This window comes from Prionailurus viverrinus, chromosome C1 (genome assembly GCF_022837055.1).
Source record: "Prionailurus viverrinus isolate Anna chromosome C1, UM_Priviv_1.0, whole genome shotgun sequence".
In the NCBI taxonomy this organism is placed as follows: Eukaryota; Metazoa; Chordata; class Mammalia; order Carnivora; family Felidae; genus Prionailurus; species Prionailurus viverrinus.
The window spans coordinates 87,615,362-87,759,540 of NC_062568.1; the positions used below are offsets into that span (position 1 = coordinate 87,615,362).

General features: G+C 37.7%; 1 protein-coding gene across 1 annotated transcript; it reads right to left on the reverse strand.

Annotated features, from left to right (window-relative positions):
* Positions 1–66,160: 66,160 nt before the first annotated feature.
* HNMT (histamine N-methyltransferase) lies at positions 66,161–112,018 on the reverse strand. Its single transcript, XM_047873334.1, has 6 exons — positions 111,815–112,018; positions 99,149–99,201; positions 77,935–78,042; positions 76,766–76,896; positions 74,231–74,324; positions 66,161–66,879 (listed from the first exon to the last, which is right to left on the reverse strand). The coding sequence occupies exons 1-6, from the start codon at positions 111,949–111,951 to the stop codon at positions 66,524–66,526; spliced, it is 879 nt and encodes a 292-aa protein (XP_047729290.1). The 5' UTR covers positions 111,952–112,018; the 3' UTR covers positions 66,161–66,523.
* Positions 112,019–144,179: the final 32,161 nt, after the last annotated feature.

Genomic DNA, 144,179 nt, shown 5'->3' on the forward strand with positions numbered 1-144,179 from the left:
TCTATTTCTTTTTGGTTTGGTGACTTTCTTTAGTGGTATGCCTGTATATCTTTCTTTTTATCAAACAGAATTAACAATTGTTAGCTGGACTCACCAAGAAAAAAAGAGAAGGCTCAAATAAATAAAGCTAGAAATGAAAGAGAAGTTACAACTAATACCACAGAAATATAAAGGATCATAAGAGACTACTATGAACAATTATATGCCAACAAACTGGATAATTTTGAAGAAATGGATCAATTTCTAGTGTTCATCAGTGGATGAATTGATGAAGTGCAGTATATAAACAATGGAACACTACTCAGCCATAAAAAAGAAATCTTGTCATTTGAACAATGTGAATTTGAGGGTATTGTGCTAAGCAAAAAAAAAAAAAAAGAGAGAGAGAGAGAGAGAGAGAGAGAGAGAGATCATGATTTCACTTATATATGGAATTAAAATAACAAACGAACAAACAAAAAACTCAGAATCAGAGAACAGATTGGTGGTTATCAAAGGGGAAGCAGGATGGGGGTGTGAAAAAAGGGTTAAGAAGGTCAATTTTATGGTGATAGATGGTAACTAGACATACTGTGATTGTCACTTTTAGTGTATACAAATATCAAATGATTATGTCACATGCCTGAAATTAATACAATGTTATATAACAATTTTACCTCAATTAAAAAACAAGCAAAAAAAAACAACCTCCTCTCTTGGAAATGAAATAATTTTTTCTGTATCAAATAAAATTATATTTTTGAGATAAAGTTCACATTATTTTTACCATAGGATACTTCTTTTTCCTCTATTTAAGAATCCCTGAGTATTTGGACCTTGGTATTTAGTGGGAAACAGTAAACCAAGAATCTCTACTTCAATTATCCTGCCAGCTTACACACTGCCTTCTTAGTTGCTAATGATCTGAAACAAATGTCACTAAGTAGAAAGGAAGATTAATTCCAATAAGACTGTGTGGGTATGCCAAATCTATTTTCTTTCCTCATGCAGGAATCTGTGAGGAGGCCAAAAGCACGATCTGCTTTGTGAAATACAATAGGGCAATTTTCTCCATATTTTTCCTTGCCTTTAGAAGTCTTTTTACATTGGCTTTACCTTCCAGATATCCTCTCTAGCTTCCTTAATAACCCAGGCTACAGACACCCTTATGATGTTTGATAGTAGATATTACTTGGTATCTAATTCATTGGGATTCCTCATCCTGTAGCTGTTAGATTTCTGACTTAAACAATTTCCCTGATAGCCTCTCCCAGTTCTCACTAAAATATGCTTGCAAATATATGAGAACAAGAAATATAGAAATGGCAAAAGAAGAAAACTCAGAAAAAAGGAACTAAAATTAGAAACTAATATAATGCCAAAATCAAAGTAAAATTCTCCATTGTAGACGGAGCCAGATGGGAAAATCCTTCACATTCCATTCTTCTATTCTCCAGACATATTCTTCTGTTCCTAAGACATGGACAGCCAAGGAAACAAGCAATTCTTCTGTGGTGTCAAGTCTATGATGCCTACCTCATTTGAGTGATGGAATTGTGAGTAAATTTTATGTTTTTTTGCTGATACTTATTCTTTATCTTCTAACTTTTTAATCTAAATAGCTTTAAAAAGAGTATCTGTGTATCTATCTGTCTACCTATTAGCAGAAGATTAAAGTAGTTATTTTTGGGATTAGGAGTTTGGGTGATAATTTTGCCTTTCTATGTTATTATATTTTGAAATATTTCTATATTCATATTTTACCGTATAATTAGGGAATAGAATGTAGTTTTCAAAAGATAGTATTTTAGAGGACTTTGAGGAAATTCATTACCTCTTATTTTAAGCCAGATTTGCAACAAAATATTTTCTACTTGGTGTTTTTTTTTTCTTTCTCTTTTTTCTTTCTTTTTACTACTAACGTGAGAAAGAGTACCTTTTTTATGAAGAAGATTAATATATATGTAATTCAAGATAGTGGTCTGGGTTCTTACCCAAAATAGATGGTATGTTTAGGTGGTCTGCCTTAAAATATAGTCTAGGTAGTATGCGGAACTCACAATAGTGGTTCCAGGGGGCCGTTAAAGAGCTAGATTATCTAGAAGATAAAACTGGGGATGGCTTTTCAATAATAATGACTTTAACAATGTTGAAACAATTATTGAGATAATGTGCTATTAATAAAATTTCTTTGGATGCACGAGGGACTATGGCATATCTTAAGATAGGAGCCATCCTCTAAACAACCAAAACTGAGGTATAAGAGACTCTTGTAGCTGATTTGGAAGTATCTGCTTTATACTTTGTTACTTTATCATTATTGTAATTGTTATTATTAAGGCATAATTTATATACTTTGAAATGTACAGATCTTAGGTGTGAGTTCTAACAGTCCTGACAAATGCATGTACTGTGTAATCTGTATCTATATCAAGGTATAGGACATTTCCTTTCACCAGAACATTTCCCAGAAAATTTGGTTTATTTTCAGTGTAGGGTTTTTATGAGTAAAAATGCTGTGGACACTCCTGTCTGGCATGATGGACATAAACACACATTCCTGTGGGCAGATGTCTGGAGTGAGATTGGTAGATCATGGGATATGTGTTTCTTAATATTTAGTAGGTACTGTAAAACTTTTTTTCTATGTGATGGGATCAATTTACACTCTCCTGGCTACGTAAGAAGTTTACAGTTGTTCCATATACTTGCCAACACTTAGTATTGCTCATCTTTTTAATTTTACTCATTCTGGTGAGTATGTCATAGGAACTTATTGTGGTTCTAAGTTACATTTCTCTGGTAACTAATGATGTGTGTACTTTTTTATTTGTTTACTGGATATTTTGATAGCCTCTGTTGTGAAAAGCCTACCTATCACAATGTATTTTAAATGGTATATTTTCTTATCTATTATTATGCCCCAACAACTGGTCTGTAAATTCCCTAAAGGTAAGGAATATTTTTAAGAGATTTTCTTAGTCTTGATACTTAGCACTTTGTACTAGCACAATGCAGATTCTAAGGCAAAAAAAAAATGATTTGAATGAAATATAGATAATTATTAAATAGCTTTTCAAATGTGCCAGATGCTTTTCATGTATTACCTCAATTAATCTCTGTATTAACTTCACTTATGGATGAGGAACTTAAAGCTTAGAGAGCTTTAAATATTTGCCATGACTACAGAGTTAGTAAATGGCTTGAATTGCTATAGTCTGAAACCAGGACTTTCTTGTTCAAAAACGATTTTCTTTGTCCCTTTGAATCCATCACAATGGCTTCAGGTTAGAAACAGTTCTTTCATTGTACTTATTCTGCACCTATTTACTGCACATGTTGACAGAGAATGCTGTGCTCTCTAACATCCACGTTTCTTTTCTTTTTTTCTGGGCGCACAGATAAACTACATTTCTCAGGCCCTTTGAAATTAGTTTGGGTCAGTGAACAAGTTACAGCAATGGAATGTGATTTAATGTTTTGTATGATACTTCTAGGTCTCATCCATAAAAATCTCCCACATGCGCTCTTCTACTTAATGTTTCTGTGGCACACTTGAACTTCACACGTTGAAGATGGTGGTATCATAAGATATAAAGAGCCTTGATCCCTGAGTAACTATGTGGAACAAAAACTCCTCTCCTCTCCCTGTCATATTGGTCTGTCATGAGTGAACATTAAACTCTCATTATGATAGACCACAGATATTTCAGAATTTGTTATATCAGCACAGCCTACTAAAATCTCTTTCTAGGTGTTGGTGATGCAGAGATGAATAACTGTTAGCTTTAGGGAATATAATTTTTACAGGCAAAGAATTCTAAACAATATGAGAAATGCTATAAAAAGGTACAGACCAACTTTTATGGCAAATGATGGAGAGAGATTAACTCTGCTTTGTAAGTTTAGGGAATATATCACTGAGGGGTGTGTGTGTGTGTGTGTGTGTGTGTGTGTGTGTGTGTGTGTGTGTAGTTGTTTTTTTTTTTTTCACTTGGGTCTTGGGAGGATCAGATGAAAATGATAGGAATTTTTGTTTGTAGAAACAGCATTAGAAAATGTGTAAAAAGCTAAAAAAAAACATGCTATACTCCTTCCTGGAGATTTGTGAAGTTTTATGTGGCTAGAATATAGCTTTGCATAAGGAGGATGATAAGAGAAAAGTCTAATAAAATAGATTGATAGCCAAAATTGAAGCATCTCATATGCCATGATAAAGAACTAGAACTTGGTCTTATGATCAATGGGAGCCATCTCTTAAGAATTGAAGGGAGAAAAAACTGGAAGCAGGAGAATCATTTGAAGGTAGTGCAATTATCTTGATAAAAAAAAACGAGGATCAGAACTAAGACATTGTCAGTGAGAATTAAGAGGAGGTAGACTCTTAAAATTAATACTGCTCTGGAGGTAAAGAGAATGACATTTAGACTGTTTCTTTGGTTGAATATCACCCACCATTAGAAAAGTGTTACGTAAATCAAATCCAAATGAATCTTTTGTATTTACAGGTCTGATTCTGTAGTCCATGTTTTTTGTTAAAATGTCAATTGTTGATTTCTTTCTCTAACTTCTCAGAACTTCTAGAAACCTTGTTCTATTTAACATGTGCTCATCAATAACATTGTATCAATGAAAAAAAAGTTCTGATTCTATAATTGTTCATTCCTACACACCCTTCCTCAACTTCTCTGTTTCTTTGTTTTCTGTTTTAGATGGAAGAAAAGCAGTTGAATTCCATAAATACTTCTGAGCTCCTATTATGCGCTCAGCATAGCAGTAGGCACTAATGATAAAGAGGGTATGAACCTCAGTTTCAGACTTTAAAGAATTCCTGGTCTAGTGTGGGTAGGGAGACAGTGGATTGAGAAGGATGAGATAACAACTCCAGATGGCTACAATGCAGTCTAACATAACTACCAAAATGAGGTATTATAAGGGTTCGTTCTAAGTGATAAGAGGGTTCAAAAGAGCGATGTTACTGATTAAGAACAATAGTTTGGTTCTGTGCAGACTGCACAATGTGGTACAGGTTTCAATGACAAGATGCTGCTGCTGCTGATAATGATAATGGAGGACAAGTTCCTTTTAGCATCTACAATTATGTTAGTTACTGTTGACATGTCTATGGGAATGTAGCCAGGCAAGCTATTCATCCACATGCATGCCTGGTTTCCTACATTAATGATTCAAATCACTGATTATGTAATAATAATAATGAGAACTGTTAGCCAAAAAGTCAATTTCCATTGTTTGTTTTGCTTCTTCATGGAAATAAAGGCAGTTTTAGAAAACCTCCTTTGAATTTACAGAATAAAGCAAACACACAGGAGGAAAAGTATCACCAAGGATTAAGGAAGCTTATGCATCAGGATCAGAATAGGAAACACCTAGCAGCTTAGCAAAAAGAATAAAAGAGCAGTTTCTTCTCTTCTGCCCCTGAAAAAATATACTTACAAACTGAATCACAGTAGAAGAGGAAAAGATAGGCCGTCGCGTGACAAGAGGAGGTAGGAAAAAAAAAAAGCAGCAAGCAGGATTTTAGTTTTGTTTTTCAAGGATTAAGTAAGGATTCTGCCAGGAACATGATGAAGTAAATTTCTCAAATTTTGGCAGAAAATCAGAATTATGTATTTAGAAATGAGCACTATTCTTTAACTGTAACAATAAAAATTCTAAATTATTCAGCCTGGAAATGAATTTTGGAAAGAATACAACAGATGTATTCATTCATTCATTTATTCTCCAAACACATTGAACGTCTATTATAGACCCAACACTGCAGAAAAAAATGGCAGAAAAAATGCTGAGACAGTGTAGTTATACCCCCAAGAAGTTCATGTGGGGTGATTCACAGGAAAAGAAAAACAGCCAACAAACATAGTGATGTGTATTATGTAGCTATGTGTGGGCTGCTAAGGAAGTGAGGCGAAGGGAATTCTTCATCTGCCTGGGGGGGTCTGGAAAGGTTTCACAGAAGAGAAACAATGAAACAATCTGGAACTGAGATGTGCAGGATGAGTAGAAATTGACCATGAGGAAAAAGTGGTGATAGATATTTAAGGCAAAGGGGAAAAAAATGAGAATGAGATCACGCATCAGTAATAATTGATGTAGACAAGATTCACTGTTGGATGCTAAAATTAGTGGGTAAAAGCTTTAGAACAAACAAGATTTACATAGTCTCAAAGTATGTCCGCCAAGATATATATTAACTACAAAGGCAATGATAGAAATTTTACAGGAAAAAAACAGTCCTGCAGAAACCATCTTCTGATAGATAGAGGTCAGTATCACCAATAGTAGGACATATCAACATTGTGAACCCCATGATATGATGCACTGATAAGAACACAACATTTCTGTGTTGTTCTTACCAAAACCACATAACTTCAGTCCAAACATGAGAAAACATCAGGCAAACCAAAACTGAAGGACATTCAGCAAAACAACAGGTCCATACTCTTTAAAATGGACAAGGTCATGAAAGATAAGGAAAGACTGAGGAACTGTTACAGACTGCAGGAGACTAAGAAGCAATTACTCAATGCAAGGTGGGATCCTAAATATGATTTGGAATAGCAAAAAATGTTAGTGAAAAACTCACAAAATTTGAATAAGTTCATCTAATTTAGTTAATAATGTTATCTCAATGTGAATTACTTGATAAATGGACTGTTTTTATGTAACACGTTAGAGGGAGTAAGGAATATACGGAAAGAATTTACTATTTTTTCAACTTTTCTATAAGTCTTTGGTTTAAAATTTAAAAGTTAAAGAAAAGACCTACAGGTTTAAGATAACAGAATATGCATATGGAAGGATGAGTATATTGATAGAACCTTGATATTGGATACATGTAGGCCAAGTCCTTCCTAAGGAGTTTGAGTTTAATCCTGTATGTGATAACCAGCCATTGGCGAGATTAAACAGCAGAGTGTCACAACTGGATTTGTGTTTTACAAACATCCTGGTGACAACATGGACAGGAAGGTAGGCTCATGGGAGTTGGGGACACTGTTAAAGTAGCTAGGCCCATGGAAATATGGTAGAGGCTTGTACCAGGACAGTTGCCCAAATGATGGAATAGAATAACAGAGTTCCACAATAGTCTTTTAAGACATTCTTCATCATTCCTTTGTTAAAATTTACATGAATGTTTCCTAGGCCTATTTTCAACACCCAGCAGCCATATAGCTATGTATGTAGCTTACACTATTGTCCATTTTATCTTGATAGGTATTTACTCATTATCTCATTTGTGCTTCTCCTTCCTAACTTCTGGCCTGAAGTTTGGTGTTGTTACTTGGAGATCAGTTTCTGCTTGCATGGAGCACATCAGATTTATTTCAGTGAGTCATCCAACCTGACAGTGGTCTTTCCATCTCTAGAACACAGTCTATGCAGGCAGCAAGAAACAGAGACAAAGAACTTTCACTCTTGCAGTGCTAAAGTTGCCAATACATCTAGCTGATCAAGACCACTAGGACTCAGGATCCAACAAATTCTGAGCCCAGCGCTGCATTACTCTTTTGCTAAGAGAAAGAGAGCGGGAGGGAGAATGGGGAATAGAAGGGAGGGAGGGGTAAAGAAAGGAAGGAAGGAAGGAAGGAAGGAAGGAAGGAAGGAAGGAGGAGGAGGAAGCAAGGGAAAGAAAAGAAAAGGAAGGGGGAAAAAAGAGAGATTGTCAAAGAGAAATTTTCTTGAATCTCTAAATAAAACACAACAATACAGTACACCTTCCAAACCATTTCTCATCTTTGGATTTTGTCACTACTTTATACTGTTTTACCACTCTTTCCAAGTTTCAGCTGCCTGTGCTTCTGCTTGAGGCTGTTTAATTCTGTGTTGTAATTTACTCTGGAGTTTCTATTTTAAAAGGCTGGGAAATGGGAAAGGCTTCAAGTAAAATAAGAAGGCTGGCAAATGTATTCTTCAAAACTTCTACTTATTCTATACCCTCTACTAGTTTTTGAATGCTTTCTTGCAAATGGAGCCCAAGTGACCATTAGGTAGATCAATAATCAAGCAGATTTAATTTGGTAAGTAGAGGAAATAAGAAGTTGCCTTCCTCAGTGACCTTCCATCTACTTTGTTCTAAAGACTAGGGATGTATGCCTTTTTAATTAAGCATAACTCTCAGTTCTTCCTAAATCTTTTTCTATTGAAGCTAAGATTCCTGATAGAAAGGCTACATTAGGCCACCACCATGTCAGTGTGCTCAATGTTATTAGGTCTCTGTCATTGAGTAGAGAAAGCAGAAAGCCTGAATGAGTATGCTGGACACCTCAGGAGGAACAGTGGCATAGGGTCCAGGGTTAAAAAGACACAGTGGAAGTCCTAGCCTTCCAAACATAACAGACTTTAGCACTTCTGCCTCATTGCTTTGCATGGGATTGCGTAAATTAAATGAGGTTAATTTAAATACATAGCTGCCCATTGCCTTGAACACTGGAGTAGGTGAGGAGTAATCTTATCCTAAGGTGGAAGGAAGTAGAAAACGATGCCTGAAAAATATTTTGAAAGGAGGAGGAAAGAGAGTGTACGCTTATAAGAACTGGAATTACTTCAAAAAAAAAAAGTTAAGACACACTAAAAATTAGCTTAGTGTCCAAATTGAGATGTGGAACAAAAAGTAGAGGAACTACAATCTAACCAGATGTGCAGTATAGAGTACTTAGTGGCAGGGAAAGATGAATTGTAGAGACGTTACAGACATTTGCCTGAATCCTTGGGTCTGGCTACTGCGATGTAGCTTTGCTTCCATAATCTGATGTAAAAGAACATGATAAATGTAATTAAGTCTAACAAGCTTCGTATTAAGGTTACTGAAATCTTTGGCCTATTTTGTGGTAAAAAATAGGGCCTGTTACAGGGAAGAGGAACCACTGTAGGTGGAAATTTCAATAATAAAACCATCCCAGGGAGAAATAGTCTGTATCTGTTTTTGGAGCATTGTTGTCCAGGTATTATGGGAGAGTCCCAACTCCTTCTCAGACTCCAAATTAATTGGTTCTTTTTATAAGACAATGAGGAAAATAAAGAAAATTCAAGAGAAAGTTTAGACAGAAAGGCTTTTAGCAGAATTCTTTTATTTTCTACTCAAAATGACATTAATAATCAAATATTACCCACATTAATTTCTTAGCTTGGTATGAGTGAGTTATTTTGCCTTTAATTTTTAAAATGTCAGAGTACGTATTTACGTATTTAAGATCTACTCTGATTTAGGAGGAGGAGACATAAAAGAGATTCGTCTGCAGTTAAGCTTGTGGACTATGCTTCTCCCTCTTGAGGGAGCCCATATTCTTCTGTCATACCCAAATGTCTTCTGTCATACCACTAATGGACATAATAACCTGTTATATCATTTCCTTTTTCATTTGAATGTAAGAGGTAGGCCGTCTGCTTTCTGCTACCCAGATTTTACAGAGTAACAGGCAGCAAAATTATCCAGACGTACAAAATATAAAGCCCAAAGAACTTTATCCACTTACCTTTCCATCCCTTGTTGTAAATCACATACTGGAATGTGCCATGATATACTAGTGATAGTACTATCTTACGCTTATTGATCTTGAAGGAAGCACTGCCACCAGGGAAGTGGCCAAGAAGAATTGTTCATGGGACATGAGAAGAGTTCCAAAGAAAAAAACTTGACCTGTTTCATAATTTTGCCCTGAGTCAGCCTTGGCCTCATGGGAAAACTCCTAATAGCACTATGAGAGTGGTACTCTCTCCATCACATTTCCACTACTCAGGACAGTAGGATAGTAGAGCCATCACCACTTGATGCACTGGCTCTCCTCCAGTAGTATGAATGGCTGCTGTTGGGACACAAAGTTGTCTATGGGGATTGGTGGGATTTTGTAACAATTACCAAGAACTAATTTTTGTTCAACATTTGTTAAGTGTGATATGTTATGTATTGCAAATATTACTAGTGATGATTTATCTAGGATCTTTTGGAATATGAGGAATTATCTTGTTATGTATTATTATAGTAAATCCTCTGTCTCCTTTACCTAATAGCAAATACTTTTAGTAGGATTTTAAATAGATTTCTGATGATCTATTTTAAATATTCAACCTAATACAGAATGCTGTAAACATATATTTTTTATCAAAAGTAAGAAGTTCCTCTTTTTTCCTTGGAGATCCTGGGCTTTAGACACACAAACTGCTGGGAAATGTGAATATGGAAAGCTATGCTTGTGAATCAACTCCCTTACTCTGTAGTAGAAAATTAAAGCTAAGAGGTTAGTTGGTTGTCCTGAATTCATGGGCAAACCAGAGTCAAAGCCTAGACTCACACTGAGTCTTCTTCATTCCCTGTCCAGCACATTGTCTTGCACATTGACTGAGAACAGGGATTAGAAGAAGCTGCTGTCTAGGAAGCCAAGAATGGAAAATCCACACAATGATGAGAGAAAGGAATTCATAACATATGCAAGGAATCATGTTGTCATCTAATGCTATGCTGCTGGTGGAGATAAAATGGATTGGTGGAGAATAAAGAGGTGTTCCTGGGATTCTGTTGTAAGCCAAGTTACATGTTTCTGAGTCATGGGACATCCCTTCTTTAAACAATATTTATTAAATATCTACAGCATGCCAAACATTATGGTAGCAGTCTAGGGATCTTAGGAGCTAGGGGGAGATTTTTCCTTCCCTAGTTTCAGGTTTCTGTAAGAAGAGAAATCACAGGGCGCCTGGGTGGCTCTTTCAGTTGGGCGTCAACTTTGGCTCAGGTCATGATCTTACGGTTCGTGGGTTCAAGCCTCGCGTCAGGCTCTGTGATGACAGCTCAGAGCCTGGAGCCTACTTCAGATTTTGTCTCCCTCTCTCTCTTGGCCCCTCTCATTCTCTCTCTCTCTCCCCTCTCTCTGTCTCTCAAAAATAAATAAACATTTAAGAAATCACTTGGTATCTTTCCACCCCTATACACTTATATCTTCCCAGGGGGACAGTGACCTACCTCACTAAAGAGCTTCAAAGAACTCAGTCCCTTAATCTTTTCCTTCTCTTTGGAATCTATCTGGTCAGCTCTTGGTCATGTGTTAAGCTTAACAACAAAGGTTCTATTTTAATGGGGGCCAGTCTGTAGTTTCCCCTTGATATTTGTGACTAGAACTGTCAGTCTTATGAAGACTCAGTATTGTGAAACCCAATTTGCCTCACACCTATGTGAAGTTTTCTATTGAGTTCATTAATAATAAAGTTGGCTGGAGTCAGGCAAAGGGGTGCTAGGTCTACAAACCGCATATGGGCCACCATAGTATAGGGCTGGGATCATGAGTATACAACCAGTGCAGTCACACAGAGCTCTGCTACTTGATGGGCCCATACTAGGTTTCATGCATTGATATCATCTTGTTGAAATTCTTACTAAGTTTGGAACAAAGCCCTGCATTTCCATTTTACACTTGACCTCACAAATTATGTAACCGGTTCTGTCAAGGTCCTTTGCCCAAAAGTTTGGACTTAGATGTGGGCTGCATGGCTTAAATTACTCAAGTTCAGCTTGGCTGGTATTGAAAGGTCATTTTAGGCATTAGTGGAAAGAACATTTGCCACTTCTAAATCTGAACATGTCTGAGATCTGCATACAGAGCACTGGTAAGATTCTAATAGTAAAATGTTAGGTTGCACTGTATTTGTTCCCCCAAATTCCATTCCATGTTCAGGAATATGGAGGGAACTCTGTATTCCTGAGGACAATGGAAAGCTTCTCTACAGAAGATTCCCTTTTTTCTTTTCTCCTGCTAAAACAGATCTTGAATCTATGCTCTGACTTTGTTTTGGAAGAAATATGGACTTTAATGAAGATTATACCTTTTGGTAAAAGTGAGACCCGTGAAAACATCCAAACAACAGAAAATGGGGAAGTCAAGAATTAAGACAGTCAATTCCCCCTTATCCACAAGACCTAAAGAAAGAACAGCACCTGCTTCTCTGTCTTTGTGGTTGTGTCAGGCCTAGTGCAGGCCAGACCTATGGAAGGGACTCTATAACTTGCCCGACCTATGGAAGGGTCTTTAGTTTGCTCCTTGTGAAACTGTAATACTCATTCAGTCAGACTTCTGCCTCCCAGCCTCATGGTAAGAGGCCCAGTTTTTTCTAGTCCTAGCTCATGACTGACTTTCCTCTGACCCAGGTATCTCTAGTAGAAAAGATAGTGCTGCCAGTCCCAATTGCCTCACATATTCTGTATCACTACCTCCAGCCCCCTGAAAACCACACAAATTGGATTCATATTGGCTCCCCATTAGTTAATTACTAAGATATTTCTGTATTGTATTGTATTTGAACAGCACATGCTAGAGATTTGGGTCCACACAGGGCCCCCATGCACAAGTTTTGGAAGCAGTCGAGACAGCTTCAGTTCTCAGTGTTGGTCACACTAACATCCAGGTAAAGAGAGGGAGAAACTTTCTCTAGGAGGCAGCTTTCATAGGCCTAAGCACTGCCACAACAAGGGGCTTTGTTAGCAGACATGGAGGCATAGGGAAGAATGCTTGACACCATGAGAGTGTTGAAAGTTGCTTCTAGAAAGAGCTGTACCCAATAGAGGACCAGGATACCACAGACACAGGGATCAAGGAGAAATTGAAATTAGGAAGGTTTAAATACACTGAATGGGAAAGAGTGATACCTTGCAAAAGACCTGAATACACTAAATGGGAAAGAATGATACCTTGAAAAAGACACGATGTTTGTACTGCTACATTGCGAATGTCTAAACTCCAGAAGACAGTATATTAAATGGCACTTTCTGTAGATCGAGTTCCCTAAATCAGATATGGTGCATAAATTAACCCTTGTTTAAAAAAAAGACCTTTCAAATGAACAAGGTGATGGACTTCCTTAACAGGCTGATCCTAACTGATATCCTTTGGAGCTGAAACCACATTTTCCCCCATATAATCACTTCTTTCAAATATCATTGAATCTTTTCTGTATTCTTTGGCAGTCCTTAGTTCTGGATTTCTTTGCCTTGGATGAGGACTTGAAGACTGAGAATTGCCTTCATTTATGCATTGCTATGTTTGTAGCAGTACCAGAATAATCTCTTATGTACTAATCTTTGGACTCTTTAAATGAGGTACATGACAGACTTGATGTGGAACTAAGTCAGTTCTTGTGGTCTAAAGGAACTGTATTCTAGTGATGGGCAGCACAGGCTATAGCATCTAAAAGAACCAAACTCTATTCAGGCATTGAAAAAAACATCTTCAGCTAGAACAGAATACAACAAAGACTTCACTTTCATTGGGATTTTCATACCCATGTTCAAGAATATCTGATTTTGGACTTTTTTTCCTGTTTAAAGAGTATTTATTTTATTTTTAAAAGTTTTTATTTAATTACAGTTAGTTAACATACAGTGTAATACTGTTTCAGGTGTACAAATTTAGTGATTTAACACATCCACACAGCACCTGGCACCAATCACAACAAGCACACTCCTTTATCACCATCACTTATGTAATTACTTTGAATTTTGATGTATTTGAACTTGAATATTCAAGGAAATCAAATCCATGGACTTTATTTTCTCACAAGGAATTTGATTCTGGAAGGGGGTTCATATTCAGGTATTGGAATTTTTATTATTAGGTTAATTTAAAGTTTTCTGGTTACTTATATACATTTTTTAATTTTTTTCTAATGTTTATTTATTTTTGACAGAGAGAGACAGAGCCATGAGCAGGGGAGGGCAGAGAGAGAGGGAGACACAGATTCCGAAGCAGGCTCCAGGCCCAGGGCTGTAAGCACAGAGCCTGATGCGGGGCTCAAACTCACAGACTGCGAGATTATGACCTGAGCCGAAGTAGGACTCTCAACCGACTGAGCCACCCAGGCGCCCCTTCCTGGTTACTTATATTAGGCAATGTGCTTGAACAGAATGCAGGATTGGGGGAAATAGGCAGACAGATTTCAGTTATCTACAGTGGCCTTGGAATTAGTTTAATGACCTATTTCAGTGAAGAAACATCTGTAGTGTCATCAGCAACCTCAAGAGGGTCTTCCAGTGATTGGTATGGGGGAGAGCTTTATGAAGACCACCTTAATGGGCTACCAATCTCCTCCCCCAAGGAGATATCCATACCAATTTTGACCATATATTTAAGGGTAAGCCAAATGGGTTAAGAGAACCAAGGTCTTGGGAATGTTAATTGGAAAGCATCCTTTATTCTGGTTCATGTTTACAAAAGAAGCAACATTAGTATAACCTCTTGGCTTCTCCTCTCCCATCTTACTTATTCCTCTCAAAGGCAGATGGAGTAAGTGACCAGATTAATGAGATAGGGAGAGGAACTGGGATGCTCAGTCCCTTATTTCCCCTGTTTTTGGGCTCTCTGTGCCTTCAGAAATGTATATTCCCTGCTTTTGGCCATGAGATAAGCTTAGTGTCTGAGATTTTGCTTGGGGAGGCCTACAGTTTTCTCAGACTATTCAAGATTAAGGAGCAGTATTATGAAACCTACTGTTGCTTTTCACTTAAATCACAATCTCTATCACCTCTGTAATTGAAAAAGTTGATATTTTTTACTTCTCTCTGCCTTGTTGTAGACACGAGAAAGACTTCTATTTATAAGCTAGATGATCTTTGTCAAACTACTTAACCTTTCTATTTCTGTTTCCCTAGGTGTAAAATGGGAGAATGCCTGTACTTTTTTATAAGATTGTTACAGATTGAAAGAGTTCATGGAAAGTGCTTAGGCAAATGCTTTGTTAGTGTTTGCTGTTGCTCCCTTATCTCACATATCAATGTGTACATAATTTGAGGAGTGGGAATGAGGAGATGCTTTTTACTGGGTCTCCCATGAAGTCCAACAGTCGGTACTAGTGTGCACACAGAGTGACATCATGGTTCTGGCTTAATTCCAGTGATAGAGACGACAAGTGAACTGATAATTGTAGTACAGCATGTGATGTGTTATAATAAAAACGAGTACTATGTGCTATGGGAACTCGAAGTTGAGAGCAGCTGACAATTTAAATATTCCTACAGCTGTACTCAAGGCTAGCCCAAGACAAACTGTGAGTTAGAGGGTAATATTTTTCAACTTCAGAGTTAAACCTTCATGTTAGTGGTCTTCTCCATTTTTCTGCCACACAGTGATCTATGTTCTCTCACCACTCCCTGGATGCCCTCCTGGAGTTTCTCCTTCTAATATGCAGTTCCCAGATCCAATAGCAGGTTGGCACAACAGCTGCCTGAGGCATCCATCCATGTGAGCTGCCAAACCATCAGCTGAGGATTGAAAACATCACTGGATATGCAGCAAAGTAGAGAAAATTGAGTTTATCTGAAAGGAAAGGATATAGTATACCAGATGAGAATTGTAGTTCCAAGCAGCAGAAGCTAGCTCAGGATGATTAAGCAGAAAAGGAATTTATTAAAAAAAAATATTTAGCAGATCACAGAATCATTGAAAGCAAGCTGGATACTAAGCTCTCAGGGCAGTGCTCCAAAACCACACCGAAATTCTGGTCTGTGAGAAAACTATAGTTAAGTCCACTGCAGAGTAGATAAAATGATTTGCACCATCACCATTTTGCATCAGGACCTCATTGCTTCTGCATTCATTGTTGCTGCCTGTACTGATGCCTCTTCTGCACCAGCAGGCAGCTCTGCATTTTCTACAACCACCATAGACCCCTAATGCTTGACGTCAATCTTTGCAACACAACAGCAAAAACAGCAGAAAAGTGGATTCTGTGCAGTCCTTGCTTTTACCACTATTAACGTTCTATCACAGTTTTGCAAAGGTGCATCCAGTTGGTGGAGCCCAGGTAGCATAGCCAAATTCCAGCTGTGAGAAGCTGACAAAGCTAGTTCTCTAGCTTCTCCCTTAGGGTAGTATTAGAAAAGTCTTAGGGAGCCAGGAAATATGACAAATGCTCAGGATGCTATTCAGAGCCTTGGAAGAAGAATGAAAGCCTTTAAAGACTTGATTGAATAATGATCGATGCCCATAAATATAAGGCTTTTTCTTTCTTTTTCAAATTGATGAAAATGTTTTCTTTTTCTTTTTTTATTTTACATGCAAGCTTGGAGCCAGAACTCAAAAAGGTACATGCAAGGCCAAGCAATTCCACTATGGGTTCCCTTTATTCAATGTTCCTCACATAGTGATCTGCCTCTCCTTTAAGTGTTGAGTATATATTAAAAGAAAATGTTGAGTATATATTAAAAGAAAATTATTTTGAAAGTACATCAAGTTATCAGCTTACCTGGGGCACCCATATGTCTTCATATTTCAAAATGGTGTGCCATGGTAAAGTTCTCTCCTCCAAAGTACAGTGTTGTGGTTCTCTTCTTCAAATAGGATAATGTCAGATATTGTCTGATCATCAAATCCTTCTGAAATACGAACTAAATTATCTCTTTATCTCTTATCACATTCTTTCCCTCACCGGATGCCGTAACCATACTAGACACTGTGGGCCTTGCTCAAATATATCATTCTATTTGTGCCTCCAGGTATAAATTCGGGTCTTGACATGAAAAATGCCTTGAAACCTTGGTTCTGAAATGTCATAGATAAGACACTTTGGTTAAGTTTTCTTCCCAAGAATGAGAAAAAACAACACTATCAAGTAAATACTCAGAAAATATTACCCATTTATTATTATTTTTGTTAATTAGGCATAGAGGATAAAGGATTTTAATAATTTGTCCTCATGTAACTTATTTATTTTGATAAGGGGTTTCTGAAACTATATTGCAAATCTCTTAGGTGTATGGGTTCCCTAAGGCAATACACATAACTACCCTTGAGAAGGGCTGTCAAGTAAGGCCTCATGGTCTAGAAGAGAGGTGGAATAATCCTCTGTTTCACAGAGAAAAAAAGAAAACGTTCCTGATCCTTCAGAGAAGGATGACAGTGGGCTAAGAGAGCTGATGTCAGGAACCAAGTAGGGTACATTTGAGTTGAATTCAGCACCAAAAAGTGGAGTTACTTTTAATCTCTTCTTCCCTTGAAAGATCATTGATGGAAGCTGGCCCAATGAAAGCATGCAGTGCTGGACATCATCAGCAAAATTCTTCAGTGACACCTTTTGGTAGTAAAAAACTGTGGGTACAGAAGGTACAACAGACTGATTAGAAAGCCAGCCTCTCTTTCTTTGCACATGGAAATCCAACCGGATTAGGATGGCCAGCTGTCTTCTCAACTTCCTCTGGGGGTTGGTCTGGTTTTATTTTAATTTGAAGAAATAAAGGGTGTCATCAAACTTATATTATGATTACAATATTTAAAACTGTAATTATGTTTTTATTATGTTTTTATTGTTATGGAAATTGGCCACACATGCCAATATATATGGAAAGGACATGGGGAAGACTAAAGCGACAATGGGGAAATACATAGCAATATAAAATATAAGCATAGGTAATTTCACATGTTTACAGATAACAGTCTCACTTTGGAATAAGTTCTAGTGGTTATTTATTCTTCCACTGTCTCACAGGGTCCTTTTGAGGGAAAAATCACTAAATGTTTGACCTGGAAGAAACTTGGAAATTGTCTAGTCATTCAATTTGACAGAGAAATATCCTGAAGGCCAGTGAGGAAGTGAAACCTAACAAAGGTCACACAGAGTAAACAGCAGAAGTGAGACTGGAATTCTGTCTCTTCTGGTACCACCTTGCCTTGATCAAAAACCATCTAAGGATCTACTCAAAGACAGCATCCTTTGCTTTTCCTTTAAGCGTTAGGCAGACTTTCTTTCAAACTCTACTTTTCAAAATGATTACTTTGCGAATCTTAACACCCTCGTTAGAAAACAACAAATTCTAATGTTAATTATTATATGAAAAGAGAAAGAGGACTTTGCAAATATTTTATCACATCTCTAAGTAAATTGAGTTATGGGGCTAAACTTTTTTTTATTACTTCTTCCCCAATCCTAGTTTAAAAATACATGCTGATGGGGCGCCTGGGTGGTTCAGTTGGTTATGCATCTGACTTCGGCTCAGGTCATGATCTCACGGGTTCATGAGTTTGAGCTCCATGTCGGACTCTGTGCTGAAAGCTTGGAGCCTGGAGCCTGCTTCGGATTCTGTGTCTCCCTCTCTCTGCCCCTCCCCTGCTTATGATTTGTCTCTCTCTCTCTCTCTTTCAAAAAAGAAACATTAAAAAATTTAAAAAGTGAGAAATAAAAATACATGCTGATAACTAACCTGTTCCAATCAGTCCATTTTTCAGAATCCAACACTTGTCTTTGCCTCTCTTTAACATTGGCCATCTGTGGGGCCTGCATTGGCTTTGTTCCTAATTACTATAGTATTAGGTTGCTGTTCATCTGTTCTTGGCCATTTAGTCTATGTAGACCTCTTTTCTTTGCCCTACTGATTATGAGTTGGGCAGTGGCATACTGTGGCAATCCCACTGAGACCCAATAGATAACTCTGTGCAATATTAATTGTCTCATTTGACGAAGCTTTCACTAGCCATTCCCTGAAGCATTCCCTTTGAATTCTTTCTTTCTTTCTTTCTTTCTTTCTTTCTTTCTTTCTTTCTTTCTTTCTTTATAAAAATTTTTAATGTTTATTTCTTTTTGAGAGAAAGAGTGTGAATGGGGGAGAGACAGAAAGCGAGGGAGACACAGAATCGGAAGCAAGCTCCAAGCTGTCAGCACAGAGCCTGATGCGGGGCTCAAACCCACGAACTGTGAAATCATGAACTGAGTGGAAGTCGGACGCTCAACTGACTGAGCCACCCAGGCGCCCCATGAATCCTAATCCATTATTTAATAAAGTTCCCAAATTAGCAATCGGGGCTCCATATGGCTTAGGCAAGCATATCCTATGAGTTCATTCTATTAATCTAATTTTGGGGGCACAGCTTAGACCTGGGGTGCTTCTTGAGAATCTAGATCTAGTTTTAAGGTTGTATTTTGGGCAAAATATACTAAATAACTTAGTATGCAGTTTTCTCTAGATACTTCTATGTGTAAGTAGGCTTTCCATAGCACAATAAGTGAGATGGGTTGATAATCCAGCTATATTCAACTAAAAACACCTTACCCCCCAAAAACATACCCCAGATGGTCTTTCCAGGAAAAAAAAATGCCTGAGACTCACTTTCCAATTATATTTGAAAAGCCCTAATTCTTTTTAATGATCCCCATTTCCAACAATTTAGTGATTACTATGGAACAGTGAGAGCAGGGCCTCAGAAGAACCCCACTCTTGGTTTAATGTTTTATGTTGCTGTCTTAAAAGTTAGTAATTTAATCTTCGTGTGTTTTATAAATGAAGTGCTATGGTACAATGGAGCATATACTTGAGCAAAAGACATACATGGAAGACAGGTTAAAAAAAATCATATTTTAGTACTTTTAATGAAACTGTTTCTGCTTTTTAAGCAAGGAATCTCACATTTTCATTGCTATTCTGAATGAGAGTGTCATATATTGTAGAGTCCTTACTTCACCTTGGCCATTTGTATTCATATATGGCCCTATAACCTTCTGTCCGGGTTTATATCCTACTCAGACATCACCTCAATGACTAAGGTTCACTTTCTTTCGCTTATACTAACTTACTTAAACTATTTGTTAAGCACTTACTCTGTGCCAGACATGTGCCAAGCACTTAATCCATATTATATATGTAATCAACATGGTGACTCTCTGAGATCACTGTTCTCATTATTCCCATTTTACATATGGTGAAATGTAGATTAAGTAACTTGTCCAAAGTCACATATGAAGCGTTGGAGTCAGAATTTGAACCCTAGAATACTAAATCCATTGCTACTGCTCCAGAATCACTAGTATAAGTGAGAAATATCTAAGAAAATGCTTAGTCCAAGAATGTGATCTGAATGTTACATTCTTATTAATCTACTCCATTATTTTATCAGTGATCTTCTACCTTTTTTTATTTATTTTGACTTAAAAATACCTTTCATATAGTACTATTTTATATTAAGTTTATGGTCTATTAAAATACATCTTAATGAGGTTTTCATGAGGTGACAAGACCAGTAATCACCTACCTTCTCTCATTTCATTTCTTTATTGAGAGTAAGGAATATTTGAGTAACCTATTGGTCTTCTTAAAGTCCTTGGGTCAAAATTGCACTTTAGTTTACTTAATTGTTTCTATTTCCTTATCACTCCTTCTTTCTCTGAGACTCAATTTTAGACAACTATGTGCACTACAGATAGTAAGTTCAAAATCTGTAGAACTCAGTTTCTAGAACCAGATTCCAAGAAAGCATACATGGTCCCCATACCAATCATGCAGATATATCCAAAAACTATTCTCCTCTTTCCAGTTTACCCTTTAACTCCAAGAACAATCCAAAGATCCTACTATGAGGTGTTTATTCTCTCCCCTGATTGCCACATCAGTCATTCCAAATTCAGAACTGAGATGATCTTTCAGTCTGTGAATGCAAGGAAAAAAGTTCACTCTTTACTTCTTTTTTCATCTTTCCCTACTGCTAAGTCTAAGTCAAAATGTTATACATTCAATAGGGTTCCAGTATGAGCCCATGAGTAGCTGGCAACTGAAGTAGAGAATGTGTAGCTCTTATGATGAGTGTTTCCCATCCTATTTAGTGGGTGTTGTCTTGTTGGCACTCCACTGTCCAGGGTGGAAAGAGTGAGGGGTAGTGCTTGCCCTCTTGCAATTACTGGAATGGGCAACTCTGGGTAGAACATCTTTCTTGCCTTATGATCTTTGATCTGAGATGTACAAAATGCAACTGTTTTTGGGAGAACAGATTTTCCTACGATTTATGTTCTGTTCCACGTGAGTTTTCCTAAAGAAGATGCTCTTGACTAACAAGGAGACGGAATTTGGCAGTGGCGGCAGACTGCAGAGAAGGATAAATGACTTTGTACACACACAAGTCACCAGAACATGTATAACCATTGAGTGAGCCTTAGCTGTGTCCTCTCTGGCTGAAAGTATTTCCAAAGAGAAGAAGCTCATTTTTGCCACTTTACAACTTGCACTGGCCTCTGTGCTATTAGTCTGACAGTTTCTTGAAGTTAGAGTGATTTAGTGATAGTTTTTAGTGAGTGAATGAGTGAATTTGTCCAGGACCACATATCTAGACATTGTAGAGCTTCTCTACAGTACAGGGTTGTTGGGATCATACACATGCCATTTTTTTGAAAAGCATAAAGTATGAAACTTTAAATGAAAAAAATCATAGTACACTTTAGAAGTTTGTGTTACCCTGCATTACAAAGACATGTCTGCTGGGTGGTAAATAAATAACTAAAAGACTGAGCCACCCCCGGCCCATTAAGGATTTTATCTTCTCACTAGGCAGGCAAGGCTTATGCGTGCTAGAACTCATTGAGAACAATATTATATGGCACTTATAAATGCTGGGGAGAATAATTGGGGGAGGTCCTCCCTCTTTTGCATTCCTTTGCATTGTTGAGGAAGACTACAAATAAAGAAAGGGGTGCCCACCCAATCAACCTGATTAAGTCAATCAATGGAGCATATTATAACTTTTAGCCGGATTTCCAATGTCCTATGTGAAAGCCTCAGCACTGGACTTAGCTCACAAGAGTGTGTCAAATCTGATCCTACAAAATAGTGTCTAATAAAAGAGGTCTTCTCTGACACAGTGTTCACACTGCCTTGCTACTCCCCACCCCTTTAATCTCACTGCTCTTTAACATGCTTTATTTTCTGTCTTCTCACCACCTGACACCATATATTTATTTGTTCCTGTTTCCTTGTTTTGGTTTATTTTCTTCGTCCCTCAACTAGAATGTTAAGTTTGAAAACAATAAAGACTTTGTTTTGTTTGTTGTTGTGTCCCTGGTCAGTAACAGGGGCTAGCAATTGGCAATCACTGAATGTGTTAAATGCATGAATAATGAAGCACTAAGTTGAACTGATTCCATTCTTTTTTTTTTCAATATATGAAATTTATTGTCAAATTGGTTTCCATACAACACCCAGTGCTCATCCCAAAAGGTGCCCTCCTCAATACCCATCACCCACCCTCCCCTCCCTCCCACCCCCCATCCAACCTCAGTTTGTTCTGTTTTTAAGAGTCTCTTATGCTTTGGCTGTCTCCCACTCTAACCTCTTTTTTTTTTTTTTCCTTCCCCTCCCCCATGGGTTTCTGTTAAGTTTCTCAGGATCCACATAAGAGTGAAAACATATGGTATCTGTCTTTCTCTGTATGGCTTATTTCACTTAGCATCACACTCTCCAGTTCCGTCCATGTTACTACAAAGGGCCATATTTCATTCTTTCTCATTGTCACGTAGTACTCCATTGTGTATATAAACCACAATTTCTTTATCCATTCATCAGTTGATGGACATTTAGGCTCTTTCCATATTTTGGCTATTGTTGACAGTGCTGCTATAAACATTGGGGTACGAGTGCCCCTATGCATCAGAACTCCTGTATCCCTTGGGTAAATTCCTAGCAGTGCTATTGCTGGGTCATAGGGTAGGTCTATTTTTAATTTTCTGAGGAACCTCCACACTGCTTTCCAGAGCGGCTGCACCAATTTGCATTCCCACCAACAGTGCAAGAGGGTTCCCGTTTCTCCACATCCTCTCCAGCATCTATAGTCTCCTGATTTGTTCATTTTGGCCACTCTGACTGGCATGAGGTGATATCTGAGTGTGGTTTTGATTTGTATTTCCCTGATGAGAAGCGACGTTGAGCATCTTTTCATGTGCCTGTTGGCCATCTGGATGTCTTCTTTAGAGAAGTGTCTATTCATGTTTTCTGCCCATTTCTTCACTGGGTTATTTGTTTTTCGGGTGTGGAGTTTGGTGAGCTCTTTATAGATTTTGGATACTAGCCCTTTGTCCGATATGTCATTTGTAAATATCTTTTCCCATTCCGTTGGTTGCCTTTTAGTTTTGTTGGTTGTTTCCTTTGCTGTGCAGAAGCTTTTAATCTTCATAAGGTCCCAGTAATTCATTTTTGCTTTTAATTCCCTTGCCTTTGGGGATGTGTTGAGTAAGAGATTGCTACGGCTGAGGTCAGAGAGGTCTTTTCCTGCTTTCTCCTCTAGGGTTTTGATGGTTTCCTGTCTCACATTCAGGTCCTTTATCCATTTTGAGTTTATTTTTGTGAATGGTGTGAGAAAGTAGTCTAGTTTCAACCTTCTGCATGTTGCTGTCCAGTTCTCCCAGCACCATTTGTTAAAGAGACTGTCTTTTTTGTTTGTTTGTTTTGTTTTTTTTTATGAAATTTATTGACAAATCGGTTTCCATACAACACCCAGTGCTCATCCCAAAAGGTGCCCTCCTCAATACCCATCACCCACCCTCTCCTCCCTCCCACCCCCCATCAACCCTCAGTTTGTTCTCAGTTTTTAACAGTCTCTTATGCTTTGGCTCTCTCCCATTCTAACCTCTTTTTTTTTTCCTTCCCCTCCCCCATGGGTTCCTGTTAAGTTTCTCAGGATCCACGTAAGAGTGAAACCATATGGTATCTGTCTTTCTCTGTATGGCTTATTTCACTTAGCATCACACTCTCCAGTTCCATCCACGTTGCTACAAAAGGCCATATTTCATTTTTTCTCATTGCCACGTAATATTCCATTGTGTATATAAACCACAATTTCTTTATCCATTCATCAGTTGATGGACATTGAGGCTCTTTCCATAATTTGGCTATTGTTGACAGTGCTGCTATGAACATTGGGGTACAAGTGGCCCTATGCATCAGTACTCCTGTATCCCTTGGATAAATTCCTAGCAGTGCTATTGCTGGGTCATAGGGTAGGTCTATTTTTAATTTTCCGAGGAACCTCCACACTGCTTTCCAGAGCGGCTGCACCCATTTGCATTCCCACCAACAGTGCAAGAGGGTTCCCGTTTCTCCACATCCTCTCCAGCATCTATAGTCTCCTGATTTGTTCATTTTGGCCACTCTGACTGGCGTGAGGTGATACCTGAGTGTGGTTTTGATTTGTATTTCCCTGATAAGGAGCGACGCTGAACATCTTTTCATGTGCCTGTTGGCCATCTGGATGTCTTCTTTAGAGAAGTGTCTATTCATGTTTTCTGCCCATTTCTTCACTGGGTTATTTGTTTTTCGGGTGTGGAGTTTGGTGAGCTCTTTATAGATTTTGGATACTAGCCCTTTGTCCGATATGTCATTTGTAAATATCTTTTCCCATTCCGTTGGTTGCCTTTTAGTTTTGTTGGTTGTTTCCTTTGCTGTGCAGAAGCTTTTTATCTTCATAAGGTCCCAGTAATTCACTTTTGCTTTTAATTCCCTTGCCTTTGGGGATGTGTTGAGTAAGAGATTGCTACGGCTGAGGTCAGAGAGGTCTTTTCCTGCTTTCTCCTCTAAGGTTTTGATGGTTTCCTGTCTCACATTTTGGTCCTTTATCCATTTTGAGTTTATTTTTGTGAATGGTGTGAGAAAGTGGTCTAGTTTCAACCTTCTGCATGTTGCTGTCCAGTTCTCCCAGCACCATTTGTTAAAGAGGCTGTCTTTTTTCCATTGGATGTTCTTTCCTGCTTTGTCAAAGATGAGTTGGCCATACGTTTGTGGTCTAGTTCTGGGGTCTCTATTCTATTCCATTGGTCTATGTGTCTGTTTCTGTGCCAATACCATGCTGTCTTGATGATTACAGCTTTGTAGTAGAGGCTAACGTCGGGGATTGTGATGCCTCCTGCTTTGGTCTTCTTCTTCAACATTACTTTGGCTATTCGGGGCCTTTTGTGGTTCCATATGAATGTTAGAATTGCTTGTTCTAGTTTCGAGAAGAATGCTGGTGCAATTTTGATTGGGATTGCATTGAATGTGTAGATAGCTTTGGGTAGTATTGACATTTTGACAATATTTATTTTTCCAATCCATGAGCAGGGAATGTCTTTCCATTTCTTTATATCTTCTTCAATTTCCTTCATAAGCTTTTTATAGTTTTCAGCATACAGATCTTTTACATCTTTGGTTAGATTTATTCCTAGGTATTTTTTCTTCTTGGTGCAATTATGAATGGGATCAGTTTATTTATTTGTCTTTCTGTTGCTTCATTGTTAGTGTATAAGAATGCAACTGATTTCTGTACATTGATTTTGTATCCTGCAACTTTGCTGAATTCCTGTATCAGTTCTAGCAGACTTTTGGTGGAGTCTATCGGATTTTCCATGTATAATATCATGTCATCTGCAAAAAGCGAAAGCTTGACTTCATCTTTGCCAATTTGGATGCCTTTGATTTCCTTTTGTTGTCTGATTGCTGATGCTAGAACTTCCAGCACTATGTTAAACAACAGCGGTGAGAGTGGGCATCCCTGTCGTGTTCCTGATCTCAGGGAAAAAGCTCTCAGTTTTTCCCCATTGAGGATGATGTTAGCTGTAGGCTTTTCATAAATGGCTTTTATGATGTGTAAGTATGTTCCTTCTATCCGCACTTTCTCAAGGGTTTTTATTAAGAAAGGGTGCTGGATTTTGTCAAAGGCCTTTTCTGCATCGATTGACAGGATCATATGGTTCTTATCTTTTCTTTTATAAATGTGATGTATCACGTTGATTGATTTGCGAATGTTGAACCAGCCCTGCATCCCAGGAATGAATCCCACTTGATCATGGTGAATAATTCTTTTTATATGCCGTTGAATTCGGTTTGCTAGTATCTTACTGAGAATTTTTGCATCCATATTCATCAGGGATATTGGCCTGTAGTTCTCTTTTTTTACTGGGTCTCTGTCTGGTTTAGGAATCAAAGCAATACTGGCTTCATAGAATGAGTCTGGAAGTTTTCCTTCCCTTTTTATTTCTTGGAATAGCTTCAGAAGGATAGGTATTATCTCTGCTTTAAACGTCTGGTAGAACTCCCCTGGGAAGCCATCTGGTCCTGGACTCTTATTTGTTGGGAGATTTTTGATAACCGATTCAATTTCTTCGCTGGTTATGGGTCTGTTCAAGCTTTCTATTTCCTCCTGATTGAGTTTTGGAAGAGTGTGGGTGTTTAGGAATTTGTCCATTTCTTCCAGGTTGTCCAATTTGTTGGCATATAATTTTTCATAGTATTCCCTGATAATTGTTTGTATCTCTGAGGGATTGGTTGTAATAATTCCATTTTCATTCATGATTTTATCTATTTGGGTCATCTCCCTTTTCTTTTTGAGAAGCCTGGCTAGAGGTTTGTCAATTTTGTTCATTTTTTCAAAAAACCAACTCTTGGTTTCGTTGATCTGCTCTACAGTTTTTTAGATTCTATATTGTTTATTTCTGCTCTGATCTTTATTATTTCTCTTCTGCTGCTGGGTTTAGGCTGCCTTTGCTGTTCTGCTTCAATTTCCTTTAGGTGTGCTGTTAGATTTTGTATTTGGGATTTTTCTTGTTTCTTGAGATAGGCCTGGATTGCGATGTATTTTCCTATCAGGACTGCCTTCGCTGCGTCCCAAAGCGTTTGGATTGTTGTATTTTCATTTTCGTTTGTTTCCATATATTTTTTAATTTCTTCTCTAATTGCCTGGTTGACCCACTCATTCGTTAGTAGGGTGTTCTTTAACCTCCATGCTTTTGGAGGTTTTCCAGACTTTTTCCTGTGGTTGATTTCAAGCTTCATAGCATTGTGGTCTGAAAGTATGCATGGTATAATTTCAATTCTTGTAAACTTATGAAGGGTTGTTTTGTGATCTAGTATATGATCTATCTTGGAGAATGTTCCATGTGCACTCGAGAAGAAAGTATATTCTGTTGCTTTGGGATGCAGAGTTCTAAATATATCTGTCAAGTCCATCTGATCCAATGTGTCATTCAGGGCCCTTGTTTCTTTATTGACCATGTGTCTAGATGATCTATCCATTTCTGTAAGTGGAGTGTTAAAGTCCTCTGCAATTACCACATTCTTATCAATAAGGTTGCTTATGTTTGTAATTGTTTTATATATTTGGGGAACCAGTATTTGGCACATAGACATTTATAATTGTTAGCTCTTCCTGATTGATAGACCCTGTAATTATTATATAATGCCCTTCTTCATCTCTTGTTACAGCTTTTAATTTAAAGTCTAGTTTGTCTGATATAAGTATGGCTACTCCAGCTTTCTTTTGGCTTCCAGTAGCATGATAAATAGTTCTCCATCCCCTGACTCTCAATCTAAAGGTGTCCTCAGGTCTAAAATGAGTCTCTTGTAGACAGCAAATAGATGGGTCTTGTTTTTTTTTATCCATTCTGATACCCTATGTCTTTTGGTTGGCGTATTTAGTTCATTTACATTCAGTGTTTTTATAGAAAGATATGGGTTTAGAGTCATTGTGATGTCCATAGGTTTCATGCTTGTAGCGATATCTCTGGTACTTTGTCTCACAGGGTCCCCCTTAGGATCTCTTGTAGGGCTGGTTTAGTGGTGACGAATTCCTTCACTTTTTGTTTGTTTGAGAAGACCTTTATCTCTCCTTCTATTCTAAATGACAGACTTGCTGGATAAAGGATTCTCGGCTGCATATTTTTTCTGTTCATCACATTGAAGATCTCCTGCCATTCCTTTCTGGCCTGCCAAGTTTCAGTAGAGAGATCGGTCACAAGTCTTATAGGCCTCCGTTTATATGTTAGAGCACATTTATCTCTAGCTGCTTTCAGAATTTTCTCTTTATCCTTGTATTTTGCCAGTTTGACTATGATATGTCGTGCAGAAAATCAATTCAAGTTACGTCTGAAGGGAGTTCTCTGTGCCTCTTGGATTTCAGTGCCTTTTTCCTTCCCCAGTTCAGGGAAGTTCTCAGCTATAATTTCTTCAAGTACCCCTTCAGCACCTTTCCCTCTCTCTTCCTCCTCTGGGACACCAATTATGCGTATATTATTTCTTTTTAGTGTATCACTTAGATCTCTAATTTTCCCCTCATACCCTGGGTTTTTTTATCTCTCTTTTTCTCAGCCTCCTCTTTTTCCATAACTTTATCTTCTAGTTCACCTATTCTCTCCTCTGCCTCTTCAATCCGAGCCATCATCGTTTCCATTTTATTTTGCATTTCGTATAAACCTTTTTTCAGCTCCTCCTGACTGTTCCTTAGTCCCTTGATCTGTGTAGCAAGAGACTCTGCTGTCCTCTATACTGTTTTCCAGCCCAGCGATTAATTATATGACTATTATTCTAAATTCACTTTCTGTTATATTATTTAAATCCTTTTTGATCAGTTCATTGGCTGTTGTCATTTCCTGGAGATTCTTCTGAGGGGAATTCTTCCGTTTGGTCATTTTGGATAGTCCCTAGAGTGGTGCGGACCTGCAGGGCACTTCCCCTGTGCTGTGGTGTATAACTGGAGTTGGTGGGCGGGGCCGCAGTCAGACCTGATGTCTGCCCCCAGCCCACCGCTGGGGCCACAGGCAGACTGGTGTGTGCCTTCTCTTCCCCTCTCCTAGGGACGGGATTCACTGTGGGGTGGCATGGCCCGTCTGGGCTACTTGCACACTGCCAGGCTTGTGGTGCTGGGGATCTGGCATATTAGCTGGGATGGGTAGGCAAGGTGCACGGGGGCAGGAGGGGCAGGCTTAGCTCGCTTCTCCTTAGGTGATCCACTTCAGGAGGGGCCCTGTGGCAGCGGGAGGGAGTCAGACCTGCTGCCGGAGGGTTGACTCCGCAGAAGCACGGCGTTGGGTGTTTGCGCGGAGCAAGCAAGTTCCCTGGCAGGGACTGGTTCCCTTTGGGATTTTGGCTGGGGGATGGGCGGGGGAGATGGCGCTGGTGAGCGCCTTTGTTCCCCGCCAAACTGAGCTCTGTCATCCGGGGCTTCAGCAACTCTCCCTCCCTTTGTCCTCCAGCCTTCCCGCTTTCCGAGCAGAGCTGTTAACTCATGACCTCCCAGATGCTAAGTCCCGCTTGCTCTTGGAACACACTCCGTCCGGCCCCTCCGCTTTTGCCAGCCAGACTTGGGGGCTCTGCTTGGCCAGTGGGCCGCCCCTCCGCCCCAGGTCCCTCCCGCCAGTCCGTGTAGCACGCACTGCCTTGCCGCCCTTCCTACCCTCTTCCGTGGGCCTCTCCTCTGTGCTTGGCTCCGGAGACTTCGTTCTGCTAGTCTTCTGGTGGTTTTCTGGGTTAGTTAGGCAGGTGTAGGTGGAATCTAAGTGATCAGCAGGATGCGCGGTGAGCCCAGCATCCTCCTACGCTGCCATCTTCTGGTATCCTCTCAAACTGATTTCATTCTTTAACTGAGGGACTCTGTTTAGAATGGTCCTTTAACAATTCTCTAATATTATGTATTCTTGACTGGAAAATACCACTAACTCACCTCTCTCAATTTTGAGAACAAACTGCCCTGCCGTTTTACCAAATCTTTTAATTGGAGAAACTGCAACCTCACCCACCTATTTTCCCTGGGGAATATGGCCAAATGCAAGAGCCATGCCCTCTTCAAAAACTCTCTGAGAGTCGCCAAAGGAGGCTATCTGGTGTCTCAGTGGGCCTCACTTTGGGCATGGCTGATTCCAACATAGAGAATCACTAGCTCATTTCCAAATGTTCTGTGTCTGACGACTGATCCAAATAACCACCCCACATCCCAAGAGGCCCCACACTGGCTCCATTCAGCTGTGACAATGTGCCTAAAAGCTACTGCAAGTTTCACTAAAGTACAGAGGAAATGTCAGACTTCCTTTGCATTATCAGACACACGTCTTACATGGTTTCTTTATTGGGTTTTATATCTTGAGGGGGGTCTTAATAGGATGAAAGGGAGGCTTGCTAGGTGCAAATGAGTGCCGTTCAACTATTTAAAGGCACATTTAATTAAACTGGATTCATTGCCTGCATGGGGCAAGTTAAATGAAAACTAAATAGATGGAGTATGATTACATATTATTAAGAAGAGAGACAGCTCTGGAGACCAAATTCTTTTAACACAACATTAAGCTGAGCTCATTTCATATGCACAGTTTAGCACCGGCCTATAAGGAGAACGTGTTTTGAGAAAATCAGCAGAATGGTTATGAGCTCTAAACAGCTTTTAATAAAATGCAGTGTTTCAGGGAAGGAGCAGCTTCTAAACTTCACTTAAATATGCTAATTAAAGAAAATGAAGTTTCCCACTGATTCCAGGTTCTCTTTGTTTTCCACTTTTTATGCTCATCTCATCCAGGCTACTTTCTACCTTATTTTATAAACTCCCAGAAATGCTCCAGAAACCTTATTAAAAAGGTGTCAGGACTTGCTGAGAGTTGGGGGGAAAAAAAAGCCAAACCTGAGTCTGGCAAATTGATTACTTTAATTGGCTGTCTGTGTCTGTTTGACCGTAGACTAAAATAGCCCCAAGCTTCTAGCTGGTATCTAGACCATTTTGACGAAAAAGCCTCCATTAAGTTTAGCAGTAATAATAAAAATAGTTATCTTTTGAGTCTCTTGAGTTGGGCAGGTACTTTGCAGACATCACCTAATTTGGTGCCCACCATCACCCTAGGAGATAGGTATTGATATCCACAGAGATGGGAAGGAAAAGGTAGTCAGTGGTATTGCTGGTATTCAACTCAGGTGTGGCTAACTCCCAAACCTCCACTCCCTCACTGGCAACACCTAACCTGATCCCATCTAGGGAATTAAACCATGTAAGAGGGAGTGATACTTGAAAAGCACATAAACTAGTCAACATAATTTTATATTACAAAATAGGAAAAAAAAAACTTGCAATGACTTTCAAAGAATAAAACCCTTCAAAGAAAGTTTTACAAAGTGTTCTTGGTTGCTGGTCTATAGGTTAAAAAAAGATGTTGAGAAAGATCAATCTGATTTACTCACCCCTTAGTTATCTTGACTGTCTCACTATTCCTGGCTCTTCTGGTTGTAACATCTAGGTGTAACTTCATGAAATCACCTCTCCCTTTCTTTCCATTCCTGTGGCCTGAGCTGTGTCTATCCTATCCTTTAATTCCATGAATTTGCACATGTCCTTGGTCTGGTCAACAGAGCCCCAAATTGGCTTATTCCAAGAAATGAGCATCAGCCCTCATACTTTTGGCTCAAACTATTGAGAAAGATACTGTCTAAGGATGCTAAGTTGGTAGAATATATGTCTGGCATTGCTTCTCTTCATGAGGGTTCTCTTCATGAGGGAGAGCCTGTCTGAGAATGAAGACAGACCCAGACATGGAGAGGCACAGAATCCTGACAACATTGTTTGAGAACCTGTGTCCAGCAATGTATAAAGTCAAACACTATACGTGGGCTTTCCAGGTTCACAAACCACTAAATTCCATTATGCTAGTAAACCAATCTGAGTTTTTCTATCACTAGCATCTGAAAAAGTATACCCCCCCATCCCTACCAATTTTAGAACCTAAAGCCCAGAGAGGGAGAATTATTTCTCAAATGTTTACTACCAGTTAGTAACATATCTAAGCTTGGAACCTAGGGTCCCTTCATCCCAAGCCAGTTTTGTCTCTCTAGACCATTCATTCTTTAAGTGCGATTAGCAGATCAGCAGTGTCAGTGTCATCTGTAACTTGTTAGAAATGCATATCCTCCAGCCCCATTCCACAGCTACTGAATCAGAAATTGGGGGTAGGGCAGAGCAACCTGTGTATTAAAAAGTCCCTTCAGGTAACTTGGATACTTGCTCATTTGAGAACCACTTCTCTAGATCAAGGTTCTCAAATTTTTGAAGTGGCAGAAACAGTTTCTTTAAACAAAATTTGGCTAAAAGTTCAATATAGATACAGGCAAGTGCAAGTCATTTTGCTTGAAATGGAGATGAGGAGCCTAGAGATCTACTCGTTCCTGAAGACATATGGCAGCACCTGAAAACATTTCCAGGGACCCTTTATGACCCCAGGAGATACAATTCAGATAAGGATTGGTGACATGCTATGGTAATAAGCACCTGCCCCAATTCACATCATGTTAAGATACTTTGCCACTAATGTTTACGCTCAGGTTTTCTATAACCCCTGAAGCTGTTTTAGGGTGAGCTATTCACAAATCTGTACATAAAAAAGAGACTTTTGAATATTTACAGAATCAGAAGGGGCAGTTGGGTTTAGGGAGTGCAAAGTAACAGAGATGTGCCTTGGGAAGTCCCAGCTCCTGCCCCAGCTCTCCTGCAAATCTACATGTGGCTGTAAAAGAGAAAAGGCAGCAGCTCTTTTAAAAGAGCTCCAGACCCAAAACTTTTGAGACTGGAAATGCTGTAGGAAGCTATGAATATTCCCCTTAAACATGTATTACTCTAAATGTTGTAAATTCAGTAGGCCTATTTTAGACAAATTTATGGAAAATTGGAATGTGTTACGGAACCTAGCTTGCCTTGCTGTATGCTTATGTAGCCTTGCCTGGAGGGTCAGGGAGTTGGTCTCTTCCACAGGAAACTGTTTCTGAACTACCCATGCACACTACAGCCTCAGACACTTAGTGTTCTACCTTTCCAGGGATATTTGCAGGGGACAGGGCACTGTTCAAAAGAAAGGGAACCGTCTGTTGGGAAAAGATTTGGGGTCAAGGAGATTTTTACAGCCCTTCTAGGAACACTGATAATTGCTTTTGTGTCATGGCAATGATTAGCTATTATCCCTGAAATACTCTGTGACCTTCAAATCAGTCCATTTCCAAAAATTCCTATTATTATTATGTTATTTCAGGTATCACTAATAAGTTTAACTACCCCTCCCCCCATGAAAGTACCCCTGTTTCCCTGTCTTCCTGTCTTCTCTGACATTTTTTCTGTGTTCCCACTTATCCTTGTGCATGGCTATTAAAACATTTATCATATTTTAATACCAACAGTAACATTTTTATAATAATAGATAATACATTTTATACTTATTATTTACATTTTAAGGATATATGTCTCCACTATGTGGTAAAAGTAGAAACCCTAGTGTTTCATCTGTATCTCAACAGCCAGGCATAGCATCTGTCATACCATGGGGGCTCAAAATACCTTTTCTGTGAAAAATACAAATCCCTTGCTAGGCCTACTCTCCCAAGGTCAGCTATGGAGCTTACCATCGTGAGAACTTAATAACAGCTACCATGAATTAAATGCCTAATATAAGCCAGGTCCAGTGCTTGGTGAGTTTCAGATGAGAAAATTGAGGCTCAGACATGTTATGAACCTTTCTGGGATCAAGTAGCTTGTGGAGCAAGGACTTAATCCTAGCCTTGTTTAATTCCAAAACCTTTATTCTTATTATTATGTCTATCTTTGCCTCTTATTCATTCACTCATTCACTTAATCCACACTTAAGGAGAGCCTCCTTTGCTTCAACAGCATGGCAGGGAACGTGGACATTCTGAGGCTCTGTTCTCAGGGGTCCCTGACTTCCCTAAGCTCACAGAATGGCGAAGAGAAAGTCCCCAAAACTGCAACAAGCAAACAGACAAACAGAGTGTGATAAGGGGCCCTTGTCTTAGATTAAGTATTACTTTTCTTCTCTAGAATACAAACCTCTGAGTACATAAGCAGTGAGATCATAAAGACATCGCCCTTGTTTCACTATATTTCCCGACAGAAACAAAGCCCATTCCTTTACAACGACCTCAGGCTTGGAGGAAGATCAAATTAAGAAGGTTGTCTTGGTACTGTTCATTATCCCAGGCTGCTCGCCTATCCCCTGCTCTAATTGCTAGCTTTCCTGGGCAGAAATATTTCCAAGCTGCACACTCTGCACTTTCTCCTTTTTTTAATATCATCAGATTTGAAATAGACATACGCTGCAGCAGAGTTGCTGGAAATATTATAGAAGCCCAGTAGGAGATATTTGCATATTTATGAAAATAGTTTACCTTCTGCTCTGACAATAACAAATGTTCACAATCTCAGCAGTTTGTTCACTTTGTCCAAGGAAAGAACCAGGAGTGTATTAGCAATTTAAGAATAACTTCTAGAGGATGGTTACAATATGATTTTCTTTTTCTTAAAGTTATTCTAAGAGGTTTTTTGGGGCATAATTTCTCATGCAGATATAACCTTCTTCTGACCATGAGAGGAATGGAAACTTTTGGAATCCTCCCCAAATTTTTCAAAACGTCAGACTTTGCCAAATTTATAATTTTTGTCGAATTTTTGATAATTACTTAGGAGTGACCTGTCAGTCTCATGAGTAATTTTTAGCTTTCTAAAAATCTTGCAGAAGACATTAAGCAAAGGAGGATGTAACTCTGACTCACCAATACTTCATTTGTAGCCTTTTTCTAGGAAGAGAATGAAGATTCCCCAAAGAAATATTTTAAAACCGAAAGATGAAAATTATAGTACCTTTAATGACACTAAATCTCTGGTGGTTGGTGTTTGTGTTAGACTACCTGCAGCTATACAACCAGCTTACTGTAATTTTGAGATGGCCTAAAATCAATGATTCCCATGTGGAACAGGCTGAATGATATATTAGAGCACAGGTTTTGAAGTTAGACAGACTTGGACACAAACCCTTACTCTCTTACTTTCTTGCACTGGTCTTTGGGAAAAAATTTTAACCTCTTTGACCCCAGTTTCACCAACTGTAAAATCAGGATGGGCTTTCCCACCTTATATGGTTCTATAAGTTTGACATTACAGAGAAATTGTGGATAGTTCTGGGCACAAAATGCTTCCAAAATGTTAGCAGGTGTTCAGTAACATTACCTCTTGTTCAATAACCATACTCTCAGAGTCTGTATTCCATATTTTACATTTGTGTTATAGTTATTGTATAGTTTCAATGTTGCTACCAGTTTTATTTATTTCCTGTGGCCACTGTGACAAATTACCATGAATTTGGTGGCTTTCAACAGTAAGAATTTGTCGTCTCACAGTTCTGGAGGCAAGAAGTCTAAAATCAAGATTTTGACCACACTTGGCTTTCCTGGCTTCTCTGAAGGCTCTAGAAAATAATCTTTCCTTTCCTTTTCCAATTTCTACTGGCTCCGTGTGTTCCTTAGCTAGTGTCTGCTTAAGTCCAATCTTTGCCTTCCTATGGCCTTCTTCTCTTTGTCTCCTCCTGCTGTAAAGTGTTATCTTTGTGGGGACCACCATTCAGCCCAGTGCACTGATATATTTTGAAATTATAGTGAGTTAGCTTTAGAAGATAAACTCCTTTAGTAGCATGGGATGATAAGGCAAAAACTTTAAGGAAACCATCACTTGAATGGAAGCACAGAAGTTAGTGGATTCACTGAGATAATAATGAGAAGTTGGTCAGGAAAATAGTAGAGAATGAATTTAGGCTAGATTGTCCTAGTTTGTAATAAGCTTGGGTGAAGGGACTATTACTAGACATTGATTATAACCCCATGTAAAATAATCTTTTTTCTGAGTACAGATATGATTGTTTTAATATTAATTTCCATGTCTGACTAGCTCTGAACTTTCCCCCCGCGTATCTGCAGTGAGCACAGTCTTCCTAGAACCATCCTGACTCAAATATTTCTGTAAATCCCCAAGTAGGAATGGGGACATGGCAGTGAGTTGACTAACACAGTGAATCAGTCTTATACATTTTGAAGACCTGCTACTTAAACAGGAAATCAGATGCCCCTTAAGACTAATATTAATAGGAATAGTCCCAGGCAGCTAGCAACTGAACCTCATAAATATTGGCCTCCACTTTAGTTCCTTGGGAAAACCACTACTGCATCTAGCATTTGTGAGTATTCTAGTATTGGAGAATGTCATCTGTTTTTCCCTGCACCCTAGGTCTAGGGGTCCTCATCATTGCCCCTCTGTAGTGAAAAGAAGCAAGTATTCCTGTATTGGAACAAGGCAGAAGAAGAGTGCATCACCTGTGTTATCCACAGCTGGGTCCTCAGTTAGATAACCCAAGCTTCCAAGGATTGTAGCTCTTCAGTGCTTACCAGACCAGATATTGGTAATAAGGTTCTGGTATCAATGGACACTTTTTTTCCACACTTACTAATTCCAACAATTTCAGTATTGGTGGGGAAGCTCATGCAAATATCCAGCCTCCCTACTCTCAAAGAGTCCTGTTTTCCTTTTCTGCAATTTAATATTTAAACGCAATTCCCTGCTTTTCAGGCAATCTGTTATATCTCTGGGTATAAAGCTTTGGAGGTCAGAATTCCATTCCCCTTTGTCCAGATCTGTTTCAACCCTTTGCAAAAGAGGAATACAAATAGACATAAATAAAGTTATATGCCATCACTTGGTATCGTTCCCTACCCACATCCCCGGCACCTTTTGTGAATTCCTTGGAAAAATATATGTCTCAGTAAACCATGCTTAGACAAAGAAGAGTCCATCTTTACATTATAGGGACAAAAAGAAGTACAAGGACCAGTGAATCATGACTTGCTGTGAGGTGTTCCCATGGGGAGAGAGTCAAAGACTAGGCATGTAGAATTCACTTTTCCACTGAATGTTATCTCTGGATTTCGTTTCTGTTGCAACACTGAAGAAACTTGGAACATGTATTGATCATGATTGATCTTGGTATGTGAGAAGTATGAGCCTTGGAAGCAGAGGGACCTAGATTGGAGTCTTAATATATCATTTACTAGCTTTGCTTCCTTAAACAAGTTGCTTAGCTTTTTTGATTATTTGGGCCATCATTAAGTTGAAGAAAACACCACTTAGCTCAAAGTATTGCAGTAAAGATTAAATGAGAATTGAGAGCTTTGAGCTTTTTCATAAGAATTCATTTCCTTATAACTTAGTATAAAATTTAATTATTTATAGATTAACTGTCCATGAAATATTTAACTCAGAGCATCTTTGTTACTAGACCTACCTCTTTGGCTTGTTGTCTCTTCATTTTTTGATTCTCTGACCTGCCATAAACTTTGCTCCCTGATAAGTTACTTAATGGGTGCTGAAGATTCAGATGAAAATACTTTCACTTTCAAAAATCTGTCTTTAAATAAATACACAAAATCCATATTTTTATCTTTCATTTGCCTTTAAAAATATACCAATATAGATAGAACTTTCTGACACACTAAAATGCTAGTTTGAGATCACTCAACTCATTTGCATGGATGACCTCTACTTGAACTCATTTCTCTGGAAATAAAAGTTTAGTGCACTACTAATTCAACTTAGAAAGTAATTGGAAGACTTCAGCAAATGAGGAAAATTCTAATTTTATAGGGACTTGGGACTTAATTCAAATGAAAAAAGCTTCATTGATGACATGAGTTAATTGTGCAGTTAACATGAAATAACCTTACCTAGCATTATGAAGACTCTAAAAGCATCAGTTTGCAGGTACCAATGATTAAAAGATTCTGTAACAGAAAATCACATTTCTTGAATTTTCTCCATGTTGTATAGCAAAGGAGACAGTCAGTGGTCACTAGGGAGTCTGATACTTTCCATTATATTATATTGTTGAACCCTATTAGAACCCTATTATAAAGTTACGGTTTCTTCAGATTCCAAGATATCATGTTTTCTCTTTGCAGGATCTTCATTTTCTGCCTCTAAATGTTGTTGATCTCAGGGCGCAATCCTAGACTGTCTTATATAATTATACCTGTTGGGAGATTTCATCCGTTGCTCTGGCTGTTAATACCATTCATATGCTACTGATGTCCAAATACTCCATCTCTCCAAGGTTGAGTCATGTATCAACCTGCCCACTTAGCATTACTACTGGGATGCCTCAAATTCATATCAAAAGTAACATGTTCCAAATTAAATCCTCCCTCAAGTTGGTTCCCTAGAAGAAGAGCCTCAGACAGGGATTCTCGGGTGATTTATTATATTGGTATTGATTTAGTGATAGTCCAGTGACTTATTTAGTGAGTGCCCTCAGGAAAAGGGGAGGAAAACAAGAGAGGGCTGGGTAAAAGAGCTCAGTGAGAGTAGCTTCAGCACAGTCCCACAGGGAAGCTCTGGAGTGCAAATTTTACACTAACTTGTTTTCATCTTGAGGCAAGGAGGCTGGCTTTTTATAAGTACATGGCAGGTTTCTGGATCCCCACCAATGGGAGGTTAGAGGACATAATTTTCAGAGTACTACAGCTACTGTTTAACTTGTGAAAATTCTCTGGAGAAGATGGTAGCTGTGAGCAATTGGTGGCTAACACTCATGGCAGCTGGGGAATGGCTATATCTATCAATAAAGTAGGTAATCGCAGGGCACCAATAACAGCCACTAAAGATTAGTTGACCCCCTCAATGCGTGGCCTAAGTTCTTCCTACAGCTTATATCTGAAATCTCTCCACATCACTTCAACTCCACTTATACCTAGGCCAAGGTCCCATCATGTCGTAACTAAACTAGTAAAATGCTTCCAACAGGTGCCCCTATGTCAAACTTGACCCAACAGCATACATTGTCCTCACAGAAACCAGTTGTTTTCTTTCTTGTTGCTGTTCCTTGAATACCAACATGATCACCTTCAAATCCTTTAATAGCTTCTTATTGCCTTTATTATTAATTTCAAACTCAAAACCAAGATCTAAAAGGCACTTCAGAATTAGGCTTCTGCCTCCAGTGCCAACACTATCAAGCCTCTTCTCTCTGATGTTTTTGATGCTGTCCTTTGGTCCATGCCTGGATTATTAAAGCTTCTGCCTCATGGCCTTCATTCTCATTGTTTTCTCTAGTGAGAATGCTCTTCCAGATCTCTTTGTTTGGTTGGCTCCTTCTCATCACTCAGGCCTCAGATTCAAAGACACTCCCTGAGAGAGGCCTCTCCTGACCTGCTTAGCTCATTGACAGCACTGATCACAATCTGCAAAGTTATTTGTTCTCTAAAATCCTGACTATTGAATGAGCCGGATTTGGTATATATAAGCAGAAAACAACTTTCTATTAACCTTGATCCCTTGACTCATTATCCTCCACAATGGATAATCCCATAGCTTCTTCTATTCCTGTCAAATATTAAAATTCCAATCCAGTGAAGCATCTACACTTTAGTTTCTTTGACTTATACTGTTGAAAGCTTTTTAGCTCTCCCAGATTGGGCCTGCCTCAGGCTGGGAAGACTGCATTGGACAAAGAGGGGGACATCAGCTTCTTTACTATTCCCCTTACCTTGCATTTCCTTCCTCTTCCCACCCAACTGTGTAGGCTCCCTGAGTCTTCGGAACTGGAACAAGGGCAGAGCTAGGAGAGATATAAAAAGACTTAATTCACTTGAATCATTGTAACCTGGCATCAGGCCTTCTGTGTTGTAGGCCTAACTACTGATTCTTTCTCAAGTTGCAGATTCCCCATCTGCAGTTTTCTCACACAGTTAATACTTTTGATACTGGTTGATTACACTCCTGGCTTCTTTTGGCTTCCTCCCCCAAACAACCATTTTAGGGTAGCCTCAATCCTTTGAGCAGTCTCCTTTTGAGATAACATGATACACGGATCCCTTTTGCAGAGGCTATATCTGGAGCAGGGACAATAATTCAGCTTTGTATTGCCAAAGTGAGGGTATACAGGATGGTCTCAGTCCATTCAGGCTGCTATAACAAAAATATCGTAAATTGGGTGGCTTATAAGCACCAAATATTTCTTTTTCACAGATTTGGAAGCTGAGAAGTCCCAAGATGATGGTGCTGGCCGATTTGGTGTCTGGCTAGAGCCCTCTTCCTTATTGATGGCCACCTACTCAGTGTTATCTCACATGATGGAAGGGGCAAGGGAGCTCTCTGGGAGCTCTTTTATAAGGGCATTAATACCATTCATGAGGGCTCTACCCTCATGACCTAATCACCTCGCAAGATCTCTACCTCCAAATACCATCACATTGTGGATTAGGTTTTAACATATGAATTTGAAGAGGTAGACACATTTAGATCATAGAAAATACTTTCCAGTGAAACCTGCTACCAGATGTTACCCAAAGTTAGCTGGAGGCTTTCAGCCATGACTAGTAAGGTATCAGACCCTATGTCTCCCAGACTTCTGCTTTATGAGGATTAAACTTTCTGAGGATGAAATAATCTGCTCCCTTATACCCTGAGCTGCTTGCTAACAACACCCTGTCCATCACTGGTTAATTTCAGGCCTCTATTCTTTGTTGCTCTTTATAGCCAGGAGGTGAGTTTTGGCAATATATGGTGGAACCAATTCTATCCAACCAATCCTCTTACATAGGCAACCTCAAAGATCTAACACTTCAATTTAGAATTTGGAGTATATTACACCTACTGTTCTTAGTCTTAGGAACTCAGTTAAAACTCCCAGATGGTGAGAGCCCCATTTAATACCCTGTTATTTTTTCCCACTTTTTTTCTGTAACCCTCACTAGAATATACACAATGAAAGCTGGGATCTTGTCCATCTGGTTCTTTGATGAATTCCTAGCTCTTAGCCCAGTTCCTGGCCCATAATCTGTGCTTAGTAAGTATTAGCAGAGGAAATTAATCTTTGCTATGTATATACATTTTTTTTCGTTGTTTAGTTCCTTTATCTATAACATTTGTTTCCAACTTAACTTTCAGCATGAGGGACACAAGAGAAAAAATATGTAGCATACAGAGAAAAGAATAGGGGACTGATATGTAGATTATAACCTTTATTTAGAATTTGAAGCGTCCAAGAAACCAGTCACTATCAGGGATTTACAAATTCCCACTGTTACCCCATGGGTCTTTTGTTTAAAATGTAGTATTTAAACTGTCTAGTACTTTTTTTTTTTCTATTTCAGTTCTTGGTAAATTATTTCCAAGTCACTCATCACCCCACTTCCTCTCCCCAGAAGAGCTATTCAACATAAAATGGCCTGCATAGTTCTAAAAGGTAAGAGCCCTGGCTCTCACCAGACAGGTATTGGTCTTACCAACATTGTCTTGCTTCACCTACTTCGCCTCCCCCTGGGACTTCAGAGAGCCTCAAGTAATATCTCTGACTTCACATCAGGCAGAAAAAAGAGAAATACCTGGAGAATTTTCTGTTATTGGGTGATCAACACATCCTACTTATTATAAGAATTGCCACTATCATTAGGATGTATTAGCAGGCCACCCTACCAGGATGTTTTATGTAGTACAATTAGTGAACCTTCTGTCATCACCACTTTGTCAACACATTTTATTTCTCCAACTAATTAAGCAAACTAGTGTGTATTTGCATGGTTATAGTGAACAATTAAGTTTTGCAAAGGAAATGAAAGGAAGGGTGTCTGTCCAGAAGAACTGAGGATTCTACTCTGGAAGGTCAGCCACCTAATGAGAAGACATCTAGCTTCCCTGAGGGGCTCCTTATGTGTTAGTAATGATTTTGCCAGGTCAGTGCAGGTGAAAGTGATGTGATTGGATGCTTTGGAAAAGGTCAAGAGGAAAAAGTATGTGGACAGTTTAATAACTTAAACACAACACACGTAAGACAAGGACAAAGCCCAGCTCTGAACTTTTTCCCCAAGTTTCTCCAGAACTATTGAAAAGAAAAAGAGGAATGAGGGGAGAATTATTTCAAAGAGGAATGAGGGGAACGTTATTTCAAGAGACATCTGTGGAGACTGTCAAGTTTATTATCAACATAAGTGAATGTTAGGCCTTTTTTAGGGGGGGACAAGCAAGATCTGAAATAAGGGTAGGAAATCACCACTCTTCCATAACAAATGGAGTGCCCAGGCCATAAAAATTAAGTTCTGTGAGTTCTGGTAAAATATCTAGAAATAAAGGAGCACTATAGTTCTGCATTAGTACAGAGATAGTTTCTTCTTCCCTGAAAAATATGTGGCAACAACAAATGTTTATGCTTTACATATGGTACCTTATTTTGTTTTCACAATTTAACTTGAAGTCACACATCTTTCTAACATACTTCTAGCATTTCCCTGGAGTCCGACTGCCCAGATCTGTATCCTGGTTCTACTCAATGCCTTTGCTGGCTGCCCATATGGCAAATTTGTGCAGGCTTGAAAAAGGTGCACTTTTTAAAAAATGCTTTACTTCCATCTGTCAAAACTGTCATAATGTACTGATTTTGTTAGGATAAAACACTGTACTGCCATCTTCCGGAAAATTGCCCTATCAATACACAAATCTACCATGACTATAATCAGAATGGCAAACCCTGAGGTGGGACACCTTTTGTGGTATACAACATATAAAAACCACCTTATTTCTGCTCCTTTTTAGCTCTGTGAGCTTGTGCAATTATTTAACCTCTCTCTATTTCTGTAAAGTGAAGCCAATAATGGGTTTCTGGGGACTAAATTAGTTAATGCATATAAAGTACTTAGGTACTTGGCAAATAGGAAACATTCAGTAAATATAAATTATAATCATTATTACTGATGAAGAAATACACTTTGATTAGACAGCTTCCCCAAGGATATCCAAATAGTAAAAGGAAAAACTGGGATATGAATTGGGTCTGGTTTCTCTCCCCCAGCGCTCATCTTCTTGCCCCTGATTCATGACATCTCCTGGGTCGGGCATGTGTTCTGTTGTCAAACATCAAAAGCTTTGCTTCATCAACATTGACTCTTAACCAAATGGAAAGTAGCTGTGCAATTATCTGTTACTGGTAGGAATGGCATAGACATACATTCTATTGTTTGTATTTAAATTTTAAAAATGTAAATAGTTTCCTCCAGAAAATCATGTGATTCTGCTTGGTATGCACTTCCTTTCTGTTACCTAACTTCTTGTAAAGAGTATCCTTTGTTATGTGTACTAATCTGGGACTTAATGTAATTATAGCCTTTAAAATAAAATCTTTTAGAACTATGCCCTTTTGAGGGTTTGTGGATTCATGAAATTCAGAGCCCTGGTCATGGGAAAAAAGTTTGCAAACAGCTATGAACCCTGGGATGGGATGGGAAACTGGTGTCCATGTTCTAGACTAGACCTCTTTCTCATTTCATGTTCCCCTTAGAGACATAGGAGATTGCCTCTGTGGGACCTGAAACAGCCTTAGAACATGGGAGACTCTTCCCTTCTCACTCTTCCTGCGCACTATGCCCCTGCCAGCTCCCCCTATAATAAAACCCCCCCACCTCCTTCCAGCCTGTTAAACATAAGCAAGCTTGGCTGTAGTTCGTATCCTGAAGGCCCCCATATGCATCTTCAGATCTTTTGGAGAAATTAACTTCCCCAAATTCTGATAGCTTGGAATGAGCAAAATCGCATCTTGTGTGGCTGTTCATGGAGCTGGAGGTTCATGGAGCCTCAGATTTGTTTCTCTGCTTTTTCTTTGCTCTACTCTGCAGCACGAAGGGTGGGGAGGCTTTGATGGAGGAAAGTTGACTAATCCCCCATAGGCTAGGTTTTCAACTCCTATTCTGCAGGCACACACTTATGGTTGGGTTTGGACGGGAAGGCACTGATGGAAGACTGGACATTGGTGGGAAGAAGGGAGAAGCTGCCATTTCTCTGCCTGTGGTAGGATTTCCAATATCAGCTGCTTCTCCTCTGTGTCTCCAGCAAACTTTGCAATGACCCATCTTGGCTCCAGCTCACACTGGGTCACCCCCTTCCCAGGGCTCCAGTGACAACACTCTTCTCTTGTCTCTTCAAACTTGGGATTATAGGGGTCTCCTGTTCTTGATCATCTCTGGGTTGCTTCCTCTGTACCAAATAGCTTTATAGCATGTTCCCTGTCCCCTGTATAGCTTTGGAACCAATTCTCTGTGTTTGTTTTACATACTTGGAGTGGTTTCTGCCTTTCTGGTTGGGCCCTGACTGATAAAGGCTGATTTTAGAAAAGGTGGTTGTGGTGAGGTAGAATCAAGCATAAATTCATGAATATGGTATGCAGAACAAAGATTATGCTATGAGGAATGTATATGTTGTGGGAAATGATTCAGATTAAAAATAAGATGTTGCTGGCTTGTAAATGCTATGTTGCAGGAAGAAAGGAGGTTCGTACTCACCAAACTACCATACAACAAATCACACTCAGACCTTAACCCATCAAAACCATAGCTTTCTTTCATACAAGAATACAGTTCTGGGCTTTTCCTTTGAAAATTCCTTTGTACTCATCAGGGAAGTAATAGACTCCTGCCACTAAGGCAGTGCATAAGCAAACTTCTGATACTCAGGATAGCTGGTGGGGGTGCAAAATTCAAAATACTTACTTGAAAGGATGATAGGGTGACAGTGTTTGTCCAGTAAAGCATTAAGGACAGCTGTTTTGTTCAGTCATTCTATTACTATTAGTGAATGACTACCATGTTCCATGCTATTTTAGGTACTGGGGATAGAGCAGTAAGTAAACAAAAAAAATACTCTGTCTTTATGGAGTGTATAATATAGAGGTGAGGGACAGAGGAGATAGACCATAAACAAAATATATAAGTAATATGTAAAAAATGTAATATATTTTATAGAGTAAAATAATGCAGGGAAATAGATAGTAAGTTTTGGGAGTAGAGGGTTAGAATTTTAAATAGGAAGGTCAAGGAGGGCCTCACATAGAATGTTATTTAAGTAAAGACCTGAGGAGGTAAAAGAAATAGTCATGGATCTTGTGAGTAAAGAGTATATGGGCCGAGAGAGGGAAAGGACTTACAGCATCATATTTGGATGAGGTGGGAGTAATAGGAGAGACTCAAGGAGGAATTCAAGGTTTCTGATCAGAGCCTGTGGAAGGACAGCATTTTTATTAACCGAACGGAGCAAAAATGAGATGGGGGAGGTTGGGTTGAGTTTGGGGAGATTAGGAGCTTAATATTTAGATATATTAAATACGATAAGCCTATTGCACATTAAAGAAGAGATGCCACATAGGCAGTTGCATCTGTAAATCTAGAATTCAGAGAGAAATTTCAGAGTCGTCAGCATATCAAGAGTACTTAAATTAAATTTAAGGCCCCAAGGAAATGAGAATAAACATAGATGGGAAAATAAAAGGCTGAAGATCGAGTCCTCATCACTCCAAAATTACGAGGTCAGGGAGATGAGGAGGAGATCAAAAAGAAGTTGTATTAGGGTTCTCCAGAGAAAAACAACCAATAGGATTTATATACAGATACAAGATACATTTAAAGGGATTTATTATAAGGGTGGAACCCCCAATTATGGAAGCTAACACCCTGACAGACACTCTTGGAAATGATTTTTTACCATTTATCTGTGCATCTTTCAGCCTGATTAAGTTGGCACTAAAACTAACCATAAGAAGAGACTTAGAAGTAGTGGCAAATGAGGTGCAAGGCAAGTGAAGGATATGTTTGAAGATAGAATGTGCCAAATGCTACTAATGGATAGAATACAGTGAGGACTAGGGACTTACCATTGGATCTAGCCATCTGGAGGTCACTGGTGATGCTGAAAGGAGTAGTATCAGTGGATACAACACAGAGTGGGCTCAAGGGAGAATGAAATGACATGGCAGGGAAGGACAGATTAGAAAATAAGAGGAGAGGTATATAGTAGAAAATACCTGGAGAGTTTCTGTAAAGGGAAAGACAGAAATAAATGGTAGCTAGAGAAGGAAGTAGAGGTAGTTATGAAGAAATTTTTTTAGGTAGGAGAATAAACAGTTAGTTATTGTGTTGACAAGGAAGATGTAGTAGAGAAGAAAAAATCACGGTTCAGGGAAAAAAGGGATAATTGCTGCTATGTAGTCTTTGATCAGACTGGAGGAGTTGGTGCCTAGGGCACAAGTTAGTTAAGAACATGGACAGTGCATCCATAGTACCAGGAGAGAAGGCAGAGTGTATGGGCACAGATGGAGGTAGGTGAGTAGTTGTGGTAGGAGTTTGTGAAGTTCTCTTCTGGTTGCTTTTATTTTCTCAGTCAAGTATGAAGCTGAGGAGTAGGAATCAAATCATCAACTAGGAAAGGAGTCTGGGGGAAGAGGTATTGGAGATTTCAAGTATGAAATAGTCCACTAGAAGAGTAGAAGAGAAATAGATGTGGAAATTCAATTTCCAGTTAGTGTTAAGACCCCACTTGAGATTAGTGGTCATGAATTTAAATTGAGGGCCTTTATCATGGTTTTAAGGTTTTTCTTTTGTCCAGTTCAGTTACACAGTTGCAGGCATAGAGTTGACAGAGTTGGATTTAACTAGGGATGTGTTTTAGCCTATGATGAAGCCAAAGAAGGACACATAAGTCATTAATAAATGCAAAGGAAGGATTACAATTATTGGTTACAGAATTAAGGCTGGATAAGAAGGGGAGTGAATCCAAGATGGGTCAGAAAAAGTAAAATATCATGGATGAATTTTAGGTCCTGACAGGTCTAAAGGGAGGTTAGAGAGAAGATCACGGAAGGGAAAATGGCAGGTGGTGGTCAAAGAGTAGGATGCTGGAAATAGAGAATATGGGGGGGATGTAATTCAGGTAATAACAAAATCTATGGTATAATCACAGAAAGAGAAGATCATAGGAAGCAGGGAGGTCAGGGACTGAGAAGCCAGGATATCAGGATCATATTAGATTAGAAAGACATTGAAATCAGCAAGAAGCAATAGTGGTATAAAAGAAAATGGCAATGAACCAGGATCAAAAATCTTCAAAGTATGAGTTGATAACTATAACGAAGAGGACTGGTATGTAGAAGCACCTGATCATTTGAGATTCAAAACTGAGTGTTTTCATGGAGAAGGAAGGAGCAGTGAAGAGGTAAGAGGACACCTCTCCCTCCTGCAAGCCCAGTGTCTGAGAATACAGAGGGACCAACAGCTATTATTAAAGGGCTATTGGGGAAGTGGCATTCTCAAGAAAGAGTCAGGGACTAGAACATAAGATGTCTTTCATTATATGGGACCAGCAGTTCTATAAGTCATACCCGAAGAGTTTTAGGAACTGGCTACATACAGTTGGAAGATGTGATCAGAAAAGGATTCCATGGTGATAAGTATATGGAGAGTATAGACAATGAAGGATTCTATATGATATTTATAATGATGGAGATTTGGGACTTCTTAACATGGATTTCTTTTGTTGAAACTAGCTTTTTAAAACTATTGACCTATAGTTTTGCTTAATTATGGAAGGACTAATTTCTTCTCATGGGGCAAGGTGCACAGACTTGAATACATATGAACTGGACTGTGTTTAAGAGATAATCTTCCATGTGCTATGATGCACTATACTTGAGATAATGTATGGAAATTGGGTGAAAACCAGAGTTTGGGTCAGGATGGTGAGATAACTACAGATTAAGAAAAAACTGAATGGAAGTGGGAAGGAGTTGTTAGAATGTTAAATCAACCCTGACTTACTATTATGGGATGCTCCTTCCTCTGTCATGCTACAGGCAATGTGTCATGCCCTGCTATTGGTAATATAGATTTCAAGGGTGGGAAGAGGAAGAAAGTGACTGACAGATTTTGAACCTTACATGAATGATTGATACATATCTTGAAATCCACAAAAGTAAATTTTTATTGTACTTTTTCATCAATTGGACTTACTCTTTGTTGCTTTCAACCTCATTCCCACCTAATGGTGGAGAGTATAATCCATTCACTTTTAGGTAAATTCAGATAAATAATGGTTCACTTTGTCCTTTCAAGTAAAAGCTCAAATTCATACTTTTTCTCTACCCATTCTTCTCTCCAGTGTCAACACTGTAAGTCTAGGGTAGAGAGAAATTCATCTTCATTCAGGGGAAGGTCAGTGCTTACATTTAATCTGTAACATGACAGAAGGTGATCAAACATGGTGGCACAGTCTCTGTCAGCAATGCAGTGTGATCACTGACATCTGCTGTGCTCTCACTGGCTTCTAATCCCCTTGCCCAAAGCTGCCCTCTGTGATTACATCTCCTTGTCATAAACATGAGATCTGATGAGGACTAGTGGCCATCTTTTGGCTTTTACACACCCATTTGTGTGGTAGTGGGCAGGTGGATAGGGATCTTGAAAATGTTTTTTCATTCCACTCATAGGTCTATGAGAATATACCTTGAGGTGTGGTGACCTTTGTTTTTCTCTTTGCCCTTACAGGCATAGCCATGCTATACTAGAAGTGATAGTTTTACTTTGCAGTAGCTACCTGTGACTGCATAAAGATTTCTCTAAGAGGTTTGCTCTCCCTGGGCTTGACTTAGGACAGAAGACCCAGATGCCCTGTATTTTCATATCTCCAAATTTAAGTGGATTTTTTTTGTGTTACCCCACATATTTGCTATAGAGTTGGACATGTGTGTTTCTTCCCCAGTGCTCAACAATGAGAAGAATTCTCTTTTATGTCTAATATTCCTGTTATTCTAATAATTGTATTTACTATTCTGAATTCAAACCATCTTTAGTTCATGAAGACATGGGAACTCGGTCAGGACAGGGAGAGGAAATCATTACTTACTGAAGTCACAGGCTTTATCCCTGTAGTAAGACACTTGATACTCTTGTACTGTGTGGTTCCCCATGAAGAGAAGCCTTGAGGGCTATCACTGGATAAGATACATAGTAAGTTTTTATGTTCTCCTGGATTATCTATTTTTACTTTAGTGAAAAGCTTGGGTTGATAAGTGAAATAATATGTATAGCAATAGCCAAACTTTTTGGAAGAAAGGTGCTATGGAAATGGAAATAATTGTTTTAAATTTTTGAGACTGAGAAAGAAAGAATGAGCAGATGGCTCGTCATGCTTTCATTGGTTTTCAGGTTGGTTCCAAATGGTAAACTATTGCCTGGGCAAATATTTGGAATCAAAATGACCCTACTCCATTTGTTCAGAATATTTCAGTACTCTGTGTACTATGCAAGTCATGTTCACCATTATAAAAGGACATAAAACTTGCTAGGAAAAAAATTTGTGATTTATTAGAGTACTGGGATGAAGTTTGAAAAGAAAGCAAGTGAAGAACAGATATCCATCACCAAATGGCAAAGATGCTAACAGAGAAAGAAAAGATTCTGAGAACATTGTGGAATTTGAAGTTAAGGTGGTAGAGCTTTTATCTAGGTGTGTGCAAAATGTGCAAACTCTATGTGCTCCATTGTCGTAGAGACCAGGAGTATTTTGAATTATAAGTCAAAGAGAATATTGTGCAGTCTTGATGGAACCAATAATATTTGTAAGTAAATGACATTTTTTAAAACTTTAGTTAAATATGACATGACTGTATTTTGGAATAGCTCTTGAGAATAAAAGTAAAGCTAAATGATATATGACTGAAGAACATCAATCAAATTACTTGGACCAAAAATAAAGAAAGAAAAATATTGAAGCATATTTAATGAGTAATATGAACTAAATTTTAGAGAGTGGGAAGTGGCTCACTCAAAGTTCTAGTTTATTACTTGAGATTAACTCAAAGACAATAGTCGTGTGTCAAGGGTAGAGTGTGGCACAGCCTATACCATCAGACCTGAATCTGATCTCCCATTGTACCACTGCCTAAGTATCAGTTTCTCCTTCTGTAAAATCGAAATATTAAAATATACTTCATAATTTGCAGAACTGAGGTAAAATACATACATCACTTAGCATAGTGTCTGGAACGTAGATTGAGGATTTTGCATCTCGTCCCTCCCAGTAAACTTGCTGTGCAACAGATTGCACTGATATCACCTGAACTTTTCAATGTTTCTTTAAAAGATATTTGAGAATAAATTTAATAAGAGAAGCCCGTTTGCTCTGCTTTTTCCCCTCTTAATGACTGAGTAAAACTTAATGCCTAGAGTCCCATGGGAAGAAGGCTAGAAAGACCTAAGTATTAGTTTTCCTTAAATAGAAAGCATATTTATTCCTTCTGGCTATGCTTTTGCTGCTGCCTGTGTCTCTAAGCAATTGATATGTTTTGGCTGTGATTTGTATTTGTCATTATTAGAAGTTGGGCAAGTATAAATTAGTCTACCCCACTGCAAGCCAATGGTCATTCCTGAAATAGGAGTCTATTATCCCCCTCATGTTGTGATGTATTACAAAAAAGGATATTGCACTGGACAGTGCGGGTGGGGGTGGGGGAGGAGCCTTGAAAGAAAATGGAAAAAAAAAAAAAGGATGGCACTCTTGAAGATCTTGCTCAAATGTGTCCTGTCCAAGAAATCTTTAATCATCTAGTAAGAATTGTTTTATGTTTCATCAAGTGATTTCTACTCTTTGATTTTTTACTTATGTCTTTCTTTATCCTACATTATGTTTATTTTCTTACCAGTCTCTTTTAGCTGTCTGTAACTGCTATGAGAGCTAGTCTGTCTTCTCATTCACCACAACTTTTCCATTGTACCTAGCATCCAGTCCTGTGCACAGGTGTCCGAACAAAGTCAGCCCCTGTCAATGACTCCCTCTCTGCAGTAACTCCAGGCCTTGAGGGCCTTGGGTACTGTGATTATATCCATGGAAATTCTTAATTTGGGAATTGGAAAGATTTTTCAGGTAACTGTAATGATCTAAAACCCCATTTTGAGGCAAGAAAGGTTGTGCAGTCACCCTGTAATGCAGAAAGGCCTTTCTGATCCTGCTGTCTTCCAGCTCCTTGGCTGAGAAATGGCATAGACTCGTAAAGCTTGTTTCCAAGCCAAAGGCACACCCATTTACATAGTTGTGGCTATTTATTTCAATATTACTTTTCCTTCTCCAATGCTCTTCTCCCTTCTCAATGTTTTCTCAGTGCTCTATGGAAATTCTTTTATTTATCAAATTACTGATCTGAAGAGGGTAGTAGTGGGGGATATTGCATGAAAGGACCAGTCAATTGACATATATGATTATCCTGAAAACCTGACATTTCAGTTTACTTGTTACCCTCCTGAAAATTAAATAACGTCTTTTTAGGGCACAAAACTGGGACTGCTAAAAACTCTGATTTTAAATATTCATCTGTGTCTGGGCCAGACTTAAACATATTGTTCTTCGTGGGAAATGATTATGTCTTATAGTTCCCTTCAATACTATCATGCACAAGCCAGCAGATCTCTATTCTTTTTGATTGGAAAATGTAAATCATATTTAAAAATTGTTCCAAAACAGAGTCTTGAGCTGAGTCCTTGGACGCAAAGTTGCAGCTCACTGCAGATTCTGATAGTTGAGTTACAACTCACTGAAAATCAGGGGTTTAAAATGGAAGCACTGACAAGCCTTCAAGCCAGGGCAGCACAAATGGCGCCTTGATAATTTATAGTCTACAGGCAGCTCTTGGGTTTATTATCACAATGACAAATGCACTGTCATTGTTAATAGGATATTTCCCAGCAAGGACTTCTTGTTATGCAAGCCAGGTTCGGTATGTCATGCAGCATGATAGCAATAAAGTCTACAAGAATTTGTAATGAACTTCAATTACTAATAGATTATGGTTAATGGGAAATATGTGCAGTAAAGATATGGGTTTTTATATGCGCCTTCTGGTATTCTACAAGGCAATGATTTATGCTACAATTTATGTTAACATTTTCTGCTATGAAAAGGCCCAATTTGGTAGAAAGCCACTTCATCCATAACAAATATTCAAGATAATTTTGCCACATAATATAAATGAAAGTATAAAATTAGATATTAATCTATTTAATTTTAGCATTTTTATTTTTATTAAAAATGGAGACTATTTTCTCTCCTGAGTAGTACCGTTGGGTAAAAATTCTTGCTATAAAACAAAAATATGAGATATATTGATGTCTTTGAGTTAAATGTAACATTTTGTATGTTAATTTCTTTGTTTAACTTCCTGCTGTAATGAAGGACCCAGTTAAGATTTGATATGTGCTGGTGTCTTTCTTATGTAAGTATTATTTTAAATTAAGAAAACCCACAAGTATTCATGTTAAGCTAACATGAATTTATAATCCACATCATGATTCCTCTCACTAGGGAGATTGACAGTTGTGATAATAAGTGTGGAACTACATATATAAATGATTTATGTTTGCACGTGTGTGTGGGATAAACACACAGACACATACATATACAGTCTATATACATATAAACCTTGACAGAAACAGACAAAATTGAAAAATGTGAACTACAGTTTAGTCAAGTATAGACCAAAAATAATTCAATAAAATTAAACAATAAAAAATGAAACAATTCACCAAAAGATTTTGAGTTACATGATAATGAGTTTAAAATTACGAATGTAGAGGGGTGCCTAGGTGGCTCAGTCGATTAAGCATCTGACTTCAGCTCAGGTCATGATCTCACAGGTTTGTGGGTTCCAGCCCCACATTGGGCTTTGTGCTGAAAGCTTGGAGCCTGGAGCCTGCTTCAGATTCTGTGTCTCCCTCTCTCTCTCTGCCTCTCCTCCCTCTTGTGCCTTCTGTCTCTTTCTGTCTGTTAACAATAAATAAAAACAAATAGTAGGCATTAAAAATTAAAAAAATAAAATTATGAACATAGAGCAGGCACAGTCTTGGGAACCTACTGAAAACGTTTTACATCTATAAGATGTGCATGTGTGTGTAAAAGCTAAGATGTTTTTAAAAAGATGAATTTCAAAAAGCTTGGTCCTTAAATTCAGAAAACATATTTTTAATGTTCTACCTTTTCTTTTAATCCCTGAAATCATTTTTCCATAGGTCCTCTGTGATATCTTGCAAATGGCAGGTACACATGTAATGAATACATTTGCATTCGCTACTGTCCTTACTTGAATAAAGTTTGAACTGTTTTTTCTCTCTGACCCATGACTGTGCTAAGAATGATGAGTGGCCTTCATGTTCAAGAGTTAAGTTCTTGGCTTCTGGAGAAGAGACCTAGCTTTGCCACTTCTTAGCTTGGACTGTGTGCAAGTCTATCTAAACCTATCAAATATCAGAGTTTTCACCTGAAAAATGAGAATAATTAGTAAAGAATGCCTTTTGATTTTGAAAATTAAATAATGTCAAAAAATTTGCATAGTGTGTGACACATAATGAGTGCATAATTCATTTTAGATATTATTTTATTTGCAGCATTTAGAGAAATAGTGTTCTAGATATGTCAGTGAATGATTTAATATTTCTATAATTATTACTATCATCATTATTATTAATATTCCTTACAAGTTTCCAGATCTTGTAGGTTTTGAGGCTCTAGTAAGCCAGAGAATCACCTGGTTGATTCATAAAATAATAGATTTCTGGTACTCACATGTGGTTCAGATCTAGGATAGGACCAATAAATTTGCATATCCAACAAGCCTCCCAGATGATTCTTCTGCCAACTGAAATTTTAAAAGCAATGCATAGGTATAGTTTACAGATTTTGTTGATGTTCACATCTCTGTAACTTGTTGAAACAGAACTAAAATACCATGATGAATGACTAAATCATCTAGTAGGTGAGATTTGACATTGTGCTGATTAAACATCTAGAATCCAGGTGATCGATAAAATAGGTACACTTCTCACCTTAATTTTTTGGCCTATTTGGGGGAAAATGTTTTTTCCCTAAAAATATACCCTGTGTTGTATTTTTCAATTTTTTTTGTCTTATTTTCTTCTTGGTCTGCTTTACAGATTAGAAAAATGATTCTGAGAAACATGGGAAAGAGTTTGGTTAGATTAACCTATTTGTGGTAGTTAGGGTGTTAACTTACTCCAAATAAGTTAACATTGTACACGAAAGGTCAAATATTGTTCCTATCTCATGTAATAGTGTGAGGATAAACAGTACACCCTGTTATGGTAACTCCATCAAGATTCAGCTCCTTCTACCTGTTGCTCTGAATTCCCTATGGCATTGCTGCTCTTTCTGAACAGTCTAGATAGCTCATTAGCATATCCACATTCCAGTCATCCAGAAGGAGGAGAAGCAGAAGAGGAGAACATATGTCTTACTTTGTCAGCATAATCCACAAACTGTTACTTCTTCTCACATCCCATTGGCTAGAATTTAGTCATATGACTATATGTAGCTCACAGGGAGGGTAGGAGACACAGTCTTCATCTGGGGAGCCATGTACCTCATTAAAAATTAGGCATTATGTTACCAGAGAAGAAGGGGAGGACTGCTATTAGGAAATAGTCTCTGCCACATTACCTTACAATTCTCCACTCAGCTGGAGTTACATAGGCCTTATCATTTGCCATTACTAAGTCTCTTTGTGATGGATACTCAAGAACTGATAACATGTTACACAAGACCAGAATACTAGATCAATTCACTGGGATTGTCCTCCCCTGCCCCAGAGGGCAGGCCACAGTTATATAGGACTTGCCTTGTGAAGGTAATACATTGTAGCATCAAAGTTGGCTAAGTCCAACAAGTGCTGTCTTTATACCAGAGTCCCTTTATATTCACTTTATACCAAGAGTCCCTTTATACTCACTTTATACCAAGTGAGAACAGTCCACAGGAAATATAGTGAACATTTAGAAGCTAGGAGTTAATTCCTATCATGAAGTTTGGAGGGTTAAGAGAGACAGGAACAGAGAATCCACAAGGATCAACATTAAGAACACCTAGGATGTGGTGGTTAAGAACATGCTCTCTGGGGTTCATCTATGTGGCTTGGAATTCTGGTCCCACCAGCTGTGAGAATGTGGGGGAAGTGATACAAGCAATTTACACCTCAGCTTCCTTTGTGAAATTGTGATAAAAATAGTAACTAACTCATCAAGTTGTTAGAAGGATTAGATTAAATAATGTAACACCGTGTCTAATACATAGTAACCCCTCAATAAATATTAACTATTATTAATATGGAGTCCTTAAAACTCTTTAAGGTCTGCTTTATTTAGCACAAATCCTTTCTGCATGATCAACCCTTTTTCAAGTTGGAAATCTATAAATTAGACCAAAGAAAACACAGGGAAGCAGCTAAGCCTGGGAGCCAATGTTTACTCCACCATTCCTAGGACACACAGATGGGAAACCCATGGGTTGCCAACCTTGCCCAAACAAATCCATCTCCTGAGGTTTCTTCTGAAGCAGAAAGCCCTGGCTAATTTCCTTGTCTCACTTTCTGGGGATTTTTTTTTTATAAAATGAGAAAGAAGTCCAAAATCTTCTCCCAATCAGACCTAGAGAAATATAAAACCTAATAAAAATAATAATAAACAAACCACAAAGACTGTAAAGCACCTCCCATTAAAAGCTATCGTGGAGTAGATTAAGCCTCTTGGACAGCGTGCAGAATGGTAGCAATATCTTGATAAATAAGCCAAGGCTGCAATGTGCTTGTGCTGATAATAAGTAGCATGGAACAACCGTCTCTTCTACAAAACCCTGGGATTTATGTCCAGTCTGCCTGCATCGGAAACTAGAGAATTAACTCATGAAATCCATCTATCAACACTTGTAGAAAGAGGAATCACAGTATAGAAATGAAATTAGCATGAAATTAGTTCGCTGTAGGACATAAATAGAGGTACTGACATTTTCCTGCGTCTTCTGTATCAAATATCTTTGGAGAACTCTCCAAGCTTGGACTGTAGTTGATGGCCCCTATGATTTATTTCAACATTTTCTACCCTAGGCAGGTTGTTTGCAAAGTCCTTCAAGTATCATTAAGATGAATCAGAAAACAGATAATTCTTCAAGAGAAGAATATGATCATGGTAAGACACTGCTTATACAGAATATCCACAATGTGTCATTGCAGCCTCCAGAACAACGCATCACTGTATTTATTAATCCATTGCTGTAGAGATTACAGCAATCTGACATGGAGCCCTAATGAATTTTTGGCACATTTGGAAATTGTGACTGTCGTAGCCCACGGAGCCTCTTAAATCAACCCTTACCCCTTTACTGCAGTTGCCTCTTCATGGTGTATATCACATTGAGAAATGGATTACACAACCCGTAGCTTTAACTACCCTGCATTAGTTGATTGTGTACTATGGAAGTGTATTGTATGGTGTATGAATCATTAGGGAGCTAGGATATGGGTGACGGATAATTTAAACATGAAATTGGTGATGCCTGGGACCTGGTAGGAATAGAGGTAGAGAAATGAAGGCAAAAATCAAGGCAAATGGTTGGGAGAACCCAGGTGTTTGGGACTTGATTAAAACAAATTTATTAGTGAAGAATAGTGTTTAGAAAGAGTGCTGTTTTGCCATTCAAGGAGGTTATTATTTTTTATACTACCCTCTGAATTTCTGATGCTTCTTCCTTTCTGCAATAAGATCCCCTTCAGTTTTCAGATGGACATTTGGGAGCAGAGGCAATTTAGTTCCATGAAGTCTTACCTTTTATGACAAACTGCATCTAAGATAAAAGAGCATCATTAACTTAATTTGTCCACGTATAGACACATAGTGTGAAGTTAGAAGGTATAGAGTCTAGCTTACCCCCTGCTACAAACTTGCTTTGAGAAGTAGGCTAAATTAACTTATTAGTATCTCAGCCTTCTCATCTTCAAAATGGGATAATATTCACCAATCTTTCCAATTAAGTGAGAATCACATGAGATGTTATATGCTGTTCTGTCTAGGACATCTGGGCAGCAAGAAGCAAACACCCACCAAGATACTATGAGGGAAAGGGTATTTGTTTTCAGGAAAGACATGGACAGGGATTGGAAATGGCAAGGAACATTACTTGAGACAAACAAAGCTCATTTCCTGTTCAAATGCCATGTGATTTTACCTTCCTGGCATCTCTCATTTCCTGTGTGTGCCCCATTCCTGTCTTTCTAACCAACATCCTATGAGGGCCTGTGAGGCCCACATGGCCCACAGTGGCTACTCTGGATTGACTCTGTCTCAAGACCTTTCATCTCAGCTACTACAGAAAGCCACCTACCCTCCTGACAGTCCTTTGAATATGTCAAGCTCATTCCCACATCAGGGCCTTTGTACTCACATGTCCTTCTTTCTGAAATGCTCTTCTTCCAGCTCTTTGTATGGCTGGCCCTTGCACTTCATTTAAACTTCTGTTCAAATCTCACCCCCTTAAGGAGACCTTCCCTGACCACTCCAGCTAATATTGTACTTTCTGGCAGTCTTTTCTCCTTATTGACTTTTATTTTCTTAATAGTGCCTATCCCTGTCTGACATGTATCTATTTTTCTGTCTGCAGTCCCACTAGAAATCAAGCTAGTGGCATTGGGCACTTTCTTTTCTTCACTTCAGTACTCCTCTTGCTTAAAACAATGCCTTACACAAAAAATATTGGTTGAATGTATATTTCATGAGTGAGTGACATAATAAATCTCAAATTTATAATTTCAAAAATTTTTAAGAGAAGAATTATTAGAGGATCAATTTCATATTTTTTAAGAGAAACCACTCCAATCAATTTCTGGCCAACTGGTGAGTTGCCTTTTTGTGTCAGCTGTCCACCCATTGGTCTACCCAGACAGGGTTGAGATGGGACCACTTCAGATGGAAGCACAGGTACTTACACAGGTACAAAGCACAGGTACTTACAGCATCAGACGGGCAGACATCCCAAAGTGGGGCTAGAGTGGTCCAGCCCTGATGGCACTGTAGACTTCATGAAGTACCAGCTCAGCTCTAGTCAAGGTCAAGAATTAGGTTGTCTTCTCTAGGTACTAGCTCTCTAGCCTCAGTCATAATTTTCCTAATTTTTTTTTATCTTCTGTGCATTTTATATTGAATTTTTATGAGCAATTAATAATAATCACTGCTAATATTTTTGAAATTACCTAAGTCTGCCACTTTATGAGCATATTTATGTAGCTTAACTCCTGGAATCCTCATGACCATCCTCTGAGGTAGAAACTATGATTATCTTCATTTTGAAGGTGAAAAAGTATGAGAATCGAGAGAAAGTAAGTTACCTGAGATCACTTAGTGACTAACTAACAGAACCGGGATTTACACAGAAGTCTGGTTCTGCCTCTCCATCTATCAAGACTATTTATTTTATGCATTAATTCCCCTGTGGGGCTTAGCAAGAGGTCCTTGTTTTCTTAGAAATAACATTCTGATGGGCTAAACACATGTAAATATGCATGTAAAATGACAAAATATTCTGTGTAAGCTATCCTTATTAAGCACTTAAAATACATTAAATATACATTTAAGTCTGTGCAGTTTCACTGACTGAAGATGTAGTATTCCGTGTGACGTTTTTTATCTGTTTTTATGGATATACACCAGAAATTATTACTTTTTTTTTCCCCAGACTGGCAGAATTTTTTTACTAAGAAAGTTGCCAATTTCTATAATAAGCAACTACCAAGGCCCTGTAATACTGTGCCCCACTTAATGTTTTCTCTGGATTTTGGCAATACTCCCTAACAACAAAATAAAAATGTGTCAGAACTAGTTTAAATAAATTAAGGTTTATGCTAAGAGCGACAAACACTTTTAATGGGTTCTTGAGTTATGCTTACAGTAACAATATAAACACATACGTCAAAGCAAAAGAATATAAACACATAGGTACAAGATGGATGCTTGAGAAAGAAAGAACTCACTAAATACCTGTTATTTAGTATCCATATGCATGGCACCATATTAATCACTGGGAAATGTATAACTTTGTAAAAAATAATATTCCTAATTCATGTTGCAGACTTTTTTCTGAGCCACAAGAACACACTTGAGAAGTTAATATATGATTGCCCCTAAATCCTTGTAGTATCATGCAGCTTAGGCAGAAGCCAAAAATTTCACCCCTTGTACCTAAATAAATTTGCACCACTATATGGTAGGTAGTAATGAGGATTATTTTTTTAAGGCTCAAATATTTCCATGACACTAATAAATTTAAGCAAGTGAAAATTTATTTATTTATTTATTTATTTACTTATTTATTTATTTATTTTTAGCAAGGCCTGTTTATAGGGGTGAGAGATGAGATGCATTTTAATAAATATCCATCTACAGGAGTGCTATTCTTCTCTGTCTATAAGTAGGATGTTAATTCTATTCTTGTTTTGTTTTGCATGTGTGATTTTCAGAGAAGGCCATAATTTGCTCAGTAGAGTCTTGATTTCTCTTCTTTTGGGGAAATTGTTCAAGGTCGTCATGGCCCATATCCATCAATTATGCCTGCCTCACAGACTTCCTTTGTCAGTAGTACATATCAGTATGATTAATGGTTCAGGGTTCATATGAGAAACCTGATTGGATAACTGTCGTTTCATTTGTTGTCACTGATAATTCAGAAAACATTGATGAAGTTGTCCAAGAAAAAAGGACAGGGCAAGTCAGTTTTACTTATAATGAACAACAAAGGTTGGTCTTTTGTTAGCAAAAAAAGGCTATGCACTTCAGTATATTAGGGAGGGATATTAACTCTTTTAACTGACTATCATGCAGCATTAAGTGGTGGCTCTGTAATATGAAAGAGTGAATACCACACTATGTTGAAGGCTTCATTGCTGGAAGAATGAGGGTAATGAGCCCTTCGGTAAAACCTAACTTTTGTTCTATATCTAATAGACTAGTATTATTCACTTACTTTAAATATATCTTGATTTCTTATAAATTACTGAATTATTTACTTATTTAAAGAGACATGCTTTTTATATAAGAATGATGGATGTTTACCATTAAAGATAAAATTTAAAACATTAAATAACTTTCCAAAAATCCCCTGAAATCTTACTGTCAAAGGATGGCTCTTGGTCTCAGAGGAGATACTAGAGGAATGTAAGAGACTCTAGAGTATTGAAATAGATTCAAGTTTTTCTGGAAATTTAATAAATAATACAAGGTGCATTTTAAGTCGGCAGAGTTTTTTCTTTTTCCCCAAGTAAATGATGCTGCTATAGCTACCTATCTTTTTTAGGGTAAAAAGCTTGTTCTCATTTTCACTCTCATTTTATACTTATGTAAATTCCTTTTTTAAATTAATTTTTTTATTTAAATTCAAGTTAGTTAACAAACAGTGTAATATTAGTTTCAGGTGTACAATATAGTGATTCAGCAATTCTATACATTACTCAGTGCTCATCATGATAAATATACTCTTAATCCCCTTAACCTATTTCACCCACCCCATCCACCTCCCCTCTGGCAACCATCGGTGTGTTTTCTATAGTTAAGAGTTTATTTCTTGGTTTGTCTCTCTCTTACTTTTTTTTTCTTTGTTCATTTGTTTTGTTTCTTAAATTCCATATATGAGTGAAATCATATGGTATTTGTCTTTCTCTGACTGACTTATTTTACTTAGCATGATAATCTCTGGATCCATCCATGTTGTTGCAAATGGCAAGATTTCATTATTTTTGATGGCTAATATTCCATTGTGTGTCACACACACACACACACACACACACACACACACACACCACCTCTACTTTACCCATTCATCAATTAATGAAACTTGAGCTACTTCCATATCTTAGCTATTGCAAATAATGCTATAAAAATAGGGGTACATGTATCTCTTTGGATTAGTGTTTTTGTATCTGGGGGTAAATACCCTATAGTGCAATTACTAGATTTCAGGTTAGTTCTATTTTTAAGTTTTGGGGGAACCTCTATACTGTCTTACACAGTAGCTACACTAGTTTGCATCCCCACCAACAGTGCAACCGAGATTCCTTTTTCTCTAAATGTGTGTGAAGCGATATCTCATTGTAGTTTTGAGTTGCATTTCCCTGATAATGATTGATGTTGAGCATCTTTTCATGTGTCTGTTAGCCATCTGTAAGTCTTCTTTGGAGAAATATCTGTTCATGTCTTCTGGTCATTTTTTAATTGGATTTTGTTTGTTTTGTTTTTGTTTTCTTGGTGTGGAATTGTATACATTCTTTATATATTTTGGATACTACCCCTTTACCAGATATGTCATTTGCAAATATCTTCTCCCATTCAGTAGGGTATATTTTAGTCTTGTTGGTTGTTTCCAACCAGTTTTGCTGTTCAGAAGCTTTTTATTTTGATGTAATCCCAATAGTTTATTTGTGCTTTTATTTTTCTTGCCTCAGGAGACATATCTTGAAAAATGTTGCTATGGCTGATGTCAGATAAATTACTAACTACCTGTGCTCTCTTTTAGGATTTTTGTGGTTTCAGGTCTCACATTTAGGTCCTTAATCCAGTTTGAGTTTATTTTTATGTATGGTGTAATAAAGTGGTCAAGTTTCATTCTTTTGTATGTTGCTGTCCACATTTCCCAACACCATTTGTTGAAGAGGCTGTCTTTCTTCCATTGCATATTCTTGCCACCTTTGTTGAAGATTAATTGACCATATAATTATGGGTTGATTTCTGGTTTGTCAGTTCTGTACCATTTGTCTATGTGTCTGTTTTTGTGATAGTACTATACTGTTTTGATTACTACAGTTTTGTAATGTAATGTGAAGTCTGGAATTGTGATACTTCTGATTTTTTTTCTTTTTTGAGATTGCTTTGGGTATTTATGGTCCTTTCTAGCTCCATACAATTTTAGAATTGTTTGTTCTAGTTCTTTGAAAAATGCTATTGATATTTGGATAGGGATTGCATTACATCTGAAGATTTCTTTCAATGGTACAGAGATTTTAACAGTATCTGTTCTTCCAGCTCATGTGCATGGAATGTCTTTCTATTTCTTTGTGTCATCTTTAGTTTCTTTCATCAGTGTTTTATAGTTTTCAGAGTACAGGTCTTTCACATCTTTGGTTAGGTTTATTCCCAAATATTTTATTGTTTTTAGTATGTTTGTAAATGGGATTTTTTCTTAATTTCTCTTTCTGCTGCTTCATTATTAATGTATAGAAGTGCAACAGATTTCTGTACATTGATTTTGTAACCTGTGAGTTCATTGAATTCATTTATCACTTCTAGTTAATAGTTTTTTTTTATTGAGGCTTTATGGTTTTCTATACAAATTATCATGTCATCTGAAAATAGTGAAAGTTCTTCCTTACCAAGTTGAATTCTTTTCTTTTTGTTGTCTGATTGCTGTTGCTAGGACTTCCAGTACTATGTTGAATAAAAATGCTGAGAATGGACGGGCATTCTTGTCTTATTCCTGAACTTAAGGGAAAAGATCTCAGTTTTTCCCCATTGAGCACGATGTTAGCTGTGGGTTTTTCATATATGGCCTTTATTATGTTGAAGTCTGTTCCCTCTAAGCCTACTTTGTTGAGGATTTTTATCATGGATGGATGTTGCAGTTTGTTGATTCTGCATCTATTGAAATGATCATATGGTTTTTATCGTTTCTCTGATTGATGTGTTGTATCACATTGATTGTGTGAGTATTGAACCACGCTTGTATCCTGGGAATAAATCTCACTTGATTGGGTTGAATGTTTTTTTTAATGTATTGTTGGATTCTGTTTGCTAGTATGTTGTTGAGGGTTTTTTCATCTATGTTCATCAGAGATATTGACTTATACTTCTCTTTTTTGTGGTGTCTTTATCTGATTATCAGGGTGATACTGGCTACATAAAATGAATTTCAAAGTTTTCTTTCTTCTATTTTTTGGAATAGCATGAGAACAATTGATATTAATGCATCTTTAAATGTTTGGTAGAATTTGCCTGTGAAGCCATCTGATCTTGGGTGGACTTTTGTTTGTTGGAGTTTTTTGATTACTGATTCCATTTAATTGCTGGTAATCTGTCTATTCAAATTTTCTATTTCTTTTTGCCTCAGTTTTGGTAGGTTATATATTTCTAGGAACTCATCCCTTTCTTCTAGGTTGTCCAATCTGTTGGCACATAATTTTTCATAATATTCTCTTACAATTGTTTGTGTTTCTGTGGTATTAGTTGTTACTTCTCCCATTTCATTTGTGATTTTGTTTATTTGGTTCCCCCCCCCCAACTCTTTTTTTGATGAGTCTGGCCAGAAATTTATCAATTTTTTTTATCTTTTCAAAGATTCAGCTCCTGGCTTCTTTGATCTGTTCTATTAGGGTTTTGTTGTTGTTGTTGGTGGTGGTGGTGGTGGTTTTGTTTTTGTTTCATTTTGTTTTGTTTTAGTTACTATATTCTATTCTTTATTTCTGCTGTAATATTTGTTATTCCCTTCCATCTGCTGAGTTTGAGTTTTATATGTTGTTATTTTCCTAGCTCCTTTAGATGTAAGGTTAGGTTTTTTATTTGAGATTTTTCTTGTTTCTTGAGGTGGACCTGTATTGCTGTAAACTCCTCTCTTCGATCTGCTTTTGCTGCATCCCAAAGGTTTTGGACTGTTATGTTTTCATTTGCATTTGTTTCCATGAACTTTTTCTTTTTTCAATTTCCTGGTTTACCTATTCATTGTTTAGTAGCACATTATTTAACCTCCATGTATTTGTGGTCTTTCCAGATTTTTTCTTGTGGTCGAATCCCAGTTTCGTGGGGTCATGGTCAGAAAGGTTGCATAGTATGACTTTGATCTTCTTCAATGTGTTGAGGCTTGCTTTATGGCCTACTCATATGGAACATTCTGAATATATCTGTTAAATACATATATTTCACTGTATCATTCAAAGCCACTGTTTCCTTGTTGTTTTTCTGTTTAGATGATTTGTCCATCATTGATTAAGGAGGATTGTTAAAGTGTTGTTAAGGATTGATTAAGTCCTTTTCTATATTTGTATTACTATTAATTGCTTCTTTTATGTTTGTTATTAACTGTTTTATGTATTTGGGTACCTTCATCTTGGGGGCATAAATATTTACAATGGTTATATCTTTTTGTTAGATTGTTCCCTTTAATATTATTATAAAGTGTCCTTCTTTGTCTCTTGTTACAGTCTCTTTTTAAAGTCTATTTTGTCCAATATAAGTATTGCTACCCTGATTTTCTTTTGACATCCATTTGCATGATAAATGTTTCTTCATCCCTCATTTTCAATCCATAGGTGTCTTTAGGTCTGAAATTAGTCTCCTGTAGGCAACATATAAATTGATCTTGTTTTCTTTATCCACTCTTTCACCCTGAATCTTTCGACTGGAGCATTCACTACATTTACATTCAAAATAATTATTTATATATATGCATTTATTGCCAATTTGTTATTTGTTTTGTGTTTGTTTTTGTAGTTTTTTTTTATCGTCTGATCCTTCTCTTGCTCTCTTTCACAGTTTTCTGGCTTTCTTTAGTGAGACACTTGGATTTCTTTCTCTTTATTCTTTGCATATGTATTAGTGGTTTTTGATTTGTGGTTACCATTAGGTTTGTACATAACATCTGTATATAGCAGTCTGTATTAAACTTAATACAGTCACTTAAACTTAAACCTATTCTTAATTCCTTTCTCCCTAGTACTTTTGTTATATAGTATCACATTTTGCATCCTTTTATCTTGTGAATCCTTTGACTAGGTTTTACAAATATATTTTTTACTGCTTTGTGTTTCCTACTTTTCATACTCTTATGGTCTTTCCTTTGTACATAGAGTCCCTTTTAACATTTCCTGTAGGGCTGCTTTAGTGGTCATAAAGTATTTTAGTTTTTGTCTGAGAAATTCTTTATTCCTCCTTCTTTTCTGAATGCTAGCCTTGCTCGATAGAATATTCTTGGCTGTAAAATTTTCCCATTCAGCACTTTGCATATATGCCACTCCTTTCTGGCCTACAAAGTTTCTGCTGAAAAATCCACTGATAGCCTTATGTGGTTTCCCTTATAAGTAAATGTCCTCTGTTGCTGCTTTAAAAATATTTTCCTTATTACTTCTTTTTCCCATTTTAATTACTATGTGTCTTTGTGTGGACCTCCTTGGATTGATTTTGTTGGAGAATCTCCATATCTCCTGGATCTGGATTTCTATTTCTTCCCCAGATTCAGGAAGTTTTCAGCTATTTGTTCCTCAAATAAATTTTCTGCCTTCTTTTCTGTCTCTTCTTCAAGGATCCCTGTAATGCAAATGTTATTATGCTTGATGGAGTCATTGATTTCTCTAAGTCTAGTCTCATTTTGTATGTTTGTTTTCTTTCATCTGCTCAGCTTGATTCTTTTCCATTACTGTCTTCATTGTCATTAATTTGTTCCTCTGTTTCCTCTAGCCTGATATTTATTTCATCTGGTGTATTTTTAATTTCATTTATTGTGTTCTTCATCTCTGATTAGTTCTTTTTTATCTCTTTGTTAAAGGTCTCACCGATGTCCTTCACTTATAAGGACATGGGATAGTACAGTGACTATCTTTATGATCATTACTTTGACTTCTCTATCAGGCATATTACTTACATCCATTTTGCTTAGGTCTCTTACTGTGGTTTTGTTCTGTTCTTTTCACTTGGGACATGTTCTCTGTCTCTTCAGTTTGTCTCTCTGTCTTTTTCTTTGTGTTGGGAAAGTCAGATACATCTCCTGCTCTTTAAAGTAGTGGGCAGGGCATACACTTTTAATAAGTTGGTGCTGGTCATCTTCCGTAGGGTACGTACAGCAGCTGGCCAGTACAGGACTGGCCAGTGCTGCTCTGCAAAGCGCATGTGGACAAGGTTTGTGCAGAGATGACCCACTGCCAGGAACAAGCCCCCATAAAACATGCAGATTGTGAGACTCGGTGTTAGCAAGGTTTATGCCAGTCTTCTAGGGGAGGGCATGCAGTGCATGCAAGTGACTGGGAAGGGCGGATCTGCTGACATATGGAGAGGTGCTTGGTGTGAGCAAGTTAGGTAAGGAGTGTGAACTCTGCTAGTTTCTGAAGGTGGCCAAGTGTTTATGCTGAGGCATGGGGGAGGAAATAGTGCCTGCCAGCTTCTTTGTTTCTGGAGGAGTTTCCCAGGGAAATCTGTTTCTCTGGGACATGCTCTGTGATCGGTAAATAACTCTCCCTCCCATAGGCCAGGTGCATTTCAAACTGCTGCTTCAATGCTGTATTTCCATGGGCTATTTGTTATGCTATCTTTTTAGGGGTGAGGACTCAGTTTCCTATAGCTCACTGGGCTCTCCCAGAGCAGAGCTTGTTAATTTTTAAAATTCCAGGCTTTAAGTCCTTCTGCTTATAAGCACTCATGAAATTTGGCCCCTCTTACTTTCAAAGCCAAATGTTATGAGGATTCACCTTTCCCATCCAGGTTCCCCAGTGTGACAGTGTATTTCTCACCTTTCTCTGTGTTCCTGATTCCCTCCAAACTTCAGACAGCCAGGGACCTTTGAGCTCTCCACTGCATTCACCCTTCCTACTCTCCTTGATATGGGTTCATCTCTACCTTTAGTTGTGGAGTTTGTTCTACCAGTTTTTGGGTCATTTTCTGGGTTATTTATGCTAATGTGAATGTTACCTGGTTGTATCCATGGGATGACAGGAGCTTAGGGTCCTTCTATTCTGCAATCTTCCCAGCTTCCTACACAAAGATTTATTTTTAGAAAAAAAAGTGAAATTGTAATTTTTTGTAATTAAATATGTTAATATTCCAAAAGCTTGGTTTAAGAAGGCCTTTTAAAACGTGTCAGAAACCCAGAAAACAAGAAAGGAAAAAACTCTGAAAGCTGACTGAATAAAATAGAAAAACTTCAGCTTTTCAAAAAACAAAACACTATAAAATCAAAGATAAAAAGGTAAACAATAAAGATAAAAGAGAAAACAAAATGGAAGGAAACAGAACACATGAAAAAGAATTAATTTTGTAATATCCTAAGGTGCTAACTTTTAGTAATCAATAACAACAAGATAGAAACTACTAGAGGAATGTGCACAGACAATTCTTCACAAAAGAGGAAAAATCAATAAACATATACTTTTTCTTATATATCAATAAATATATACTTTCTTAGTATATAAAGAATCCACAGCACATGTTTTATTAAAATTTTGGTAAATTCCAGTACAATCAACAAATAGAAAGAATTTTCTGGTCAATAGGCCAGTGAAACTTAGTTGGCTCATTTTTCCAGCTTATCCTATATTTAGCCTGAATGTGGCCTCTTGACCTGGAGAAGGAATGGGGTAAGACCAACAGTATCATATATGATTCTTCATGGAAATCTGAGAATTTCTTGGAACTCTCTAAGTTTTATATATAAGACAAAATTGTCTATTTATATTAGAAGATGTGCTTGTAATTTTAATATAGAAATAAGTGATCAACATTATTTGAAATACAACTTTTTGAATACAGTTTCATAATTGATATTTATGCTTCAACCACTATGAAACTCAGACTGTTATTAAAAAGAACCTTTCCCTCTTTCTTTATACTGAATTCAGACTCTTGCAGATCTTTCATAATTTCTGCTTTGAGATCAGGTGGTGCTGTTGTATTAAAGTTGCAGGTTTCTGTCAAAAAATCCCAAAGCAGGTCACCATTTTCATTGCCATCAATAAAACAATCAGATATGTCCATGGTGGACAGAAGGTCATAACATTCATACTTAATCCCCAATTTGTCCAGCATCTGAGAGAGGTCAGACGATGTAACATATTGGCAGAGGTCATATTGGGGTAAGCGGGATCGGTACTTTTTCCACAGCTTGTCCCAGCCACTGGTTCCTGTGTGACAGAACAAAGTTCATGCTTTCATTTATTCTTATTTTCATTTACCTACTTTAGCAGGCAGTATAGTAGATGTTTAGAATAAATCAGTCAAATAAAGAAATATTCTTTCCTTTGGGTAGCTTAATTTAAGGAGTACACAGCAGGGAGAAAGAAAGTTAAATACACAAGTAAATAAATCACATATCAGATGCTGCTAAGTGCTAATAAAAAACAAATTAGAGCAAGGAATAAGGAAGGTCAAAGAGTTGGATGGATTGCTGTTTTATATAGGTGGTCACAGAAAGTCTCTGTAATAATGTGACATTTGGGCAGAGACATGACAACTAACCATGTATTATTATTTTTTTAAATGTTTATTTTTGAGAGAGAAAGAGACAGAGCATGAGCAAGAAGGGGCAGAGAGAGAGGGAGACACAGAATCAAAGCAGGTTCCAGGCTCTGACCTGTCAGCACAGAGCCTGATGCGGGGCTTGAACTCATGAACTGTGAGATCATGACCTAAGCCAAAGTTGGATGCTTAACCGACTGAGCCACCCAGGCACCCCATGACAACAAACCATGTAGATATCAGAGGGAATAATCTCTCTACTTTAGGTAGAGAGAAGAGCAACTACAAAGGACTTGAGACAGGAGCATGCTTGGCATGTTAAACACTAGTCAGGGAACCAGTGAGATTGGAATTGAGTGAGCAAGGGGGAGAGTAGAAGGAGACAGGTTGGATGAGTGGTCGGGGGAGTAGATAAGGTGCCAAATCATGTGGGCAAGATGTGAAGCCATTGTAGTGCTGTTTGATAGAACTTTCTGTATTGATGAACATGTTCTATATCTGTGTTGTCCAGTATGGTAGCCACCAACCATCTGTGGCTAAGAAGCATTTGAACTGCAGCTAGTGTGATCAAGGAAATGATTTTTAAGTTTTATTGCATTGCAGCTCACTTAAATACCAATTTCAATAGCCAAATGTGGCTTTCATATTGGACAACACAACATTAGAGTGACTTAACCTGATTTACATTTTAATAAGTTCACTTGGTCACACACATGAGAATAGATTATAGGGGGAATATGGGCAGAAACTGGGAGAACAGTAAGGAGGCTATGGCAATAATCTGGGTGACAGATGATAGTAAGTTGGAGGCGATGAGAAGTGGTTCGATTTTTTTTTATTATTATGCTCCTAGATCCAGTGAGATTTGCCAACAATTTGGATACTGGGTGTGAGTGAAAACAAAGAGTCAGTGATGACCCCAATGATTTTGACCCAAGCACCTGAAAAGACAGAACTGTCATTGTTGGAAATGGGAAGATTGAAGTAGGAGCAGTCTAAAATGTATCATCAGGGTCTGGTTTTGGAAATGTGAATTTGAGATATCTATTGATATCTCTATTGGATATTCCATTGGTGATTGGAGGAAGGCAGTTGTTTATGTGAGTCTTGCATTCAGAGGAGAGGATCTAAGGTTAATAACTGAAATAGAAAGAAAGAGCACAATAAATACAATCATGATTTTCTCAAAAGGAAGGTGAGGTAGCCTCTCATGTCTCCACTTCTAAGATGCTGCCTTGGACTGCGAAAAATGAGGCTGATTCTTAGAAATTTTGTTGCCAGCTTTAGAAGATGTTTTAGCAATGTCTATTATGTTTAATTGAAAACCCAGTCCAGTGTAGAAGCTAAAAGATACAGCCTCTGAAAGAGAAACACAGGTTGGAATGTACTTTTGACACTTCATGAATAAGATGAGATTCATTATTTAGTCTCTCAGAACCTTAGTTTTTTCATCTGTAAAGTGGGGATAACCATACTTACTTCACATGGAACGACAGTTATTAAATGAGATAATTGAAGTGAATTGCTGCACAACATTAAGCACGTGGCAGATGAGTAATAAGTACTTACAAAATAAATGAATATTATATGGAATTAGTTTGATAATGTATTTTCACTGGTTGTAATCTTGAAAAAAGCAAGCTTGCTCTTTGGAAATCTATACTACTAATAAATTAACACAAATGAGCATCTATTTATGGAGCCTCTAATACATGCATGTAATAATGGGATGTTATATATACAGTTGATACAGTGTATAGTAATTAAGAAGGTCTCTAAAGCCCAACTGCCTAAATATGAAGCCTGGCTCTTCCTCTGAGTAGCTTTATGAAACTTTGCCTCAGTTTTATTATCTGCAAAATAGGGATAATAATAGAATTTATTTATAGAATTGGGGCAAGAATAAGTAAAGATACTGAGAACCATGACAGGCACATAACATAACATAACATAAATAAACATCACTGAAGTGTTAGGAAATTAAGTTGGACCTGGCCAAAGCAATGTAAGGGAAAGCCTATATTTTCTGTGAGCTTCCAGGATTATTAGTGAAGATTTCAAAGGCTTAAGGTATTTTGGTTCCCAAACCTCTTTTGTGGTCTAATGAAATGGTTAACTCTCCAGAAAAGTACACAAACAATATATATGCATATTCTGCATAAAATTATTGGATGCTCAAAGACCCCTGGCCTTCATCAATGGACTAGTCTAAAGTCTCCTAACTGACTTCAACAAAAGAGACTATCCAAGGCAGGAAATGGTAAAATTTAAATAGTCTAGATAGTTGACATTCTACTAATACTTCAGAAGAAGGAGCAATAATTGCAGGGTATTCTCTACAAGGTACAACTGGAATTAAGCAGGAAAAAAAAAAGAAACCTCAGTCCAGTGGGGAAAAAATTAGGGTCACAATTATGTATTAAAAATTCTTTCATTCCAAAGAGAGTGATCATCTGCCCAAATAAGAATTTGCCTACCAATAAGACTTCACAAGAAAGTAAATATTTCAGTGGTTAAGGAGAGGCTCTATTATCATTATTTTTTATTTTTAACCTGCCAGAGGAAAAAAAAAACAAAACAATCCAAACACTGATTGCAGAAAATTTGCTGGTGTCAGTGTTGTGTGAGTTGGTGCCATTTCTGAGCTGAGCAATTATACAGTTTCTAACTGATGGGTTATCATAATGGCTCTTGGTGGGCACAACATATGGTGTTACTTTTGTCTCCAACATGATATAAATGAGATTCTTTTTTCCCCATTGTATTAAAAATAACATACCATGATTTGCCTCCTTCCTTAGTCAGGTATGGAGAGGGAAGGACAACAAACAAACAAAACCCAAAACTGTCTCCTTCTGGCTAATACTCCTTAACCAGAAAAGTTGTGTTTTAATTAGCAACTCTCTCAACTAATGCCTGGCTACTATATTTGAAGAAAACTGTGCTACTGATATCATTAAAAAATTTTTTTGAATGATTATTTATTCTTGAGAAAGAGAGAGAGAGAGTGTGCATGTGTGAGTGGGGGAGGGGCAGAGCAAGAAAGGGACACAGAATCTGAAGCAGGCTCCAGGCTCTGAGCTGTCAGCACAGAGCCCTATGGGGGCCCTGAACGCAGGAGCCTTTGAGCTGTGAGATCATGACCTGAGCTGAAGTCAGATGCTCAACTGACTGAGCCACCCAAGTGCCCCCGATATCATTTTAGTGTGAGATACTCACTTTAAAAATCCACTTTGTCCTTATTTCTCTTCCTTTTCATACCCAAATCAAATATTTTATCTTTGTATAACCAGGAACTTCTGCTTGTTATAATTAAATGAATATTTATTGAGCTGGGCTACTAAGGAACACAGAGGAAAGCCTCTCTTCCCTCAAGCAACATGTATTCTAACAGGGTGACCAGTAAACTCTGTCATTTAATTATGATATCAATTTCTCTTTCTTTTCCTAATGAGTTTCACTTGCCTACCTTTCATCACTTTTGTCTGCCTGTTTCAGCATACACTGTAGTATGTGTGCGAGTATGTGTGTATGTGTAGCTTTTTTGTTGAGTCTTTTATTCCTGTTTATTAAACATATGTTTAGATCTCCAGAACTTAATATATCCTCTGATTCCATGTCCGTCATGTAGTAGGTTTTAGCTAAAACATACTCTCTTTTGTAGAAAGACATTCAGAACTAGTAGTTTAGAATATTATAAGGCAGCTCTAATAAATTGTTATTAAATAATTTATTCAGGGGGCGCCTGGGTGGCTTAGTCGGTTAAGCGTCCAACTTCAGCTCAGGTCATGATCTCACAGTCTGTGAGTTCGAGCCCCGCATCAGGCTCTGTGCTGACAGCTCAGAGCCTGGAGCCTGCTTCGGATTCTGTGTCTCCCTTTCTCTCTGCCCCTCCCCTGCTCATGCTCTGTCTCTCTCTGTCTCAAAAAATAAAAATAAAAACATTAAAAAAATAATTTATTCAGTTCAATTCAGATATTTATTGAGTGTCTGTCTTCTAGGTGCCAAAGAGACAGAACTCCTGCTCTCAAGGAGCTCTCCTGAAACTCCCCATATGTCTCTGATAACACACTTAGCATACTGCTCCAAGTATTTCCATGTCTCAATTCTCCATTAGTTAGGAGCCATTCAAAGGCAGAAAAAAAGTAATAGTCATCTGCATCCTTCATAGCCTACCAGTGACTGACTGTAAGAACTCAATACAAGCTGCATGAACCAAATCTACACAACAGCTATACTGTGCAGCCAACAAGGAACTGAGAACACAGGCTATGTACTGTTTTGAATATGGCTGAACGCACATAATACCTTGGTACACATGGTGCATATAGCCATCCTAGGTCTCTGTATAATTAAATCTAGAAACTGACACCACATTTCATTATCTTATGATCTAATAAATTGCAAAGGTGGGTGTCTATGGTACTCAGAAAACAGTAATTCAGTCTATTCAGAGAAATACATTGTCAATTTAGTAACAGGTCAGTTGTCTGACTGAAATAGACAGGAAAAAGCCTTAGTTATGTAGCATATTTAAGGCAACCCTTTGGAGCAAGATAATAATCCAGACATACCATTATCTGCCTAGATATTATCTAGATGAGTATTCTTAGAAATTTAATTTAGTGACTAGTTCCAGGCTTGTCTGAATCTGTCTATAATGAGCAATCAATTTTCTGCATTGAAGTGTAGCTATGGATGTACTATGGGCAGCTATAGTACTGCCCTGAAACAAAGATAATACGCAAACAGGCTTTTTCACTTCCAGGTAATTATGAAGCAAAGTCTACTTAGAAAGTGACTGCAAGAAGCTAGATAAGAACAGAACTTAATGTGAACCATTTTGATGTGTGTGTGTTCCAAGTTTTAGGGCAATATTCGAATTTAATGAATGTTTTCATGAGGCAAATATGGAGAGTGGGGCTTCAAGAATCATAGTTTGGACTGAGAAGGGCAGTTTAGAGCAATGGTTTTTATACAGGGATGAGGGGGTAAGTTGCTCAGTCACCTCATATGACCCATTGAGCATTCTCAAACCTAGCTGCTAGCCACAAAAAAAGAAAAAAGAAAAAAAAGTGTATGTGATAGAGGTAGGGGTCTTTAGAGTCCCTTTAATAGTTGGACATTTGTTATTTGTTACATTCTTATGTTTAGGAACAGTATCTGTGAACAAGTTTTTCTTCTTTGGGATACCTGTCTCCCATGCTTGGTACAGTAATGAAGAGTTGTTTACTGCATAAAGTAAAAGGTAGTAAAATACAAACTTAGTAAAATCAAACTACACAGACTGAGTAACTTTTGATTCAAAATACTTTTTTAAGAAAAAGCTCAATGATAGTTGAGTCTTTACTCCCTTTCTTTGATTTTTTCCCCATTAATGTACATACACATAGTACATATGAACCACATATATACATAGATGCAATGTAATGTAGTTATGATTATCCAGAAATAGCCCTGGAATAAACGAAGGCTAACAGACCAAGTTCACACAGCTAGGAAGTGCCTCAGCATTCTTGCTGCATGTGTCGTCATACATTTCACTGTGCCTGTTTTGGTTTGCATATTTCTTGATGCCAACAAGCCATGGATTGTATTAATATATTCATGAGATAGTGAGCAGAATACTGTATTTGTAAGGGCACTTAGTCAATTCTCAGTTGCTTGTAGGCTACTCATGCCACTTTCTAAACCTTAGTCTGTTTTTTTCCTATTGGTAGAAATAGACTCATAGAAAACTGCTTTCTGACGTTAAAATACTTCACTTCTGAAAATATTTAAGAGTAAACAAAATATAAATAAGAGTGGATATGCTATTGATATGAAATATATCCTAAAATCAAACATACATGACTTCTGGATACATTGCTGTTTCTGTCTGTAACACTTTCTCTTCACTATTGACACAGATTATCAAGAATAGACTGCCCTCAATGGTGACAACTAATTTTTACATTTCCTAAATGTACTATAAAGGCTTTATCCAAGTGTCTTAATTTGGAGAGAGGTTAGCAGGAAGCATCCGGTTTACATAAGCCCTTCTAAATGGGAAGATAGAACTCTCCCACATAAATGGGTATTTTTAACCAACCAGAGATAAAAATAGTTTATCAAAATGTTCCTTTGGGGAAGAGATTGTATGGCGGAGCTCTCATTTGCAAAACTGCCACATGAGTTCAAGCCTAGGATTACAAGCAACAGGCAAGCTTGCCATCTTTAAAGTCATTCCTCATATTTAAGAATAGATGAATTTTGTGAGTTATTGTTTTGAGTATGGGGTCTGATATAAGTTTAGGAAGATAAAGACTCTTGTATATGTAGAATCAACCTGACTCCCACTGTGTGCACAATCCACAAAGAATGCTGAATGAAATAAGTGGTGAAATAATGAACTCGACAGTGTCAGTGTTTCATTTATTAACATGTTTGCTTACATTTTCTGTGTGGTACTTATTATATAGTGGGAGCAACACGACATGATCAAATGCCTTCTTTGGAAAATAATAACACAAAATAAGTGAACAATTTTTGGTTATTTGAGAAAATATATCATGAACAATATTGGCAATAGCTCTAGAAATGCAAAATAATCAAATATGAAAGCATCCCAAATATTTAAGCCTGTATTTATGTATTAATAAACACCATAGAAGGAAAAGAGATATTCAAGAAACAAAAAGGAGGTAAACAGAAATATTTACTATTTTTGGTCTCATTAAAAAAATTCCTATTAGTGCTATTTGCTCCATGTTATATAAAGAATAATTTATATAGAGACAATAAAGACAAATTTTCCCCAAGAGAAAGGTGTAAATAGACATTTAATTCCATTAAACTCCCTATATTGAGAACCATCGTGAAGGACTTTCTGAATACTGTATTAATTGACTATGATCAGAAGCCAAGTCAAGAATTTCATAATAAAGACAAAATATAGCAGCTGCCTTCAAATACATATATCCAAGCACATATGCACTTTTGCTGTTTAAAAATTCAGGATGAATGTAAAAAATTTACCTGACACAAGAATAATGAGAATCTTAGCATTGGTAGCTAAGAGACTATGGAAGAATTTCAGGGTAGCTGGGATATCTTTTACATAATACAGCATCTAGAAATGAAGGAAAAGAGAAATTAGACACTTTTCTATATCAATGTCTTTGTTACTTGGGTTAGATATTCACTAGAAAGTTTGATTTTCAAATTGAGTAGATTTTTACTCAACAAAACACTTTAAATATTAAAGAGGTTATATGGAAAGAGAGAGTAATAATGTGATAAAATATTAGGGAAAAGGGAAAACTATGCTATTTGCTCAATTACAGCCAAGTTGTTTTAAATTTACTCTTTCTGGCTTCAATAACACAGACATTTATAGCTGGAGATACTTAGTCTCCTCTCCACATGGGGGCATTGATTCTATGCATTCTCTATATTTTGTGAATTATAGTTCTTATGGGAGAAGATAGTGCTGGCACCATAAAAACAGACCCCATTTCATGGAACGTTGCTTTAAAATTAAGCCCTTTGCACTAGCTTCACCATATGCTCACAAATGCTTTTTTAAAATCACAGAAAATATGGCAGGCTCTGATGTTGACAGATTCTCTAGGAAAATGGACTGAATAAAGCATGAGGTTACATGCTTGGTCACAAGGTGCTAGGGGTCAACCCACCACTTTTAAATAACTCTGGAATATATCTGGTGAAGCACAGGGAGAGGCCTTTTTATTCAATACAGGTAGAGCTTGGAATACACTGACGGTGGAAAATTTCCCCCAGAGCTTGCATCCTGGGAATCTACTCCCACAGACACTTACTTCTTATATCTCATCTCCATCTCTCTTGGACAAGAATTCAATATATTATGTAGATGCCCATGACAGAATTTACTGCATAAAGCAAATACAACTTAAACTGTGTCCCTCTCACATGAATGAATGAGATAAAATGGACCTGCACATGGCCAATGCTGCTTCGGGGCCATATTTAGTCTCATGTCATTCCATGCTGTTCACAGGGGGAGAGATACCCAGATACATAATCTAATCCATAAGATGCCTAACAGTCTATGATGTGACCTGGCTAAAAAAGAGGAGGTGGCTCATAACAGATTCTTTGAAATTTGATCTAATAGACACTAAGATCTCTGAAGTTAACTGTGAGTATTAAGTTGAAAGAATGTCATGAGAGTGTTAAGACTATAGGGAGCAATGAAGAGACAAAAATATAACCCATAAAATGAAGAGTAGACAGAGAAGAAGACAGAGAAATAGAATAGTATAGTAATGCAGAGCAAGCAGAATTGCTCTAAGAAAGAAGACATGTGCAAATTTTGAGAGAAATGGGAGAATGATCTCTAAAGCTGTAACATTTTATAACAGGTAAAGAACTGAATCCAGAGCACAAGTGGAGAGATTGGCTTTTGATAAAAAGACACTTTTATAATAAGATGAAAGAAAAAGATGGTAGGTACAGGAGCAGCTATGTTTGTAAATTTGGAGGGTAAAAGATGACTTTCCATCTAATGATTTCACTTTTCACTATACAGTATGAAGTAAGGTCATCAGTTAGGAATGAATCATGAGGGAGGGGTTACAGGAAGTGTAAGGAGAGAGAAGGAGGTATGAAATAGATATATGAGGAAATAGGAAAGTAAGTCTGATAGAGAAACATTATATGCTTGCTGGACAATTTACGTGCTCCCTTATAGGTAAAAGATTTTGTCAGCTAGGAGAGCAGAGGTGTAGGACTGCTTGGATATGCCAATGTTAGAGTCATTTCTTCCTTGGGTTTCTTATAAGTTTATTCCCTTGGGATGACTGAATTATGGACTATAGAAAGAAAGAAGTCTCTTGCTGTTAATATTGGTATTTCTAAAGTACACACATTTTCTAATGGTAGTCAGTACCCAAAGATTATACATCCATATGCTATCCAGAAATATCAGTGATTCTCGTAATTGTGTCCCCATACCATATAATGAATAGTCATGTCCTTTCCAAGACGTACTCTAGTGTATTTCTAAGAAATACGCTATCAGTGCTGGATTATGGAAATAAATTCCTACTGAATGGCTGACTGTATTAGTAAACTTTATTGACATGACAAATCACCTAACATGCCCCTTCAGTTACATGCACATTAGCCAGGTCACCAACATAAGACAAAAGCAAGAGGATTCAGAAAAACTCTGGGACATCAGAGTCCCATCCAGACCATTAGAACTACTGAAGGACTATGCTAGGATATGTTACACTCTACTGTCCTCAAACCTACCTATGAACTTTCAATCCTACAAAGTTAATTAAACCAACATTGAAAAAAAAACTATAAAGTATTTCAAGTATAAAAAACTAGCTTTTTGAGTGTTAGAGTGAATCTCTTAGTATTATAAACATTTTTATCCTCATTTTGGACAGATAATGTTCACTTGTAAAATCAGAAATCAGATTTTCATTTTTCTTCCTAAAGGTATAATATTAGGCACTCTTCATACATATTTCTGAAAAATCTCCTTTCTGAGAATATACAACAATAAATATTTCTTACCTGAATCATATGAATAAAGTCCCACTTCTGAATTTCTTTTTTCTCTGTGATTCTGTTTTGATATTCAGATGATGTCTCCTTATGCCAAACAAACTTTATGTTCTCAAGGTTTGATGTCTTGGCTACAAGCTCTAAAATACAGGGAAGAGGTGGCACACCACCAATTTTAATTGCAAATGCAGAATCCATTTCCATTTCGAATTTTAATGCAATCAATGTTATATACATAACAGATATAAAGCACATTTTTCTTTTTTATGTAGCTCTGGAAGACCAGAGTTCATACTGATTTTTTTTTCTAGCGTTAAATGAAATTAGAGATGAAAGAAAGAGTCAGTAAGAAATAATGAGAACACTTATCAGACATAGGTTACATTATCTCTGTGTTGATGAGGAATCAACTGGTAAATTTTATCAATGGAAAACAAGTGATATGATTCTGTAACCCAGGAGTCAGCAGACGATGGTCCGTGGACTATATCTGTTCCACCACCTATTTCTAAATGGACTACAAGCTAAAATATATATACTACTGTACTTCCTGACTTTATGCCTATCTTTTATATCTCATGTCGTTACACTTTAAAATGGCTGAATAAAATCAAAGGAAGAATAATACTTCATGATATGTGAAAATGATATAAAATTCAAATTTTAATGTTTATAAATAAAGTTTTATTGGAACATATGAACACTCAGTTTATCAGTATCATCTATGGCTGCCTTTGTGCAGAGTTGATTAGTAGAGTTTATTAGTGGTGACAAAGATCATGTGGCCTTCTATGTCTAAGATGTTGACTGTGTGTTTTTTCAGAGAAGTTTGCTGACTCCTGTTATAATCCATTAAACACAAGTTCTTTAAGAGCAAGGATTCTGTTTAAATATTAATGAATTAATGACTCTGTCTCTAAGAAAAAACATCAACGATAATAGCTGATAACCAGGGAATAGATGAAAAGTCGGTAAAAAAGGAAGTCTAATTATTCACTGTTCATATTTCTGAGGTGTTAGTCATGTCTGTCAAGAAAAAAAATTAAATATATTCTTTTCCCAGTAAGCTTACAAAGAATATATCACAGCAATTATGTTGTTAATGATTGAGGGGACATATTTGGAATGAAAGCCATTTGGGATAGGATTTGACATACAACACCATGGGTTACAGGTACCTTTGTACTTGGCAATTTGCTCACCACTTGGCTCAACAACTTCATTGTTGATATGAATTCCTGGATATTGAGCCTGAACTTTGGAAAGAATTTGAAGATCAATTTCACCTAAAAGACAAGCATATGGAACAAATCATGTAATTCCAGAAAGAAATGCTTAGGAATAATTTGAGGTAGTTTATTGCCTGTCTTACTTGTACTAGGAAAGTTCAGCATAAGTAAAGAACGATGCTCAACTGTGGCCCTGCCACACTGTCTGTGGTGCTAGGTTGTAAGTAGGAATAATAATATGATTTGAGGAGGGCTATGATTGCTATTCATTCCTTCATTCGTATAACCTTTATTTATTATCTAGTACTGCATTATGTTAACTCGAAGCTGCCATTGATTATAGGACTCAATCAACTCTTCTTTTTCTACTAAGTCAGAAAAAAACACTGTCAATTATAATTTTAAGATTCCATCAACTGAAAGATATATCCCAATTTCAAAGATGTTAAAATATGAAAAAAAAGCACCTTAGAATTGATACACTTGGCTAAGCCAAAACCATATAAAATATGTCAGAAGAGGGGCACCTGGATGGCTCAGTGTCTGACTCTTGGTTTTAGCTTAGGTATTATCTCATGGTTTATGAGTTTGAGCTCCGCGTCTGGCTCTGTGCTGACACCATAGGGCCTACTTGAGATTCTCTCTCTCCCTCTCTCTACCCCTCGCCCATCTCAAAACAAATAAATAAACTTTAGAGAAGTGTCAGAAGAAAAATATGTTAGGTGCAAAAAAATGATACAGAAATATGCCAGACATCTACCTTCAAATACACCATGGTCTAGTGGAAGACACAGACATGGAAGGAACCCTGTCAAGTTGGGCCATGGTGGCAAGAGGAAAGGAGACAGTGAGGAAGAGGATAGGAGGAGAGGTCAGAGAAATGGAAATATTTATGGAAGTAGACCACTCCTGAGCTCTGTGTTACAGGCTCGGTGGAAGTTAACTGAGAGACCTCTGGGGAAAGGAAGAATTGCAGGTGGATAGGACAGCAAGTTAGAGATATGAAATCAGGAAACAGAATGGTGTACATGGACTACTGGAAGCTCAGAGTTTTGGAATATTGGACAAGGGAGAGCCTCCAAGCAAAAGGTGATTCTAGTAAGGTAAATAAAGAGGAGGCTATGATAGAATAGATACCTATTCATTAATTCATGCACCAATAATTACTGTTTATTATGTGTCAAGCACTGCACTAGGCTCTAGCAAATGATAGGAAGAGCACAGAGCTATCTGTCTTCATGAAAATTTAGCTTGTAAGTGATTGCATGAGAGAGATAGTGGTGTTTGATGGACTTGAATTCCAAACCTGTCTTCTCTACTTACTAGGTGTATATAACTCACATCAATTTGCTTTACCCTTTCAAGCTGCATTTTCCTCATCAGAAAAATAGCAATGATAATAGTACAGAATTTATTAGTTGTGAGAGTTCAGTGAGGCAATGCATATAAAAACTCAGTGCAAAATAGACACCCAATAAATGTTAGCTGTTCGTTAGTTTTATTGTTATCTTTGAGTGCTATGCCTCTCTTTGAAAATACCTCCTCTGTCCCTATTGCTGATACCTCCAACTTATGTTCTGCATTTGTTCTCTAAGGTTATGATGTTGACCTTTACTAAAGTAGACCTATGTGCTGGCAAGACTAGCATATGAAAATGATGTTAGTCTTTAACATTTTGGCATAAATGACATTAACAGAACCTTTACAAGGTTAGATATAGCAGGCAGCAGCAAAAGCATAAGTTATAAGACTAGGAAGTCTGGAAGAAGGGAAATGAAGAAGATAAATCAAGAACAAAAGATGCTAGACCAGGAAAAGAGGATAGTTTAACCGTATCATGAAAGCCCCAAGTACTGGTAGTAGGAGCTGGTGCGGGTCGGGAGGGGAAGGAACGGGAAGGAAGCTGAAATGGAGGATAAAGGAGCCTATGTGACAGTTTTCTGGCCTCACCAACATGAAGCCTTTTATACTTTCCTTAATAATTCTTCTAGCTCCCACTTACTGGCCACCTACTATTTGTCAAACACTGTGCTAGGCAATTTACTTGGATCATCTCACTTAATCCTGCACACAATGTCATCACTCCACAATATTATTCCCAACCACATAAGGTGATTTGAGTAATTTGACACACAGGGGATATTAATATGCCTTAAAGTTAAGGCACACTTTTCTGACTCTGAAGTGTTAGTTCTTCTACTTCATACTAAGAAATAGGAGGACACCAAATACTAAAAGGGCTTAAGAAATTTTTTCCCTTCTTTCCAGTAACTATTTTTGAATGATAAAAAAAAATAATAACTAGAGCAAAAAGCTGTGGACTAATGAGAAACAGATTCCACCTTGCCCCAAAGAATCAGAGGCCCAAAATTCTATTCTTGCCTGTATCAAACTAGCCATATACTTTAAACAAAAAAATTCTGAGGATTCATCAATTCTGAGGATCCCTTGAAACTCAGAAGGTTGCAGTAATTTCCTCTTGGGCCTTGATGAGCTGCTTCTCCTAAGATGGACCCCAACATTTTGGATCTGCCCAAGTGTCAGAATGTATCCAGCATATATCCACGGTATATTCCTATATTGTTACTTTCCCAACCAGCAGAATGTTCTACTACAGTCAGAGCCAGCCAGTGTCTCTTTTTAGGGCAGTGATGGAAGAGACAATGCTAGAATTACAACTGAAACATGGAAAGCATGGGTTTACATGACAGCCTCTAGAATGTGAGCCCTTGAACATTTGTGCATTCACTGCTGGATCCCTAGCAGAAATGAATGAATGAATGAACAACAAAAGGAGATAATGAAACTATTACATCAGGAATTAGCACATAAAGTCCATTTCTGACTTCATAAGTTGAGCAACCAGACTTCTCGTTTGCCAGGGACAGTTCCACTTTTTGCTTATTGTGCTGGTGTTCCATCTGGTTTTGTTTCTTATTCTAAGATTTTTTAATTATTATTATTATTTTTTTTTAATTTTATTTTTTGGGACAGAGAGAGACAGAGCATGAACGGGGGAGGGGCAGAGAGAGAGGGAGACACAGAATCGGAAACAGGCTCCAGGCTCTGAGCCATCAGCCCAGAGCCTGACGCGGGGCTCGAACTCACGGACCGCGAGATCGTGACCTGGCTGAAGTCGGACGCTTAACCGACTGCGCCACCCAGGCGCCCCTTAATTATTATTTTTAAACAAATATTGTTAGAGTTTTATTTTTGTAAATAGTTTTTTAAATAACTATTTTATAGTGATAGTATTCTTAGTATTTCATTGTACTTATAGTATTTTATACATAACTATTTTATAAAGAAGTTTTATAATAAAAATATCAATAAATATTTTTAAAAATTATAATAATTTTAATTCTTTACTCACTACAACTCTCATTAATAAAAGCATCCTGAGTTTGACAGTAAGTAATACCATCATGCTTATGGTGATATGGGGACACTTACTTTCTGTGCTATGTTTATTATTTATAATGGACTCTTTTTTCTTATTGCAAAAGATAGATAGATAGATAGATAGATAGATAGACAGATAGATGTAGAGATCACCCAAAATATAAAATATTCCTCAATCTCATACCCTACATAGTTTGCTTTCTGGTATCTCTCAGAAATAGGAGACATGCATTTTAAAAAATGATTTATATGAACATCTTCAACAAAAAGTGTACAGTATTATGTCCTATAGTCTAGCCTAAACATTTAGCAATTCTTTATGTTTTTAACAAATCACCAGTGCTGTTCACTATCCATCGAGTCTTTCAAGCTTTGCTCTTTGCTTCATCCTTCCCTAGCCATGTGTAAATTTTCCTGCCAAATGTTTCTTTCTTTCTTTTTTTTTTTTACTCCTATTAGCAATCCTTGTTCAGGCCAAAATTATCTGTCTTGGGATACTGCAAAAAATACCCTAAAAATCCACCCTATCTTTGCTGAACTTTATGTTCCTTCAAAGCCATCACTACAACAATTATCCAAAACTCTATGCTAAGCAAACCCATCATTTCCCTGCTTAAAACCTAAGGACTAATCAACTGGATAAAGTCCAAGCTCCTTAACTGAGCATGGACCACCCTGCCTGATTCCTTATTCTCATCTCTCACAGCTTCATATTTTGAAACTTTTAGCTCTAGGAACTTTGAATTTCTTGCATTTTTACCCTTCTCTCTGCCCTACATATACACCATGCTCTTCCATGCCTTTAGTCTTTTGCCCATGTTTGCTTCTCTGCCAGGAATCCTCTCCCTTCACTTCCTTATATCATGTAACTCCTATGTGTCTTGCACTCTTCTACACATGACCAATTACCTTGGTGGTCTTTCCCATAGACTCTGGGATAGCATCAAAATCCTTCAGACAGAAACCACCCATCATTTGACTAGAGTTGCCAACAAAGATAAAACCTTGTGTGTCCTGATATAAATTATTGCTTTACTTCACTTATTTTATTCACTAGCAAAGGCTTGATTCCAATGAGTTTGTTAAAAAGTATCAAGGATTCTAAAATGCTAGATTGAACAACTGAGCAGGTTTGATCATCAATCACTGAAAAGCATGTGAGGGATTATCAGACCCTATAGTATCATGAGCCAGCAGTAAAGAGATTCAAACAAACAAAAGCAAAGAGAGAGAGAGAGAGAGAGAGAGAGAGAAGGAGACCATTTGTTCTTTCTTAACTGAGTCCTCCTGAGTAGGAGCTGTAACATTATGAATGTGTTCCAGTATCAGGCATTAAGCACCCTATAAATGCTTTTAGAGAGCACACAAGCCAAACTAATGTGCCAAAAGTAAACTAGAAACGAATCAATCAAATAATTCAGAAATTGTCAGCAAATTCAGGGGTAAACAAAAGAAATGTGGAAGCCAGTAGCCTATTTGTATTGTGCATTGAAAAGCCTCCTGGCGGGGCGCCTGGGTGGCACAGTCGGTTAAGCTTCCGACTTCAGCCAGGTCACGATCTCGCGGTCCAGGAGTTCAGAGCCCCGAGTCAGGCTCTGGGCTGATGGCTCGGAGCCTGGAGCCTGTTTCCGATTCTGTGTCTCCCTCTCTCTCTGCCCCTCCCCCGTTCATGCTCTGTCTCTCTCTGTCCCAAAAATAAATAAATGTTGAAAAAAAAAATTTTTTTTTTAATTAAAAAAAAAAAAGCCCCCTAGGAACCTTAACTTTGAGTTCCAAAACACAGCATTTAAGGGGAAGAAGGCATGCATGTCTATCTCAAAGTCAGTTTCCTTTTACATATGATCTCTCATTAGGCATTGCTTGATTATAGTTCTGACAATAGTAGGCTACTTATTTTTTTAATGTTTATTTATTTTCGAGAGAGAGAGAGAGAGAGAGAGTGCAAGTAGGGGACAGGCAGAGAGAGCAGGGAACAGAGCATCTGAAGTAGGCTCTGCACTGACAACATTAGCCTGATGCAGGACTTGAACCCACAAACCGTGAGATCATGACCTGAGCCAAAGTCAGACACTCAACCGACTGAGCTACCTAGGTGCCCCAGTAGACTATTTTTAATATCCTAACCTTTAGATAAATAAATGCCAACAATTGTTTGGGTTAACTAAAGCCTTATTATGTGTTTCCCCTTAAAGTTTTGGAAGAAAATCTGCAGTTTCCTGCGACAAATGGAAAAATTATAATGATTAAACAACTCTATTTCAACATACCATCCTTCTTTGGAGTCTGTGCATGTTATTCTGATGTAACTGATTTTCTCAGTTGGTTAATATGTGAAATTTTAGCAAAATTGGTAAAATCCAAACATGTCAAAATGTTACAGAGTATTTCATTTCAATATACAGTGTTTGGAAACATACACACCAATTTACAATCATTGGTTATTTCAGGGTGATGGAATTATAGGTTATTTTTCATTATTACCCTTTTTACCTTTTATTCTTGTGACTTATTCATTCCAGAATTGGAAGCCTGTATCTCCCACTCACCTTTACCCATTTTGTCCATACCCCCAACCCTCTCCCCTCTGGCAACCACCAATTTGTTCTCTGTATATATGAGTCTGTTTCTACTTCATTTGGTTGTTTGTTTTGTTATTTTTAAAATTTTTTTGGTAATGTTTATTTATTTTTTAGATGGGGGAAAGAGAGAGAGAGAGAGAGAGAGCACTAGCGGGGAAGGGGCAGAGAGACAGGGAGACAGAATCCGAAGCAGGCCCCAGGCTCTGAGCTGTCAGCACAGAGCCCAATGCAGGGCTTGAACTCATGAACTGCAAGATCATGACCTGTGCTGAAGTTGGACGCTTAACCGACTGAGCCACCCAGGCACCCGATGGTTGTTTTGTTTTTTAGATTTCATTTATAAGTGAAATCATGTAGTATTTGTCTTTTGCTGACTGACTCGCTTCACTTGGCATAATACCCTCTAGGTCTATCCATGTTGTTGCAAAATGGCTAGATTTCATTCTTCTTAATGGCTGAGTAATATGTGTGTGTGTGTGTGTGTGTGTGTGTGTGTGTGTGCCACATCTTCTGTATCCATTCATCAATTGATGGACACTTAGGTTGCTTCCATATCTTGGCTATTGTAAATAATGCTGCAATGAACATAGGGGTGCATATATCTTTCCAAGTTAATGCTTTTGTTTTCTTTGGGTAAATCCTCAGAAGTGGAATTATTGGATTGTATGTATACTTCTATTTTTAATTTTTTGAGGAACTTCCATAATGTTCCCCACAGTGGCTGCACCAATTTGCATTTCCCACCCAGGTGCATTTTCTTCTCCACATCCTTGCCCACAGTTGTTATTTCTTGTCTTTTTTTTTTATGTTTATTTATTTTAGAGAGAGAGGCAGACAGAGTGCAAGCAGGGGAGGGACAAAGAGAGAGGGAGACACAGAATCTGAAGCAGGATCCAGGCTCTGAGCTGTCAGCACAGAGCCTGACACAGTACTCAAAACCACGAATTGTGAGACCATGACCTGAGCCAAAGTCGGACCTTAACCGACTGAGCCACCTCTGGTCTTTTTGATACACTCTATTCTGACTACTGTGAGGTGATATCTCATTGTGGTCTTGAATTTCATTAACTTGATGATTAGTGATGTTGAATATATTTGCATGTGTTTGTTAGTCATCTATGTGTCTTCTTTGGAGTAATGTCTATTCAGATCCTCTGCTCATTTTTAATTGAATTGTTTGTTTGTTTGTTTGTTTGTTTTGGTGTTGAGTTGTAAAAGTTCTTTATATATTTTGGATATTAGCCCCTCATCGGATATAGGATTTGGAAATCTCTTCTCCCATTCAGTAGGTTGCCTTTTTGGTTTTTCGTTTCCATCACCATGCAAAAGATTTTGTTTTGGTGTAGTCACAATAGTTTATTTTTACTTTTGTTTCCCTTGCCTGAGGATACAGATCCAGAAAAATATTTCTAAGACCAATGTCAAAGAGATTATTGCCAATGTTTTATTCTACGAGTTTTAGGATTTCAGGTGTCACATTTAGACCTTTAATCCATTTGAGTTTAATTTTATGTAGGTGTAATAAGGGGCTCGTCTTTTGCATGTAGTCCAGGTTTCCCAGCACCATTTACCTAAGACACTCTTTTCCCCATTGTATATTCTTGCCTCCTTTGTTGTCAACTAATTGACCATATAAGTGTAGGTTTATTTCTGGGATCTCTTTTCTGTTCTATCGATTTATGTGTCTATTTTGTGGCACTGTGTGCCAGTATTGTACTGTTTTGATCACTACACTTTGTCATATAACTTGAGGTCCAGAGTTGTGATGCCTCCAGCTTTGCTTTTCTTTCTCAAGATTGCTTTGGCTATTTGGGGTCTTTTGTGGTTCCATCTAAATTTTAGAATTTTTTTTCTAATTGTTTGAAAAATGCTTTTGGTATTTTGATAGGGATTGCATTAAATGTGTAGATTGCTTTGGGTAGTATAGACATTTTAACAATATTGTTGCCTCCAATCCATCAGCATGGAATGTCTTTCTATTTCTTTGTGTTGTCTTCAATTTCTTTCATCAGCGTTTTATATTTTTTGGAGTAAAGGTTTTTCACCTCTTTGGTTAGGTTTATTCCTAGATATCTTATTTTGGGTGCAATTGTAAGTGGTATTGTTTTCTTAATTTCTCTTTCTGCTGTTTCATTATTAGCATATAGAAATGCAATTTCTGTACATTGATTTTGTATCTATGAATTTACTGAATTCATTTATCAGTTGTAGCTATATTTTTGGTGAAATCTTTAGGGTTTGCTGTACAAAGTATCATGTCATCTGCAAACAGTGAAAGTTTGACTTCTCCCTTATTGATTTGGATGCCTTTAAGGTTTCTTTGTTGTCTGGTGGCTGTGGCTAGGACTTCCAGTACTATGTTGAATAAAAGTGGTGAAAGTGGACATCCTTGTCTTATTCCTGACCTTAGCAGGAAAAGCTCTCAGTTTTTCCCCATTGAGCATGATATTAGCTGTGGGTTTTTCATATATGCCCTTTATTATGTTGAGGTCTGTTCCCTCTAAGCCTACTTTGTTGAGGATTTTTATCATGGATGGATGTTGTAGTTTGCCAAATGCTTTTTCTGCATCTATTGAAATGATCATATGGTTTTTATTATTTCTCTTGATTGATGCATCACACTGATTGATTTGTGAATATTGAACCACCCTTGCATCCTGGGAATAAATTTCACTTGATTGTGTTGAATTTTTTTTTTTATTGTATTGTTGGATTCTGTTTGCCAGCATTTTGTTGAGGTTTTTGCATCTATGTTCATCAGTGACATTTGGCCTATAGTTCTCCTTTTTGGTGGTGTCTTTATCTGGTTTTGGTGTCAGGGTAGTGCTTGTCTCATAGAATTAATTAGAAAGTTTTCTTTGCTTTTTTTATTTTTATTGTTTTGGAATAGTTTGAGAAGACTAGGTATTAGCTCTTCTTTAAATGTTTGCTATAATTTGTCTGTGAAGCCATCTGGGCCTGGACTTTTGTTTATTGGTAGTTTTTTTATTACTGATTCAATTTCTTTGCTGGTTATTACAAATTTTCTACTTCTTTTTTGGGGGGTTTTAGTAGTTTATATGTTTCTAGGAATTTATCCATTTCTTCTAGGTTGTCCATTTTGTTGGCATATAGTTTTTCATAATATTCTTTTCTAATTGTTTGTATTTCTGGGTGTTGGTTGTTATTTCTCTTCTCTTACTTGTGATTTTGTATATATGTGTCATTCTCTTTTTTGCTTCCTAAGTCTGGCTAGGGGGTTATCAATTTTATTGAGGTTTTTCAAAGAACCAGCTCCTGGTTTCATTGGTACATTCTGTTGTGGTTTTAGTTTCTATATAATTTATTTCTGCTCTAATCTTTATTATTTCCTTCCTTCTGTTGTTCTTAGGTTTTGTCTGTTGTTCTTTTTCTTGCACCTTTAGGTGTAAGGTTAGGTTATTTATTTGAGATTTTTCTTGCTTCTTGAGGTCAGCTTGTATGGCCATAAACTTCCTTCTTAGAACTGCTTTTGCTGCATCCCAAAGGTTTTGAACTGTTATGTTTTCATTTTCATTTGTTTCCCTGTACATTTTTATTTCTTCTTTTATTTTCTGGTTGATCCATTTATTGTTTGGTAGCATGTTATTTAACCTCCATGTATTTGTGGTCTTTCCAGATTTTTTCTTTCGGTTCACTTCTAGTTTTATAGTGTGTTAATCAGAAAAGATGCAGAATGTGATTTCGATCTTCTTAAATTTTTGAGGCTTGTTTTTTGGCCTTTTATGTGATTTATTCTGGAGAATGTTTCATGTGCCCTTGAAAAGAATGTGTATTCTGCTGTTCTAGGATGGAATGTTCTGAATATCTCTGTTAAATCCATTTGTTCCAGTATGTCATTAAAAGTCATTGTTTCCTTGTCGATTTTCTGTTTAGATGATCTGTGCATTGATGTCAGTGGGGTGTTAAAGTCCCCTACTATTCTTGTATTATTATCAATTAGTCCCTTTATATTTGTTATTAACTGTTATATAAAACAGTTATATATGTGGGTTCTACTATGTTGGGTGCATAAATATTTACAATTTATTATATCTTCTTCTTAGATTTTCCCCTTTATTATTATATAATGTCCTTCATCTCTTGTTAGAGTCTTTGTTTTAAAGTCTGTTTTGGGGGTGGCTGGGTGGCTCAGTTGGTTAAGCATGTGACTTTGGCTCAGGTCATGATCTTGCAGTTTATGCATTCGAGCCCCATGTCAGGCTCTGTGCTGACAGCTCAGAACCTAGACCCTGCCTCGGATTCTGTGTCTCCCTCTCTCTCTGCCCCTCCCCTACTTGCACTCTGTGTCTCTCTCAAAAATAAATAAACATTTTTTAAAAGGCTGTTTTGTCCAATATAAGTATTGCTACTCTAGCTTTCTTTTGACATCCATTTTTCTCCCTCCCCTCACTTTCAGTCTGCATGTGTCTTTAGGTCTGAAACTAGTTTCTTATAGGCAGCATATCGATGGGTCTTGGAATTTTATACATTTTGTCACCCTAAGTATTTTTACTGGAGCATTTAGTCCATTTACATTCAAAATAATTACTGATAGATATGTATTGTCATTTTATTATTTGCTTTGTGATTGTTTCTGTGTAGTTTCTCTGAACTTTTGTCTTTCTCCCTTTCATGATTTGATGATTTTCTTTAGTGATATATTTGGATTTCTTTCTCTTTATTTTTTAGGTATTTATTAGTGGTTTTTAACATATGGTTACCATTAGGTTTGTATATAGCCTTTTCTGCATATAGCAGTCTATATTAAGTTGATAACCATTTAAGTTTGAACCCATTCTTTACTTTTCTCCTCCCCATGTTTGAGGTATATGTTGCCATATTTTACATCCTTTCATTTTGTGACTTCATTGACTGACTTTTTATAGAAATATTGATTATTACTGCTTTTGTGTTTCCTAGCTCTATATGGTTACTTTTGGTATCCTCTTTCTATTCAAAGAGTCTTTTTATATTTCTTGCAATGTGGTTTAGTGGTCATGAACTCCTTTAGTTTTTGTTTGTTTGGGAGACTCTTTATCTCTCCTGTATTCAGAATGATAGCCTTGCTGGATAGAGTATTCTTGACTGCAGATTTTTTCCATTCAGCACTGTGAATATATCATGCCACTCCCTTCTGTCTAAGAAACTTTCTGCTGCAAAATCTCCTGCTAGCTTTATAGGTTTTCCCTTGCATGTTATTGTCTTCTTTTGTCTTTCTACTTTTAAAAAACTTTTTCCTTATCACTATATTTTGCCAGTTTAATTACAATATATCTTGGTATTGGATCTGTCTTTCTTGATTTTGATGGGAGTTCTCTGTGCTTTTAGATCTGAATATCCTTCCCCAGGTTACAGAAGTTTTCAGCTATTATATCTTCACATAAATTTTCTGCCCTCTTCTCTCTCTCTTCTTCCTGTGTTATTTTTTGTCAAACAAAACATGCTGATTTTGATTTACAAAGTTAAATGAAAAGTCATTTCTTAAAATCCCCCTCCTTGCAAATTTTTTTCCTTTGTACCACCCTGTCCCTCAAATCAGCCATAAGTATAAAATAACTTCTCATGGTTCCTTTTGGGCTATGTTAAATGCTTTACTTAATTTTACAGTCAAATATCATGATTTCACATGAGCCATATTTTAAATTCATCATGCCTATATTTAGAGGGATATATATTTGAAACCTATGACAGTGGAACTTATAAAAAGCTCAAAACAAGGAAAGGAGGGAATCTCATCTTCTAGACATCTTTTCTCACCCTAAACTTCCATGATATATTGAGATAGCAGAGGAATGTTGTATTTTTGCTCTAAACCCAAGGTCAGCTGATTAACAATGGAAACAAAATGAAAAGAAAAGTTAGAGGTTATGGACAGACAAAACTGGGCTCAAATTTAGTATTTACCAGAATTACTTCATACAAATTTATTAATATCTCTGCCCTTTAAAGTACATATCTTTAAATTAGGGATAATGTGGTTTATGCTACTGGGTCATTGTAAAGGTTGAAGGCACTATATGGAGGTAATTTACTTCAGTTCATAATTATATAGTAATTGTTCAATAAATTGAAACTATTATACATTAATTCAACAAATATTTTTGAGCATCTACTAACTTCCAGGTTCTAATCAATGGGTATATAGTAATGAATAATGCAGATGAAAACATTCAACTGTTGTGGATAGTGATAAGCCCCATGGCGAAAACCAAGGCAAATAGGAAGGAGGGGAAGCCATAGTGGGGAGTTTGTGATTTTCAACTGCATGGTCAAGTAGGCTTCATGGAAAAAGTGACACTTAAGAGAAAGTTGAAGGAGGCTGGGAATGAGGGAATGAAGATTTGTCTTCTAAATGGGCAGCCCCATAATAAAATGACAACTTGGAAGAGTGCACATCACATATTCATTCATATTGTCTGCTTTTTTCTTCTATCTTAGCCTACATCAAATGAAACACAAATCCCAGCTTGAGAACCCTGGGTCTTCCCCAAATGAGAAAATCTGCAGATCAAGAAAATGGAGTATTAATAACTGTGGAGATATCTCTTGCCATTTGATTTCCGTCTATTATTGCTTCATTTCTCATATCGAAATACGTGTGAATTCTTTAGATTATCAGTAGGAAAAATTTTATTCTATTATATGTTGCATTAAGATTATTATCTTCCTTTTCTCTCTACCAGAATATCGAGCACAAATAAAATTGTTTGTAGGGAGAAAAATTGCCCAGATAACTCTGTGCTTAGTGATGAAAAATAATTTCAGCTATGGGTTTGCAACAAGAGCAAGAACAATCTGATTTTGAGCAGCAATGGGAAAGATAGAAGATTGTTGACAAGATCACCTCATCTCTCTCCCCTTCTCTCTCAATCTCTCTTTCTCTCTTTCCTGGGTAAGTATTGAGTATTCACCACTGAGACAATTCTGTCAGTATGGAAATATGAGAGTAGAATATTAAAATAGCCATAGGGTCTCAGGAAGGGGATTATAAACATAAATTCTGAGTCAAAAGGGCATTGCCATTGCTTTCATGTGTCTTCTGGCTGTTAGCCCAGGAACAAAACTGCCTGGATGCTTTGCAATTGCAGGAAGCCTAAGAAAAGCCATGCTACCAAAATGTTGCATGAAATACAAACTTAGAGAAAATTTCCCAAAGGGTGTTGAACATTGAAGTGTAGAGATATTTAATAGCTCACATAAAAGACTGAATTTTGCCTTTTAATTTTTAAATTTTAAACATATAGATATTTGACTGCTACTTTAGCACATACATAGAAAGTAGCAAGTTCTATCTATAGAATATTATAATGTTTAAAAGTTATACTGAGTTACCCTTAATGAAGTGCCAACTCTCTCCTACCTTCCTCAAGCCCAAAGACAGGATTTATAAGATGAAAGTACTTGGACTGGCAAAGACAGTCCAAGATAATCAGGTAGATGGTGTGATTTCATTGATATTGGCACGCATGCATGCTTTCTCATTCTTCTTCTCTCAAATAACTTTCATAAGCTCTCATAAGAGCCTGCAACATTAATGATTGTTAGAACACAAATGTTGAGGAAAATTATCAGTGATTTATACCCTTTATGAGTAGAGACTGAGGACCTGCTGTCCTCATGGAATAAAAAGCAAGAAATGATCAGTATTATCAAGAATCTTAAGGAAGATTGGACAGTGGACAGCCACCTTCTTTTTTGTCCATCCTTACCTCATCATCATGGCTAACATGTACTTCGAGTAGGCATGATAGAATCTGTGTACTCTGAAGAAAATCTCTGCTAACCTACAACACAGATGAGATAGTTCTTCAGATATTTATACAGGTATAATGCTATCGCCAGTGGGTAAAAAATGGCCAAAGGAAAACTGTCCTGAAAACATATGTGTGGGAGCAGTGCTTTGGACATGAGCCACATAGCTAAAGTTGCTATCAGAAGTCAGTCTACTCTTTACCATCATGTCTCATCAACTATAAGATTATAGTTTTAACTAGGTTTATTTTTTCCTGCACCTAGCTATAAACAACTACTGTAGAAAACTTGAGAAATAGACAAAGGTATAAAATAGAAAATAAAATAAATGTCTCACTACCAGAGAAAACAAAAGTTAACATTTTGGTTTATTTCCTTGTAAGTTCTTCCTTTTTTTTTGTTCACTTTTAAACAAACAATTTTCTTTATTCTACCCAGGTGAGATTATTATGCATATGAGTTATTTTGATTTTCTTACTTGAGGGTTAAACCACTAATATATCAAAAATTTGTTTAAATGAGTAATTATTTGTGGCAGCAACACTATATCCTCTAAAATGGGTATGTGGAATGATTGATTTAATTATTATCTTTGATATTATAATATAAATACAATATAAATTTATATAAATGCATACATTTATTTGTGGAAATATATAAAACATTTATATATGTAAATACATTTTTACATATAGTTACTATATAGTTAGTTTTAAATTTTTCACTATTATGAAGATCCTGAAAATAAACCATGATTTTTGTGAAAAAAATCTTAATTTTTTCAGTTTAATTCCAAGGACCAGAATTAATGGTTAGAATGAGACCCTTTATCTTTGGTGGTATTAAAAATAAAAATACAAAACAAAAAAAACCTTAAGGACAAAGGTGCCAGATGCTGAGAAAGGATGCAGACTGATGACCTGTGGCACATTCTTAGAGGCCCTCTCATTGGATAAGACTAATCTAATTGCTGGAGCACTTGGAGATGGTGGGGGTAAGGGGGCAGGGGTACAGAATGGATGCAGGGATGTCCAGGAGTCCATGAGGAGGGGCTGAAGCAGCAGCTAGGGTGTGTTAGGACAGCAGGGGAGTGGCTATTTATTAAGTATGTCAATATTTTCACCACCAGCATGACCAGGCCTGTGTGTTTTAGATGAACATCAGAGCTCTTCTTGATACATAATGTCACATTTCTTTCAGGAAAATTTCATTTCATTTCATGTTTTTACCTTTTGTACATGAAAGCTTCCATATCCCTATCATCTCATTGGTACTACATATTGGCTCTTTAAATCTTCTCAAAAACTGTTCTCAGTAAAAAATTTGAACTTTTCTCCAAATAGGTTGCTTATTTTTGTATTAAATATAATTATTAGCTAACTAATCCAACATTTTTTCATCATTTCTATCAGTCTGTTATTGCTAATAGAGACAAAGCTACAGAAGACCCTGTGCATTGACCCCAATCTCTCTATATTTTTAGGCTTACCATCTATAAAATGAAGATGATAACAGACCCCCTGCACCAGGGTTGCATGAGGGTGTATATTAAATCACAAAGTTTTATTCAATAGTAAATGTCAAGTGGAAGCCTATTCACTAATTAAGAGATTGTCCGAAAGTGTCATAAAAGGACTGGCAAGATACAAATTTTTTCTTCAGGGAAATTACAGATAAGCACATGCTAAGGACTTCCAAGTACATTGTAGGTACTCCAAACTGTGAATGAAAACATTCATGTGTTAACAAAAAAGAATGTGGATCTGCCATACTTCTTTTTATCTATTTTACCTGTATCAAGGCATTACTGAATTCTTAATTCTAAGGCTGTCCAACTGTGTTTATTTGCTTTTCTGAGTATACAGTCATTTAATCTGCAAATAATGGTAGTTTTGTCTTCACTCTGCTCATTATCCTGTTTTCCTGTTTCAAGCCTTATTGAATTAGTCAAAACACTCTTGTTTACTCTGGCTTTAATGCCAATGGTTCCAATGTTGTAGCATTAGTTTGCTTCTCTCAAATTGGTAATGTACCTGTTGTTAACAATACTTCTATGTTCACTGAAAGGTTTTTTTTTTTTAATTTTTTTTTAACGTTTTATTTATTTTTGAGACAGAGAGAGACAGAGCATGAACAGGGGAGGGTCAGAGAGAGGGAGACACAGAATCTGAAACAGGCTCCAGGCTCTGAGCTGTCAGCACAGAGCCCGACGCGGGGCTCGAACTCACGGACTGCGAGATCATGACCTGAGCCGAAGTCGGCCGCTTAACCGACTGAGCCAGCCAGGCGCCCCTGAAAGTTTTAAATACAATACAATGGGGTTAATTATCTTGTTTAAATTATATATGGAGAAAAGTTTATTTTTGAATGATATAGTTATGGATGCCTTTAAAAAATGCCTTTATATCTGAGGCCCCAAACTATGATTACACAAAGTAGACAGTCCTAAATTCTCTAGTCAATCAGTAGAGTCTCTATCCTTCTATCGAGTTAACTGTTAGCATGCTGCATATTAGTAAAATAGTACTTACTCATTTCAAGTTATAAGCAATAAGAATACAGATTAAAAATTGTCTAGGTATCTACAAGTCACAGTTAAATTCCACCTCCTTAATATAGCCAAACACAGTGTTAGCCATTCCACTCTGGAGAAATGCCTACCTTTTTTCTAGAAGGTTACTCATGAAACCATAGATTTTCTGGACCAAAAGCACCTTTAATGGCCCCACCATCCAAGAAATCAGTGCTTAAGTCCTTTCCACAGCATGTTTGAAAAGTAACTTTCTGGCCTAGGCTGCTGCCTAGAGTCACAGATAATACCTTATCTCTCAAGATGTGTGCTTTCATTTCTGGACAGGTTTGATCATTACTAAATTCTCATATTGAATCAAGAAATCTTTCTCTCTTACAGTCATTGGTTCTTTAGCAGCAAATATTCTGTACTTTGATCAACAGGAAATATATGAAGATGGGAATATGCACATTAAAAAAATTAATCTCTGGGCCAAGAAAAAAAAATCCCTGATTCTCTGCATTTCCCCAGTTATTCCCAATTTGCTAATACAGACTGTTGGCTTACTCTGAATCACCGGAAAACATTAATCTTTGCTTCTTGCCACCTCCTGGCCTCTAACCTGACACACTGGATTGTTTAGTTCCTGCCCTAATTATATTTGTTTCACTTCTATCCAACTAGCTTAAAATATTAAACTTCTGTGTCACCTTAACATGTCACTTATGAACAGAGGCAAAATCAATAATCTGAAAAGATTAAACTTTCAAATAGCTGGTTATTACTAAGTACCTAATATCTCCTTTTTCAGTTCAATAATTAACTTTTATATCTGTTTAATATAATTTGCTGAACTGGACTAAAGTCAAGAGACTTGGATTTTGTTCTGCCTTGGTGCTTCTCAGGTTTCAACATCTTTAAAATTAGATGTTGATGGTCTCCAAACTTTTCTCTTTTTTAACCTCTGTAGGAATGCCAATGTCTGTATGTGGCAGAACAATAAAACTACCTAACTGCTCTCAATATATGTTATCAAAAGTATTACCAAAAAAATGTTATGGGAGCATTCATACTACCTGTATTTCATATGTGAGTTTTACCTTGATTGAAAATTATCTATTAACATATATACTATTATACATGTTATGGCAATTGAGTTAGTACACAAAAGGTTAATAAAAATAGAAGTAGAAAGTTAGGTAAAATTAGATCATTTGAGTTATCATTTTGTCTAATCTTTATAAAACTTTCTGGTGTTTGAACATAGGAACTGAACACAGATTCTCCTTTAAGCAGAGCCCAGGGCAAGGAGAATACATTGCCCATTGCTGCCTTTTGGAACATTTTTCCAGGAATAAATGCATGCACTATAAATAACTAGCATTCTCATTTACCAAAAAAGAATATGGGTTTCTTTTTCTCCATGTACTATGTAACATAAAGACACAATATTCATTAAAAAACAAATAATAATGAAGCTCCATTGGGTGGTTAATTTCAAGAACTATCAATATTGAGGATGAACCAAAAAGCATATTCTACGAGATTTAGAATACAGTGCAGTTGTTCTCAATATCTAAAAACAACTGCTGAAGTGTACATAGTGTGAGTACTTCAAGACCTTGAATAAAGCAATTCCAGATACCTCGTGTTTCATTAAAGCACAAACTCATGCAATGTACACAACACAACTTTATACTTCCCATTTAGGCTCTGTAAAAGCTACATGGTCTGTATTTCCTTTCATGATGTTTTTCTCCAGATTTTCTCTATTTTTGGGTTCACATACGTATTTCATACATTTTCCTAATATTAAATATATAATCTATGGCTAGCAGTGCGATTTATCAATTGTATTTAATTGATGTGGAAGATTTAAAATGGCATTAAAAAGTTTGCCATGAATTTCCTCTCTTTTGAAGTGCTCAGAACCCTAATAATTTCTCAGCTTCTGAAATGAATAACCAAACACCTTTTTCAAAAATGTTACATTCTCTTAAACTATGGAATCTCTCTCTACACAATCACCAAGCTCTACAGAAGAGAGGCAGAAGACAGAAAGGGTGCATATGTACCCCCTGCTCATGTTTCTGAAAATAAAGATAGGCTGTCAAAGAACATGAGCCTTAAGTGATATAAAAGCATCAATTTCATTTAGAGAGGTTTAGTTTGTTTGCTTTTGATTTGTTTTTCTGTTGTGATGGGAAGAAGTGGTAGCACCATTATGAATGCAGAGGAAATATTTGCACCAAAGATATACAGAAAATGATCTGCAGGTATCTGGACAACCAGGAAGAGAACATTTAAACACTGAAACCAGAGAGGTCCCTAAGCTAAAAACGAAGTAGAACCTTGTAAGATACGTTATGGGAGGGGCCCCTAGGTGGCTTAGTCAGTTAAGCATCTGGCTTCAGCTCAGGCCATGATCTCATGATTCACGAGCTCGAGCCCCACATAAGGCTCTGCACTAACAGTGCTGATACTGTGGAGCCTGCCTGGGATTCTCTCTCTCTCCCTGCCCCTCCCCTACTCTCTCTCTCTCTTTCTCTCTCAAAATAAATAAACTAAAAAAAAAAAAAAAGATACATTGTTGAGCACAAGTACTAGATAGGGCCAATGATCTTGTTTGCCATGGATTGGAATTCAGTGACTGACTTGAAAGGATATTGAAGCCACAGGACAATGCAAAACTCTCAGGCATGCTATAGATTGCAGAACATGTGGGGAGACCATTTCTCTAAGGCAAAGACAGAAGGTATCTCATTGTAAAGTGATACATTGTTCTTTTGCACAGTGCTTGCAGTTAGGCAGTGACAGGTTATCAGATGAGCATCTCCCTGTTCTATGTGAGCACTCAAACTAACTTAACTGGGTCTTTTCCCTACAACACACTGCTTCTTTCATGCCAGGAACATGTAGACCTAGGAGTTTTAAATAAATCAATTTTAATTTCATGTAGCTTATTTACTGGAGCAGAGAAAACTAAGTTATCTATAATTTGAATTTCCCTTGGAGTTCTTCTATTTCTGATCAGCTTCTTAGGAAGAATAACCTTAAAAGGCACCCATATTCTATCCAAGGCAGAGCCTGTTACTAATACAGTGTTAGCACTCAGTCAGAAAAACTCCAAGTGTTGCTACCTTTGTTTTGGTAAGTTCTCTATATTAGCTCCTATGTGCACCTTTATGTAAGGAATCACTGTGCGGGCCAAATGTTCCTTTCTCTAGATAGCTTATAAGCATCTGGATAAATTTACATTAGAAATTCAATTAACTTTATATTAAAAGGTCAATTAACTTGGCCATGATAGAGATTGTTTTTAATTACTTTTCCTTGTGGGGCTTCACTTCTTGTCCAAGCACAAGTGACACTATCAAACAATAGTTTCAGTGACTGTTGGATGCCTGAAACTAATATGCAAAACTCACTGGAAAGGACTGTCTTGGTGAAATGAATTCCCTTTTATAATCCTTAGGACTTAGAATATCAGTAGGCAACAAGAGGGTACTTTAGCTTAAACAATCTCTATAATATCATTCATGATAATATCTTTCATTATTTGTCCTTGTTGGTTTTTATTTTCTTGGTGAAAGATGATAATAAAGAAAAATTATTTTAAGAGTTAGCCCTCATTACATTATATCACACACAGTATATTTTATGAAAAAAATGAACAAATGATTACATAAAACTAGTAATTCTATTCCATTAGAGGGCTCCTGGTTATCTTTGTGTAAACATGGGCCACAATTTAACTCATTCATGTGTCACTAGAGTACTTAAGAAACTAAAGAGATTAACACTTGGCACTATATAAAAAGTTGTAGTGTACTGTTGACTTGTTACCAAGAAGTAACTAATACTAAGCCATTGCTCAGTCAAAAGAAAATAAAGAAAGATATAAATATGTGAATAATATATGTAACTCTATTTTATATATTGATATATTAAATCAGATCTCCAGATGACTAGCAAGTTAAAAATAAAACAAATGCTACTCAGGAGTTTGATATGAGGCGAAGTCTGCATGTGAAATGTTTTGTTTTATTTTTGAAGGACCAGCCTGTACCTTACAGGTAGTAACAATGTGCTAACCATGATACAAATGTTATCTATATAATTCTCACTACAACCTTATAAGATATAATTCATTGTTTCCATTTTACTGATGATTATACAGAAGTTATGTATCAGCCAAGGGCACAACGTTTCATACCACACCCATATCAATCTGCTTTTCCGGATTTCCCATTTTCTCCTAGGATGAAAGCACAGATCAAAGAGTAGAGAGACCATGAGGTGCTTATAAAAGTGGGTTTGGGAGTGTGCTGAATGTTTGGAGGGCAGTTTTGAAACTGAATCAGAGGAAGGAAATAGTTTTAGCCAGTGCAACTCAGAGTTGGGTCACAACAGTATAAGTTAACTATGTCATTAAACATATTTTCCCCCATAGTGATACTTTCTCAATGAAGGGAGCTGTGCACTGATTTTCATTCCAGTGCATTCTTACCTCCTCCTGGTCCAGTAAGTTTGCAAAGCTGCAAGCGGTCCATGGACCTCACTTAAGTGGCACAAGCTTAAGGAATGTCTAATGAAATTTCCCTTGACTGTGAACAGTTAGATCATTTTGCACAAAAGTTATCCTCAAAGCCATCCTATGTGGTTTTCCACTTATAAAAAAGAATGAAAAAGCCATATCTTATCCATATTCTGGATACTAATGGAGGCTTAAGTCCTAAGTGTTATAAAACGATGGGGGCCTTAATCTTAGTTGAAGTGATCCTGCTCTTACTAGTTTTAATAAGCTAATCTCTTCCAGGAGCAAAGAAAAATAGTTTTCTTAAAGAATGAACAATATGCCATCAAAAAGCATGATGTTTGGGGTGAAATACAAACTTTAAAAATGTGTTATTCATACCTGCACCTCCGCCAATGCTTAGAATCTTAATTTCTGATTTTGTATCTCCAATCCTGAAAAAAAAATTATATAGTTTAAGAAAAAGATTGCCATGTGCCTTGTAAAATCTGATTATCAACTCTAGTGGAAGAGAAAAATTTATAGTGAACAAAAACTAGGCCAACATGAAAGGTCACACTCACGTCAGTGATTACACTAGTGTCTTTAGAAATCTTTAGAAAATATGTCCCACTCATTAATGATCTTGATTGGAAGACTTTTAGAAACATTACTATAAACATCTCAGAAATAGGAAACACCATTTGTTTAGAGATTGCTTGGAGAGTAAGAACAGAAAAAGTGGGCCTTTGAGTCTAGTGATCTAATAAGCCATTCGTTATAGATGGGGAAAAGGCTAAGGAGATTCATACTGTATATCTGCCTTCCTTCTTCCTTGCTAACTTCCTTTCAATGAAAAAAATGTTTATTAAACATTTATTATGTGTCTATATTTAGCATTGAGGATATAAAAATGAATAAGACACTACTTTGCTTTAAAGTTGAAATGTGAGATAATAAAGCCCAATATTAAGAGAAGGGAAAGATGGCAGAGTAGGAAGACCCCAAGCTCATCTCCTCCCACAGACACACTGAGGTCACAATGACATATAATACAACTCACCCTGAAAACAACCTGAGAACTAGCAAAACATATTTTCTACAGCTAAAGACATAAAGAAGAAGCCCTTCGGAGAAGGGTAGGAGGGGCAGAGATGTGTTAGGGAACCAACACCCTAGCATGGCAACTACAGGCTGGAAGGACATCAAAGGCATGGAGATCCTTCCTGAGGAGTGAGGAGATCAAGCCCCACCTGAGGCATCCCCTGTCATGGAACCTATACCAAAAAGACAAGCTGTCATAGTATCTTGCTTTGCAAATCAGTAGCACTCAACTCCAGGAGAGCCAGGAGGGCTATAGGAAACTGAGACTCTGCTCTTTTTTTATTTTTTTTAATGTTTATTTATTTTTGAGAGAGAGAAAGAGAGAGAGAGAGACAGTGTGAGTGGGGAGGGGCAGAGAGAGAGGGAGACAAAGAATCCAAAGCAGGCGCCAGAATCCGAGCTGTCAGCACAGAGCCTGATGCAGGGCTCAAACTCACAAACTTTGAGATCATGACCTGAGTAAAAGTTGGACGCTTAACCGACTGAACCACCCAGGCTCTCCAAGACTCTGCTCCTAATATCACTCAATCAGAGACCCAGTACAGAGACTGAAATTTGAAAAGTGCCTGAACCATATAGGAAGGAAGTTTCTTGACTAATTTTAGGATTTGTGTTGGAGGAGCAGGGACCTTTAGAAGCTTTCTCCAGGAGTGGAAATGCTGGAAGACATCATTTTTCTTGCCCTTCTTCAGCCTAGCTTGCTGGATATTGGTAGGGGCCAATGATGACACTCTCCATCTACTGCTTGCACTGCCCGGCATGCCCCACCAGACCTGCCCCATCAGATACCCCTACAAAGCGGCTCATACCCCACCACACCCAGAAGACAACCCCAGCTGATATCAGTTCTCCTCCAAAGTGACTTCTGTGTCAAGGATACTGGGGGCAGCCTCACCTGCCAGTATGACTGCAGTAATTGTGGCTGGGCCTCTCGGCGGGCTGTGTGGGGAGCTCATACCACTGACCAGTGAGCCCACAGAAGCTATAGCTTGGTCTCTCAGCCAGCCAGGCTATGGGCTATTTCCACCCATCAGTGTGCCCATAGTAGTTTCAGCCTAGTCACAACAGGAATACATATGTATCCCACAGAGGGGATACCCCTAGAGTACCCTTAGTGAATGGGGGCATTGCACTACTGGCTCCCTCAGGATGCGTTCTACACAAGGCCACTACTTTCAAAACTATGAGATATAGCTGATCTACCTAATGTGTGGAAATAAACACAGAGAATCAGGTAAAATTAGAAGACACAGGAATATGTTCCAAACAAAAGAAGAAGACAAAACATCAGAAAAAGAACTAAACAAACTACCTGATGAAGAAATGTGAGTAATGTTTATAATGATGCTCACTAGATTTGGAAGAAGAGTGGATGAACTCCATGAGAACCTCAGTGAAGAGACAGAAAATGTAAAAAAGAACCAATAAGAGTTTGAAAACACAGTAACTGAAATGAAAAATATACTTGAGGGAATCAACAGCACATTAGAGGATGCAGAAGAACAGATCAATCTGGAAATCAGGATAGTGAAAAGCCCCAATGCTGAACAGCAAAAAGAAAAAATAATTTTTTAAAAAATGAGGATAAGTTAAGGGTCCTCTGTACATCAAGTGTACTAACATTCATATTACAGGAGTGCCAGAAGGAAAAGAAGAGGCAGAAAACTTATTTGAATAAATAATTACTGAAAATTTCCCCAACCTGTGGGAGGAAACAGCTCCAGGAGTCACAGAGAGCCCCAAACAAGATGTAGCAGAGGAGGTCTACCTCAAGATACATAATTATTACAATATAAAAAAATTAAAGATAAGATGAAAATATTAAAAGCAGCAAGAGAAAACAGTTGTGTAAAAGGGAAATCTCATAAGGCTATAAGCTGACTTTTCCTTTCCAGGCCAGAAGGAAAAAACCTACAACCAAGAATAATCTAGCTGCAAGGTTAACATTCAAAATTGAATAAGAGATATAGAATTTCCCAGACAAACCGAAATTAAAGGAGTCTATTACCACTAAACCAGACACACAAGAAATGTTAAAGGGACTTCTTTACAAGGAAAATAAAAAGCCATAACTAGAAGTATGAAAATTATGAAAGGAAAAAAAATCACTGGTAAAAGCAAATAAAGCTAAAATGAAGTATGAAACACAAAAGTAGTGAAATAAATTATATATATATATATATATAAATTATATCTACAAAAATTAGTTAAGGATTACACAGAATAAAGAGATATACAATATGACATCATATACATAAAATGTGGAGGGGGGTGTAAAAATGTTTTTCTTTTAGAATATGTTTGAACTTAAGCAACCATATACTTAATATGGACTGATATATACATAAAATGTTATATATGAGTCTCATAGTAACCATAAACCAAAAATTTGTAATAAATACACAAAAAATAAAGAAAAAGGAATCCAAGCTTTACACTAAAGAAAGTCATCAAATCACATGGCAATAGAGCAAGAGAAAAAGAACTACAAAAACAATTAACAACTATATATATTTATTCACCCAACATAGAAACACCTAAATATATAAAGCAAATATTATCAGACATAAAGAATTAACAGTGATACAATAATAATAGGGAACTTTACAACACCTTTACATCAATGAATAGATCATCCTGGCAGAAAATTAATCAGCAAACAATGGCTTAGAACGACACATTAGATCAGATAGACTTAACAGATATATACAGAACATTCCACTCAAAAACAGCAGAATACCCTTTTTTTTCAAGTGCACACGGTAGGCCATAAAACTTGTATCAATACACTTAAGATAACTGAAACCATACCAAACATCTTTTCTTATCATAGCCATATGAAACTAGAAATCAATTACAAGAAAAAAATGGGGAAAAAAAAACATGGAGGCTAAGCAGTATGCTACTAAAAAACCCTATGGATCAACTAAGAAATCAAAGAGGAAATAAAAAAAATATCTGGAAACAATAAAAATGGAAACTCGACAGTGCAAAGTGTTTGGGATGCAGCAAATGCAATTCTAAGAAGTTTATAGTGCTACTTGTCTACTTAAGAAACAAGAAAAATCTCAAACAATCTAATCTTACACCTAAAAGAACTTGGAAAAGAATAAACAAAATTCAAAATTAGTAGAAGGAAGGAAATGATAAAGATCAGAGATGAAATAAATAAATTAAATACTTAAAAAGCAATAGGAAAGATCAGTGAAACCAAGAGCTGATTCTTTGAAAAGATAAACAGAATTCATAAAACTTTAGCCAGATTCATTAAGAAAAAAGGAGCGAGGACTCAAATAAAATCAGAAATGAATGAGAAGTTACAACTGACACCATAGAAATACAAAAGATTATAAGAGACTACTATGAAAAATTATATACCAACAAATCATACACCAAGAAATAGAAGATTCTAAGACTGAATCAGGAAGAAATAGAAAATCTGAACAGGCAGATTACTATCGACAAAACTGAATCAGTAATCAAAAAACTTCCAACAAACAAAAGTCCAGGACCAGAAGGATTCACTGGGGAATTCTGCCAAACATTTAAAGAGCTAATACCTATACTTCTCAAATTATTCCAAAAAAGGGAAGAGAAAGGAATGCTTCCAAATTCATGCTACGGAACCAGCATTACCCTAATACCAAAATAAAAATCAGACAAAGACACTACAAAAACAAAAGAAGACAAAACAAAATGGCCAAGATCCAAAATAGATTCATAAATTCTCAGCAAAATATTAACAAACTGAATTCAACAATACATTAAAAGGATCATTCACCACAATCAAGTAGGATTTATTCTGGGATATGAGGATGATTCAATATCTGCTAATCAATCAACATGATATACCACATTAACAAAATGAAGGATAAAAATCATATTATCATCTCATTAGATGCAAAAAAAAAGACATTTGACAAAATTAAACATTTATTCATGATAAAAATTTTCAACAAAGTGGGCTTAAAGGGAACATACCATAACATGATAAAGGCCAAATAGGAAAAACCCACAGTTAACATCATACTCTCGTGAAAAGCTGAAAGCTTCCCCTCTAATGTCGGCAATAAGACAAAGATTTCTACTCTTACAACTGTTATTCAACACAATACTGAAGTCCTAGGCACAGCAAACAGACAAGAAAAACAAATAAAGGCATTTAAGTTGGTAAGGAAAAAGTTAAACTGCCACTATTTACAGAGGACACGACACTATATATAGAAAACCCTAAAGACTCCACTAAAAGACTATTAAAAGTGTAAGTTCAGTAAAATTTTAGGATACAAAATTAATTGCAGAAATCTATACCATCTCTGTACACTAACAACAAACTAGCAGAAAGAAAAATCAAGAAAGCAATCCCATTTACAACCACATTAAAAAGAATAAAATACTTGCAGCACTTGGATTAAATCCAATCTATTTGCATTTTAAATGATTAAAAAATCATTTTAATTTTATTTAAATCCAAGATTTCATTTAAATGATTTCAGGAGTAGAATTTAGTGATTCATCACTTATGTATAAAACCCAGGGCTCATCCCAAAAAGTGCCCACCTTAATGTCCATCACCCGTTTAACCCATCCCTCCCTCACACCCTTCCAGCAACCCTCAGTTTGTTCTCTTTATTTAAGAGTCTCTTGTGGTGTGCTTCCCTCTGTTTTTATCTTATATTTCCTTCCCTTCCCATATGTTCATCTCTTTTGTTTCTTAAATTCTGCATATGAGTAAGAAAATTTAAAAAATTCTGCATATGAGTGAAATCATATGATATTTATCTTCCTTTGGCTTATTTTGCTTCGCATAATACACTCTAGTTCCATCCATGTTGTTACAAATGGCAAGATTTCATTCTTTTATATTGCTAATATTCCATTGTATATATATATACACCACATCTTCTTTATCCATTTGTTGGTCGATGGACATCTGGGCTCTTTCCATAATTTGGCTATTATTAATAGTGCTTCTATAAACATTGGGGTGCATGTGCCCCTTTGAAGCAGCACACCTGCACCCTTTGGATAAATAGTAGTGCAATTGCTGGGTCATAGGGTAGTTCCTCTTTGGAGGAACCTCCATACTGTTTTCCAGAGTGGCTGCACCAATCTGCATTCCCACCAGCACTGCAAAAGTGTTCTCCTTTCTCTGAATCTTTGCCAACATCTGTTGTTTCCTGAGTTGTTAATTTTAGCCATTCTGATAGGTGTGAGGTGGCATTTCATTGTGGTTTTGATTTGTATTTCCCTGATGATGAGTGATGTTGAGCACCTTTTCATGTGTCAGCCATCTGGATGTCTTCTTTCAAAAAGTATCTGTTCCTGTCTTTTGCCCATTTCTTCACTAGATGATTTGTTTTTTGGGGGTTGATTTTGATAAATTCTTTATAGATTTTCTGATACTAACCCTTTACCCAACATGTCATTTGCAAATACCTTCTCCCATTCAGTTAGTTGCTTTTTAGTTTTGTGGATTGTTTCCTTTGCTGTGCAGAAGCTTTTTTATCTTGATGAGATCTTAATAGTTCATTTTTGCTTTTGTTTCCCTTCCCTCTGCAGACAGGTATACTCAGAAGTTGCTGTGGCCGAGGTCAAAGAGATTGTTGCTTGTTTTCTCCTCTAGGATTTTGATGGTTTCCTGTCTTACATTTAGGTCTTTCAACCATTTTGAGTTTATTTTTGTGTATAGTGTAAGGAAGTACCCTGGTTCATTCTGCATGTCGCTGTCCAGTTTTCCTAACACCACTTGCTGAAGAGACTGTCTTTTTCCCATTGGATACTCTCCTGCTTTGTCAAAGATTAGTTTTCCATGTGTTTGTGAGTCCATTTCTGGGTTTTCTGTTCTGTTCCATTGACCTATGTATCTGTTTTTGTGCCAGTACCATACTGTCTTCATGATTACAGCTTTGTAATACAGCTTGAAGCCTGGAATTCTGATGCCTCCAGCTTTCTTTTTCTTTTTTTAACACTACTTTGTCTATTTGGGGTCTTTTCTGGTTCCATACAAATTTTAGAATTGTTTGTTTTAGCTCTGTGAAGAATGCTGGTATTATTTTGATAGGGATCGCATTGGATATGTAGATTGCTTTGGGCAGTATCAGCATTTTAAAAATGTGTGTTCTTCAAATCCATGAGCATGGATTGTTTTTCCATTTCTTTGTGTCTTCTATAATTTCTTTCATAAGCTTTCTGTAGTTTTTAACGTATAGATCTTTTACCTCTTTGCTTAAGTTTATTCCTAGGTTTTTTGTGGTATTTGGTGCAATTGTAAATTACATTGATTCCTTCATTTCTCTTTCTCTTGCTTCATTATTGGTGTATAGAAATGCCCACAGATTTCAGTACGTTGATTTTATATCCTGTGACTTGGATTCATTTATCAGTTCTAGAAGTTTTTTGGTGGAGTCTTTTGGGTTTTCCATGTAGAGTATAATATTGTCTACAAAGAGTGAAAATTTAACTTCTTCCTTGCTGATTTGAATGCCTTTTATTTCTTTTTGTTGTCTGATTGCTGAGGCTAGGACTTGCATCACTATATGGAACAACAATTGTGAGAATGGACATCCCTGTTGTGTTCCTGACCTTAGGGGGAAAGCTCTCAGTTTTTCCCCATTGAGGATAATATTAGCTGTGGGTCTTGTATATGGCCTTTATTATCATGAGGTGTTTCTTTCCCTACTTTCTTGAGTCCAGGGCTGAGTGGCTTTCCAGGAGAATTCTACCAAACATTTAAAGAAGAGTTAACACCTATTCTTTTGAAACTGTTCCAAAAAATTGAAATGGAAGGAAAATTTCCAAACTCATTCTATGAGGCCAGCATTACCTTGATTCCAAAACCAAACAAAGACCCCACTAAAAAGGAGAACTACACACCAATTTCCGTGGTGAACATGGACGCAAAAAATTCTCAACGAGCTACTAGCAAACTGAATCCAACAATACATTAAAAGAATTATTCACCACAATCGAGTGGGATTTATTCCTGGGCTATAGGGCTGGTTCAATATCCACAAATAAATCAACGTGATACATCACATTAATAAAAGAAAGGATAAAAACCATATGATCCTCTCAATAGATGCAGAAAAAGCCTTTGACAAAATACAGCACCCTTTCTTGATAAAAACCCTCAAGAATGTTTTTAATAAATATTTATCTACAGACATTTGGATATGCAAGATTTAAGCTAAGTGGGAGAGAGATCAGGGTTGATGATGTATTCTGGAGAATTAGCATCATAAAGCTAATGGTCAAAACTAGGAGACTAGATTTTATCACCCAAGCATATTACAAAGAATTAGATGATCAGTGGGATGATATGCAATGTCAACTTTTAAAAGTCACTGCATTATGGGGAACCCACAAAGGGGACAAAGAGGAAAACAATAAAGCTCATAGAGGATAGAATTAGAGAAACTCTAGAAAGCCATAGGTAGTGTCAACAGTAGCCGAGTGTACTACCAAAAAATAAAGGAGGAATCATCTCCAATGAATTTGGCAATATGAATATCTTTGATAATAGTTTTAAAAGAAGGTTGAGGGCACAAGACTGATGGCAGTGAGATTAAAAGCAAACTAAATAAAGAGGAAGAAGCTAGAGACTGTTGACATAGGACGAAAGAGTAAGAATGGGAAAAGGAAGCAGGAACTGAAAGAGTAGTGCTTGTTTCTTTGCACATTAGATTTTTTTCCCCCTGAAGTGAAAGAGCCTACACAGAGTAGTATGACAAAAACAGAGATTGAAGCAAGGTTTTTAAGAAAACTGGAAAGGATAGAGTCAAGAGCACATATGAATGAGTTGCCTTTCTTAGTTCTAATTATCTTCCCATTCATAATCATAGTCCTGATAACACCCATCTCTATCTATGCTCTTGGTTAATTCTTAAAACTGCTTTATATTGTAGATAGCACAGGGAAGCTATGAAGCAGAGTACCAAGGTCAAAATCCCAGCTTACTGATATGTTACCTTGAGCAAATTGTCTAATTTCTCTGCATCTTTATTACCTATGAAATAGGATAATAATACCATCTACTATGTAGGACTGTAATAATAGTAGCTGGCTTAAGGAGGAGTTGTATTATATTATTTAATTCATGTAAATCTCTTAGAAATATGTCTGTACATGACAAGCACTCAATACATATTAGCAATTATTATTATTCCAGGCACAGCTAGGTGATTTCACTCTGAAACTTCACAACTCTTCTATGAGTTAGACACTATTATTATCCCATTTCATATATTGTAATGATTAATAATTATTGAAAACTTACCACTTACTACTTACTACTTGACTTTAGAGTCAAGGCTCTAAATGCATTACATATAGCAACAACAAAAAACTTTATTATTTACAGCTATACTGGAATTCTCCCCACCCCATGCTTCACCTACAGATAGGGGATTGTTTCCAATCCAAAAGAAATCAAGAAAAGAATGGCATGAGATCTAGAATTAGGGAATCCAATATTGCAGAGAAGGGAAGAGAATATCTAGAAGGTGAAATAAATTATCTTAATAATTGTATAGCAGACGGAGAGCAAATCACCACAGACTGAAAAAGTGAACAGAGCTCCAGAATAGACGTTCCCATGGGGAAAAGTTAACAGATGTCTTGATCTGCTGGACTGTATTGAGAGGATTAATACTTCTGCTTGGGGTATAAGTAGTGATAGTGATGTGGAGAAAGAAAGGAAAAAATTAAATTTCCTTACAACTCACAGCCCATTGACATGTCCTTGAGACAGAGTGACCTTCCTCAAGGAGCTTAGCTACCTCGATGTTAATATTTTGCTAAGGGCAAAAGGCAGCGTTGGCTTAACATTAGCCTGAACTTCAGGATTCTAGAAGTCTCCTTTAATATATAAAAATTTCTTTGGAATCTTCCTTTCTCTCTACTCTCCCCAGATATATGTTAGCAATCATCCTCCAAGCAGATGGTCCTTTGATATACATCTGAAGGGTCTCTTGACTAAGGTTTAACTAAATAGTAGTAAATCACCTTTTCCTAACAAAAGCTAGTTCCTCAAGGTCCTGGAAACATTGCTTCCAAATTTTTAGACGCTTAATGCTATCTCTAACCCCTTTCCAATTCAAAAGTATATAATCAGCCACTCCTCATAACCCCTGTACAGCTCTTTCTGCCCTTGGGTCCTGTCCCTGTGCTTTAATAAAACCACCTTCTTTGGGGCACCTGAGTGGTTCTGTCGGTTAAGTGTCTGACTCTTGATTTTGGCTCAGGTCATGATCTCATGGTTTGTGAGATCAAGCCCTGTGTAGGACTTTGCACTGACAGCATGGAACCTGCTCTGGAGTCTCTCTCGCCTCTCTCTGCCCCTCCCCACCCCTCTTTCTCTCTCTCAAAATAAGTAAATATGAAAAATTAAATAACTAAAAATTTAAAAAAACACCTTTTGCACCAAAGACGTCTCAAGAATTCTTTCTTATCTGTTCCTTCCCAAACCCCAACATTTTCACATCAGTAGATATATGGAAAACTAAGAAAAGAAACTAAAATAAAAACAATAGTTATCTCTAGGAAAAACAAAAAAATACCTGAAAGGAAATGTGATTGTAGTATAACTCATCATTCAATTATGAATAATATGTACATAGGCAAAATGATATAAACAGTCAAATTATTTAACCAAAAATTTTGACATAAATACACTGACATGAGGGGTGCCTGGGTGGCTCAGTCAGTTGAGCGACCGACTTCGGCTCAGGTCATGATCTCACGGTCTGTGAGTTTGAGCCCTGCGTCAGGCTCTGTGCTAACAGCTCAGAGGAGCCTGCTTCGGATTCTGTGTCTCCCTCTCTCTCTGTCCCTCCCCCACTCATGGTCTGTCTCTCTCTGTCTCAGAAATAAATAAACATTAAAATTTTTTTTTAATTAAAAAAATAAATATACTGACATGATAGGGGAGGAAATGTGCATATTTAGCTATTTTAATGCAGTAAAATTAAAAAGACAAGAATAACATGTTATTTAGAATTAGGAAAGAAAATTTCATAAGAAACAACTGAAATATTTCAAAGTGTTGAAGGTGGTTGCTTCTGGAGAGTGGGAGTCAGATGGGAGTGAGTAGGGCTAGGAATTTTTACCTCTGCAATATTTTCAGTATTTTTTACCACTGCAATGCAAATTTAATTATGCCTTTGAAAGTTCTACAGTCTTTCAGAAATTCTATATTCAAGATTTCCAACTAGATTGTATACCCTGTGGAGATAGGGGTCATCATTCATTATGTTATAACCATTCATGATACCTATTCAAGCCACTGATGACCGAACAAAACCAAGGATCTGGATAAACTACAGACATGAACACAGACCTTTAGTACTACAAAAGAATTTGGAAATTAAGTCATTACCTTTAATTTTATAAATGAGCAAAAAGACCCAAAAAAGTGAATTATTAGTTCCTAGAGAAGAAGTTATCTGAATGTACTGTATGCTTTGATTTTGGCATCATTATCTATTACTTATTAATTAGTAATAAATTATATAATACTCTGTTAAAAAAAACATTTAAAAACTGAACCATGGGGCACCTGGGTGACTCAGTAGGTTAAGAGTCTGACTCTTGGTTTCGGCTCAGGTCATGATCTCACAGTTTGTGAGTTTGAGCCAGGTGTTGGGCTCTGCAGTGACAGTGCAAAGCCTGCATGGGGTTCTCTCCCTCACTCTCTGCCCTTCCCCTGCTTACTTGAGCATGCACTCTCTCCCTCTCTCAAAATAAATAAATAAACGTAAAAAAAAAGTAAAAACTGAACCACAAAAAAACAGAAAGGAGGGCCGCCTGGGTGACTCAGTGGGCTAAGCATCCTATTTCAGCTTAGGTCATGATCTTGAGGTTCATGAGTTTGAGCCCCATGACTGTCTGTGCTGACAGCTTGGAGCTTGGACACTGCTTCAGATTCTGTGTTCCCTTCTCTCTCTGCCCCTCCCCCACTCACACTCTGTCAGGCTGTCTCTCTCTCTTAAAAATAAATAAACATTAAAAAAAATTTTAACAGTAAAAAGAAAAATAGGGGAATGGAATCCCCTACACATCCAGCAATGCCTGCTCTGATCAGGCAAAGGTACTGTCCTGGTGAAAGAATATCAGGCCTACAATAGAGAAATCCAGCAAAAGATAAAATATCAGTTTCTGTTGCTGTTGTAAATTGGATCCACAGTCAGTCATTTCTTCCCAGTTTTCTATCATTATTTCCTGAAGCAGAGTAAGTTACAGCAATCCACCTCCAGATAGGTGATTTGATTATCTTTAGCATGTGGAATCTTTTACTCTCGTAATGCTTATCAGCTCTGGCACAAATTGAACACATTAATCACCAAAAAAAGAAGTCTGCAAGAAGGATAGGAGCTAGTGAGTTTCACTGATAATGGAAAAATGCTTTTTTTTTTAAGAACCACATTGCTAATATTAAGTTGAAAGGAAAAGACAATTTTTTTTGGAGTGATAACTATAATAATGAGTACAGAAGTGAATTTAAATGGACATTAGGAGAACTGAGAAGCACTTACTCAATCCTCAGGGGCAAACAGGAGTTGGTAATTATTTATATTTGATTCTAATGAAAAGAATACTAGACTCTCCGTTTGGGATTTTTTTTGAGACACGTAAAATCTGGAGGAGGGCTGAAAAATCTGAGCTCAAAGATCTGTATCTTTTCCCAAATGAACATATGGATGTGTGCCTTCAAATGGTTAACGCTTATCTCGGCGCGGCTGGAAACACTGCACAAATCAGAGCCTGTGAACGTTGAAAGCGAGCGTCTAACTAAAGCGCCGCAGGAGAAGGGGCGCCAGGGGGGCGAGGAGCGCCAGGCGGCAGCTGCTATCAGTAGCTCCTTCTTATCCCCTCGCCCAGCCTGCAGGGCTGGGCTCGACCCATCTATCACCGCATAGAAAGAGCCCGAGGCTTGGCTCTGACAAAAACATCCTTTATTGTTACCTTGCTATTATGCCTGGCAGCTTCTGGTCCATGAATTCCTGCATGCACTGGTGTTCCGTGGAACTGCTGAGAAACCTCCGGAAAGATTCAACGTATCTGCTGTGGTCAGAAAACAGGCTCCTCATGGAAGATGCCATGTTTGGTTTCTGATGGAAGGCAGAGAAGGAGGGGAAGCTTTAACTTCCCCTCCTCTTCCCAGTTCCTTTTCTCTCTACTCACCCCCACCAATTCCTATCCCCACTTCTCGAACCACTCCCCCCCCCCCCCCCATGCCAGAAAAGCCTGCTTTGAGGTTTAACATGCAACGAAGGCTGGTGTGGAAATCACATTCTTACGTCAGTTATTTGTGCAGGACTTTGAGCTGATACTTTAACCCCTGCAGTGTTCCTTTATAAGAAACGGAGGTGGTAAAGCAAAGCAATAAATCCACTGTTATAACTTGTTTTTAAACGTCTGAAGTTCAGAAAGTCATAAAAACTGATCCCATTCTAATCACTTCCTGTTTTGTCAGCCTTTGCCAGGAGTGAATTCCAAGTGGGACAGTGGCTGCTTTAAGGGCCAAAGGGGACAAACACAGGGTAAACAGCCAGTTACAAGGCTACAAACCACTTTCAGAAATATACCCCTGCTGAAATCTTTGACAGAAGATGGATGTCCGCCTCCATGCTTTCTACAGGAGAATTTCTTGCCTTCACCCTTCTCAGAACATGAACTTTTTACACTCCTCCACTGCATTTCTTCAAATGCTGGTTTGTTGTGATTCAGGAAGTCTCCTTAGCAGAAACCATCCTGGAGGGACCTGGAAACTATTAATTGGAAGGTGTGAGAAGCCTGCTGGAGTATGGGCAAGAATCAGGGGAATGAGAGTAGTCTTAGGGCACAAAATGCAGGAGAAGGGGTAAAAGCCAAGTCCTTAAAAATCATTCCTTAAATTCTTCTGAACATGAGATTTTATACTTAGGGTTGGATGAACCTCTGGCAGCCTAGTGGTGTCACCTATCAGAGACCCACAGTGTTAGAGTGTTCATGTGCCAGAGCTTTTACTTGGGAAGTGGTGTTGAAGAAGACCACTCTTTCTCCAGCACAGGATGTTAAAAATAGTATGCAACTCATGGAAGAGTTGTAAGAATTAATGAGTGAATTCATATGCCTCTCTTAGAAATGTATCTGCCTAAGCCATTCCTCTGCTCTGATTCAGCTCCAAAACTGCCCTTCAAGCATTCAACAAACCCTTTATATTAAGCACTCATGGTCCCACTACTCTTAGAACTGTGCTTTTATCCAAGGAGAAAATGGGAAACCCAGAAAAGCAGATTCATGTGGGTGTAGTGTGTAACTATGTGTCCTTGGCTGAAAGACAAGTTTCTGTTTGCTCATCAGTAAACTGGGAACAATGAATTAAAATCTGATAGGGTTTTAGTGAGAATTATGTGGATAACAAGTACCTTATGCTTAGCACATTGTTACTGCTCCCATAAAATGCAAGCTGGTCCCTTCTGGATGAGAAACAAAACAAACAAACAAAAACACTGAAATTGAGTTTCATGTCATTTTCACATGTCATGAAATATTACTCTTCTTTGGATTTTTTCCAGTCATGGAAAGATGTAAGTTATTCTTAGCTCATGGGTTGCACAAAAACAAGTTGCCGGGCTGGATTTGACCACCAGGCGCTAACTTAGCTCCTAGGGCTACACACATACAAATATACGCTACTCAACTGCCATGTCTATCCAACCAGCCCTGTCTTCCTCAAACTGACTCTCACAAGCTTCTGGTTCTTCATTACCACCTCTGCTCTTTTCTTAAGCACTCAATCCAAATCATTCATTTACATATTCATCTACTAAACAAATATTTAGTAAGGGTGTATTCAGCTGTGAAGAAATGTCATTGACCTTAACTTCAAAAGTGCCTACTAAAACCTGCTTTTAATTAAAACTCATTCTTCACCTGAGACCATCACCTGCGTCCCTTGTCAAATTTTCTCCAACAGTCAGCCCTTCATTTATGTTTCATTAAGGATTTCCTCCCCGTTCTCAGGGCCTCTGTCCTACTTGAGATTCTGGTTGCTGTTGTTGTTGACCTACTCTGCTATTTTCTTCCTGGCGGTCGTGCCTTAGGAGACACACAGATCCTCGCCAATTTTATTGCCACTGCCAAATTCAGTTTTTTAAAGCACAGTAATGATAAAGTCACTCCTCTCCCTGCAAAATGTGTACTGTGTCTCCACCATACCCCAAGTTAAGTCCAAGACTCACTCTTTGCCCACCACCCTCTCCCCCTGCCCCAAATCATCCAGACTTCTGTTTCATTTTCCTTTGGACTTGCCAGTGTGTCCCTTCCAACTGTGCTGCTTCTCTGGATGTATCCCTGTGCTTTCCTTCCTACCCCTCTCCACATAACGGCCCCTCCTTCAGTTCCTCCTCTTACCCCACCCACTGAAAATATTCCTACTCTTCATAGGCTACCATTTCCATGAAGCCTTCCATATTCCCCCCAAAAGGATTAGCACTTGTGCTCTTAACTTTCAGCCTCTTACAGCCAACTTTGATGGCATTTGTCCTTATGTTAGGGTTTACTAACATAGTTGCCTCGTCCCCCCTGCTAGTCCCTATGTGATTGCTAGCTAATAGAGACAAGGATTGAGTCACAACTCTCCATGATGTGTGCTGCCCACAGTAGGCTTTCAGTTATTTTAAATGACTAAAATTGTACTTTATCATTTTCACTATTGAGCTACTCTCCACCGTCAGATGCTCTTCATCCTTTACATTATTGGGGGACTCTGTTAAAATACAACTATGATTCCATTTATCGAGTTCTTATTATGTGCCAGGAATTATATGGATCTTTTCTAACTTAGTATAGGATTTTAAACTTTGAAGCACCTCTGTGGGCTTGCCTATCTTACAGATGAGAAAACTGAGATTCTGAGAGGTTAGGTCCTTTGCTCAAGCATGCTTAGCAAGGAAGAGGCAGGACTGGGAATGTAATTCTAATATTTCAAATCCCTAACCAGTGCTCTCACAAACTATGTTCAGCCCAAATCTGCCTCCCTGTAACTTATACAGGGTACTGCTTAAACTGAATGGAAGGATTCTAGTTTCTTCCCCATATAACACTTATTGAAAAATTTGAAATTGGCTCATAGGATAGCCCTACTCTCAAAGGTGTCTGTTTCGTAGTTCCATAATTCTTAGTCCATTTGGGCTGCTATCACAAAAACGCCATACACTAAGTGGCTTAAACAAGGAGCATTTGTTTCTCAGAATTCTACAGCCTGGGAAGGCCAAGATCAAGGTGCTGGCAGATTGGGTGTCTGGGGAGGACCCATTTCTTTGCATAGTCATCTTCTCACTGCCTTTTCACATGTTAAAAGGGACAAGAAAGCTCCCTGGAATCTCTTTTCTAAGAGCACTAATCCTACTCATGAGGGCCCCACACCCATGAACTAATCACTTTTCAAAGACCCCCACCTCCTAATACTATAATATTGGGGCTTAAGCTTTCAACATGTGATTTGATGGGTACACAAATACTTGGTCCATAACAGTTACTAATCATTCCTTTCCAGTATAGCTTTATATAATCCATTATGCTAGTTTCCCCCTTTGGACAAACGAATTTGTCAGGTTTTCTTTAAAAAATTGGTGTTGTGGGGGGCTCAGTTAGTTAAGAGGTTAAGCATTTGACTTCTGTCATGGTCTCAGGGTTCGTGAGTTCAAGCCCTGCACCGGGCTGTCAGCGCAGATCCTTCTTTAAATCCTCTTTCTCTGTCTCTGCCCCTCCCCCCCCCCAATAAATAAATATTTTTTTTAAAAAAATGCTGTTTGGAAATAAACACAGTCTCCCAAAAGTTGCCTAAGCAGTACAGATTAGACTAATATTTCCCAACCATGTTCTGTCCAATCCGAGTTCTTTCAGATGTTACTACTGCTTTCCAAAAAAAACCCCCAAAAACAAAAAAAGCCCCGAGTTCAACAGATTCCTCTGGACCGTCATAATTCACATTAACATAAGAAAGGTTTATAAAACCTTTGCCACATGCCCTGTTAAAATGCAGATACACCATGTCTATGGCATTTTGGCATTTCTCTGATTAATCTTTCAGCCTCTTCAAAAAAGGGAAATCTTGTTGCTTTCAGCATGACTTGCACTTAACTGAACGCTGGTTTTAGCAACCACAACTTCCTTTTAAAATTGGTGGCTCAGTCAGCTAAGCTTCCGACTTCTGCTCAAGTCATGATCTCACGGAGTTTGAGCCCCACGTTGGGCTCTGTGCTGACAGCTCAGAGCCTGCTTGGATCTTCTGTCCTCCTCTCTTTCTGCCCCTCCCCCACTCACACACACACACACACACACACACACACACACACACACACTGTCTCTCTCTCGCTCTCTCTCTTTCTCAAAAGTGAATAAACATTAAAAAAATAAAATTGCAAATAGAATATCTGTTTCATAATCCAAAATGCATCTGGAATGTCCCTGGGGATTAAACATTTAGCTGGCTGGTAGGAATTAACTAAATTTTAAGAGCCCTCTTTCCCCCTCTTTTTTGAAAATGGGAGCAACTGTCTGGCACATCTGTCATTTGCCATGACTTCTCAAAGTTTACTGGCAATAACATCATTGCTCTTATAAATTATTTTGGTATATTCCAATGTGATTCTTCTAGGCTGTGAAAGATTGTCTTAATTAGAATTCTTAGATGTTCTCTTACCTATTGGGGTTTCTGTCCTCTATTACTTACCATATATTAAGCTGTTTCTGTGTCAAAGTACCTTTCACACATTACCTCATTATACTCCTAATCCTCTGGGAATGGAACTATTGATATTATCAAGCAAGACTCAGAACAAATACATTGTACAAGATCATATATCTCATGAGAGAAGAATCTGGATTCAAATTCATGTTGTTTAACTCCATGGACTATTTTTAAAAATTATATCATACTACTTCTTACCATTCTGTACCTTATCAACATGAAGATTATTTTCCATATTAGAAAACTCTGGAACCAATAAAAAGTGGAGCGATTCTGTATTCTTCCTATCACCTATTAATATAATAATGTCCATGCTAGGTCATAAAGGAAAGGGTTTCTCTTGTTTATTCTTAACAAACAAAATTTATTTGTTTATTTTGAGAGAGAGAGAGAGAGAGAGAGAGAGAGAGCGTGTGAGGAAGGGGCAGAAAAAGAAAGAGGGAGAAAGAGAGAATCCCGAGCAGTCTCTGCACCGTCAGCATAGAGCCTGAGTCAGGACTCAAACTCACGAACCATGAGATCATGACCTGAAGAGAAATCAAGAGTCGGACACTCAATTGACTGAACTACCAGGCACCCCTATTCTTTTTTTTTTAATTTATTTTTTATTTTTTATTTGAGTATAGTTGACACACAATGTCTCATTAGTTTTAGGTGTACAACATAGTGAATTGAAAAGTTTATACATTACGCTGTGTTCACCACAAGTGTAGCTGCCGTCTTTCCTGATATATCACTATTACAGTATTATTGACTATATTCTTAACAATGTGCATTTTATTCCCGTGACTTATTCTTGCCATAACTGGAAGCCTGTATCTCCCCTCCCCTTCACCCACTTTTTCAACCTCCACCCCGCTCCCTTCTGGCAATCATCAATTTATTCTCTATTTATAGGTATGATTCTGCTTTTTTTTTAATTTCCTTTTATTCTTATTGCTTTGAATGTGCTATGCCAAAAAACAAACAAATGAACAAAAGAGGAATAAACAATAGCAAAATCCCAAGGACCCATTTTATGGTACGTAACATTCTTCAGCAGTCTCCACTCTGGTCTGTAGTCTTTTGAACACTGTTTTTATTGGCCTTATTCTTATCCTTAGCTATATGCCCCATAGCATAACATATATGTAAATGATAATGACAATATTATTAAATTATCTTAATCAAATAGTTACAAGAGTCCCACTTTATTTTCTCTTGACAAACATGGAGGAGGAAGGTATTTTGTACAAATTGGTTGGCTTATTTGATGTGCTAGTTTACTTGAAATTTAACAAGCAGTTTAGCCCAACTGTGGTCTTGAAGGGAGGTTTGATACATAAAATATTAGAGCTCAATTTGATTGGTAACATCAGGCACAGATGATAGATATCAGAATCCTACTTTTAACAGGACATTTAGCTAAGTTTCTCGTAAGTGTAGAAACAAGCTAAGAAGCGAGAAACTTGAGCACTATATACAAGCTTAGCCTCTTACTAGGTAAATAACATCAGGTAAATGATGTAACTGCTTTAAACTTCCTCCCCCATCCCCTACCACCCCTACTATATATAAATATGGGGAAAGAAGGTAGACTAGATGACCTTTAAGGTTCCTTGAAGTTCTGATTAGTCTTCATCTTTTAAAAAAGATAAATTACTTTGGGCTTATGAAACTAAAGTTAGATGTATTCATAGCTAGCAGAGCCACCGTATATAAAGACTATAAATGAATCATAAATGATAACCTGAAGATAATCTCTGGGTAAGCAGCCCCTTGACTTTATGTGAAATATCCCTGGCCACATTTTATCAATGGAAGTTTCTTAAACTCACACAACTGGTAATAATGCCATTATTTCTTGTTTTTCATGGCATAGTTGTTTCAATTGCTCTTTTTTAGCCTGGAGTTTATGCTTTTGTTTTAATTAACTTAGAACAGAAAAATTAAAAAGGTCCAAAATACCCAATAAGAGAGAAGACAAACCAAATGAAATAATGCAGAATAAATATTTGGGGAATAATTACTTGGGAGGTAAGAGGGTGGATGAGTAGACAGAAAATAAAAAATATAGAAGAGTAACCAATGATATTCTAGAGACTTAAGAAATGTTTAAAGGTAGGAATAAGTAATGAGACAAGACAAAAAAGAAACAGAGAACTTAGTTCCTATTTAATAATCCAAAAATTTAAAGTAACCTGGAAAGGTCTAGATCCCCTTCCAAAGATAGAAGATGGTAAATATTTAGAACCTGATATATTATCAGGAACTGGGAAATTATGAAAACAAAACAAACATAAAAGAATGCAATTCATCAAACAACCTTTGCCTGAGTCCATTATACAGATCATCTCCGTTACTGTCTCAGTGACTATAAGTCTAGTGTTGAATTAGGGGTCTGTGAAGGTTAAGGGTTCATGTAAGAAAATTTTTATAAAGAGAGTGTTAATGGTAAACAGACTACTCTGGGATTTGGTACAGAGGCATTTGTTCAAGTATATGATGGGTTAAAACATTCTCCCATCTGAGAAGCCTTGCTTGTACATGATCCAGAGACTAAAAGGATGCACATGCCTATGAGGCTTGGATATTACTTAAAAAGAATCAAAGCACAATTTATATATAATAAAGTACACAAATCTCAAGTGTACAGCTTGAGGAAGGTTTATATGTGATACACCCTAGAAGACTAATTTATGTCTGCAATTAATAATACAGCCCCCCCCTTCAGATAACGACCATTCTGATTTTTATCCCCATAGATTACTTTTTCCTGTTCTTAACTTCCTATAAAAGGGGCACACAGAATGTATAATTTTGTGTCTGGCTTCTTTTCTCTTCATAATATTTTTGAGATATTCCCATAATTTTGGGGGGGTGGGGCATCAGCAGTTAATTCTTTTTATTGTTGAATATTATTATAATGTATTATTTTTTATCTATTTTTCTCCTAATGGACACTTGGGCCATTTCTGTTTGGGGCTATTATAAATAAACCTGATGGAAACATTCTTATACATGTCTTTTACCGCACTCGTTTTTGTTGCCATGAGTGAAATTATGTCATAGGATAAACAAATATCTAGCTTTAGAAGATATTGCAAACAAGATCTGCAAATGTCCACAATCACTAGCAAAATATAAAGATATTAGGTGCCACATCCTCATCAATTCTTGATACTGCCAATCACTTTTGTTTCATCCCTTCTGGGCATATATGGCAGTATGTCTTTGTAGTTTCAATTTTCATTTTCAACTGATTAGTGACTTTGAGTGTTTTTTCAAATACTTGTGGGCCATAAAAAGTGTGTAGTCTTTCGTGAGGGGTCTGTTAAAGTCTTTTGTCCATTTTAAAAGCCTGTATTGTTTGCTTCTTTTCTTATTGATTTATATAAGATTTCTTTATATATTCTAGATGAGTCCTGTCATATACGTGTGAGTATGTATACATATGTACACATTATATATATATATACACATATGTAATATCTTCCACGTTGTGGCATGCTGTTCATTTTTTGATGTCTTTTGAAAAACAGAAATTCATCAACTTACAGTTTTTAAATCCTTAATCTAAAAGTGCATTTATTTAATATAATCAGGTCAACAAAAACTAACCATGTGCCTTTTTTTGAAAATCTTTGTTTATTTTTGAGAGAGAGAGACAGAGAGACAGCGTGAGTGGGGGAGGGGCAGAGAGAGAGGGAGACACAGAATGCAAAGCAGGCTCCAGACTCTGAGCTGTCTGTATGGAACCCAACGCAGGGCTCAAACTCATAAACTGCAAGTTCAGGACCTGAGCCAAAGTCGTACAGTTAACTGACTGAGCCACCCAGGCACCCCAATCATGTGCCTTTTAGACCTTTACCCAGTAGTATGGTGGAGTTTCAGGAATTCTGGGAGCTGGTTGATATCATATCAATAGCTTGAAATCAGCTGTGGTGAGAATATTTACACTATGGAGATGGGCAAACACTATGAATCAGAACTTTTTAATTTTTCCTGGAGGGCAGATTGTTAAACAGCAGTACACAGATGCTTTTAGCCCTGTGATTATTTGCAAAGCTGCTGGGTGTCCCTGAACCTTCTGGTAAAACAGCTGAGCTATGGCAATGTGACAAAGGCCTCCTTTTTCAACTTTCTAGCATGACCTTGCTAAAGAGTTTGACCACTCAAATTCTGGAAGAAGTGGTACCCTATTCCAGCATCTCTTAATTAATTGGTTATTCTCTTACTATGATCTAGAAACTGATCTCAGCATTACTCCTGGGTCTGCCACTAACTAGTATGAAATTGGATAGGTAATTTATGTTCCTTGAGCCTCATTTTTTTAATCTGTGAAATAGGAATAATAATATTACCTCATAATATTTTTGTGAGGATTAAATGGAATAATGTGTATAAAATGTCCGGCATAGTATTTAATCCATAGTAATCTCTCTGGAGTGAGACAGATTTCTCTAACCTTCAGTTTCTTCATTTATAGGATGAGGACAATAATACTCTATTAGCCAGGTTTCAGTCCAAATTGCAGAATTCTTGTGAGGTGGTTCAGAGGGAATTTTTAATACTGTCAACCAATTTAAAAGGTCTTGAAAGAGCTGAAAAGGCAAACAGAGATGTTGAGGCAACCTATCAGGAAGCTCCCACCACCGTAGGGCTGGAGAGGGAGGACATGTGTTACCAAAGCTCTGGAGCCTGGGCTACCCAGTAAGAGCTAGAACAATGGACGAGACACAGCTACTCTTGGAGATGCTGCCTGAAACCAAAGGAAATGGACAGAAATGCCCAGCATCTTCCCTCTTCTTATGCTCTCATCTTTGCCAGTGTCCCTCTTTACTAAAGCTGAGTGAAAACTAAGCTGGCAAGAAAGCATGAGTGATGTAACTTGCAAGATTCAGCCCCCTGTAATACTGAACAGAGCAGGAGAAGGACCAAAAGTGGATCTGATAGCAGCCAGTGACCAGCACAAGTGCTTACTATGCTGATTTGTTGTGAGAATTAAATTAAAAAAGTATAAAAGTGTAAAGCAAAACACCTAGAACATGTTAAATGCTCAATGAATGCCAGGTAATCACAGTAAAATAGTGAAAATAAAGGTATTTTCACTGTATTATGATATTATTATAGCTATTATGATATTATTGCATGTTGCATATTATATGATATTATTATAGTTAATATGATAGCTATAGGGTCAAAAGAAGGCTGGTATTAATGAAATCTTAAAGAGTGGAGACGATTGACTATGACCATTAACTCCCTTAGGACATCAGGAAGATTGGCTTTGTTTATGAGGAAGGTATTTGCTGGGAAATTATCTCTTCGGAATTCATCGGAGTTCATTAAATTCATGAGGAAGAACCATCAGTGGGCACCTGGGACTCCTCTAGCCTCTGTAAGTTGCAGAGTTAGCCACGGTCAAAGTCAGGAGGTCCCTGTCTCAGACAGTCGGAGGAAGTTACTAAGTGGAGTAGTGTGTAATGCCCTGGTTCTTCTTCAGTTCTACTCCCCAGCTCCCTGTGTGACTTTGGGTAAGTACTTAAGTCAGTGGGAGTTCAGTTTCTTCAAATGTGAAGAACTAGATCCCATCATCTCACTTCCAGTTCTAAAATTCTAAGGATACTTGAGTTTAAACCTGGTATTCAGAGATGTGGCTAGCATTTCCGGTTGGAAGCAGGATGCCACTTCTCAGAAATTTGGCACTCTGTATACCTCATTCTCTGATTCTATGGTACCACCCCTTCTCTAAATCCAAAGCTATTTTCCATTTTTAAGCACAGATTATACCATCAAATGCACTCTTTGGAAAACAGAAGGAAATCATTCTAATTACCCATATGCTCTCAGGCAGTGGAAAATAATTAAGATCTGTTTATCAGTATGGCTAATTAAAAACAAAAAGCATATGTGTCAATGTTTGTTTTATTATTTCCTATTTAGGCCTCTAAGAGTTTTCATGGATACCTATAGGACCTGAAGAATAAGCTCCTTTCCCAGCATGTTCTATAATCAGACATTATACAGGGGTTGTCAGCCAGTTTCAGTAGCTAGAAGATGGTCTTCCATAAACACAATTGCCCTTACATTTCAGTTACCAATTGTGAATCCATTTTGTGCAGTCAAGTGAAACTTGCAGCCAATAAACACAGAGTTAAAGAAGGAGGCATGATATGTACAAAGTGCCTACAAAACTTCTCTATTTGCCTAGTGCAAATAAATACTTCCATTGATCCAGTTCTAGCAGAAATGAAATGCAGATTGGGTCAAGGATGGTGAAGGTATGTGGCATTGACTTGTTAAGTTTTGAAAATTTGCTTTTGGGAATTCTGAATACGTATGTGAGCTCTCTTGCCTCTGGAATGTCATGCCACCAAAAAAAAAACAAAAAAGGCAGAGTGAGTTTTGCCTCCCACACATGCCTGCTGTGTATTACATAGTCTGCTTTTAACTTTGGATGCCAAAGGAAGCTCTCTTTGGAATTTCAAAGTTGGTTAAAACTTCACAGTATTTGCAGTATTTGGCCCTTTCACTCCTCAGATAAACAACAAAAAGCTCACCTGTTCTTCATAATATTGCTGTTAGAATCATTTTTCTAAAGTTCATTTTATCACCTTTTTATCTCTAGTCGGGATAAGAAATGAATGCATATTGGAATTTAATTTGTTTAGGGAATTCATTTTGTTTAATTTGGCTCTAAAACACTCATGGCAATCCAGTATTGAGAACAGATAGCTCAAACTCCTTAATAGCCAAATCCAGAGAGATTTCCATAGTGAAAGTGGAGGGAGATACTGATGATATTCAAACAAATGATTTTAGAAAACTCATGGAATGAGCCAAAATTATATATGAAAACTCAAATTGGAATTAGAATTCAAAGCAAGGTCTCAGTGAATACGGGGCCCTGCATACTGCTGCTAGGTGGCAGACAGAGGGAAGAATAAATGAGCTCCAGCTTTTGAGAAACTTAATTAAAAGTTATATCAAACCTGGGATTCTCCAGAAAGAATTTGTACTTACTTTAATAAAGGCTGTTTCTCCTTGAGAAGCAATTCTAATTTTATACCAGGGTTGCAATTTCTGTGCTGAAAATGGCCTTTCTATGAGATCGTGTTCATTTTTGCAAACACAATATATCCCCACCCCCAGGACCTTTCTCTGGCACCCAGACAGGAGAGCATTTGCCAAAACAATGATAGGGATGCTTAGAAAACAATAGCTCTTCTTTGAACTTTATTACTATGAGCTACAGTACAACAAAACTCCAGACCAAGGGCGATGCTGAGATAGGAAGGAAACTACATTTACCGACCAGATGAGAGATTTTCATTTCCCGTTTTAAAATTCTAGTAGCAACATAGAGCTGGCTCAGTGGTTGACAGGGGTTAAAGGTCAGGGGAGGAGCAGACTGTAAAGGAGAAGCAAGAGAGACTCCTTTTGGAGTGATGAACTCTGTACTCTGGGTGCCATGGTAGTGCATGTGTCAAAACCCTTGGGACTGTATGCCAGGAAGAGGGATTTTACTCTTTGTAAATTAAAAATTAAACAAACAAGCAAACATGGTCAACTTTGACATTTTTTAAAAGTGCATCAGTTTGGTTTTATGTTATATTTGTGCACCAGTCGACCTGACATTTACCCAGTACTTCTTTGCCTCCCTAATTACTATTTCAAAGACTCTTCCCTTCCACTTCTCCTTAGTTTCACTTCTTTCCCAGGGTTTGCTATGATTTCCTGATTTCTCTTCTTTTCAAAACAAAACAAAACCTTTGCGGACCAAGTCCTCAAATTAATGATGATGAAAAGAATTCAGACCTGGGCAAGAGCAATCTGATAGTGGAGAAAATGTGCTTCTGGGAAAAAATTTATAGAACGTTGGCAGGGACAGGGCGTCTAGACAGGTTGGTCTGATGGGGGCAAATTGCAAAACCAAAGGGTGGGGAATAGGGAAGAAATAAATAGAAGGCTATCATGATAACCCTGCCTTCTATTTGTAAAGTGTGTCATGGCTTATGATAATCTGAAACTGGCTTCTTTAATATTCTGACACCTTGCTAATGTAGGTGGAGTCATTGCCGCCATCTTATAGATGAGAAAACTGTGGCCCAGAAAAATGAATTGTCCATGGTCACAAGGCTAGTACATGAAAAAGCTTGTACTTGAGCTGGGATTCCTGGTTCTAAGCACTGGTGTCAGGCTACAACCAACCACAGGTAGCCCCTGCTGTCCAGAGCTCCTGATAGCAGTGTCACACCCAGTGAAATCCTTGAGGTCCTTGGGGTCTGCCCAAAGGACATGGGTAGGAAGTGAATCAATGATCTCCACTTTGGGCTTGTCTTTTAGGGATGGCACTGCAGCTAATTCCGGGTTGATGGGCTCACTCTTACCCTTTCAACTGGGTGTAGAAAGCCACAGAAATAGGTAGCTCCAGTGGGACAGCGTTGTTTAAGTGAAAGACCACCTCCAGAGTAGGCATCATCAAACTAAAAATCGAAACGCAGGAAATAGTGCCTGAGATCTCATCTCCCATGTGCTGAAGGAGAGAAATTTGACCAATTCAAGGATGAACACGTAAGACAGGCTTTCTCTTATGAGGCAGGAGGTGGTAAACTAGAGATAAATATCTTTATTTATTCTGTGCCTTGTTTCACAAATGGTTGGAGAGAGCTGTCTAGGAAAGCACAAATCTGGTCCTATTAACCAGATATAGTTCAAGAAAGATGGGCCCCAGCACTTCCTGAGAAATTTCCTCAAGAGACTGGTTTTGCCAAATGTTGTATGTTTTGCCTTCTGTAGTGGATTCAGTATTTCTCAATATGTTTCAAAGTATAAATAGCAAACCAGTTGAGCAAATGCCCATCTGGTTGTCTGATCTCTTCTTTAAATGGAGAAAAAGAAATTGTCTTTGACTTGAGAAAAAACATAGAAGAGTGTTGGTGGCTCCATTCGAGACCTGACCTGGTCCTAGTAACTCATCAAGCAGCACCGGAGTCATTTCATCAGAGGGATGGTCCTCGCCCCCCCATAATCCAGTCCCCTCCCTGGCCTCCTACAGCCTATTACTCTCTGATAGAACTTAGATCTTTTCCTTCAAAGTGTTTGTAAAACTCTCCCTCATTAGGCTGACATGCCACGGGGGCAAGGAAGCATGTGTTTGAGCCATGATTGGATCCCCAGTGCCTCTCACGGTTCCTGGAACATGATAATAAGTTAAACTAATAGATGGACTGGATTGCAAGGGAGTGTCCATCACTATATTTCAGAAGAGCTGTGCTTCCTTTCCTTTGTAAGTCAGAGAAAGACTTTTCCTGTCTCTCTTTCATTCCTCATTTTGGTCAGTAGGAAGAATGGGCTTCATGTCAGTTAATTCTGGGTACATGGGCAGCCCCCCAAGAGTAGCATTGGGACAATGTAAAGTCACTCCTTCTGCCTTAAGAACAGGGATAAAAGGTTTTCTCTTGTGAAACTTGGACAGGCTGGAAGGCAAAAGATTTAGGATGATTATTCCTGGGGTCTGCTCTATTTTGGTGTGAGATACTCAGTTTCCTAAAAGTAAAATGTGCAAAACATTGTGGAAAGAGCACTGGGCTTGTTGTAATCAAATCCTAAAAACAGAGCTGGAACTACTTTAGAGACCAGCACAGCCAGTGGTTTTCAATGTTCACCGTGTATTAGATTCCCCAGTAGAGACTGATATAAATGTATGGATGCCTAGGCCTCGCTGCTAGGGATTTGGATCCAATTGGTCTCTGTGGTATTTCGTCACTTAATTTATCCTTGACGCTCTCCAGGTGATTAATTTGGATGGCTGGGTTTGAGAATGACAAACATGAACCAGACGTATAATATGCATTGGTCACTTGTTTTGGCCACCCAACATGTGACGCCCTCTGTGTTCAGGACTTCCCCCCCTTCCTCTCCCACCCCCCCCCCCCCCCCCCGCCAGGTTCACCAGCTTCCCTCGCAGCTAGGACCAAGCCATCAGGGCCTTAAATCAGACACAGTCCTGGACTCTGAATGGGAACTGGAGACCCCAGGATGCAAGAGTCACCGAGACTTGTCTTTGCTGGCAGTGGCTGTGACACCAAGAATGACTTTGGGGCAGCAGTCAAATCAGGTCTACTGTAGTATGTCTCTGGGGCAGCTGCAGCCACCTCACCACGTCAACCCCAGTGCATCATCTCAGACATGGTTCTGGTCTGTCTTCTCCAGGCCTCCCTGTGAGACCAGCAAAGTCCTCAAGAGTATTAAAGTAATGTCTTTTTTCCCCCACATTAACTAGACCGAGTTTGTGCTGCTTGTAAAGAAAGACCCTGAATACTGCAAATGTTTTCTTTTTTTTTTTCTCTCTCTCTCTCTATTTCTTAGAATCTTCTGGTTCTGCAAGTATCTCAGGAGCAACAGAGTAAGCCAGACTTGCAGTTTCCTGGGGTCTTTGTCCCCTTCAACCAGAGCAGCTCAATTTAACATTTTCTTATGAAAAAGTGTTTCTAAAAGAAAAAAAAAAGTTTAGAAATTACATTTGGGTGGCAGAGAAGTTCTTTAGTGTATCAAATTCCATTAATTTTTCTGGATTTCCCCTAGATACCAAGACAGAGCTATTCTTCCAGGCGTGGGTGGGAAATTCTAGTAGTAAAGTGAGCCAGAGTGACTGCCTGCTTCTCCTCCAGAATTCCAAGTCCATTCAGTTCATATTTGTAACCAGGGGTCTAGAGACCCAGTGTAAGTTGTATTTCTGCCACTTCTTGTCCTTGTCACCAGGACAAGGACAAGGCAAATACATTATTTCCACTAAAATTAAATTCCCTTTTCTGTAAGATAGAACAACTAATACTTTTCTGTCAACCACATGTGATATCTCAAATGATATAATAAATTCAAGTGGTATAATAAATAAAATCATCTTATGTACTTATAAATCACTCTGTGCATGCAAGATGAAATTATTATTACCAATACTGTCCATGAAATTTTAAATCAGTTGTTAAGCTTGTTTCCTGATATGAATGAACTGAACTAGTTTATCTGATGGAAGAAAGGGCTAGTTCTTATCACAGGGGGATGTACAGTCTTCTAGCATGGGTCTGTGGTTAAACTTTGAGGTGATAATGAAATCTTAAATAATATTTATACTTCAGTGGCTTGTATTCTTTGAATGACTTCTTGCTTTGGGTATATTATTTGCAGAGAGCCAGCAGTAATTAAAATGGTTGAAGGACAGTATCTCTTATATTTTCATTTGTATAAACTTGTGTATTTATCATTATATACAAATATCAATCAAATGACAAATTCTATTAAGCATCTTCTAAACACTATACCATATGATTCCATGGTCATATAAAAAGTAGATTGGCATGGATTGTTCGAGTCCTGATTATTAGCCTGAAATGCTTGGATTCTGCTCAGTAGTTAAGAAGCTGTTGTGAGGGGGTGCCCGAGTGGCTCAGTCGATTGAGCGTCTGACTTCATCTCAGGTCTTAATCCTAGGGTTCATGAGTTTGAGCCCCCCATTGGGCTTTCCACTCTCAGCGAGGAGTTTGCTTCAGATTCTCTGTCTTCCTCTCTCTCTCTGTCCCCTCCCCAACTATCTCTCAAAAATAATAAACACTAAAAAAAAAAAAAAAAGAATCCATTGGGAGTATTTGAGATGCTTTATAAAATAAAAAGTGTTTTCTCAAGAAGTAAAGATTAATGGATAATAACTATTAAGGAATTAGAAGGGTATAATATAATTTAAAATTCCAAACTTAGGAAATCGAGAGAATGGCCTTGCCCATAGAAAAGAATGTCTGGATGGTGTTTTATTTTTTTTTTAATTTTTTTTTTCAACGTTTATTTATTTTTTGGGGGACAGAGAGAGACAGAGCATGAACGGGGGAGGGGCAGAGAGAGAGGGAGACACAGAATCGGAAACAGGCTCCAGGCTCCGAGCCGTCAGCCCAGAGCCTGACGTGGGGCTTGAACTCACAGACCGCGAGATCGTGACCTGGCTGAAGTCGGACGCTTAACCGACTGCGCCACCCAGGCGCCCCTGGATGGTGTTTTAGATGAACCTTTAGAACATGTAAAAGTTCTTCACATATGGCCAGAATGAAAAGAGGTGCAGTGAGTACAGAATATTCTTGATTTGTAACCACTTTTAACAACCACTGCCACCTGGTGGCTTGTGACCCTGTTTCCACTGAAGCGAGAAACTTGATTCTTGATTTCGGCAGGGCTGAAGCAGAATAAAAGGAACGCTGACATGGTGTACCTGAGATGTAAGTTTTTGGAGTGCAAGGGTTAAGAGCCATGTAACCTTGTTCAATGTTATATCTATCTATCTATCTATCTATCTATCTATCTATCTATAGATAGATAGTCATCTAGCTATAAATATCTACATTTTAATGATTTCTTACAAAACTCACACCCAAAGCTGAAATCCACCAAGATTTCTGATAGCAGTAGATATGGATTAAAACTGCAGCTCCCATCACATATGTTTACATCACTCCTGTTTCCTTTTGATTCAGTAAGCCTCGTATCTCTACTGAATTACTGAGTAATGGAAGACATACAGGAACCAAAGTAGTTAAGGAAAGAGGAAGTAACAGGTGGGCAGACAGAGGCACAGTGAGGAAGACAATGAAAATGGACAGCCTAAAACATTTTAAGAAGTAAAAAACTGCATTTTTCTGAAACAACATCATGGTCTAGGCGCATAGCTGCTGTGCATCTTGATTCTGAGAGTGAAGAAATATTTCTTCTCAGGGCCAACATTCCATCGCTCATAACTTCTTTTTATTTCCTGAGAACAACAGACAATTTTACGATTTCCTGATACCTTACTTGATGCCTCTTTCTACTTGGGAATTCAACCATACTATCTACATGTTTCTTTCAGAAACTCCTTGTTCAAAGGTTCCTCCTTCTGGGAAGGCTTCTAAAACTCTCCCCGAGAGATACAGTGTTTCTCTCCTCTGTGTCACCACTCTGCATTCCGTTTTCCTGTGTTCTCACCAACTCCTCATTTTACTCCTGTTAAAATAATGTGTATTATATCTGTTTAAGTGCATGTGAGTGTCACCGTACTTTGGCCTTCAGATCAGACACTTTACGTTTCAGTTATGTATTCTGGATATTCTATTGGTTGACAGCTGCTAGAATACATAATGCCACTTTCTCACATCTCAGGAGGATAACTCTGGGAGGAAATGAGTAAGAGTGTGATGGATCTAGACACCAGGTTCTCTGAGGGTTAGGGAATGAAAACAGTTTATGTAAATGTCTGCATGTTTGTAACACCCATGGATACTGAGCTCCTGATACTGAGTTTCTTTGGGTTTCGCTTGGGGTGCATAGGTAGAGTTTGCTACCAAGTTTGGCTTTTTCACTGAGCCTTCCTTTACTGACAACATGTAGACAGATTTTCTGGGACTTTTCCATCTCTCTAGAGAGGACTTCACTGTTGCCATGGGGTATAGCTTCTGACTGCTAGTCAGTGTTCTGGAAGTAAGGCAACACAGGATGTCCAGAATATTTCAAAACAGTGGGAGAAGGAAGCAGAAGAGGCAGAACCAAAGAAACGACATCATGAGAAACATTTGATTGAAGGGCGAGTCAAAGAAGCTTCTAGAAGCTGGAAAAGGCAAGAGCGTGGATGCCACCCTAGATCCTCCAGAAAGGAAGGCAACCCGCCAACACTTTGATTTTTAGCCCAGCGAGATGCATTTTGTACTTCTGGACTCCAGAACTGTGAGATAATAAATGCACATTGTTTTAATCCCCTAAATTTGTAGTAATTTGTTACAGCAGTAATGGAAACTAAAAAAGACAACATTGTATTGATTATTAAGTCCTCTTGCTTGGTTGCTTTAGTTTAGGACATTTACTCTGGTCTTGTTGTCCTTGTCCCTAATCCCTGGTTCCCAGGAGTGGTTCCCTCTTCCTACAGGATATGTCCTCTGCTTTGCTAGAACACCCAGTCACCTCTCCATACTGCACGTGGACCAGTCCTGGCTTCTTATCGGCTTGGAGTCCCAGGACTGCAGAGTGTCACTGAGTTAGCTCTGGCTGTCCTCCCTCACACTCACCGTTAGCCGCTGGAAAAGGGTATCGACAAGGACACCAAACCTCCTGAGAATCTTTGACATTGTATAGAGACAAAGAGGGTTGCATACTGTATCTTCTTTTCCCCCTTCAGGTTTCAAACGCACTTAGGTGACTGTTTTCAGCACATGGATGAATCATAGTTATCTCGATTGAACTCTCCATGCACAATTTTTAAACAAAAATGCTTTCAATTACCCAGCTCGGCTCTGACTGAATCCTTGATGTCAACCAGAAAAACTATCCTGCTGGTGTCCAGTTCTTGCCAATCCACAAAGAACTATTAAGTAAGGGCGTTTCTCTTAGAGTTGCAAAGTATTGCGGACTACTGAAAACGGGAATCTTTAGCCAGAGATCTAAGGGGGAAAGAGTAAGAGGGTCTATCAAGAACATAAATAATGACTGAGAGATCCCAAAGAGGTCTGCTGTGTGCAGAGGGCCGTTAGTAATGAGGAAGATGCCAGGAGTGACAGGAGAGACCCAGCAGAGGCAGGACTGTGCAAGACAGGTCAAGTTCATTTGAGTTCAGAATCTAAGTCATATGAGAAAGTGCCTGGCTTGATAGCAATTTGCCCCAATTACCCATTTCCCTCTGACCTCAGACTAAAATCTAATTATACTCAGCATGAGAGGAGGCCTGGTAGGAGTTTAATATCCACAACCTCTCTCTGATCTCCTTTACAGAGCACTAAGAGGTGGCCTGTGAATGTAAACGAAACCTGCAACCAGAATTTTGCATTAGGCTGGCAAAACCTCATTTTAGGAGACAACCACACTGTCAGGGATAAAAAGCAGATTCCCCTGTCTCCTGTGATTCTCCAGGGTTGTTTTTATTAACATGGAAATTTCCAAGGCTTATGCAGGGCTTACATGTCAGTGAAAGAGCTGCTTCGCCAGCAGCAGAGCTATAATTGTCTCTTCTCGTTCCTGAACTCAGCACTTGGCTGTTCATTAATTAACGGTGTACCCCATGAGCATAGCATTTCCCAATGGTGGGCTCCTCAACAATTCCTCGGTAAACACAGTATCGCCTGCATTAGCGTTGCGGCTCCTTGCCGTCATGAACTTCTAATTATAATTTTATTCATCTTTTATTTGGCACATCTATATTGAACTTCTGGTGCAATAAGCCACTTTATTAGCTGTTGTGGAGGACATGGAGATCAATGAGCTGGAGTCAGTGGCTCAAGGTACTGAAAGCTGGCAGCTGGAGTGACCCCAGAGGAAATACAGAATGTGTGACTATTGCCTTCGTATTAAGAATACAACCCCCCGGGGCACCTGGGTGGCTCAGTTGGTTAAGTGTCCGATTCTTGATTTCAGCTCAGGTCATGATCTAACAGTTTGTGAGTTCGAGACCCACATCAGGCTCTGCACTGACAGTGTGGAGCCTGCTTGAGATTCTCTCTCTCCTCTGTCTGTCCCTCCTCTGCTCATTCTCTCTCTCTCTCTCAAAATAAATAAATAAAACTTAAAAAAAAAATTAAAAAAAAAAACAAGAATGCAACCCCTGAATTACTTGCCTCTGACCTAAGCCTTCTAGTTTTACTATCAACATTTTTTTTATTATTTTTTTTTAATATTTTACTTATTTTTGAGAGGGACAGAGAGATAGAGCATGAGCAGGGGAGGGGCAGAGACAGAGGGAGACACAGAATCCGAAACAGGCTCCAAGGTGTCAGCACAGAGCCTGATGCGGGGCTCGAACTCACAAACCACGAGTTCATGACCTGAGCCAAAGTCCGAGGCTTAACCGACTGAGCCACCCAGGTGCTCCCCCCCGCCTTTTTTTTTTACTAAATAATTTCAGTTGCAAAGTAACAGCTTCAAGAAATGTTTGGGCAGTGCAATTAGACACTTTTGGATACTGTGGCTGGTGGCTGACTCTCATAAAACCTTATAAGGAAAATGACATATTTTCCTGTTATATGTAGTCTGAATTTTCCCAGTTTTCACAGGACTCATAAATGAGGTTAAAAAATTGGCTATAACCTATGTTTTACTTACTTTTTCTTATACTCACCCATGAAGGACTTCCAGGAACATGTGTATTTCCAGGCATTTAATGGACTCATTACTTTCCATTCCTGGTGGGCCCACACTGTGACCTTCTCTACAGTTGGGATCCCCGTGAAGATGAGGATATTTGGGCTGGGTATGTCAGTGAGCTACCCAAGGGGACATGCTTGTAAGAGACAGACATGGGTCACACTTTGCACCTCTGACTCCAAGTGCAGCATCTTCTGTGTTAGAGCTAATCCATCTCTTGTCTAAATACAAAATCTAAATACAAAAACCATCCCATATTCCCCTCATGTATATTAGTATGTACTTTCACAGTCACACAGGCTAGCAGAGAAGGGCAGAGTGAGGGGGTCAGGCCTGAAAAAAGCCCCAGGAGACCAAAGGGCAGCAGTCCCTGAGAAGAGCAAACACAGGGGCTCAGTGTGCAGGCCTGAGGAGGGGGCATTGCCAAGCCCAGGCCTCACTATTTGTCTGGGATGAGCATAGCTGGGATAATATTATGTACTTAAAATCTAGTAGTATCTAGTACATAGACCACAAACTTCATCACTCAACAGAAATCCATGCCAGTATTAACCTGTTGCCCACTCTATGCCAAGCATATATTCTGTTGTTTGGTCACTTATATGTATTTACACAATCTTCACAACAAGCCCTTAAAGTCATTTGGGACAGAGAATGTCTCTTGCTTCTTGTACCCCCTAACTACCTTGCTCATAATGTGTGGCTATTACACTTTGCTGTTTTGAATTCCAAAGTGAATGGAAATTCAATAATTATTAACCAAATGGGTCCTCCTTGAACAGGGCCAGTGCCTTTCCTTAGGATGTAATCCAGGAACGTCATTGTAATGAACAGTTCTGCAGTCAGTGACTGCTCACTCCCCTTTCCGTCTTTAAACATCAGTGACTGCATTTTACTTTTCTTCTTTTGCAGGATTAAGAAAGTCAAACCCTCAGTTTCTTGGAGAAAGTGCTCATCTACTGCCCAGAAATCTCTCTTCTGGGAAGGGCACGACCTCAGAAAAGTGATCACTTGACTTTTTCTAAGGTAGGGAATATTTCATCCCCCTTACTTTAAGCAAGTATTGAACCACATATTATTCCTGCGTGTTGCCCCTCTGTTCACTCTTAGCTCCTTCCTCCTGTCTCATCTTCAAGCCAGAGCTTCAGATTGCAAAGGAATTCTAACGGCCCTATCCTTTTCACTCTTGACATTTCTATGAGCTTCAACAAGAAGAATTCTGTTTCCCTGTGCTTACCAACTGAATTAGTGTGGACAGAAGGGCACATACCACACACCATTTGCAGGGACTATTTCTTATGATCAGTAATTTTAAAGCAATACACCTCCTCAGGCTCCTAAATATGTCATCGCAGGAGCTGCTGCTCCCGTTCTCCCTTCCCCTTCATCATCCGTGTGTCAGACATGCCTTGGGCCTGCTGGGCATCTGCTGTTTACCGGTGGGCCCCTCCCTGCCCCCGCCCCCTGGTAAAGCCCTTGGAGGAATGAATTATGGAAAACACAGCAGCTCACAGGGAATATGATCCAAAAATGTTTTCTCTCCCAGTTTGGCAAAAATAGGTAGTAAATTAACTAAAGGTTTGCTCACTGTGGGCTCCACTCATAAGCATGATATTTAAAATGTAAAAATAAATAACTCCTTCTGCTCTCTTGCTCTCTAAAGTGCTCTGGATAGCTCAAAATGGTGATTTTTGTACGTTCTATTTAACCAACACAAGTTTTGAGAGTTAGCTGTGGACTGGACATTTGATATCATTCAGGAGGTATTTTGATGAATAAGGCATGGACCAGGCAAAGCCACAGACTTTTGTGAGGAGACAAACATGTAACAGATAAAGCAGAGTGTGGTTAGAACAATAGCAATGCTGTTTACCAGTCGGAGTGCGGAGAAGGGTCACTTAATGCAGCCTAATCGAGTGCAGAAAAGGGAGACTAAGAAATTCCCTGGAAAGAAGAGGCACTGAATTGAGGGTTAAAGATTGAGTAGTTAGTATCTTTTAAAAAGGGAGGAGATTGGTAGAAAGGAGAAAAAAGAATTCTTAATTCTATTGTCCTCCAACTTGTGTGTATTATTAGCACACCCTGGGAAATCTCTAACTACTGCTTCTTTAGAATTCATTACACCTGCTGAATTCCATGGGCCTCTGCCCCCTTATAATTTCTATGAATTTGCTTAATTAAGACCCTGTGATAGACTGGGCAGACATTTCCTGGCAATTAATAATCAGCTGGGGGAGCTTAAGTCTGGAAGCAAAGCTGTGAAAATATGCACTTATATTTATACAAAAAGTAGTCAAATTGTTACCTTTTCATGTTTTGATCAGCCAAAAGTTGAAAAGCCACATTGTTGGGGTTGACAAGCTGCATTTACAGTTTGGTTCTTTTCCTAATCACTGAAAACCATCCACAAATAAACAGAATGAGAGAAGCACACACTTTGTCTTTGGCATTAGGTGTTTGGAATCCAAGTGAATTTCTGGAGAACTTTCCTAAGAGTAGCTGCTGGTTAATACTAGGATTAGTTACTTAGGGTTGTGGTGCAACCATCATAAAGATGCCTAGAGATGTAGAGTGGTATTATTGAGTCTGGTGTTTAGGATTCACCAATCCAAACCATAATAACTTAAATTATGCACAGAAATGACCATATAGTATGGATTATTTACCTAATGTGAATTCAAGAAGATTACAGGCTTTGCCCCAAGTGTTTTTTATCTGTAACAATTTTAAGGCTTTGGAGATCTTTCCTACTTAGTTTCTCTTGTAGGTGGACTGATTTCTTGCACCCGCTCCCACCATTTGGACTGAACATGACACTGGAGTCTTAAAGCAAATTAGGAATGAGGAGAAAATGATACAGGACAAGTTCTTTTCAGAAAGGAAAAGTAAAAAAAAAAAAAAAAAGGAAAAAGCTCACCCCTTCTTGTCTTAAGGGATCCTAGAAGGAGAAGAAAAAATATAGCAGTAAAGCAAAAAGGCTCTTACTTCTAATTCCCCACCTAAGAATCCTATACATCAAATGCAGAAGTCTTTTAGGAACATAGAAATGAGTGTGAGACAGCATGTAAATATCAAAGGAATAGCTTATTTTCCAGAACAGACTGTTGCGGAGGCTGCAGACCCCTAAAATGGCTTGTACTTCAGCCAAAGCCAGACCCCGTGTGGCACTGAAGAAATCCTGTGGGGCTGGGGGATACTGCAGGGTAGATTCAGATGGGTGAGCCTGAGATATGGGCCTGGTTCCTCTTTGTCTGCATTTGGTATGACAAGAATCCAGAAGTCCCCATGTGCCCTAGATGGGGGGGAAGTGTTGAGAAAGGAGTAGACCAACTTTGCAAAGACAGGGTCACAGTGAACAGGAGAAAGTGATAATAGAATTGGGGAGCACTTGAATGCCTGGAGCCATGGACTCCAGCGGTGGGTGCCAATGTTTCATTCCAAAAAGAATAGGGAGGGGCACCTGAGTGGCTCCATCAGTTGAGCATCGGACTCTTGATTTTGGCTCAGGTCATGATCTCATGATTCATGGGTTCAAACCCGGCATCAGACTCTGCACTAACAGTGCAGATCCTCCTTAGGATTTTCTGTCTCCCTCTCTCTCTGCCCCTCCTCCACTCATGTTCTCATTCTCTCTCCATCTCTTAAAATAAATAAATAAACTTAAAAAATATATAAAAAGAATAGGGAGAACTAGTCACAGCCCAGCAATTGCCAGTATTGGGGAAGGTAGGCCAATCTGTCCATAGCAAGCAACAGAAAGCATAGGGGACCCTGCCTGAACTAAGCCTGCCTCCCATTCCCTCCACCAAAAGGAAAGAGTAAACCCCCTTATATGCCCGGTGACTTCTCAGGGAAGATTAGGGAAAGGGGAATCTAAAAGTCTGAGCAGCATCTAGAACAGATTCTATGACTGAAATAACTTTCAGTTCCTGGATCAGACAAAGATCACATGATTGCCTTCACTATCAACTGGAGTGTGAATTTACAAAGAGTAGACCAACTACAGAACACCAGGAAGCTACATTTCTTCACCTGTGTTTGACTAGGAGTACATTTGCAACCCTACTGTACATGTGTTTTCTCACTGAATTCCTAGAACATTCCTTTAAGTAAGAATCACTATTGTTCAGATGATAAAACAGACTAGGAAAGATCATGCTACTTATCCATAGTTTCATAGCTACAAGTGAGTGTAGAATGGAATATAGATTGGTCTGAATCCAAAATCCATGGTCTTCTCATGATGACTCATGATTTTCTTTTCTTTCTTTCTTTTTTTTTCTGAATATAGAAACATCTGATGCTTTCTACTTGAAAGAAAATAACTATAATAAATGGTGGGGATTCCATGTGACTTTTGTCTTTGGGGACTCTTATTGGGACCTGCGGGGGGACATAAAGGAATAACAGTTGCCTTCTAGTAGTTCTGAAGTTTACTGTGGCATAACCAGATGAGTGTAGGCAGTACCCCCACAAATGAGTTAATGTTTGAGCTTTTTTGAAATGAAGAAACCACAAAAATATTGATTACTCAAGAGGTAGCAAGCAGCATGTGGTATTGGTTTACATAGAAGGGAACAGAGCTTAACAATTCAATGCAGTAGACATTTTTAAGCTTCTACTATATACATGGCACGACGTGAGAATAAGATGATGCATATTCCATAACCGGTACCATAGATTATACTAAAACCAGTGCTCTGAAACTGGCTTTTCCTCCTGTTTTCAAAGCAGCTTCTTTCTTGCTCTAATCTTTATAAAAATAAAGGCAAAATCTGCACCTGTGCGAAGGAGATATGGCAGAGAGCTCTCAGGAAGGATTGAACCACTTAATAAATTTGCAGCCTCTTTTCACCTTGTCACGATCTCACTCTCTGTACTACAGTATCTGTGGCCTCGATCGCATATTATGCTTGTCTTATTTTCTTTAAACTCTTATCCAGTTCAGCTTTGTTTGCCAGCTCTTATGCAACCTACACAAGTGGAATTCTCCTTGGACTCTTCCGGCTCAGATATAAATTGTAAAACAGCAACTTTGGCAATGGCCCGTTGGACGCGTTTCAGTGCACTCATATCTCAATGAACTGAGTCAAAGAGGCCAGCTTGTTTTTACTGACAACCTAAAGACAAAAGCACTTCAGAGTAATGAAAAAGGCTTACTTTGAAAGTACAGTAAGGAGGAGTGTGTGGAAAAAAGAAAAAAGAAGGGCAATGAGATTTTACTGTTTTCAAGAAATTAAAAAAATTAATTTTTAGTTTATTAAACCCAGATTGCTTTAAAAACATTGGACCTTCATTTGTACCTTTACAAAGAGCAAAAAAGTACTGAGTTTAATTCTACTAGGAGAATTAATTAAAAGGGAGAAATGTGTTCTTAGGAATTTCTCACCAAGGAATGAATGCCCCACCCAGCCCGTCCTGCTTCCACATTAAGACTGGCTTGCTTTCTTGTCCAGGAGACCAGGATTCTCACCTCATCATAGTGGCCCTGGGAGGTCCCCTACACACTTGACCTACTCAATATCTTATGCTGAGAATAGTGCCCTAAAAGGACCCCAGTGCAGTAGCATGGGGGAATGGTATAGGGTTTTAGTGCTTGGGAGATAAACCTGTCTAAACCATGGTTTTGAAGTGTGCTTAAGGTTTACATGGGATTTCTTGGAAAGATAGTAGAGGAAGTGAAAGGAAACGTCTGTGCTTTGGATTGCTTCTTTTTCTAGGGTTTTATCCTACTTCTCTTGCTATCCATTCTTACCATTATAGAAAACATGAAATACATACAGGACTTCTTCTCTTTTCTTGTACGCACAGAGATACTGCACACAAATCACATGACTCTGCATGTGCAGTGTGAGGGCTTCAAGACTTCTCAGATTTAAAGTGGTTGAAGCTCTTCCCGTTCACCGTACAAACGTTCTCAAACTGATCCACACTGGCTATTCCTTCATTCTTTATATATAAAACATAAGCTGAATGTGGCCTTATACTCTCTCTTCCGTATATGAATACATTATTCATGCAATTATGGAGTTATGTATAGCTCCATAGGTGAAAGCAAGTAGGAGAATTTGGGGAAGAATTTGAAATTAACATGAGCTAGAGAACATTCTGGAAGAGCTCAGAAAAGGTACTTTTTTTTTTTTTTTTTTTTTTTTTTTTACCATGTCTAGGAGCATCAAGGGCTATGGTACAGATTGGAGAGCTATTCTCCAAACCCATTTATTTTACACTGGCCACACTCTAGACATTTCCCAATCCCTCTTGCAGTTAGGTGACATATGATTGCATCACCAGTCAGACCTCTGCAGAAATGATGAGTATCCCCCCTTACCCTCTTGTGCCAGTACTCTTTCTCTTTCCTTGTTGCTGCTGAATGTTGACACTCAGGGAGACCTTGGAAGGTCCATGCTGAAGACACTGAATCTTCATTTAGCCTAGATGTCTGAAAGACTGTGTGTACCATGGTTATGGACTCAATTATTGTCCTTCTCTGAAAATACATATTTTGACATATTTTGTCCAATGTGTCTATATTTGGAAATAGGGCCTTTAAGGAGATAATTAAAGTTAAATGAACTTGATAGGCTTGGTGTCCTTATAAGAAGAGGAAAGGACACCAGAGCTTGCTTGCACTCTTTCTCTTTTGAGCATGCACAGAGAAAAGGCCATGTGAGGAGGCAGCAGGAAGTCCACCTTTTACAGAGCAGAGAGAGGCCGCCACCAGAAACCAACCTGTGGGCACCTTGATCATGGGCTTCCTGCCTCCAGAACTTCGGGCAAATAAATTTCTGTTGTTGATGCCACCCAATCTGTGGTGTTTGTTATGGTAGCCCAAGCTGACAAATACAAACATAGATTCCACTCTCATCTCCACACCTGCTGTGGGTTGGTTTTACAAAATGAAACCAATGTGTTAAGCCACTGAGATTTCAGGCTTTATCTCTCAACAACAGCGAGTGTTTACTTTTCTGATGCAAAGACCAAGCAGAGCTAATCAAGTTTCTGATATCCCATTTCTCAAAATGCATAGTCTGGAATTTATGTAAGCTTTACCTCAGTGCAAAACATCCCTTGGGGTCAGCTCCACAGATTATTAAAAAGAATAAGAAAAGCTTAAAAAAAAAGCAAAGCATAATATTTATTTTTGTTTTGTTTTGTTTACAGCGTACAACATGATGGTTAAATATTATACACACATTGTGAAATGATCGCCACAATTAACACATCTATCACCTCACAGTTACTATTGTTTTTTTTTTTTTTTTTTTTTTTTTTTTTTTTGGTTGGTGAGATCACTTAAGATCTACTCTCTTAGGGGCGCCTGGGTGGCGCAGTCGGTTAAGCGTCCGACTTCAGCCAGGTCACGATCTCACGGTTCGTGAGTTCGAGCCCCGCGTCAGGCTCTGGGCTGATGGCTCAGAGCCTGGAGCCTGTTTCCGACTCTGTGTCTCCCTCTCTCTCTGCCCCTCCCCCGTTCATGCTCTGTCTCTCTCTGTCCCAAAAATAAATAAACGTTGAAAAAAAAAAAAGATCTACTCTCTTAGCAAATTTCAAGTGTACATCACAGTATTATTAACTATGGTCACTATGCTGCACATTAAATCCTCAAAAGCTTTCATTTTATAACTGAAACCTTGTATCCTTAAGTCAACATCTCCCCATTTTCACCCCCTAACCCCTACCATTCTATTCTCTGATTCCATGAATATGACATTTTTAGATCCCACATATAAATGAGATTGTACAGTATTTGTCTTTCCATATCTGGCTTATTTCACTTAGCATAATCTCCTCCAGGTTCATCCAGGTTGTCACAAATGGCTGGATTTCCTTCCTTTTTAAGGCTGAATAACATTCTGTTGTGTATATATATGTGTGTGTATGTGCATACACGTACCTTTACTCATTCAGTAGTTGACAGAAAGTCAGCTTGTTTCTCTATATCTTGGCTACTGTGAGTAATGTTGCAGTGGACATGGAATACAGATGTCTCTTTGAGATACTGATTTTATTTCCTTTGGGTATATACCCAGAGGTGGGATTGTTGGATCATATGGTAGTTCTATTTTTATTTTTTTGAGGCCCTCCATACCGTTTTCCATAATGGCTGTATGAATTTACATTCCCACCAGTAGTTCACAAGGGTTCTTTTTTCCTCCACACCCTTACCAATATTTGTTATCTCTTATCTTTTTGATAATAGCCATCCTAATAGGTGTGAGATTATATCTCTTTGTGGTTTTGATTTTTATTTCTCTGATAATTAGTGATGTTAATCACTTTTTCTTTTACTTGGCTATTTGCCTTCTTTGAAAAACAAAATATTAACACTTTATCAAATAAATGGCTTGCATGTATTTTCTACCATTCCATAAGGTGACTTTTTCCTTTTGTTGTCTTCTTTGCTTCACATAAGCTTTTGTTTAATGTAGTCCCATATGTTTACTTTTGTTTTTGTTGCCTGTACTATTGGTATCATAACCAAAAAAAAATCATTGCCAAGACCAATATCAAGGAACTTTTTCTCTGTTTTATTACAGGGGTTTTATAGTCTCGGGTCTTGCATTTAAGTCTTTAATCAATTTTGAGTTAATTTTTTTTTTTTTAGTATAAGAATCCCATTTCATTCATTTGCATGTATATATCCAGTTGTCTCAATACTATTTATTGAAGACATTCCTTTCCTCACTGTGTATTTTTGATACCCTTTTCAAATATTAGTTGAACATATATATAGGAGGGTTTATTTCTGGGCTCTCTAGTCTGTTCCATTGGCCTATGTGTATATTTTGATATATTTTTATGCCAGGGTCATACTGTTTTGATTATTATAGTTTTGTGACATAATTTGAAATCATGGAGTCAAGAGACAAAGAAGATCACTGTATAATGATAAAGGGGTTAATTCATTAAGAGGATATAACAGTAGTTAATATAATATGCACCCAACATTGAAGCACCGGAATATATAAACCAAATGCTAGCAGAACTGAAGGGAGACATAGACAGCAGTACAATAATAGTAAAGGACTTTAATACCACAGTTTCAACAATGGATAGATCATCCACACAGAAAATAAATGAGGAAATAGTGTTCTTGAATAACACTGTAGACCAAATGGACCTAATGGACATGTACAGAACATTCTATTCAACAATGGCAGAATACACATTCTTCTCACACCACACTGAACATTCTCCAGGATTAGATTCATGTGATAGTTCACAAAACTAGTCTTAACCAAATTTGAGCAGATCAAGATCATATCAAGTGTCTTTTCTAACCATAATGGTATAAAACTAGAAATCAATAATAGGAGGAAGATGGGGAAATTCAAAAATAGGTGAAATTAAACAACAGACTTCTGAACACTGACATAAAGGCCTAATGTTAACTTGTCTTAGTCCGAAGAGACTTCCAGCACAAGACTGGATGAGGGACAGATATGAATGAGGAAACAAAAAGTGCAGCTGGGATACTTATATAGTTCACACGTTTGTAACATTCTTCAGAGGTGGTCTGTACAAGTTGGAGCCATCATCTCAATATTAATACATAAATATCATGTTTTAAATGTAGTCAGAGAAATTTCTAATTAAAAATAAATGGTTCCCAACTGGCGTTTGGAAAGTAATGGAAGGAGGCTCAGGGGAAAATATATGAATTTAAAAAAAATATATTTTTTGACCTCAGAAAAATAAAAGCTTAACCTAATCAGTGTGTAGAAATGTACATAATAAACTATCTTCTAAGCATATGAGCGATTTTACAGGGGCTGAAAGATGGGGAAGTGGAGAAGGTTTATGTCCCAAAAACTCCTTGCAACTTCACAAAACTTTTATGTTTATCAAAAGGAAGTATGAGTTAAAATAGCCTGAGAAACAAGAGTTTAAGTTATTCCACTACTGATGTTAATAGACTGTGTGGCTTTGGGTAAGTCCCATAAACTGCCTGGGCTTCAGTTTGCTCATCTGTAAAATGAATATATATATATCTTATGCATAAACTATATGTATATAGTATATACCTATGTATATGTATAGTATATACATATGTATATGTATAGTATATACATATGTATATGTATAGTATATACATATAGTTTATGCATAAGATATATATATATATATATATATATATATATATAGTTTATGCATAAGATATGTGTATGTGTGTTTATGAGCAACAGGAACTTATATTTCCAAAAATCAAGATTTCTTAGTTGTGGTACAGTTGTAATAAAATAAAAAAAGTGAAACATTTTATTTTCATGACAATTTGCTCATCCCATCAGGTAACTCTGGTCTTAGTGCAATATCATCTCCAGTTTCTAAAGCATAGATCTTTTGTCTCAAAAACAATAGCACCTAACTAGAAACACTTTTTGTATTTTCCTTTCAATATAAAGAAAAAAAAAAAGAAGAATCAGTTTGTATGATTAGTTATAGCTGACAGTCATGTCTTTTGAAAGACCAAATTTTCTGAACATTAATTTTATCTTCTTATTGTCTACAAGAGTAAGACATACATAAGTATGCAGTATTCCCAGTCTAAAGCCTCCACTACCACAGTGAGAATTAGATCATTAAATCATCTCAAAGAGGAGCAGTCATTCTAAAGTTATCATAATTCAACAACAGCAGAGGGTAGACTCAATCAGAAATTTTGATTCCCAAGACATAATGAAGCTGGTTAATTTAGAAATGAGTAATGACCCTATGAGACACATTTAGCATTTTCACCATCAAGAAGCATATCAGAAAAATCCAGAACATTAATCTCTGGGCCATACAGATTTGGAAGTGTGCATGCTCCATGAGCTCTTCTTTCCCTTCCTGGGAAATTGATACTGCCCAGCTCACAACTCCATTCAAAGCAGCTCTGAACTTTTAAACTCTGAAATTTTATCCAACACTTCTTTTTAAAAAAATTTTTTTTTTCAATGTTTATTTATTTTCTTTGGGACAGAGAGAGACAGAGCATGAACGGGGGAGGGGCAGAGAGAGAGGGAGACACAGAATCGGAAACAGGCTCCAGGCTCTGAGCCATCAGCCCAGAGCCTGACGCGGGGCTCGAACTCATGGACCGCGAGATCGTGACCTGGCTGAAGTCGGACGCTTAACCTACTGCGCCACCCAGGCGCCCCTATCCAACACTTCTAAAGAGTTGAAAAATCTGAAGAAAAAATGAAAAGATATTGGTGGCAGTTGGGGAGGATGATGGGAAATTTCTTGGGCAGGAAGTATTTTTACATAGACATAAATCATGGAATGGCACTTTCTGAACTATGAAGAAGAAATAGTTTGTTTTTGTTGCTGCATTAAGAATAAAACACTGATTTAAATTCCAAATACAACAGGTTCTATTAATTTAGAACCTTAAAAAAATAGAAGTGCTTAAACTGTGATGAAAAATCGTAGACAAAAAAAGAAAATAAGAAAGAACAATAGTAGGCAGAGTAT

Coding starts and splice junctions, on each gene's coding strand:
- HNMT (XM_047873334.1), bottom strand. CDS start 111,951: ATGGCATCTTCCATGAGGAGCCTGTTTTCTGACCACAGCAGATACGTT. Junction 99,202..111,814: donor CTGCCAGGCATAATAGCAAG/GTAACAATAAAG, acceptor TTTTTTTTTCAG/GATTGGAGATACAAAATCAG. Junction 74,325..76,765: donor ACTTTATTCATATGATTCAG/GTAAGAAATATT, acceptor CTTCATTTCTAG/ATGCTGTATTATGTAAAAGA.